This window comes from Momordica charantia (assembly GCF_013281855.1).
Source record: "Momordica charantia cultivar OHB3-1 chromosome 1 unlocalized genomic scaffold, Mcharantia_2.0 BLBB01000001.1, whole genome shotgun sequence".
Taxonomy (NCBI): domain Eukaryota; kingdom Viridiplantae; phylum Streptophyta; class Magnoliopsida; order Cucurbitales; family Cucurbitaceae; genus Momordica; species Momordica charantia.
In genome coordinates, this window is record NW_028275157.1 from 3,615,212 (window position 1) to 3,737,323 (window position 122,112).

The 122,112-nt window shown below is 40.8% G+C and overlaps 3 protein-coding genes and 4 long non-coding RNA genes across 9 annotated transcripts; 4 read left to right on the forward strand and 3 right to left on the reverse strand.

The window, feature by feature from the left end:
- The first annotated feature begins 29,215 nt into the window (after positions 1 to 29,215).
- On the forward strand, positions 29,216 to 34,812 carry LOC148213106 (uncharacterized). Its single transcript, XM_088123220.1, has 7 exons — positions 29,216 to 30,102; positions 30,319 to 30,820; positions 31,217 to 31,392; positions 31,528 to 31,593; positions 31,705 to 31,857; positions 31,927 to 32,857; positions 34,681 to 34,812. Exons 1-7 carry the CDS (start codon positions 29,216 to 29,218, stop codon positions 34,810 to 34,812), a joined length of 2,847 nt encoding a protein of 948 aa, XP_087979346.1.
- Positions 34,813 to 50,121: 15,309 nt separating this feature from the next.
- On the reverse strand, positions 50,122 to 50,783 carry LOC148213107 (uncharacterized). The gene is made up of 2 exons (XM_088123223.1): positions 50,456 to 50,783; positions 50,122 to 50,309 (listed from the first exon to the last, which is right to left on the reverse strand). Exons 1-2 carry the CDS (start codon positions 50,781 to 50,783, stop codon positions 50,122 to 50,124), a joined length of 516 nt encoding a protein of 171 aa, XP_087979349.1.
- A 26,701-nt stretch (positions 50,784 to 77,484) lies between these two features.
- LOC148213108 (uncharacterized) lies at positions 77,485 to 78,048 on the forward strand. The gene has a single exon (XM_088123226.1). The coding sequence runs from the start codon at positions 77,485 to 77,487 to the stop codon at positions 78,046 to 78,048; it is 564 nt and encodes a 187-aa protein (XP_087979352.1).
- Positions 78,049 to 84,238: 6,190 nt separating this feature from the next.
- LOC111025374 (uncharacterized) lies at positions 84,239 to 87,444 on the forward strand. Its single transcript, XR_002603524.2, has 3 exons — positions 84,239 to 85,122; positions 85,210 to 85,249; positions 87,050 to 87,444. It is a non-coding gene; the product is annotated as an uncharacterized LOC111025374 (long non-coding RNA).
- A 10,634-nt stretch (positions 87,445 to 98,078) lies between these two features.
- LOC111025373 (uncharacterized) lies at positions 98,079 to 100,250 on the reverse strand. Its single transcript, XR_015788822.1, has 3 exons — positions 99,948 to 100,250; positions 99,660 to 99,860; positions 98,079 to 98,429 (listed from the first exon to the last, which is right to left on the reverse strand). It is a non-coding gene; the product is annotated as an uncharacterized LOC111025373 (long non-coding RNA).
- A 2,961-nt stretch (positions 100,251 to 103,211) lies between these two features.
- Positions 103,212 to 107,050, forward strand: LOC148213109 (uncharacterized). Of its 2 annotated transcripts, none has more exons than XR_015791742.1 (5): positions 103,212 to 103,531; positions 103,635 to 103,819; positions 103,910 to 103,944; positions 105,061 to 106,165; positions 106,776 to 107,050. It is a non-coding gene; the product is annotated as an uncharacterized LOC148213109 (long non-coding RNA). The 2 variants fall into 2 exon arrangements; XR_015791741.1 differs by having other exon boundaries at positions 105,061 to 106,156.
- Positions 107,051 to 113,349: 6,299 nt separating this feature from the next.
- Positions 113,350 to 115,597, reverse strand: LOC148213110 (uncharacterized). 2 transcript variants are annotated; one of them, XR_015791794.1, is made up of 4 exons: positions 115,310 to 115,597; positions 115,020 to 115,205; positions 114,888 to 114,922; positions 113,350 to 113,689 (listed from the first exon to the last, which is right to left on the reverse strand). It is a non-coding gene; the product is annotated as an uncharacterized LOC148213110 (long non-coding RNA). The 2 variants fall into 2 exon arrangements; XR_015791793.1 differs by having other exon boundaries at positions 113,350 to 114,922.
- Positions 115,598 to 122,112: the final 6,515 nt, after the last annotated feature.

The following is a 122,112-nucleotide window of genomic DNA, read 5'->3' on the forward strand; positions in this document are numbered from 1 at the left end:
GACGACGAGCTAACGACACTTTCAAAGTCCACGTTAACTTTTTTTGTAAATAACGCTAGAGACGACCAAGTTCGTTTTTAAACAGCGTGGACCGCCACACTGTTTTTTTTTAATTACATTGCTTGGTAAGAGACGACCAAGTTTCATTTTATTTTTATTTTTTACTAACTGGTCGTCAGCGACCAGCATTATTGTTTTATTATTATTTTTTTTTTGCTTCTTAAGTTATTTACTATATTTATTTTATAGTTTCATTTAAATTTATTTAATATTTCAAGGTTTAATTTTGTTAATACCATACTTTAATTAGAAAATAATATTCTTAATTTATCAATACTAGAGAATTATAGTGAATTTATCAATAGGAGATTATAAAATAATATTAAGAGAGGAATAAACTATTAATTAATATCTAAAAGGTAGAGCTGAATAACAAAAATTAAGCATTATAGTCTATCAATCTATCTAATGTGTCCCACATAGGGGAGATCGTCGATAACGATGTGGCTGTCGACGACGAGCTCTCGGTGCCTCTGGTGTTTGTTGATCCTCGTTAGTGTTGATGTATTGTTCATACTCTCCACGCCCACTTCCATGACCCTTATAATCATACTGTACTGGTGTGTGAACTTGGCTCGAACCAGGAGTCGGTATCATAACCATAGGTATGGATGGGCCGACATCATCCTGTGTCTGTGTGAAAGGTGGAGCGTCATCAACATTATGATACATAACTTCAGGTTCAGGAATGTCAAGCTCGTTTGGAGCATCCCGCTCTATTTGACGACGTCCTCTACGCTTAGGACCGTGAGTAGGTGTAGGTACTCTATACAACTGATGAAGCCTTTGAAGATATCTCCCACCAGTGGTACACAAGCTATTAATATCTTCTGACAATGAGAGGATACTAATTTGTTCAAAACATGTCGCATGCGTAGAAACGAAATTAAAATAAATATATATATTTAAATTCAAATAGTTTGTAAAGTCAAATTGAATAACATTGAAAAACATACAATAGCACCAAACACTGTTCCTTCTTGAATGATATAACATCTAGTAATTGAAAAATACCAACTCATGTATCCGAGATCGCAATCACCATCATCGTCCACGGGATGGCAATATAATCTCTACGCATGCGCCACCTAGCCACAAAAGGTGTTGTATGGTCCTGCCATCTCTGGTGTCGAAGGTCTATATCATGTATCTTCGGGTCCAAATTAGGAACATATGGAATTGATCGTTTCATCCCGAACTGCCTATCAACTATATATGGATGATGTCACTCAACAACATGAAAACAAATGAGTGGAATCACTCTGCACCATATCTCATGTCCGTTGCTGCAGTAATCTGGTAAGGATGCAAATTCCTTATTATATGATTCTCGAATCATCTGAAATATTTAGGAAAAAATATCATGTCAAAAGTCAATCAAGTTATATTTATAATTTTAAATATTTAAACAAGTACCGATCCTGATGTTAGGAGATCCAACATGTATCTGTACTGAACCAATACATGTATCGATAATTTTGTGACACAAAATTGATCTCTCCACCTACAATAATACTCTAAGTTTGTAAAGTTGTGTATATATTAAAAGAAATAATGTTATGACACAATGAAATAGTTAGATAGGCATACCGTGCAGCTAATGGTCGTCCCACGAGCTCATGTTCCACGATGTGGCGACGAGCTGGAGCCATGTTTGGGATCCCAAGCCCATACTTGAAGGAGTATGATCGGACCAGCAATGCTCGTGAATCAGATCGACATGCCTTGCATAAATGTCGATATACAACCATGCCAAGCATGCTCCTCCGCAACTGAATCATCCAACAATCTCAAAATCAGCCAACAATGGAAGGAACATCAAGTGGACCAAGTTATTAGACTTATCGGCAAATAGGCTACCACCGATAAGTTGAAAAATGTAAGCACGAGCATATATAGTAATGGTGTCCTCTTTAGAATTGTCATCTAAGTTGCGTAACTCTGAAACCAACCATGGTAAACTAAGTTTAGATCCTCTAATATGGGAGTCGTCTAGAATCACACCAAGAAATAATTGATAGGTGGCTTTCCAATCCTAATGTAGTGGCCTGTTACTGGCTCACCATCTATCGGTAACCCGAGTTGCACTGCTACATTATCGAGAATTATCGTGCATTCACCCTCAGGCATGTGAAAAGTGTGAGTCTCCAGCCTCCACCGCTCCACAAGCGCAGTGATCAAGTGCCACTCTAATTGAATAAATCCAACTTTGGCAAATCCATAAAACCCGGAAGCACGAAGTGCTGGTTTAATCAAATGATGTAATGGAATGGTGGGATCAAATACTGTATCTCTACGCTTGAAGTGCAACTCCTCGTTACACTGACCTTCCCAAACTAGTTCTGATCGATGGCGCGCTTGACAATACAACACTTATTGATCTATCGGATTTGGATTTAGCTCCATAATCTATTACCATAAATTATGTGATGATGTAGAATAAGAATCATGATATAAAATCACTGAAAATTTAAATCATAATGTAATGATTAAATATTTAAATAAATAATGTCAGCATTGAAAATTTGAACAAAAATAAATCATAATGTCATCATTCAAAATTAAACAAAAAGGTAAAAGATTATAATGACAAAAAGAAATCATAAGTACATGCTACTATGACAGTGCTTCCCTCTTTCTCGAAGGACAACTATTCTTCGATTGTGACCAAGTTGGTTATATAACTTGTATCTTTGTTGGATACTAGATTCTCTCTAATCCATCTCATTATGAATACGTCAACTTGTTCGTCTACCAAGCTGTCTAAATAATTATGGATCAGGATTCAGGATAGCCATATTTCGATGGGCAATCCAGTAATATTCATGTGGAACTAGTTCTAATTGATGAGCGTAGCATGCAACATACTTTGTAAATTTGTAACAATCATTTACATAATCTTCGTAGTTTATGTTTATATGGGAGCAAACTGACATGAAATAAGAGCATGAGATGTTAAATGATTGTCATTTGTTGCATGTACATGAACGTTCATTCGCATTGAATCTCACTATTTGTGTTTTTCCTCCTTTTGAATTATAGTAGTTAATTCATGTATTCACATAAAACACACCAACAACTCTATCATAATTCACTATCGTGTGTTTTACTAGATCTCATCGTCCATTTAAGAAGTTTATCATAAAGATACATGTTTGAATAGATATCATCATAAGCATAGTCATTTAAGAAGAATGTTGAAAGTATTAACAATGAACTACATATTACCTTGTATACTTTTCATTTATCGCTAAATCATTTCTTGCTTTTTCCCTTCTCTTCTCAAAGTACTTAACACATTTGTAAAATATAAGGTCCGCAAATGCAGTGATAGGTAATATACGAGCTCTCTCGCTCAGTGAGCAGACTAGGCCACTAAGCAGGCATGCAGACTAGGCCACTAGCAGTTGATGAGTTTAGAGCGATGAAAGAGCATTTTCGGAAGAAGGCTAATGGGCTGAAACATACGATTCGAAGACAAAGTCAAAGAGTACTGGACATCTCGCAGGGTCTTACCACCACGCTGCAGAACGGGAAGCAGGCGGGCGATAGGCTTAGATCAGATGCAAGCAAGCTCTGTGAAGGAAGTGGAAAGCTCTTTTCTGACTTTGATTTGCAGGGGAGCGGGTCTGAGGCAGGCCTTCCTGTATCGTTGGTAGGCACAAGGGTAGGTTGAAAGATTGGTAGTCATCCACTCATATCTATACCCACGATCATGTGATTGGGTAAACTTTTCAATTCCAATGTTACGAAAGAAATCCATGTAAGTGTTATTCATTTGATTAACCTCTTCAACACACTTGTTGTACTGTCGAACTTCGGATTGAAACCCAGCACGATATACCACATTTTTCAATTTATTACTCGTCTTTTTTATTTAAGTTGCTCATAACATGTCATAAGCAAAATCTGTGATATGATTTAGGTCCTATCGAACCATTATATGGATTATTAACGTCTAATATAATACCCCGTGACGGTCAGATATCAAACATGTTTCTTCATGCGTAACAATCTTTCGTAGGTTTTTTAAAAACCAGCCCCAAGTATCTCGACTCTCCTTGTAAAGAATGGCAAAAGTAAATGGCAGCAAATGTCCATTAGAATCAACTGATATTGCAATCAAAAGTTTCCCTCTACACTTTCCATAAAGGTGACTTCATCAATTTGAAGTACGGGGTGAAACGTTTTAAAAGCTGCAATACAAGGACCGAGTGCCCAAAAGACGGAATGAAGAATGACGTGACCTAGTGTCCCGTAATTCTTGAGTTTCCACTCAATAGTCATTCTTGGATTAGTGTGTTTCACCATGTACATCCACTTCGATAAACGCTAGTATGACTCATCCGAATCACCAAATACTCGAGCCAGTGCCTTTGTTTTTTCATCTCAAACTCTTATGTAAGGAACATGATATCAAAACTTTTATTTTAAACCTTGAAGTGTCACTATTTTTATAGAAGAGTTATCTCTCACCACATCATAAATTTCAATACTAATCATATTTGAATCCAATTGAGCATGACTTTGATTGAGTTCAGAGTAAACACAAGAATGTTGATTTTCGTACTTCGTGATTTTCCAAAGGTTCAACATTTGTTTACGATCGCATGGAGTTGCCACTTGCATCCATCTTCCCACTTCTAGCATCTAATTACCCACTTCGATGGTGCTGACTCCACAACATCATATGGGTGGTGACTTTTAATTGAAAATTGTATCACAATATGTTGTATTATTTGTTTATCTTTGCATCTGAACCCCTTGTACAACAGATCATTTTCCACAGCGATGGGTTCAACGATCAGATCATGTTCTCTAGTACTATTAATGATGTCCATTACCAAGCCGTTGAACATGTCTAAACGGATATTATGTTCAGGACCCTCGAAATCCAACTTATCAAACTCATCATATGTTGCAATTCTCAATTCTACAAGACTATTTTCAGCATGTAAGTTTATATCCTCGTTTACATCATCACTTTGAAGAACATTTGGTTCAGGCTCAGGGTCAAGGCATTGGCTCTCGTTGAGACATTGGCTAGATGTATCCTTAACTATGTTTCTAACACACACAAATAATTCCACCATCTATGGGGAGAACACTACAATTGAGAACATCAACTCCAATGCATAGTGATTTGAAACAGGAATAGGAATGTACTTATTTGATCCTGAAGGTGTAAGTGTGGGGTGTCTATAAAGTGTTTCAAATTCATTGCCGCTCACATATAAGTTCAATGATAATCCAACAATTTCAACAAAATGTTCAAAATCAATATCACTATTAACAATGAAACCTCCACATGGCGGTCGATTATATTCAACTCCATTCACACCTTCCACCATACAACCATTCATATACAAAACAATTTCCAAATATTTAGTTGCCAAATTCTATTCTAGAACATAACAAACAAAAGTTAAATTTGGTAACTAAATCTAATTACGCAAATTAATAAAAGATAAATTAAAAAGTTTTAGTTAGCTAACTAATTAATAATAATTAACCAATTAATCACATTACTTAAAATTATCTAAATCTAACTTTGTTAAATTATGTATACACTATCTAATTCATGTATCAATATAATATAATAAAAAGATAAAAAGAACAAAATAAACAATAAAAAACATAAAACTCGTCTAAAAACACTGAAAATCATACAATAAACATAAAACGACAAAATCATTCTAATATACATATACTAAAAAACAAAACTAATCATGATATGAATAAAAAAAATGAATAATAAATAAATACATAAGAGAAAAAACTAACGTTTTCTATGACAAGTGGTTCCAAATTGGAATTGATGTATGTGGTCCCTATAATCATGTTGTAAAACTAAATTATTGCAAAAAAAAAAGAAGACAAACAAAAACAGAATAACAAAATAAAAGAAGAATATTTAATTACCAAAGAGGCAGCGGCGGCTACAGGGAGGTTATCGGCAGCGGCGGCTGGACGGAACGGTGATCGCCGGCGGTTTGCGGGAGATAAAACTTGGAGCGAATGGTGGTGGGGCTACTGGATTAAGGGTTTTAAAAAAAAAACCCTAACCATATCGTCTCTCGAAGAGATGACCAAGGCGCCAGCTGATGCCCATGCGGAATTGGTCGTCTCTTCAAGAGACAACCAAGCAGGATTTCAAAAAACCTTGCCTAACAAGAGACGACATGCTGTGTAATTAAAAAAACAAAAGAAAACAGCGTGGCGGTCCACGCTTTTAAAAAACGGGCTTTGTCGTCTATTCAAGAGACAACCAAGCATTATTTAAAAATAAAAATAAAATTAACGTGGTGCTTAGTATTTGCCACTTCACAGGTCCACCTGTTATTTCTATTTTTTGAAATAGTTTGGGAATTGGCATATTTTCGTATTACTACATTATTAAAATAAATAAAAAATTCCTAGGTTTGCCTACAATTCTTTATTATAGATTTCAATTTCTATGTACCAAAATTCGTTAACTCTTATAAAATTATGAAATTAAACCTATAATCATGCATTTACGACGTAAATTAATATAACAATTATATTTACTTAATGTATCGTCATGCTCAATGCAATTTTATTTTCATCTAATTAATACAACACTTATATTAATCAGTTATGAAAGAAAACATGCTATCATACCTTATAACTATTATACCCATGTGATGTATAATCATCCTTAACTTATGGTGGGATTTTAAACTATATGTACTTTATGCAACATATAATTCAAAATAAAAATACATTCATAATGCATTAATATAAATAGCTAATTAGATCGGTTTTTGGCATCCATGTTACATTAAAATTAATATACACTAATTTATATTAATAAAAAAAACAAAAAAATGCTTGCTGAGCCTCGAACACACAAACGGCCACATCGGGGCCGGGGACAGCGTCGTGGCACCATAAGGCAGCATCGCGACACTGCTACATCATAAAACCAGTAGCTGTAGCGCCAAGGTGCTTGCTGCTTTTCTTCTACAGCGCCATGGTGCTACTGTCGCGGGTCTGCTCTCTTCCATCTGTTCCAGCAGCGAAAACGCTCCAAATTGATCGAAATCCAACCCTCATTCGCAGTAACTCTTTTCCACGAACGACCCGGACTGTACAGACTCGATTTACAGCAAACTTTCGAAAACAACGGGCCTTTACATTGAATTGTAAATCAACATGAATTGTAAATCAAAATGTCAAAAACCGAAATCGTCTACCAGCAAACAAACATACATCAAATGCATAATACAAACCCACAAAAAACCGGTACTGTTTTGTACTAAACGAAATTGAATCACGATTTTTCTCTGATACCAATTAATCAGATAGAATCCCAAGTGGAAGTCGTTGATCTCTTGTGAATTAAAGAGTAGAACAATTCTATTAAAAAAGAAGGTTAGGCCTCTTGGGAGGAAGAAAACGACTTACATTTGAAGAACATTGACAACCCTTCTTCCTCGAGCACAAAATTTGTTGGGGCACAAACATGAACGCACGAACTAGCAAATTTAGTTTAGGCACAAACACGACAACTAAATTTCCTTGCTATGACTCTAGGATGAAGAACGGAATGTGGGATTCTTCTTAGAAAGAAGACGAAAAGAGAATTGAACTTGAGATTGTGACAGATATATGTTCTACACATAAATTCAACAACTAACCCAAGAAGGAGAAATCCCTTGCATTTTAAAGCAAACTACTGGGAAAGAGTGAAATTTATGGTAAAAATCATACTTAACCAAAATATATCTATTTAATTTATAATTAAATTAAAACCATTTTAATTTGATTAATAATTAAGTAAATATTATGTGATTAATAATTATTTAATTAATTATTATTTGATTAATTAAACCAATAAATATTATTTAATTAAACAAATAAATATTTGAATCATATTCAAATATAAATTTCCATGACCTATAGTATTTCATATGAATCTAATTCACATTAAATTTTAACCTATAGTATTTAATATGAATCTAATTCACATTAAACTTTAACCTATAGTATTTAATATGAATTTAATTCACATTAAACTCTTATAATATATAGTTTTATAATGTATCATCATACATTATGTTAAAGTGTGTCATACACAATCTCAAATGAATAACCCGATTATTGTCTGACCAATAACAGAAAGTCCCTCTCGGGCCAATGAGAGGGTGAGACCACTTGTTCAAGTCCCGGAGTCATCACTAAACGGAACACTCATCTACTCCCCTAAAGTCAAGGAGCAGTGAATTCCATCTTGTGTAGTTATGTTCTTAGCACCCTACTCGGTCTCGTGCCCAAAATTGTAGGAATGTGTAGTCGACGACTCGGGTCACTCTCACTCATACAGATCAAAGAACGAGTCGCCACGGGCAGGAGTCCATGACTCACTCAGGATTGAGAATGAGTTGCTTAGTCATCTTATGAAATAGCAATATGTTAGTCAACGACGTTACATCTTAAGATTGACTATTTCGTGGTCCAGTCTTATACAAACTAATGGTTTAGGATATCCCCACTTGCATGTCTCCACACGAACGACCTAGATCGGGTCGTCTGTAACATTTAAAAAGTGAGCCGTATCCATAGTGTTACTAGGATAAGGTACCTATCCTTATCCATGTACTATAGACCTTTTAGGTCATTCCCGGGACATTATCCACTTGTATATTTAGGGTATATCAAATATATATCCAGTATATATACCGTCTCGGTTACATGATAATAACACTGGATGTTTACTTTATTTGGTTTGGACAATGCAATGCTATGAATTAAATAATAAATTGTTTGAATATAACTTTATTGAATATAAATTTATTTTTACATAAATAAAAAGTACGAGTTTAGGGAACACACCCAATAAAAACAACTTAAGCTATACTACTGCCACAATTCAGACGACTTCTCCTGTTCCGAGCTTACGAGTCATCTCTCCGACTTCAAGCTACGTCCAATAACTAATTCCCTGAAATGAAGAACAAACATGGTTAGTGGATCCTAAATCAAGTATCAAGGCAGAGTAACCATTTTCTACTAAACAAGTTTCCAAAACAAGTAAATCATATTTACCTTTGTTGGCTTTCTTCTTCTCGGCATGGTATTTCGGGCAATTGCGCTTCCAATGCTCGTCCACGTTGCAATGTAAATATTTTCCTTTGTCTGTAACCTTGACATTGCCTTTCTTGCCAGCGGTAGAAGCAGTGTCAGGTTTAGGCCCCTTACCAACAACCTTATTATTTTTTAACGTCGTACTTCCAGAAGAAGAGAACACATACTTGGTTCTAGAGGTCGAACCTCGGTGGAACATTTTTTAGTTGGCAACGTTTGCGTCCCCTCCCGTCCCTTATTTTTCATAAGTGACTCGTAGGTCTGCAGCTCGTTTAACAACGTAGTAAAAGTATACTCCAACTTATTCATAACTGTATTGCTACGGAATTGCAGGAAACTCTTTGGAAGAGATTCCATAATGAAGCTGACTTGAGTCTGCTCGTCTATGACAGCTTTGTTCGATTCTGCGACATTGAAGTGGACCATCAGGTTGAGAACGTGTTCTCAAACTTATGAGCCCTCCATTATGTAGGGGTTTGTAGATGAAATTATGGGCTTCATGTTGAGCCTGTGAGGACAGTTGTCCAAACATGCTCTGCATCTAGTCCATGATTTCCTTGGCGATGACCGTGTTCTCGTGCTTCTTAGCAAGCATATCAGACATGCTCGCCAAGATGTAGACCTGGCCTTTTCGTGGGTCTTGATCCACGTGACATAGGCGTTGTGCACCGCCACAGGGGCGTTAGGCGTAGGAGCTGGAGAACACTCCTCTTGCAAGATGAACCTAAGATAATCTATCATGAGTATAGTGTTTAGGCTCGATTTTCGTTGTATATAGTTCTCGTCCTTAAGTTTTTTCAGCGGCTAAGAGTGCAATTATAGAAGTCGACATGCTTAATAAGAAACAAACCTATATTAGTTTCATGCATTATCCTCTAACTTCAATCAAATTTTAGCTAAAGTAATCAAGCACCCTAAAAAAAAAGTTTTACAACGACGCTTTAGTTATTTAGAGCAACAACCACCATAGGGCAAACAACTACTCTTCATTTAATTAAGACGTTCTCAACTAAATTTTACACCATAATAACTGTTATTCCTATAAACTTTAGTCATCGTTTATTTTGTCAGGGAATTGCTAACTAGCTTAACAATTCCCCGTAAGTGTGACCCACCATTTTCAGACCTCAAAGGTCCGCTCAAATAATCTTGCCGTAGGGAAGGAAAATATTGGAGCAAAACCTAAGAAACCCTTATCCATTTATGGAGTTAGTCGTGGTATTGATTCCATACAATGGACCCTCCGTAAGGATGACCACTCCAGGACGACACGCAGGTCATGTATGACATCTCACGGTGCAAACTAATGACAGAGATCGTAATATGTGTTGTCAGACGTCCTTCTCCCATTTACTATGAATAATATCTTCATTCACCTCGATATTAAACCATGCAAACATCTTCCATAGGGAGGTCGCACCCAGGGCGACACGAGGCCGAGCATGGAATTCATACTGTGAACATTAGGGAGAAACGTGAGCAAAAAATTTTGTTATATATACCTTGTATATAAAAAATATACGTTGTATATTACATATTCTCTTTTGATCTCACTTAGTATTCTAAAACTATGGTACATTACTTAGGTAAATCTCGACTAAGTGAATTCTTAGTCGACCCAATATAACTATTTATATTGGTGGTTGTACATTAATGTTATAGTTTATTAAACCTTTTAATAAATTAAGGACATTATTGCATGCATATAAAATATTGACTAATTTAATGCTAGGTCGGTTCCCAGATAGAAGTGTTCCATTTCGGTCAGCTTAAGTACCTCAACTTAGACAGAACTTGATTAGCAAAGTTCCCTTATAGACAATAGTTTACATTTAGTCTATTATTATTTGATTTTAAACCTATTTAAAACAAAATGAAAGACTACCCCTGATCATATTAAGAAGGTAGTCTTGATATAACGCCTCGGCGTTTAGAGTAGTGGAACCAGTCAACTTTGCAGGACGAAAGTTTTGTTTTAGGTAGGTAGTTTGTAACGCCCCGAGTTTTTGAGTTATTTTTATTTCAAGGTTTAAATTGTGCATTAAGATTTTCCCTCAGCTATTAAATAAATTCTTTGATTTCTAATCTGGGTTCTAATTTTGAGTAGATTATAGTTAAGTTTATTTTCGTTGGACTAACATAAATTAAGTCTTTTAACTTTGGACAATGTTTTTAATTAAATCTTAAATCAAATGGTTTGGAAACTTTAATTTTTAATTGTTGAATTTTATTCTTGGGTTCTAGACTTTAAGTTAACCCTTTTATGTTTGGTTGTTGGAGATTCTTGGGTTTTGGGCTTTCCATTAAAATGGAGAATTTTGGCTTTTTAGTTTAAACCAAAATTAAGAAGGTTGAAATAAAGGTAATAAAATAAATAAAAGTCATCTCAAACATTCTAGTAACTCCCTAAACTTTACACGAGTCAATGCTCCAAAGAGAAGACATAAACTAATTCAACAAGAACTCCTAACAACTATTTTAGACAAGTTATAACTAAATGGTCGAAAGTTAGTTATGGTTCTCCTAACCCCAGGCAACCAAGGATCATGCCAAACAAAAATCATTCGACCATGTCCTATAACAACCTGAACAAGAGGCCCAAATGCATTCTATACACCAAAAATATCCCACTAACACTTGGTAAACGAGGCCAAGAACGCACATACCATATACTGCCCCCCCCCCCCCCAAGATATAAGCCTCCACCGAAGCCACCCACAATGAACCAGCACGAGTAAACAAAAGCCGAAGAGGCTTCATAACGACCGGACAATTCCAGGGGGTAAAGTGACGAGGCCACAGAAAACCCCTAAAAAGGCAGCCAAATCTTGAACCTCCTCACTTGATAGACCTGCCCTAAAGAATGAAATCTTCCGAGTATTAGCAACAAGACCCGCCATCTTCTCAAAAGAGGCCAAGGAACCTTCAATAAAAGATAAAGACGCAACATCTCCGCTCGAGAAAATCATCAAATCATCGACAAAGCATAAGTGAGTTAGGACAATATTTGGGATTTTGGAACGAAAATAAATGATAGAGCGCAAGCGTACACCCGTCACAGGTTATAAAACGAAATGAGTATTCCGAGTATCGATCCTTAGGGACAAATGATGTCTTTTTCATGAAAATGATGTTTATCTGTGACTTTGCAATTTATTTCGGGGTAACAAATTTCACGGATAATGTTGGTTTTGGTATTTTAAGACTCAGTGTCATAAACCAAGCCCAGTTACTTCAAATTAGCTAAAAAGACAACAACTTTTTCCAACTAAGCGCCAGGCGTCTCACATAAATTTTCTTCGATTTTACTTCGCCATATTCTTATGTATAAGTGATTTTGAAGGTATAAGACCATTCCTAATATGTCTATTAGCAAATTGAACTTAATTTAATAAAAACCAACTGTAACATTAGGTCGAGGTCCTACGTCTAGGCTTCCCGAGCGACATCTTTATGTTTAAAGTATTTTTCTCTAAAGTTAAATCAGTAAAGTTGTGAAAATGTATCAAACCTTTCAGTATTGATGCTTGGTTAAAACATTAATTGGTCAAATAAAGTTTTAACTTATGCAAAAAACAACCTTAAGTGATAAAAGAAGTGAAAAACACATTTTGCCTTGTTGGATTTTAATAAATTTTAGCTAACTATCCATATCCGGACTTGGGAAAAATAAATTTAGCTCGTGACAATAAATGAAAAACATAATTTAATGTTGATGGAAGTAGACGACATGATTAAAATATTAATAGAATTAAAGCAAGCTGAACATGGTGGAGTTGTAACCCGAATGACCCTAACCTATTCTCTTTCAAGATTGGGGAGCAATGTCAGTCAATTCCACAAGATTGTGTGATTTCAAGTTCGTAATGAGAGTGATAGGGAGACGGATGATGATGAATGAACTCGTTGGAATTTTAATTGAACAAGATCAAAGCTTACAATTGAAGCCTAACAAGATGGAAAATAAAAGACGAACTTGAAATAAGCAAAGTTTAAAATAATAACAACTAAAAACTAAAGGGAAACAACGAAGTAGGCTGAGAATAAAGTGTTTGAAGCTGAAATGATTACTTGAGGATGAAGAATAAAGTGACGGGAGCTGCTGTATTTATAGGAACTTCAAGGCGGTTAGGAGGTGTAGAGTTCCGTGGAGAGCCATCCATTTACGACACATTTTAGTTTATTGTTGTTGAATTGGCAATCTTCAATGAATGGAGGACACGTGGAAGGGCTTGGGGTAGCTTAAAGAACACACAAAAACTTGCATTTTACATTAAGGGCAATCTAGGAATTGGGGAAGCCGTCAGGCGCCTAGCTCTGGTTTTTTCTGCACAAATTTGTAATTTCCGTTAGAAATCAACTCTAAAGTATGTAAAAATGTCCTATATGCATGTATAACCTAAGATAACTCAAAATGAAAGGTGTTGGACACTAAACCAAGCTTAAATCACGATTTTCTGAGTGTAAAACGGTAGAAAACAGCACATAACTAGTTTTTTTTTTAACCCTTGTAAACAAGGGAAACTACACCCCAAAACTTGGCTTTTTGCTTGTCTCGAACCAAACTTAACAATTTTATATCTTAAATCACATGTAACAAACACAAGGAACGTCGAACATAAGGATAGACTATACTTGCTTTTCATATGGTGTTTAAGGAAAGATCATCAAAACCTTATCGTCTTCCTATCTTAACAAGCCAAATTACTATAAGCCAACGAAGTTCAAAAGTTTCTTCAAATATTTTCCTTTTTCAAAACATGAAAACTTGTTGACAATGCTATACAAATTTGCACGCTTCCTTTTTTCACTTAATTTTTCATCACTGAAGGAATGGCTACTAGCCCCTATGGGGATTTCCTCCACAGCTTTGTAGAAGCCTTTTAGGTAACAACATGTCATAACACATCTATGGTGGGTTGCATGATGCTACACTAGACCGAATTGCTACCCTCTCGAAGCTGCTTACGCCACTCGACCTAAGCTACAACAAGTGTCTACAATCATAAAAATAAAGACATTTTGTTGCCACTCTTCTTTCTTCCCTCTCTTCTTTTTCTCCCATAATTTAAATCTTTTCCCCACAATTTTTTTTTTCTCACAAACGAAGACTCTTTTATTTGCAAACTCTTTTTTTTCATTTTCTTCTTATTTTTTTTTGCAAATACTCTATCTATATGCATTTTCTTTCTAGTGACTCTTTTTCACAAAAATAATAGCATGTTCTTTCGAGAATTGAAATTAGCATTTTCTTTCTACAAGGAAAAAACTGTCCCCCAAACATAAGAGAGGCAGCGTCCTCACTGTGAAAGATTTTTGCAGAGGCAATGCAAAAATCAAAATGAAAGAGGGCAAGAACTTCATAAAACATTGAAGAATACCAAAAAAGATTCACAATATCCTCATGGCAAAACCTAACATGCAACTAAATTCCAAAACTAATAATATAACCAACATAAAAATAATGAAACTTCCCTCAAAGCGGTGGTTGCACAGGAGGTTGCATATAGCAAAGCCAACATCCCGACATCTTCAAACACTACTTCTCATTCCTTAAATGTATACCTCCGAAAATTATCCTCCCTACTTCTCTTTGCTGTTGTACTAGATAAATCTAACGAACCGGCCTGTTTTCTCGAATTTTCGACCACTACCACGGAGGGAGGCGCCAGGCTCCTTGCCTCTTCTACATCCAAACTCTTATAAATTTCCATGATTCGCACCCCTGAACTTCACCTTGTTTTCTTCGGTTGGATCTTCTTTCCTTTATTTTCAGCATCCACGTGATCTTTCTTTTGAACTAAAGGTTCTAAAGGAAGATGTGGGTTACTTGGAGCACTATAAGGGGGAGCCATAGGGATGAACTTTTGGATGGGTAAAGGTAGTCAGGTGTTAGATGTAGTAGCATGCATCAAATGAGGCTCAAGAGGTCTTAATGACATTCCAAAAACTCAGATCTTGTGAAAACATATGACTCGGTTGATACTCAGTCATCGACATCCCTCCTAAAAACATAAATTGAGATGAATGGGAAGGGGTACTAACTATAGCGGGGGGAACTTGAGCGTAATTAAACAAAGTTTTGCCCAATCCAAATGAAAGTTGCGGCTTGATAGCATGGTTTTGGAGGACGAAAAGTTAATTTTTATGATAAATAGGTTGAAGACCTATAGGGAGAGTTGGGTAATTGGAAGAATGGGGACTGTATGCATGCAAAATGGGAGGAAACAAAGGATACATACTAGAAAAATTATTCCGGAATTGCTCCTCAAAAGTAGCCGGAAGAGGGTCAAAATGCTACTGAAATGCTCCCAAAGTTGATGGGTTTAGAGCCCGAACCAATGATCCGTCATATTGGTTGTATTTCGAGGCTTGTGGAAACGTCGGGTTAGCGATAAATAGCCTAAAACTCCCAATCACTGCTGTTGGGAGAAAAATCTATGTATCGGGAGTTTGAAAATTCAAATTTTGGGAGCTTGGAGATGAGAATTTATGGGTATTACGGTAGACGACGAGGGGAAGGTAATGCTTTGAGAAGATGAAGCAATGGATGGTGAGAAAAATTCAAATGAGAATGATGGAGAATTTTTTCACTTTCACAGCCGTAAAAACGCAAAGCGGAAGAACCAACAGGGCTGTTTTTGCGTGAAATATAATATGAAGGGGATGATGTGTCCTTTTTTAAAAAAAAAAATTAAGGTTTAAGATTTTAAATTAATTAAACAAAAACCCACTTGGAAAAAAAACAACAACATTAAAACAATTAAAAGCCCACATCTCTTAACTTTTAACAAAGCCCATAACACATACTCTCTATTATTTTTTAAACCTCCTAAATTTGATTAGAAACGAAAAATTATCATACTCTCATTTATTTCAAGTCAAAACTAACTCCGAAAAATAAAATCATGATTTTTCGAATTTTTTTATCGGGCCGAGGCACCAGGTGCCTCTAAAAAAAGTTGGAATTTTTCAAAATTTCGCCCGAACAACTTGTCAAAACCTTAATCTCAGCAAAAATAACAGATCTACAATTGAAAATAAATATTTTTTAAATGTAAGATAAAAGAAAACCAACCCAACTAACATAAACTGACTTTCCATAAGAAGGAAACTAAAACCTCACAAACTACCTAACAAACCAATTACGAAGTACATTTAAACAAGAGAAAAATATAAATAGGGATAAGAACGCACTCCCTTATGGTGCAGGTTCATTATTAACATGTAGGCTGAAAGTCTGGCTGCAATGATGATATTTGGTCTTCGTATTCTCCTGACAGTCTCATGTACTCTTAAGACCGCTTACTCAAATGATTTCTTCCGATTCAACCATAACAAAATGCTTGGTTCTATGTGGTCTTAAACTCTATGGGTGGATCCCATTGATTTATCCCTTAGTTGAACATTCAGCCCGAGAATCTAAGATGTCAGACGATTGTCCTCACACTTGTGCCTTTCTTTATGGTTTTCTTGAAAAATTCATTGTGCATTATAAAAATAAACTTATTAAATTGTTCAAAAAAAATAAAAGACTATAATTTAAATAAGGAGTAAACTAAAACTTCCCTCCTATAGATTTAACTTTGAGGAACTTTTGGCGACTTCAGACTTTCAACTCATTTCATCTAACTCATTCAATCTTCCTTCAACTACAACCATGTCATAGTTTCTCCTCCTTAAATCCCAATATGCTTCATGGTTCAGCTCAAAGGGTAGGTTTGATACTTTTCTACAATTGCTTTTGGTAATTGAGACTTCAGTTTCAACATAAAATCCTTATTTTGCATATGTCTCGTCCTCTTTTGTTTCTTAATTTTCTTCATCCATGAGATGTATGGTGAATTCCCCATTTTGTATGTCTTGAGAAAAATTTTAAGGGAAAGGAGAGAGTGGTCCATATCTATAAGTGAGTTGTCGTGAAAAGAATTGTGGGGCAAATGATAGAGTGATCCCATAGTTCTAAGTGATTGGTTTGAGCCTACTACAACCTCATCATTTGAACTTATACCATTGTCTCCCTTTTATAATCAATTTTCTTCATTCTCGAGATGAATGTTCAACACCCCCTTATGTGTGACTTGTTTATCCTTAAAAACTTGTTGAGGGAATGGAGAGAGTGATTCCAAAAAAGGAAGGAAAGCTGCGAAAGGAAAGAAGCAGCCGCCAGTTCAAGCAGAATAGACAGAGCAACTGGTCCAAGACAGTGAGGCCACTGCAGCCGGTCAGAATTCTGAGCACGAAGAAGTACCGCCTGGAAAGACAGAGGCAGAAGGAGAACCAGAGCTTTCAATTGAAGCCAGACGTCGGGTGGCTGATTTTATGAAAGAGCTCTCCCAAGTAGATAGTCGCCATGAGCAAGCTGGCAGTGGTGAGGATAATTTGTGGGATGGCGGGGCAACCAAGGAAACATATGGAGAAGGAGAAGCTCTGGTTAAAGAAGAGCAAGGCGCAAAAGAAAGGGAAAAAGAGGAAGAAGCAACTCCAGTGCCCACAAGAAAATCGTAGAGAAAGAGAAAGCCCTCCCTAGTTGTTGAGCCTCAAAAAGGGAAGAGGCCAAAGTAAAAGGTCGACATGCAGGCCAAGAAAAAGGGAAAAGAAAAGGTTGATGCAGGGCCCTCATAATTTATTCGATTTGTTGATACTACAGCATCATAACGGTTTGAAAGCCCTAAGGAACGCAATCTGATAGGAGAAAGGGATTTCTGTCTGATTCATACATGCCTAGTTTGTCTCCACCACCATCAAGAAGCATGAGTGGCAAACCTTTTGCACCCAACCCAAACCTGCGGTCCCCCAAATGGTCCAAGAATTTTACAGAAATCTCAACTCGAGTGACCCTTCCAATGTGATGGTAAGGTGTAAGAAAGTCTGCTGGAACGTAGAAGCAATAAACGAGGTATAAAATCACCCCAACTACTCTCATGCTACCTTTAATGAGATGCTGGTTGCTCCATCTGAGGATCAACTAAATAGGGCCATCAAATGCATTGGCGTAGAAGGCTCAAGATGGCAATTATCAGCCATAGGAGCGCACACTTTTCTTCCAGCCTACCTTAAGCCCGAAGCCAATGTCTGGTATCATCTGGTGAAGAGCAAACTCATGCCCACAACGCATGACACCTTCATCACAAAGGAAAGTGTGCTCTTCCTGCTCTGCATTATGGAAAGGCTTAGTATCAATGTGGGGTAGCTCATTGATAGAGAGATTGCAGGAGTTGAGAAAAGGAAACAAGGCAACCTATATTTCCCCAATCTAATCATAGAGCTTTGTATCCTTTTGGGAGTAAAGATGGAAGACACAAGCCAAACGCTGAAGGACAAGGGCTTGATTAATGTGGTGGCAATTGAAAGGTTGAAGGCCGTTGATCACAGGAAAGCTTGTTGCAGCAGCTCAGCTCCATCGCAGGAGTAGTAGCAGCTATTGAGCGATGGCAGCAGGCCTACTTGAGCTATGACAAAGAGAGAGACGTTGTGATTCGCAAAGCCCTCATGCAAAATTTCTCTTGCCCATTTCCACCTTTCCCAATTTTTCTAGTGGACAAGTTTGTTGTTGAGGAGGAAGAGGATGCTGGAGCATCTCAGCCCGCGGGCAACTCCAGGGAGGATGAAGAAGACTACTAGGGTAAGGGAGTTCCCTTGCCTGACAAAAATTTTATGTTGCTGTTTATTTTTAATTTTCTGTCTTTTAATTTCAGTCGTGCCTTTCTGTTTTATGCATCTTTCGTTAGTATAGCTTCAGAAGTTAGTTGTAGGATGTTTTTACCGTTATGCAATTTTAATTTTCTATAGTTGGTTTTCAGCCTGTTGAAGCTTAAAAATGAATGAAAATGGTAGGAAGCTGAAGTTGTTTAGTTCTTGTGTTTCTGATTGTTTTAATTTCGTGTCCAAATGACTGGTCTGTGGAAATTAATAGGATGATTGCTCTTGCTCTTGCTTATAAAAGTTCATTCTAGCGTTGCCTTGTCTCTAAGGTAGCTTTTCGTAGTATTTGGTGGCCTTGCATTGCTCAGTATCCCGTGCCCACTCTAGAATCTTAACCGCAACTGATTTTCAAGGATGATTTTTTTTCCTGTCCAACACAATGCTAGCTAACCATTGTCCTGAGTAATTAAGCACCCAGTTCCCCTTATCGAACCACTTATGCTAGGAAATTCTTCAATTCGCCAATTTCATCTTTCCTAGGGTCAAGCTAAGTTTGGGGGAAGCTTGTACTGAAGAAGCATTGAGGATAATGCTTCTTTTTAAGTTTGGGGGTGAAGGTTTCTGATTTGTAAGAATAGTATATGTAGTGTAGTCCATGTATTATGAACTATCTTGTAAAGCTATCAAAAAATTTTGGCCATGTAATTAAGCTCTTTGGAAAAAAAAATTCAAAATAGCTGTAGGGTTCGGAATGGCTAGTAGCCCATAACTGTGTGAGAGGAATTTAGTTAGTCAGTAGTGTAGGGAGGAGGTCAGTGTCTTTGATAGGGGGTTGAGGGGAATTTTTGAAAGTTGTCAAAGGGAGAAGGTGAGCCATTGGTTGTTCCTTTGTGAGCTAATGCATGATCAATTAATTGAGAAACATTTACCACAGTAATTCATTTGAGGCAAAGGTGAGAATAGTTTGGACGTGGGGCTAGCAACTCCTAGCTTTTAGGAGAGAATAATTGGTATTGCTTCGGGACAAGCAATATGTTAAGTTTGGGGGTGTGATAACTCTCCTAACGACAGTTATTTGTGCATATAAGTTGCATTAAATAGCTAAAGTTAGTCTTATATAGTCCCAAATATCCAGTGAGTGTGCTTAAATTAGAAGATTAATGAATGATCTCACATGGCTAAGAGTTTTATGTTAGCGCTCAATTAAATTGTCTGACTTTGAGCATTTTGCTGCAGCTTTGATGAGGCTACAACATCGGTTCCAGAAAAAGACAAAAAGCAGCAAGGTCGCAGTGAAAGGGATTCTCAACGGCATTCACCACAGTAATTGGAGGTTTTACCTGATAGTGAAAACTGGATCCCACAGGGCTTGTTTTGTTGCCCTAAAATCGGAAGGGGATATAAATGCAAACAATAGGAGCAGCCTCCACAAACTCCAAGAGAATTCTTTTGTTCATTCTTGAAGGAATCCACCCTCATTCCAAGAAAACCTCTCTAAAACCGCTAGAGAAAGTCAATAGGAGAACAAAACTAACACCAGTAGCTGAGAAGAGGCCGAGAACTCCTATTTCGGAGCTAGTCTTCAGCTCATTCTCTTCATTTTTAGTATATTTGTATTGTTTTTATTCCTACATTTGTGAATCTCCTTATGGCATTGTCTAGCTAATCAGCTTGTGTAAGGGGGAGATGTTAACGAAAGTATGCTTTGAGTTGAAGTTGTTTTATCACTCTATTTTTTGTGTGCCTGATCACCATGTTAAGATACCTCTTTGATAAATTTTGGAAAAATGTATTAAGGAGCGAAAACCTTCATCTCGAGCTAGAGTCTACTTGAGTTAGCATGTCCACTTAAGGATAAGCATTACCTAGCTTGGTCATGAATTTGTGTATATATGTTGTTATTGTTTGTCTATGAATGTTAATGGTAGGAAATCTGGGGTGTTTGAAATAACATCTTGTCTGTTTGTCCACTACATTTACTCCATCAATGTTGCAGCATAGTTAAGGTGACCTAGAAAGAGTCGACATCCTCTCCCTCTTGTGACCTTATTTTCATAAGAATTTACTTAGTGATTGTGGATGTTTGTTAACTCTATCAGAAAATTTACTTGTGATTGGTTTAAGAAAAATATTTAAAATAACTTTTGTTCCGATACATTTTAGTTATTATTCGGAAGGAAACTCCTTCGCATTTTGCATTGATTTCTTAAGTGATTATTGGGTGTTTGGGCATTTAGTCTCTGTGGATTGGAACTTTTTATTACTTGCTGTGACAATTGTATACACTTGCACGTATAAGAATTGGTAGCATAATCTGTAGACAACAATCATAAAATGGCACTTCTCCCAATTAAGAACAAGACTAGTCTTTTCACAACTTTTAAGACATTCTCTATATTCTCTAAACATACATCAAACGACTCACCAAACATAGAAAAACCATCCATGAATATCTCTACCCTGCTTTCTATCATGTCAGAAAAAATAGCGGCCATGCATCTCTAGAAAATGGTGGGAGTATTAGAAAGACCGAACAGCATCCTCCGGAAGCAAATGTCCATAGGGACACGTGAAAGTGGTCTTTTCTTGGTCTTCCGGGTTATTGTAATCTGGTTATAATCACAATACCCGTTTAGCCAGTAATAGCACTCCTTCCCTATAAGACGATCAAGCATTTGGTAATAAAGGGAAGTGGAACTATTTTCGAATTACCTTGTTTAGGCGACAGTAGTCAATACACACTCTCAAACCAGTCACCGTCCTTGTCGGGATCAACTCGTTGTCATCATTAGTAATCACGTCATACCACCCTCCTCGGAAACGCATTAAATCGAGCTAACCCATTGGCTATCTGAAATGGGGTATATCACCGGCGTCTAACTATTTTATGATTTCCTTCTTGACCATCTCTTTTGTTTTGGGTTTAAGTCTTCTTTGGCTGTCAATATAATTAGTTGCTACTTCTTCTAAGATGATTTTGTGCATGCAAAAAGTACGGCTAATTCCTCTTAAGTCCACTGTGGTCCATCTTATAGCCCTCTTATACTTAGATAAAACCTGCAAAATCAAAGATTCGTGTTGATTAGTCAAATACGAAGAAATTATAACCGACAAAGTATCGTTTAATCCCAAGTAAGCCTATTTTAAATGAGAAGGTAGGGGTTTCTTCTCCAGTTCGGAAGGTTCAATGATGGAAGGTTGCAAGGCCTTCAATTCAGCTATTGTCAGCTGCAACAACTCAACATGCTCAAATTGGGCAAAATTTTGCAAGGCGTAATTTTGGCTTCTTTTTCTGCGGCCTCCAAATCTGCTTCTAAGTCTTCCAAAATCATCTCCTGGAGTTCCTCCATGATTGCCCATATTGCAGGGCAATTATTGACTTCATCCGAGAGACGCATCGCATCAAGGACGTTGAAGGTGACATGTTCATCATTCACCTTCATAGTGATCTCTCCTTTCCAAACGTTGAATATTGTGTCTCTAGTTGCTAAAACAACTTCCCAATAATGATTGGCACCTCAAGATCTACTTCACAATAATAAATTATAAAATCGGCAGGAAAAAATAAACTTATCTAATTTAACAAGCACATCTTTTATTTTCTCTTTCGGTTTCTTTATGGACCTATCAGCTAGTTGCAAAGTGACGGTAGTGGCACAAGCTTCTCTTCTATTTAACTTTTTAAAGATCGAAAGAGGCATAAGATTAATTCTTGCTCATAAATCACACAATGTTGTCTCTAAATTCTTACCACCTATCGAGCAAAGGATAGTAAAACTACCTGGGTCGTTACATTTAACAGGCAATGGACTCCTTAGAGCATCACTTCTACACTATGTTAGGGCTACTGTCTCATGTTCTCCTAACTTCTTAGCCTATGAATAATATATTTCAAAAACTTGGTGTAGTTAGGCATTTGTTCTAAGGTATCTATGAGAAGTATATTTATATGCAACTATTTTAGAATCTCAAAGAAGTACTTAAAATGACTATCCTAATTCTTCTTAACTAATCTTTGCGGGAAAGGTGGAGGAATCTTAACATTACCTACCTGTGGAGTAGTACAAGGCACTACTTGCTTACTTTTGTCCGCCTTCTTACCTTTCTCTTATTAACTTACAGGTTCTGCTTTCTTTTCTAGTTGTGTAGTAGACGTGGATGCAGGGACAGGTGTAGCTGCATCAGTTCCTTCATCTAGAAGTGAGGGTCCATCATAACTCAATCCGTTTCTTGTGATGGCTACCTTACAATGCTCCTTACCTTCATTATCTCGCTTTGGATTCTCTGTGTGTCCTCGCAGTGTACCTTGTGGTCTAGATTTTTTGTCATTCACTATCTGCCCCATTTGCATGTCCAAGTTTCTTATTGCAACATTAGTTTTTGTCATGACTTCTTTCATCATGGCATCCAAACTTCCATTGTTACCACTTTGCTTATTGTCATTTTGAGCTCTTTGTCGATTATACTGTTGTGGTGGCAACGAAGGTTGTGTAGGAAAACCAGGAGGAGTGTAGTTTTGCTTGTACTATTGAGCAGGTTCTTGTGCACTACTATTAGCTACTCCTTCGTTACTCCAAGACAAGTTTGGATGGTACCTCCAAGCAGGGTTGTACGTGTTTAAATATGGATTGAAATTCCGATTGACACCTTGACCTACATAGAAAACAGACGCTGGATTAGCTGGACAGTTCTCATACAAGTGGTTATCACCACAATAAACACACGATATGTCTAAAATTTGTAATACAGGATAGGGTTCTAGAATCGCCGAAGTGACAGTTTTGGTCTCTTTCTGCATTGTCATTTGCTTTAACATCTTATTCATAGCCGCCATTTGGGCTTACATTGAGGATACTGTGTCTAACTCAAAGATTTCGACTAATACTTGCTTCTTTGCCAATTACCTTTCTACTTCTCCTTGGTCATTAATGTATGTCATCTTGTTCAAAATGTGAATGACCTCATTTACCGACTTTTCTAACAATGAGCCATTGGCTACGGTGTTCAACATCATCCTCGATGATTGGTCCAATCCTCTACATAACTGTTCAATCTGGACAAATGCAGGCAATCCATGGCTCAAGCGTCATTTGAGTAACTCTTTAAAACGCTCCCAATTTTCTTGAACTGCTTCATTCTGCTTTTGTCAGAAAGACACAATGTCTTCTCGAAGTTCTGCGTTCCTGGTCAAAGTGTGGTACTTTGCAAAAACTTTCTTCGTCAGTTCTGCTCACATGTTGATATAATTTGGTTCTAGCGTATTTAGCCAAGTCCTTGCATCGTCCCTGAGAAAGAAATGAAACATTTTTAATCTTAGTGCATCCTTAGAGACACTAGGAAGTTGAAATGTATTAGCTATTTCAATAAAGAATTTGAGATGGGAGTAAGGATCTTCGTTAGTCGATCTTCCGAACGTGCCCATGGTCTGCAACATCTGGAACATGACTGGTTTAAGCTCTAGTTGTGCAGCTTGCACTAAAGGATTATTTATCCCTTAAATTTAAGTTGTGGAACGCATGAGTAACATAATTCCGCATGACTACATCTCGGTTATCTACTGAAAGGATCGGATTCGAAACTTCACCCATTTTACATGGAAATGGGTTGAAATTCACCTAACAAACCCTTTTGGACTTGGACTCAAGATTTTTAGTTGGTTTGACCATGTGGAAAATGTCGTCCTTGCCCTTTATTAATCAAAACGTGCGTTTTGTAAAATGGCTCTTCAAAATTGCGCCAGACGCAATTCTACAAAAATAGAGAACTCTTATTTTCTTCCAACTTTCACTGCATTTTTCTCAGATTTGTCCTAAAGTACCATAGTTTAAATTTTTATGCATAAATGTTCTATGCATGTTCTATTTTTAGAATATGTAATATTTTTTAGCAAATAATGATGGGAATGGCGTCAAAATCGTGGTGAAACATGCCTACTGGCACATATTTCTAAAGTAAAAAGTCAACCCTAACATGTATCGACCCCCGATGTTGTACCCTGAGCCTCGACACCCAGTAGTATCGTATCAACCCCCGACCATTGTACTCGGGGCCCTGACAGTCACTCAATCTCCTTTCATAACATCCGACCCCACATTTCATTTTTTTAGCGTCCAAATAGGATTCTAATACAAGCCCCTTAACCACTCTAGTCACAACGTATTAGCACAACCAAATATCCAACATGATTTTAATGCACACATATGAGATAACCACGTAATCTGACGGCCACCAGCATGTTCACAACAGAAAGTACACACGCATAATGATTCTTGCAAAATAAAAAATAGAAAACAAACAGCACACTTTGCCCAATCAAACTTCAACAATAATTCCAGCATGTTTTACGTCAAGACACAAAAAATGAAGTAACTAGAACACACATTTATTGTTAAAACTAACACTAAAGAAATTTCTCCAACATGTTTCAGCAGCAGCACACTATCACAACTAACAACATCAGAACGTGCATTCAATCACCCATAACTAATCACATCCAAGAATCACAATTACATGAGAAATACATGTTAAATAAACTAAATAGCAAATGATATTTTCAACAGCCCACGAAACGCACACACCCTCCCCTAGCTTTACTTACACCCTCTTACGCTACTAGTCTTTGCGTTGGTTGAACACCTATACGATAAAATAAAGAAAGCAGCATGTTAATACCAACTTTCAGCTATCAAACACAATTCTAGGGAGATGTAAAAGTTCTGTTATGACGAAAATGACTCCATTTAGGTGAGGGTAACTTAGATCTAGTTTGAATAGGTGTGGGTAGCGTGATTCGGGCCTCAAATGCAAGTGGGTAATCACCAAACACCAAGAAACTATGTTGTTTGCGTTTTTACAGCAGCAAAATGAACCAAAAAGTCTCTAGAGTCGCAGAAGTTGCCACAAGGGTGTGTGATATGAACCAAAGTGTCTTAGTTCTCAAGATTTAAAGGAAGTTGTTGGAGAATCCTATGTCCAAGATGACAACAAAGTGGAGTTGCATTAAATGCAATCTAGTGTCATTTATGGAAACCTCAACTAGCATTGAATGAAGTCAAGAACAAGTCCAACTTCATTTACTACAAACTCAAGTTGAATTAATGGAAGTCTAAGTTAAACTCAAGATGCATTAAATGAACAAGATTTCAAAGTAGTTCAAAATCAAGTTCATTCACTCTTGGAGGGTTACAACTTCTTGGTTTTATGGTGGAGGAGTTTCATTCTCGGATTTAAAGCATGTTTAATTGTATTTTCAGTTTTAAACATTTAATTTATGTGTTTTAAGTTACATTTGAGTTAGTGGTGGTTATGGTATTGATGTAGTAGGGAGTTAGAACCTTTACAATTCTTTTAGGTTACTTGAAGGCTTGTTTTGGAGGCTATAAATAGCCTAGCTTGTTCCCTTGGAAAAACAGATTTGAGATTTGAGTTTTGAGATAATTAAATTTAAGCTTACTGAGCCACGAGCTTTTCCTTTGCATTTCTTGTGTGTTAGATTTGCATGCTAGAATCATTAAAGTAGCCTTGATCAAGCTATCTTGTGGAGTTGTTAAGAAACCCTTGAGAGTTGGATCTAAGAACCTTGCTAACGAACAAGACCCATAGAACTCAATCCCAAAAACCCCGAAAACAAGTATGGAATCAACCCAAGGAAAAGTTTTAGAACGGATTACCTTGATGATCAATATCAAGAGTAGAGAAAACTTGTTTCTAAACTCGTGATTCGAATCACTCCACAAGAGGTATGATCAACACCGCTTGAATGATCCTAAGATGCAAATTCTAAAGACACAAGAAATTGCACAAGAAATGGGAGATAAATCTCTCAACCAAGCTAATGAGAAAACTCACTTTTCATTCAACTTCAAATTGTGTTACAACAAGACATCTCAAGGCTATATATAGCCATCCTAACAAGTCATATGAAAAGTCTTAAGCAAATGAAAAGACTTGTAACTTACAAGAAATGAAAAGACTTGTAAATGAAAAGACATAACTTACGAGAAATGAAAAGACAAGCAAATGAAAAGGTTAAGAACATGGAAAGCCAACCAAAATAATTGCAATCCCGTCCATAATGAGGGATGTGAGTGTTTGACTTGGTTTTTGAATTGAATGAGTTGACTTTGACTTGTCTTGATGGAGTTGACTTTGACCTTGACCAAGTGGACTTTAACTTGCCATAAAAACACTTAAAAATGCATAACTTGCACCAAATTGAAGTGCATAGTTCTAACTTCTTGCACATCTTCCTTTATTTCTCTTGTCGAGTTCAAGAACGCTTGGACACGAAGTAGCAAAGCTTGTTGAAGTTTCCTAGCTCTCGATCTTGTAATCGGTCCATGAGGCATAACAACGGTAGCTCTTTGGTTCATATCAACGGCGTATCAAAGACCTCAGTGCAACGACATTATGCTTTTTTCTCGGCGGTTTGAGTAGAGGCGAGGCAGTGTGTTGTGTTCGGTAACAGTAATGAACCCATAGCAACGAAGTTTGGAAGACCCACTTAAATGCACTGTTTCATTTATGGCCAACTCAAGTTCCATGATGATAAGAAAACAATAGCCAATTGGATCTAAGAACCCTTATGGTTATGCAAACCCCTAGATCACAAATGCTAAAACCCCCAAATCGAGATGATGTCAACCCAAGGAAGAAGTTAGAACAGATTTACCTTGATGATCAATATCAAGAGCAGAGAAAACTTGTTTCTAAACTCAAGATTCGAACCACTCCTGATATGAACCACGGAGCTACCGTTGTTATGCCTCATGGACCGATTACAAGATCGAGAGCTAGGAAACTTCAACAAGCTTTGCTACTTCGTGTCCAAGCGTTCTTGAACTCGACAAGAGAAATAAAGGAAGATGTGCAAGAAGTTAGAACTATGCACTTCAATTTGGTGCAAGTTATGCATTTTTAAGTGTTTTTATGGCAAGTTAAAGTCCACTTGGTCAAGGTCAAAGTCAACTCCATCAAGACAAGTCAAAGTCAACTCATTCAATTCAAAAACCAAGTCAAACACTCACATCCCTCATTATGGACGGGATTGCAATTATTTTGGTTGGCTTTCCATGTTCTTAACCTTTTCATTTGCTTGTCTTTTCATTTCTCGTAAGTTATGTCTTTTCATTTACAAGTCTTTTCATTTCTTGTAAGTTACAAGTCTTTTCATTTGCTTAAGACTTTTCATATGACTTGTTAGGATGGCTATATATAGCCTTGAGATGTCTTGTTGTAACACAATTTGAAGTTGAATGAAAAGTGAGTTTTCTCATTAGCTTGGTTGAGAGATTTATCTCCCATTTCTTGTGCAATTTCTTGTGTCTTTAGAATTTGCATCTTAGGATCATTCAAGCGGTGTTGATCATACCTCTTGTGGAGTGATTCGAATCACGAGTTTAGAAACAAGTTTTCTCTACTCTTGATATTGATCATCAAGGTAATCCGTTCTAAAACTTTTCCTTGGGTTGATTCCATACTTGTTTTCGGGGTTTTTGGGATTGAGTTCTATGGGTCTTGTTCGTTAGCAAGGTTCTTAGATCCAACTCTCAAGGGTTTCTTAACATTTTGGTATCAGAGCATTAGGCTCTTTGATCGGATATATGTTTCCTTGCATTTATCTCTTTGAATTCTGTGTTCCTTGCTTATGTTTTATTATATCTAAGCATATGCATTCTGTCAAAAAAATTACAAAAAAAAAAAGTATCAATTCCATTCATCTTTTCCAATTTTCGTCTTCTGCATTATTATAGATCTGGATCTTATCTACAAATCTGTCTTCTTTGAAGTCTTATGATTCGACTTTCTTAGTGGTGAAATTCGTGCACTTTGCTGATTGATTTATAAAAAAAAAAAAAAAAACTGAACGTGAAAGCATTTATTGTTAGCATTATTGTGCTTTTGCTGATCCATAACTGAAAAAAAAGAAAAACGAAAGAAAGAAGAAAAAAAAACATAGAAGACCCCATTTGTCATTACTTCTTTGTGTAGCCTTGCATTGAAATCTCATGCTACTTCCTTGTTGCTTAATTCCCAACCATCTTTATCTTTAACTCTACTTTCGTTTCTTTCTAGCTTCCATTATAACTCTGTCCATTATTTTTTTTTCTTAACTTGTTTCTTTGTTGTTATTCGGGTTACTCCCAAAATCACACTCTTGTTTGAGTTCTTATGTGCTGTCTAAACCACTTGAAATGCACATAGCTTTTAACTTTGCTAGACTCACTTACCGATTTGTTTGAAGTGCATAAGAGTGTACTAAGTTGTGAGGGAGAGATTGTAAGGGAGCGATACATTATTTTGAGTGTTGAGGGTTAAACACGAGTGAACTTCACTAACGAGTGAATTAGTGAGGGAGTGCTTGTGAGGTCCATTTCTTGTCACTCTATTTTGTTTTTACAGCATGGCTAATCTTGGAGATGAAGGCAATATTTCTGATGCCCGGAGGAGAGAGGCGCTAGAAGGAACTGTTGAACGAATGATTCGTAGCATGGAGGCATTGACAGAACGGATAGGAAGGTTGGAGACTCAAAACCAAGCTCAGGAGAGAGTTCCACCACCTCCACCACCACGTGTTATGGATGAGGATGAGTATGAAGGTGATGGATCCGATCATTGGGAGGACGATCAGGCTACAGTTTTAGCGGGTCCAAGAGGGGGTGATAGACACGTTGGTCGTGGCTTAGATCGAGGGAGAGGCCGGGGAAGAGGCTATCATAATTTCCAAAGAGCCCCACGAGCGAATGCTCAAGTTGATCGAAACTTGGGAAACATCAAATTAAAACTTCCGAAGTTCTATGGTAAGACTGATCCGGAAGCGTACATTCAATGGGAGAAAGAAGTGGAGTTCGTGTTTGATTGCCATAATTTCAGTGAAGAAAAGAAGGTACGACTATGTCTTGCTCAATTCAAAGATTATGCAGTAACATGGTGGGACAAATTAATGTCAATTAGGAGACGAAACCTTGAGGCGCCAATCGATTCATGGTATGAGTTCAAGGAGTTGTTGAGGAGGCGATTTGTTCCTAGACATTTCCACAGGGACACAGCGCAAAAGCTCCAAGTGTTGAGACAAGGTAGTAAGTCTGTGGAGGACTATTACAAGGAGATGGATACGTTGATGAATCGGCTGGATCTTGAAGAGGACATGGAGAATCTCATGGCACGGTTTCTTAATGGCTTAAACAAGGAGATTGCGGATAAGGTTGATCTACAACCTTACTTTAACATCGAAGAGATGTTGCACCTTGCCATCAAAATTGAGAAGCAGCTCCAAAGGCAATCTCAAAGGTATTCTACTAAGCCCTTTTCCCATTCATCTTCTACATGGAAAACGGATAGTAAGAGTGCTGATTCTAAACTTAGAAATCGAGAGGCATATGAGAAACCAAAAGAAAAGTTTGAGAAAGGAGAGAGTTCCAAGAAGGGGAAAGAGAAAGTTGATGAACCTAATGTGAGGAATCGGGATATTAAATGCTGGAAATGTCAAGGAGTAGGACATTACAGTCGAGACTGCCCTAATAGAAGAACTATGATAATTAGAGAAGGAGAGTTTGTAACAGAAGATGAGAAGGAAGATGAGGTAGAAGAGGACGACAATGGTGAATGTGAGAGTGAGGAGTATAGTGAAGAGGACCCTACACATATGTCCTTAGTCACTAGGAGAGCTCTCAGTACTCAAATTAAGGAGGATGGCCTAGACCAACGAGAGAACTTATTTCACACTAGGTGTCTTGTCCAAACTGTGCCTTGTAGTGTGATTATTGATAGTGGTAGTTGTACCAACGTTGTAAGTTCTATTCTGGTCAAGAGGCTTAACTTAGAGTCAAAACCACATCCTAGACCATATAAACTTCAATGGTTGAGTGATTGTGGGGAGGTAAAGGTGAGTAGACAAGCTCTTGTTTCTTTTGCTATTGGAAAATATGTTGATGATGTTTTGTGTGATGTTGTACCTATGCATGCCGGGGATATATTGTTGGGTAGACCTTGGCAATTTGACCGTCGGGTAATGTATGATGGGTATGCCAATCGCTATTCTTTTACTCATCATGGAAGAAAAACTACTCTTGTACCTTTGTCACCAAAAGATGTGCATGTTGATCAATGCAAACTTGAAAAGAAGAGGCAAGAGGCTGATGCAAAAGCAAAAAGTGAAAAAGAAACAAAAGAAAATGAGTTGAGAGAAAAAAAAAGTTTGAGTGAAAAGCAAGGGAGTAGCAATCAGCCTAGTGGGAAAAATGAGAGAAAAGCCAAAACGGTGAGCTTGTATGCTAGTTCAAGTGAGGTTAGGAATGTTTTAATGGCGAAACGGACTGTTCTTGTACTTTTGTACAAAGGGTCTTGTTTTCTTACTAACGAGCTTAACACCTCCTTGCCTAGTATTTTTTTTTCTCTTTTACAGGAATTTGAGGACTTGTTTCCCGAGGAGATGCCCAAGGAATTGCCACCACTTCGTGGCATCGAGCATAAGATTGACTTCATTCCAGGTGCTACCATACCTAACCGACCAGCTTATAGGACTAATCCTACTGAAGCCAAAGAAATTCAAAGGCAAGTGGATGAATTGTTAGCTCATGGGTATGTACGCGAAAGCCTTAGTCCTTGTAGTGTGCCTGTTATTTTAGTGCCTAAAAAAGATGGAACTTGGAGAATGTGTGTAGACTGTAGGGCCATTAATAAGATCACTGTTAAATATCGTCATCCTATTCCTAGGTTAGATGATATGTTAGATGAATTGCATGGCTGTAGTCTCTTTACTAAGATTGATTTGAAATCTGGGTATCATCAAATTCGTATGAATGTTGGAGATGAATGGAAAACTGCATTTAAGACCAAATATGGATTGTATGAGTGGCTTGTTATGCCTTTTGGTTTAACTAATGCTCCTAGTACTTTCATGAGGTTGATGAACCATGTATTGCGTGAATATTTGGGAAAATTTGTGGATGTTTATTTTGATGATATACTTGTGTATTCGAAGTCTTTGGAAGATCATGTAATGCATGTGCGTGCTGTTCTGACTACACTTAGAAACGAGAAATTGTATGCTAACCTAAAGAAATGTAATTTTTGCATGGAAAGGGTTAATTTTCTTGGTTTCATTGTGTCTAGTCGAGGAGTTGAGGTGGATAGTGAGAAAGTTAAGGCTATTAGCGAATGGCCAACTCCCACGAATGTTGGGGAGGTTCGAAGTTTTCATGGGCTAGCTCGCTTTTATCGACGTTTTATTAAGGACTTTAGCACCCTAGCTTCACCTCTAAATGAATTGGTAAAGAAAAATGTTCCTTTTGTTTGGGGTACATCCCAAGAGCATGCTTTTAATGTTTTAAAGGATAAGTTGTGCAATGCTCCTCTACTTGCTTTACCGAACTTTGATTTGACTTTTGAAATTGAATGTGATGCAAGTGGGATTGGAATTGGGGCTGTACTAATGCAAAACCATAAGCCACTAATGTTCTTTAGTGAAAAGTTGAGTGGTGCTTCTTTGCGGTACCCAACTTATGACAAAGAACTTTATGCTTTGGTACGAGCTTTGCACACTTGGCAGCATTATCTTTGGCCAAAGGAGTTCGTCATTCATACGGATCATGAGAGCCTAAAGCACTTGAGAGGGCAAAGCAAACTGAATCGCAGACATGCCAAGTGGTTGGAGTTTATAGAGACATTTCCATACGTGATTAAGTATAAACAAGGTAAGGAGAACATTGTTGCAGATGCTTTATCACGAAGGTATGCTCTCTTTAATACTTTGAATGCTAAGATTTTAGGATTTGAACATCTCAAGTCCTTGTATCTAGATGATGTGTTCTTTGCTCCTTTTGTTGAATCGTGTGAAAAAGGACTTGTTGTTGATGATTACATGTTGTTTGAAGGATTTTTGTTTCGAAAAGGAAAACTTTGCATTCCATCTTGTTCAATTCGTGAATTGCTTGTAAAGGAAGCTCATGGGGGTGGTTTAATGGCTCATTTTGGTGTTTCTAAAACTTATGATATGCTTGCTGAACATTTTTATTGGCCTAAGATGAAGCATGATGTGCATAAAGTGTGTAAGCATTGTATTGCATGCAAACAAGCTAAGTCTAGGTTACAACCACATGGTTTATATTCACCTTTGCCTGTTCCTACTACTCCTTGGGTTGATATTTCTATGGATTTTGTCCTTGGTTTACCAAAATGTTAAGAAACCCTTGAGAGTTGGATCTAAGAACCTTGCTAACGAACAAGACCCATAGAACTCAATCCCAAAAACCCCGAAAACAAGTATGGAATCAACCCAAGGAAAAGTTTTAGAACGGATTACCTTGATGATCAATATCAAGAGTAGAGAAAACTTGTTTCTAAACTCGTGATTCGAATCACTCCACAAGAGGTATGATCAACACCGCTTGAATGATCCTAAGATGCAAATTCTAAAGACACAAGAAATTGCACAAGAAATGGGAGATAAATCTCTCAACCAAGCTAATGAGAAAACTCACTTTTCATTCAACTTCAAATTGTGTTACAACAAGACATCTCAAGGCTATATATAGCCATCCTAACAAGTCATATGAAAAGTCTTAAGCAAATGAAAAGACTTGTAACTTACAAGAAATGAAAAGACTTGTAAATGAAAAGACATAACTTACGAGAAATGAAAAGACAAGCAAATGAAAAGGTTAAGAACATGGAAAGCCAACCAAAATAATTGCAATCCCGTCCATAATGAGGGATGTGAGTGTTTGACTTGGTTTTTGAATTGAATGAGTTGACTTTGACTTGTCTTGATGGAGTTGACTTTGACCTTGACCAAGTGGACTTTAACTTGCCATAAAAACACTTAAAAATGCATAACTTGCACCAAATTGAAGTGCATAGTTCTAACTTCTTGCACATCTTCCTTTATTTCTCTTGTCGAGTTCAAGAACGCTTGGACACGAAGTAGCAAAGCTTGTTGAAGTTTCCTAGCTCTCGATCTTGTAATCGGTCCATGAGGCATAACAACGGTAGCTCCTTGGTTCATATCAGCCGTCGTCCGCCATAGTGGGTGATATGAACCAAGTATATTAGTGCTCAAAGATTTAAAGGAAGATGTTGGAGAATCCTATGTCCAAGTTGACAACAAATCGGAGTTGCATTAAATGCACTCTAGTTTCATTTATGGCCAACTCAAGTTGCATTCATGGAAGTCAAAGTTGAACTCAAGTTGCATTCAATGAATTTAAGTACATCTCAAGCTTCATTTATTGCAAGTCATACAATTGGGAGGTTACAAAGACTTTGAAGGGTGACCAAGACTTCAATTCTCGGATTTAAACCTATTTATTATATTTTCAGTTTTAAACATTTCATTTATGTGTTTTAAGTTACATTTTAGCTAGTGGATGTTATGGCCATTATGTAATTGGGAGTTACAACCTTTCAAATGCCTTTAGGTTACTTTTAGGGTTGTTTTGGAGGCCATAAATAGCCTAGCTTGTTTCCTTTGAGATTATAGATTTTGGATGTTGAATGAAAGTTGCTATTTTGCTTCAAAAGCCTAGAGCTTGTTTTTCTTTGCAATTCTTGAGTGTTAGATTTGCATGCTGGAGTCATTCAAGTAGCCTTGATCAAGCTATCTTGTGGAGTGGTTCGAATCTTGAGTTTAGAAACAAGTTTTCTCTACTCTTGATATTGATCATCAAGGTAAATCCGTTCTAACTTTTTCCTTGGGTTGACGTCATCTCGATTTGGGGGTTTTAGCATTTGTGATCTAGGGGTTTGCATAACCATAAGGGTTCTTAGATCCAATTGGCTATTGTTTTCTTATCATTATGGAACTTGAGTTGGCCATAAATGAAACAGTGCATTTAATGCAACTCCGATTTGTTGTCAACTTGGACATAGGATTCTCCAACATCTTCCTTTAAATCCTTGAGCACTAAGATACTTGGTTCATATCAGTGGGTCATCAAGAGGTGGTCGTCGTTCGTTGGGGAAGCTGGCGGCTGGGCGAAGAAGGAGGAAGAAGAAGGTTGAGATGGGGGAGGGTTTTTAGGTGGAGGATGGAGAAAGGGCAAAAACAAAATGTGGGATTTTAGTTGTTTTTTTCTTTTTTTTCTTTTTCCAATTGTTTTCTCCGGTCTTTATTGGTTCCCTTACCGTTTGATTTTAAACCCAAAAGCACAAAACCAAACTTAAAAACTGTCTATGTGTAAAACTAAAACTCCAATCCTTATTTGTTTCTTTCTTTCTTTTTTATATCAATCAGTCTACCAAAGAAAAGCTCAAGCGAAACACGAAAGCAAAAGAATTAAAATTCACAATCAACCCATGTCACCCACGATATGTTTAAAATATAACAAATTAAATAACATAAAATAAATCCATACAAATCTAATAAGAATCGTAGACAAAAACTGGAACGAATCCTAAAACTTAGGCTTAACCTAACCTGAGTAACGCGGGGCGTTACACGCACGGCCATTCGTCGTCCCACGTGCACGTCCGCTCCATTCCTTTTAAGGGAATTAATTCTTTAATATTTTCATTGGTTTTTATTTTTTATTTATCAAATCTCATTTAAGGATTAATTTCCCTTGCTCAGGTAGCAAGTTGGTCGAGTTTAGGAAAGATCTTTACTTTATTTTCCTTTGATTTGTTTTATTTTATCAAAATTAGTTTTAAGAAAGGATTGTCTTACTTGATTAGCAAGTTGACAATTTAAGGGAAATATGTTTCAATACTTTGATTTAATTTATGTTTAGGTTTATTTTTATTTCACATTCCTTGTGAAATACGATTGCACGCGACAATCCAAGCATACGCCACAAGCCACTTGAATCCAATCGTATAGATGGTCGAACCCGAAAAGATAAGAGTTAGAGGGATTACCTTTGCAGTCGGTCACCTTGACCATATAGAATACTCACTATGCTCAAAGGCAAAATCACTCCATGAGTCTGGTGACCTACCAACCAGGCATGCTCCGAGGTAAAATACGAAAACGTAAGTTTTACCACATAAAGGAATACAGTTTTTTTTTTTTTGGGGGGGGGGGGGGTGGTTGCACAAGGCAAAGGTGATAAACAATCTCAACTTTTTACAATTGTTTATTCAATTTCCTATTCCCATGGTCTTTTAAGGAAAATAACAATATTAAAAATAAAACTAAAAATAATAAATTCCTAAAAAAATGAAATTTGCCTAAAAGCTCCAACTTGCTAACCAAGGAACCAAATTATTCTTAACAAAATAAAATCTAAGGAAAGTAATAACAAAGATCTTTCTAATTTTGAAAAGAGAAGTTAGCTAAATAAAAATACAAAGGAAATAAAATAATCCCATAAGTGTTAAAAACAAAATAGGGAAATAATATTTCCTACTTTGTCATGGAGTGGCCGACAAGCAACACGATTCGGCGCCAAAAAGGGGTGGGGCGCGTGCGGGCATGATGAAGCGCTGAAGGGGCATCGATCGAGGAGTATAAAAAATGTCATTCAAAATCTAAGGAAAGGCAAATAGCCATCGGTACCTTGGGGATAAATGTCAAGGACTGGTGCATAGTTCAAGGCCTTGGGAATAAATGGCAAGGTCGAACGTCAAGTTTCTGTAGAGGAGTATTGGGGCCTTGGGGATAAATGTCAAGGGCCAATGCGACTCGAAGAGTTAGGCTTGAAGGACTAACGTAGGGTGGTGCTTGTGAGTAGTAGTTCAGGGCCTTGGGGATAAATGGCAAGGTCGAACATCAAGCATTGTAAAGGAAGGTCGGTATCTTAGGGATAAATGTCAAGAGCCGTTATGCCTCGAAGAGTTAGACTTGGAGTCCCAACATGGGATGTAGAGCGGGGGTTAGCTCAAGTGGGTCAAGGTTGGTGAATCGTGTGGTTGAGGTCCCGGAAGTCCCGGAAATTGGTTGTTTGCATTGAGATGTTAATCTATGGTTATTATCCTTCGTTGCCTATTTATTGTCTTGCTGTTGTTTTTATTTTTGTCTGGTTGAGATTGCGATCATGTTGTTGTGTGTAGTTAGGAAGGGCTACTTACGGAGTATTTTATGTACTCACCCCCTCTTTCTTAATTATTTCAGGTGTGAACAGGGCCGACCGTGGTGATGACGCGGAGGGGTTTGACCGATGAGGGATCACTAGATGAGTCGGTTAGGATTATGGGAAATGTCGTCCATCACGAGTAGCGTTAGAATTTGTTGCTATGGAGATACTAGGCGTTGTGTCGACCCAAGGGACGTTTTATATTTTATTGTTTTACGGATATTATTGCTATACGCGTCACTGTTGTTCGTTGAAGTTTTAGTTAAACGATTGTTTCTTTTTAATTAAGATTCCTAGCCACTGAGGCGGACATGAGATGTATCTTTTGGAATTGTCCACGAAGGGCAATTATTTGATAATCTATAGGTTTGATATCGTTGGTAAAATGATGGTAGTTGAAGCTTTATTTTATTTAAATGTTTCACAGGGAGCTAGTCATCTCGTTTTTAGAAGTAAGATTAGACAGGTGGTTTAGTTAACGTTACCTAGAAAAGTGTAAAACGTTATGGGCCGTTACAAAGAAAATTTGAAGAGGGGCAACAGTTTCTCTTGTACAATTCACGCCTAAAGTTAATCTCAGGGAAATTGAAGTCTAAATGGTGAGAACCATTTCAAATTTTTAATGTTTTTCCCAATGGAGCAATAACGGTAAGGAGATAAATTCAGATAGAGAATTCATGGTGAATGGGCAGTGGTTAAAAGATTACTGGGGGGAAATATGGATAGGGATGTTGGCACGTGCCAGCTAGCCCTTGAGTAATGCAACTGAAAAACGAGCAAAAATCAAAGAGCTGGCAGATAATTTGGAATATATTATGAGCTCAATCATTGTTTTATTTCTCATTTTGCTGAAATTAATATCTGTTTTATTTTTATGGATATTTAGAGAGTTAATAAAATGTTTTGATCTTGATTGTAGGTCGGTTTCACATTCGGTAATTCAATGGTTGGCGTGACTGTGAGAGGAAAAATGAGCAGTGGCATAAGTGCAGAGGGGAATCATTGGGAATTCATTGAGCAGCTGGCGCAGCCGTAGAACTTAAGGTGGGCATTAAGTGAAAAGGGAGGTAAACCGAATTAAATCGTAGGGATGTACAAATTTAAATTTCAAATTGGCTTTTCCATAATTTCTTGAGCGCAATTAGCTTAGGAGATCATGAAGGGATAATTTGGTTTTAATGTCTATTTAACTGCTCACGACCCAACCTTCCCCACGATCTCCCCTTGATCATCGTCCTCTCTAAAACCCTACAGATTTTCTGCTAACCCTCCCCCACTGTAAAAGCTTGCCCCAAATGTTTCTCATATTTTTGTTCAGCTATGCCTCGTGTAAGATTCAAAGTCGTCAAGAACCCCCGCCCAGATTGAGCCCTTTCGGAATCGTCATTCGAAACTTTCGTTGACGCGAATGACCAGTCAACGGTAGCAGAAGCAGTGCATTCACCGCTGGTGTCTTTCTTACCAGCTTCCATTGTGCCTCAGACCTCTAGGTCTGAGAAAGAACTAGAGTGCGAAGAAAAAGAGGTTGCTCCCCTGCCCACCATGTCCCTACCGCCACCTGCTGCAACTATCTCTGACCCACCTCCACCGAAAATCCCAAAAGACACCCCAAAGCCCCCCAAACCAAGTTCGCCTCCAGAACGGACCTCGCGCACTCGAAACACCAAGCGGCCGTCTGTCTCTATTTATGCCCAGCCATCGACCAAGAAGGCCAAGGTTTCTCACTCGTCAACCTCCAAGGCCCCACTGCATGCAGTCTCTGTTTCCGTCTCACCACTACCCACCTCCACCAAAATTGCCCCGGTTGCGTCCTCTGCCAAAGGGAAATGACCTCTTTCTTGTTCTGCCGTAACGGATCCTGCCCAGCCATTACCTTCCGACCACCAAAAAAGTCGAGTTGTTGCCCAATAGGACGCTACATTTCAACGATTCCATTCGAAGGACGCCCTCAACGCTTATGAACGGCCCTAAAAGAAATAGTTTTTATTCAGAAAAGGCTTCTAGTTGGATCTCATGCCTTCTTTCATCAGAGACGTCAACCTGAAATGGCTGGGACTATTTCTGCGCCTCGCGATGCCCCCTCCTGCCCTGGTTAGTAAAGGAATTATATGCCAACATCCGCTCAGACAGTCTCGGCCGTACAATTGTAAGAGAAGTGTAGGTCAATTAGAGCCTGAACGGATAAATAAGGCCCTGCACCTACCCTCAATCCCTAGTGTTGTGGGGAACCGGATGTTGGACCAGCCCTCAAATGCGTAGTTGGAACATGCCCTGTCTATAGTTGCTCACCCTGGAGCATCATTGAGCATTGTCCCGCAACGAGCCAACTCTCTACCTTCCAATTTCATCACACCTGAAGCCAATGTTTGGTTGTATTCCCTCAAGAGCAGAATCATGCATGCAACACATTATTCCTTAGTGATGAAGGAGAAGGTCCTTCTCTTAGCCTGCTTGATGGAAGGAACGCAATTGGACCTCGAGCCAATCATTTTTCAGGAGATAGCACAATGTGCTACTAAAAAGCTTGGCTGGCAGTTCTTCCCGAACTTAATTTCTAAGCTGTGTATGCAGGTTAGTGCTCTGGTCGTGCAGGACGAAAAAGTACTCATGGAGAAACAGGTATTGGACAAGCCGCTGGTGGATCGACTTGTGGCCAACGAAACCAAAAGCATGAGTGTTGTTGTCCCGATTGGAGCCATCAATGGCTCATCAAACACGCATCTTAGTAAAAATCGAGGAGCTGAAGGAAATGGTTGTTGCTTTAATGCAACAACTAGCAGTCAGAGATGCAGTGCCCAAGGGCATGACTGAAACGCTTGCCCGTTCGGGTGCCCCAAGCTCCTCAATGCAGCACCGATCCCTAGACTCTCTACTGGAGCACAGCTCCAACAACATTATTGATGATGGCGACCAAGCGGCAGATCTGAAGGGAATGGGAACAAAAGTTGCTCATTCTAAACAGTTGCGGGCCATCCTCTTCTTCTTTATGGGGACTCCGACCAATCAATCAATCGATCAAACGTTTAATTTTCTGCATTTTCTATTATGTCTTTTAAATTCTTTCTTTCCTGTTATGTTGTTACTTTTTGCATTTAGTTTCAGTTTTATTTTGCTGGTAGGTCAGATAATTGCTCTGTTCCTCTACCCCATGTTTTTGCGAGTGTAATTGAATAGAGCTATGTCTGTGTTTTCTTCTGCTGTTCAATGCATCTTACTCGTGCTCTGCTTTCTAAAGTAGCAATGGTTAAGTAGAAACTCTTCTTTGGAGGTTGCAAGGCTAGGAAGGGCTAGTGGCTCATAGTTGAAAGCTAGAATGCTCATAAAAGGGTAGTGGTATAGACAAGAGAAAGGAAGTTTAAGAAGTGTATCTCTAGCTGAGTTGATGTTTTTTAGGAGGAAAGTAGGATGATGTTAGTGTCCTATCAAATAACCTTTGCTAAGGCTGGAGCATAAGTTTAGTAACTTTCTCGAGGACGCTTTTAACTAGAATAGATTCATAAGCTTTAGTATGTAATTGCAATAGGTGTTAAAGCAGAAAACAGCGATTGAGTAAGATGTCGGTCCATCAGAAGAAGGCTTTCTTATAGCTCTGTGATGCTAGAGTAGTCTTGCTTCAGCACAAGCAATGATTCAAGTTTGATGGTGTGATAACTCTCAAATGGAGAGTAGTTTATGGGCCGAATTAAGGACAATTGTGTATGGAAATGTGAGATTAAAGTTAATTAAGATGTGAGAATGTGAGAATTTATGGAGAGAACCTTGAATGCATAGATAATTGTAGATTCATCCAAATTATTGAGTTAATGATAAATTTATGGATGTTTGATGCAGGATAAAGCGTGGTGCATTCAGAGCAATTTAGGCGCTAGCGGGTTAACGTGGTGTTGCTGGAATCTACGAAAGGAAATGCTGAAATTGAGAGCGTGCAAGCACTTTGGATGCTAAAGAGTGAAGGCTAGAGTATTAACTCGATTAAGTAACCTTTCTGTTACCGCATCCGTATAGCATCTGTACCGCATCCACGCAAGGTTCCGCAGGTGCCCTAAATTAAAGGCCTTGTATTTATGGAAAAAAGACACTTAGGCATAAAGAATGACAGACAGATTGTTATCTTTGGGAAGCATCTACTTCAGGGAATGTTCCCTAACTGATGTGGGTTTCCATCTTCGTGGAAAAAAGAGGGACAGGTTCTTGCTTGGGATTTACACTATTCACTTGAGGAAGCTTTTAGTTTTCTTTACGTTACCTTCAGTGATGGATTCTTCTTTTATCTTTACATTTTATTTTATTTTCTCTACTATGAACTAACCCCTTTTCTTTAGGGGGGGGGGGGGGTTAGAACTCTCAATAATACGTTGTTGCTACTTTTGAATGGCTTAGAGCTTTGATTTAACAGAACTGTGCATTTCATTTGCTATATCTCTATAAACTTGTGTGGCCTATAGGTTTAGCGTGCAAAATCACTAGAGGCTCGGGAGAGCCACTGTGCGTGGAACCACTTCTATTAGCTATAGTTTTATGCGTTCTTTATGAAACAGAGTAGTGAACACCTAGGGATGAGGTTTACTATATAGCGCCTTTCGATTGCTTTAAAGCTTGTTTTAACCACAATGGGAGTTGGGTTAAAGCATTTACTGGGTAACTCAGAAGAGACCCGTGAGAATCTGGGCATTGAGAGTTTTAAGAGTGTTTTTAAGTAGCGGACGACGGAAAATAGTTTGCAGAAATCCTCTCCCCGAATCCTTTAATCATTCCAAACCCCCACCCCTTTTTTTCTTGGTATTGGTGGTGGAAGCTGTCACGAGTAATTTTATCCGATTCTACTCTACTGATGTTCTTATAATTTTTTGTTTTCTTTTACTTGAACGAACACTCAGTATCGCATGTTATTTTACTATATTATTTTCGGTATTTCAAAATTATTAACCACTTGTTATAAGCTGAATTGACCTGATTTAGTGCTACAATAACCTATCTAGTGTACACTTGCGCTATATTTTCTCCATTACTGAGAGAACGAAGATCCCCTATCGCATTGTTTTTGGTAAAGCATGTCATCTTCCGTTAGAATTAGAACATAGAGCATTTTCACTACGCGGAAACTAAATCTTGATTATGTTGCTTCAGGTGAAGTAAAATTACTACAGTTACATGAGTTGGATGAGTTTCGTCAGTTTTCTTAAGAGAATGCTAAGATGTATAAAGAACAAAATAAACTGAAGCGTTTTATCGCTTGTGATTCAATTTGGTTTTAGAAAAGGAACGATACTGGTTCTTATAAAAAACAGAACAATTATATTTAAAATTGAGGTTAAGCCTCACGGGAATAAGAAAATCATTTACTTTTGAAGACCGTTGGCGGATTCTCTTCCTCGAGCACGAGCGTCTTGATAGCACGAACAAAAACTCCCGAATGCGTGATTGAACACCACCACCAAGTTACCTCGCTATGTCTCAAGGACTTAAGAACGAGATTGTGGTATCTCGTATGTTGGAGAAATAAGAACGGAAAGAAAGGAATTGAGAATCAGTTTTTGTGGGAGAGAGCGTGTTCTTCCTTTTTGATCAACAACCACAATTCCCTGTGTTTTATAAAGAAATGAGGGAAGAGGGAGAGGAGAAGAAACTTCTCACTCTCCACCTCACCACTTCCCAGCACGAAAGTGGTCAGTTTGTTAATTATGAATGATATCCATAATTAACAAACATATATATATATATATATATATCTTTTTATTTGTTTATTTATTTTATTTTATTTAATAAATAAATTTTATTAAATCTTATTTAATTAATTAATTAAATCATATTTAATTAAATAATTAAATCATATTTAATTAAATAATTAAATCATATTTAATTAAATAAATAAATATTTGAATCATATTCAAATATACATTTCCCTCATAACCTATAGTATTTAATATGAATCTAATTCACATTAAACATTAACGTATAGTATTAATATGAATCCTATTCATATTTTCTCTCATAATATATAGTTTTATAATGTATCATCATACATTATCTTAAATGGTGTCATATACAATTAACTCAAATTCCCTTTAATTAAATTAATTTTGAACAATTCAAATTACTTTCCAAGATTTTATGTTCTTAATTACCCTTTACGAGCTAGCAATGAGACCTAATGGACCTATAGATCAGAAGGTCTAACATTACAAGATTAATTGGTTAAACTCATTAACCACGTTAGTCAACATACGTTAACTACGGGTAACTCCACTAAAATCTCGTAGTTGAACTCTTCTCACTATAGATTATTCATGTGTCCATGATATCTACCATTAATGGCAAGTCAATCCTTCACAAGTACCCGTAACTCAAGCTGGGTCAAATTACTGTTTTACCCCTAAGTTACATCTGACTTCTTAAATACCACGCTCTTCTAATGAACAACCCGATTATGGTCCAACCAATAACCAGAAGTCCCTCTCGAGCCAGTGAGAGGGTGGGGTTCCTCATTCAAGTCTTGGAGTCAGTAATTAAGAGAACACTCATCTACTCACCTAAAGTCGGGGAGGAGTGCATTCCTTCTTGTGAAGTTGTTATGTTCCCAGTTTCCCACTCGGTCTCGTCCTCAAAATGGTAGGAATGTTGAGTCAGCGACCCGAGCCACTCTCACCCATACAGATCAAAGGACGAGTCCTCACAGGTAGGAGTCCATAACTCACTCAAGATTGAGAATGAGTTGCTTGGTCATCCTATGAAATAGCAATTTGTTAGTTAACGACATTACATCTAAAGATTGGCTATTTCGAGTTCCGATCTTATACAAACTTATTGTACAGGATATCCCCACTCACATGTCTCCACACGAACGACTTGGATCGAGTCGTCTATAACATTTACAAAGTGTGCAGTATCTATAGTGTTGCCACGATAAGGTACCCAACCTTATCTATATACTATAGACCCTTTAGGTTATTCACGAGATATTATCCACTTGTATATTAGGTGTATATCAAATATATACCTCGTATATCAGCGGTATATCAAATATATACCTAGTATATCAGGGGTATATCAATTATATACCCAGTATATCAAATATATTCCCAATATATACATTGTCCCGGTTACATGATAATAACCTTGGATGTTTAGTTTATTGGATTTTGGACAAAGCAATGCCATGAATTCAACAACAAATTTATTGAATAAAACTTTATTGAATACACATTTGTTTTTACATAAATACAAACTACAAATTTAGGACAACACACCCAACAGTTAGTATGGTCTATCTTCGAAAAAAATCAATCCTTGGAGGAAAGAGGTGATGCTTTAGATGACAAAATTGCTAGACTAAATGAGAGAGCGGAGATAATGAATCAAAAGAAAGAAATTTGGGATTTACAAAGCGACCTTCAAATAGGAGAAATAACATGGACACAATAAAAGCTGGAGCATAGAGATTTAGAAGATATGAACGTAGAAGAAAAATATAATGAATGAATAACATAAATGAAAGAAATAAAAATTGAAGTCATTATCTTGGACAACCTTCATAGGATTCGATGATATAGCTTCCCAATATTTCTCTCATAACTTGCAATAGGTTGTTCCGACGCATTGGTGCGCGTACCATTTTCTCTTAAGCTTCAAATATAATATTTCTAACTCCTAGTTTTCTCTTGTCATACGACGACTTTCAAAACGAGGAAGCCCTTGCTCTTATAAAAACCACTTATCATTGTAATGACTTCCCAAGTAAATGAGCGTACCGATGACTATGCAACTATCAACAATCACTTGGCTTTAATCCCGATTGGGAAAGTTTATTTTCATATGCAATGTCAATATAGTTTATACCCTTTTTGCAACCAATAAATCACCCTTTATTTGACTAGGCACCTAACTCTGACGACCTTTAAATTATAACTAAAATATTTTTCTCCATTTGATCATTGGACATAATTCAGGCTGAATCCCTTAAATGATCTTGCCATCTCATTAATATCTCTATTCATCTTTCATTCTCAATACAATTCACCCAATTCTTAGAAATTTGCTTCATCATCTCTTTGAAATGCTTCTATTAATGAACTCTTTGCAATTAGTATCAGATCAAAATCGATTTGACTGAAGACCTTTCTACCATGGAAATGCTGTTCCATCGCTATGAACTCCTCAAGTGATAGTGGACTAGTCCGCTGCTTAGCTTATCTCTTCTCTTTATCATTTGTAAGGCCCTCTCATTTTTAATGGTTTATGAACTAAAACCAAATTCAAATGTCGTTAATAATGCAAGTAATAATGTGCTAACAAAAACCCTATCACTCAGTCAAAATTCTTGTGTTGTCTTGAGCTGGTTGTATTGCCTAAACCAGGCTTAAATGATCTTGTCCTCTTTTTTATTTCTCCTTGCAGATTTACCAAATCTTGAGAGGTTTGCATCCTAATTTTTTTCGAAATGCTTCTTTAAATGAACTCTTTGGCATTATTATTCAGCAAGATAGATGCAACACAAAACCTTGTCAAATAATCTTTATGGTTTAAATATGTCGTAGAATGCAATCAATATGCTAACAAACTCATTCACTCAGTTAAAGCTCTTTCGTTGTCTTCATCAAATCGAATTCGATTTACTATTTGGATATAACCAATAATTTACCCTCTAATTGACAAAACAACTTATTCTTTTAACATTTTCATAGTGGACACATGCCTTGAAGCCGAACCACGCTTAAATGATGTTGTTGTCTCTTTCATCTCTTCATAAAATTCGCCAAGTATGAGAAATATGCTCCTTTCTCATTTGTAAGGCTTCTTTAATTGAATTTTTGATATTTTAGTGTAAAATCAACTAGCCAACATGTGTGTTTATGCAAATGATTGCACAACGCTGTTCTATAAACCTAGCCCGAACCCGATCCTTGGCTGGACCTGAACCCAAGAGTGAGCCTGCACAAGAGGGTAAACTCTCCGACGCTCAAGTCATTATAGATCAGACTCAATATTTAGTTTGAGGTCAGATTCAAAACCTGAGTGTGAAATGAGGCTCTCTATTTATAGGTGGAGGATCCGACAGCACTCACGACCGGCGGTTACATGTTCTTTCCCATATCGAACCTGTCGGGTTCCGAGTAGGTCGGTCATCCCTCAGATCGGACTTCGGCATGTACACAGCCTTCCCCCATGGGCGAACCGGACCTATTCGGCAACTTCGAGGTGGAGCTGAGAAATTTTAATTCTTAAACACGAATAAGCGTCATCCACGTGTCTCAGGTAGTTTTACATTGGCCCCCTCTCTGACAGGTTCGATCTCGACCTGACAGAGAAGTTCATCCGACTTGATTTCGGACACGTAGCGACTTCCAATTCGTAGAGAGAATATGACCGTTGCGGAAGATGTTTCGATCTGCCAGGCTGTCGGAGTACTCAAGTATTCCGTTGTTACGGATCTCGAGATGATCCTAGCCGCTCGTTCATTACACGTGTACGGTGCAGAGGTTTTTCCGATGAGCTATAAATAGTTTCGAGACTTCCGGTCAAACCTTACGTTCCCTGAATTTTTGGAGTTCGATCTGAAACCAGCTAGAACCCTTTCGTAGGTCAGTCACTTTTCCTTGTTTTTACTCTTGCTTTCAAATATGGTGGTTTTCTTATCTTCCCCTTCCAGTAGCGACAGCCTAGGTAGCGCAGGTCGGACTATAAGTAGTTCGCCCCCCAAACCAAGTGATTCTTGGGAGGACTTAGCTCTTAGGTTAGTGTCCGAGTTGGAGGAGATAGAGAACTTTCGGTTTTCGAACGTTGGGGAGGACAACGATACTTCCACCTCGGGCCAGGGTTTGGAATACCCTTCAAAAATGCCTGAACACTATCTCGGACCCCTGCGTAGGGGGTTTAAAATCCCAAATGACATTCTCCTTATGATTCTGGAGGAAGGGGAAAGAGCTGACAATCCTCCAGAGGGGTAGGTCACTCTTTACTTAAAAATGTTTGAGTACGGCCTCAGACTTGCCCTTCACCCTTTTGCGCAAGAGTTCCTCAACCGAACTGAACTGACTCCTGCTCAAGTGGCCCTCAATGAATGGGGTGTCGTTTTTGCGCTGGCCATTCGTTTCTGGTTGCGAGCTCGAGATGTAGACGAGGCCGAGCTGCTGAACGTTGAGCAACTTCTAGGATTCTTCGAAGCCAATATGATAGCTAAGAAGCCATGTCGGTACTATATGTGCACAAGGAAAGGCGCAGGCGGTATAGTCAAGCGGCCGACCTCCATCAAATGATGGGTAGGGAAGTGATTCTTTGCGACTGGGGAATGGCTGGCAAAGGACGAGTCAGGTCGTACCTTCTTTGACGTTCCCACTATGTTTGGGAACTTAGGCATGGAGTCGTTCTTGTTTCTTTTCCTTTTATTATGTATCTTTAATAATTTTGACCTTTGCTTCTCACATCTAACTCGAACCTTCATTTGCTTTGTGCAGTATCAATCAAACCAATTCCCGAGCTCACTCAAGCCACCTTCGACACCCTCAAGTACTATAAGGATCACTTCCCTAGGGCTCGGAAGATCGGAACCTTGGTGACTGACAAGCTGCTCCTAGAGTCTGGGTTGTTAGATTACAACCCCTTAGTGCGTCCTGTTGAAGCTTCAAGGCCAAATTCCGAACTTGGTAAGTCGAGCTCGACCCTACTTCTATTTTTATTTTAACTTTCATTTCTAACTTTTGCCTTACTTGCCTTGCAGCCATGGTGTGTGGATTCACCAGCAGCGTGAAGCGCAAGTCTAAGGGACGTGTTCACGCCCTTAAGACTGTTCAAAGCTCTGATCCAGCAACTCCCGCTGTGGACCAACCTGCAGCTCAGGACCAGGCAGGGCCATCTTCTGAAGTTCCAACTCTGGTGATCGAGTTGGATTCTACTGGGGAGCGCTCTAGGGAGAAGCGCTCGATGAGCGAATCTAGGGCGCTAGATGTGTCGCCTCTTTGCGAGGTGAGGTTGGACTCTCCCCTGAAGAGGAGAAGGAAAAAGAAGAAAGCCACCTCCTCCTTGGAGGTTGGACCTCGTGGCCCCCTGCCCACGAGCCACGCCGACCTGGTGGACGACCTTGAAGCTCAGATAAGGGGACGTCGGACGTGAAGATGCGGTTCAGAATGGAACCGGGGTGAAGGACCAGGTGTCTCGTATCTCGGCTGCATGCTTCGATCGCTGTCTCAAGGGAGCATCCAAGTTTGTGAGCGATCCAGGGTCTGTGCTGCAACGGACAATTGACCAAGCTGTCGAGGTAAGATCCACTCCGAAACTCTATTTTAATTTCCCAACTTATGGCTTGGTCTGACCTGTGAAGTGCTTTGCAGGCGTTCACCGCCTCCATCCATTCAGCAATCATGATCAAGGCCGAGCTGGATGGAAGGGAGGCCTTGGCAGCGAAGGAGAGTGAGAACTCCTCCGCTGCCTTAGAGGCTGCCACTATGCTCAAGGGTGAGCTGCTGAAAGCTCGGAGCGAGGTGGACATTTTAAGGGTCGAGGTATAAGCCAAGGCTGAGCTGCTGAAGAGGGAGGATGAGAGGCACAAGGCCCACCTCCGAGCTGCCACGCCATCACTAAACGGCTGGAGAAGGAGAAGTTTCAACTTCTTAAGGAGAAGAACGACATGCTCTAGGCCCTCGAGGTGAAGGACGCTACAATTGGGCGTCTTACTGCTTAGCTCAAGGCGGAAAAGGAATGCCTTGCCAACGGAGCTCTTCTAGAGGCAGCCTTCAGGCAACACCCAGATTTTGATGGGTTTGCCAAGGACTTCAGCGATGCAGGCTTCAAGTTTCTGATGAAAGGCATTGCTGCCGACATGCCCCACCTCCAGGTCGGCCTCGACGATCTGAAGAAGAGGTATGCTTATAAATGGGCTGCTGGGCCCAATGGCACCCCAGGTTCTGCATCCATAGTGGAAAAGTACGTCAGAGATCTGGACTCTGACTACTCCGACCTGGAATAAGATAATGCCCCTGAGTCGGCTCTACCCAAGAAGAAGTTCCTTCGCAGCAGGGTGGATCTCAGGAGGTCAACCTCCTGGGTTCCCAAGGCGAGCTATCATCTCACCTCGGGAGTGGCTGAAACTCCTTGTAGATTTTGTTGTATGTATTTTTTATTACTTTTTGTAAGTCACAGGCCAGAGCTGCAAGGTATATAAACCTTGGCTCTGTCCTTCTCATCAATGAAGTCTTTATTCCTTTACTTCTATACATCTAGCTCTGTCTCTTCCGTTCATTACTTTTTCCTTAAGCTTTGAACTTGCTTTTGCAACTCTGAACTACTATGTGAATAATTTTACCTCGCACCTCTAACTCGTGTGTTTTAAGGATTGAGTGTTGGATGAATTCTTTTCACATCGCACCTTTCATTTGAGGTTTGAATTTAAGAGTTTCTCTCTCTGATCTTTAATATATCTCCTCGAACTCGGCAGTTCAAAAGATTATTAAACAATTTTGAATTCTTCACATCGCACCTTTAACTTAAAAAGGATTGAATTTTGATTCGCAATTGATTTTGACATCGCACCTCAGGCTCGTGGGTTTTGAGGATTGAATTTAATCAATTTTTACACTCATAAACCGTAAGTCTAATGGGAGTCCGTGGCCCCCATTTAATTTCTGATCGAACTCAGAGTCACGAAATTAAATAACTGTTTATTAACAATTCAGTTCCTCCCCTTTAAAATTTTTACAAGTCCGTTCTAGGATCATTTTGACATTTCAAGGGTAATAGCGGTTTAGATGCTCTGCATTCCATGATTGTGCAAGAACATTTCCGTCTAGATCGACCAGCATGTACGCTCCAAGTCGGACTATGCCTTTGACCTCGAACGGTCCTTCCCAACTTGGGTCAAGAGTGCCCACATGACTCGAAATCTTCCTTAAGACCAAATGTCCAACTTGAAAGCTTCGAGGTCGAACTCGGGTGTTATAATGTCTGGTCATTCTGTTCTGATACTCTGCTAGGCGCAACTGAGCCATTTCCCTTTTTTTCTTCCAGTAGATCGAGGTTGAGGAGCAGTTTGGCCTCGTTTCCAAGTGGTTCGTACTGCTCTATTCTGTCGGTTGGGATGTCGATCTCAACTGGAACCACAGCTTCCGAGCCAAAGCTAGTGAGAATGGAGTTTCGCCCGTTGACTCTCTTGGGGTAGTCCGACATGACCATAACACTTCGGGTAGCTCTTTGGCCCATCTTCCCTTTTTGGAGTCCAATCTCAGCTTAAGTCCTCGTTTTATAATTTTGTTTATTGCTTCAACCTGCCCGTTGGCCTTCGGATGAGCAGGGGACGAGTTGAAATGGCTTATGCCCAACTTTTTGCAGAAGTCTTTGAACTTTGATTGTCGAATTGCTTTCCGTTGTCCGTCACGATAGCGTTCGGTATACCAAAATGGCATACAACATTCGTCCACATGAACGATGTGACTCTGGTCTCCGTGATGTGAGAGAGCGCCTCAGCCTCGGCCCACTTGGTGAAGTAGTCCACCGCAACTACAGCAAATTTGGTTTGCCCTTTGCCAAGAGGAAAATGACCTATGATATCTACTCCCCATTGCGCGAATGGCCATGGGGCCGAGATGGGGGTGACAACTCGGGAGGCTGATGGATGATATTTGCGAAGCGCTGGCAGTTATCACAGGTTTCAACAAACTGCTTTGCGTCCTGCTCAACAGTGGGCCAATAGTACCCTTGTCGAACCACCTTTGCCGACAATGACCTGGCGCGGGAGTGGTTTCCACACACTCCTTGATGGACTTCCCTAAGGATGTAAAGGCCTTCTTCAGAAGTTACACACTTAAGTAGGGGCAGGGAGAAGCCACGTCGGTACAACGCTCCATCTCGGAGTATGAACCGAGCTGCTTTCCGTGCCATCTTCTTTTGCTCCTTCAGATCTTGAGGCAGATTTCCTTTGATGAACTCCACGATTGGATCCATCCATGAGGGTGATGGAGTGTCAATCTCCATCACGTCTGGGTCCAAGATTGAAGGATTATCCAATATCTCGAATGGGACCGACCTGGCAAGGTCGGTCTCGTATGCTTATGCCAATTTGGCTAAGGCATCAACATTGGAATTTTCTGACCTTGGGACTTGATTCACCTCGCAAGTCTCGAACTGGGCGAGGTGTGATTTGACTTTGCTTAGATATTTTTCCATTCGGGGGTCTTTCATTTGATACTTCTCCTTAATCTGATTTACAACCAACTGGGAGTCACTAAAGACCTTAACGTGGATGGCCCCCAGCCCTTTGGCAATGCGCAGGCCTGCCAGGAGTGCCTCGTACTCGGCTTCATTGTTTGAGATCCGAAAGTTGAATCGCAGGGCATATTCGAACCGCTCGCCACCTGGTGCGAGCAAGAGGATTCCTGCTCCGCACCCTTTCTCATTGGAAGATTCGTCAACGTAGACTGTCCACGGGAGATCGGCCTCGGCCGATTGAGGCAGCAGGGTGAGTTCCGCGATAAAATCGGCCACTGCTTGCCCTTTCAGTGAAGTTCGGGGTTCAACTGGATGTCGTACTCACTCAACTCCACTGCCTATTTCATCAGGCGCCCTAATGTTTCTGGCTTACGGAAGATGTTCTTTAGGGGCAAGTTGGTAAGTAACACGACGGTGTGAGAGCTGCAACCCTTCCATTGAGACATTGAAGCTGTTTCAACATTTTAGGCGCTTCCATCTCGAGCACGGCCTTTATCTTCTCTGGGTTGGCTTCGATCCCTCGGTTGTTTACCATAAACCAAAGAACTTGCCCGAGGAGACTTCAAAGGCGCACTTGGCTGGGTTGAGCTTCATTTGATACTTCCGCAGAACTCAAAGGCTTCGGCCAGATTGGAAAGATGCGACTTTGACTGCTTGCTCTTGACAAGCATGTCGTCCATATACACTTCCATATTCCGGCCGATCTGCTTGGCGAACATTTTGTTCACCATTCTTTGGTAGGTCGCCCCTGCGTTCTTTAGGCCGAAGGGCATAACCTTGTAGCAGTACAGACCTTGATCTGTTATAAACGCGGTATGATCTTGATCCGGGACATGCATTTTGATTTGGTTGTATCCGGAGTAGGCATCCATAAAGGTGAGCAGCTCGTGCCCGGCCGTTGCATCCACGAGCTGGTCGATCTTCGGTAGTGGGAAGCAATCTTTTGGGCATGCCTTGTTTAAATTTGTAAAGTCTACACACATTCTCCACTTCCCGTTAGATTTTTTAACTAATACAACATTAGAGAGCCACTCAAGATATATAATTTCTCTTATATATTCAGCTTTTAATAGTTTGTTTACTTCCTCAACAATTACATCTCTCCTCTCCTTATTTACAGGTCTTCTTTTCTATTTCACGGGTCGGAAAGATGGGTCTATGTTGAGGCGATGCACCATAATCTTCGGGTCGATGTCTGGCATGTCCTCATGGGACTACGCGAATATGTCCGAGTTGGACCTGAGGAAGTTGATCAGCTCCTCCCTATCAATGACCCCCAGCTTGGTTCCTATACTTACTTGTCTTTCAGGACTAAGCAAAGGAACAAGCTCAAGCTCCTCAGTCGGTGCGGAGAACTCCCTTTTACCTACTTTTGGTAGGTCGGCCTCAGACTTCAGCAACCCGTCCCAGTTGGCTTGTCCTTTTAGAGCTCATACTGATGACCCTTTGAGTGTGGAGGCATAGCACTCCCTTGAAGTTTTCTGCTCTCATCGGACCGTGCCCACTCCATTAGGAGTTGAGTACTTCAGGACTTGATGAAGTGTTGAGGGAACAGCCCGGAACGAATGGATGATGGGTCTCCCGAAGATGGCATTGTAGGCCAACCTTCCATCGATCACAACGAACTCGGCCATCTGGGTTACTTGTGTATCATCTTGTCCAATCATAACCGGCAAGTCGATACACCATTCTGGAGAGACCGATTCTCCAGAGAATCCAACCAAGGGAGTTGGACTCTTCTTGAGCTGAGATATGGTCCATCCCAAGGCCAGATATGTCGGAAGTGACAAGATGTTGGCAGACGCGCCTCCATCTACCAACACTCTTCTGACCAGAACATGATCAATGAGGGGGGCGATCACGAGTGCATCATTATGGGGCAAGTGTACCCCCTACAGATCGGCAATGCCGAAGGTAATGGAGCAAGTTGGTTTCTGCTCCCTGATGATGCATACCTCGCGCCTAGCCTCGCGAGCTAGGTTTTTCCTTTTATTTCCAGACTGGCCCCCGCTGGGGCCCCCGAAAATAGTGTTGATGATCGCAGGTCGGTCATCTCGACGAGGTGGCGTCCTTGAACGCTTCCTGTCTTCTTTCTTCTCTACCGAGTTGGACCTCGGTTTTCCGACAAATTTTTTGAAGTAGCCATCTTGAATGAGGTCTTCAATTTGGCGCTTTAACTCCCAGCAATTTGATGTATTATGGCCGTGATCGAGATGAAAAGGGCAATATTTATCCTTATTGCTCTTTTCCGGGTCTCCTGGGAGCTTCTCAGGTCGCTTGAGAAACTTCTCCATCCCACTTTCCTCGACGTTTGTAAGTATCTCAGAGATGGGGATGGTGGTCGGAGTATAACGCTCGTAAGGTCGGCTTCGACTGGGGCCGATCTCCGACCTACGATACTCAGTCCTGCTACTGGAAGAGGACGATCCCTTGTCCCTAGATTTGAAATCAGACTTCCTCTTCTCTTGGTTTGGCTTCTTCTGGTCAATCTGCTTCTCTGGTCGGCCGGTCTTGGTTCGGAGGAGCTCTTGTCCATCAATGACTTTCTTCGCCTTTTGCAAAACTTCGGCAAAGGTTGTTGGAGCCTCCTCTCCAAGCTTCACGGTGAGGAAGTAGCACATGGCCGAATCATCGGAGTAGTGCGCGACCTTCAGCTGCTCTTCCTGGAACTTTGTGACATATTCTCTCAGCGTCTCACCTTTCTTATGTCTGATGGTGGCGAGATGAGTCGCTGTCTTCCTATCGTAATGCCGAGAAGAGAATTAGCTAATAAATTCTTTGCTCAACTAGGAGTAGGTCGATATCGACTTGGCCGGCAGTCTTCAGTACCACAGGCGCGCGCTGCCGGTGAGCGCGATCTGGAAGGCGCGGCACTTGATTGCATCTGTTGCCGCCTGAAAATCCGTGAGGCCTTCGAATACCTCAACATAATCTTTTGGGTCCTTAGACCATCATAAGGCTTCATGGTGGGAGTTTTGAACTTCGGAGGGATCAATGCCTCCAGAATGTCCGAGGTAAATGGCGATTCTCCCAAGTCGCCATCATCAAACGCACTTTGCTTTTTCTCGCACCTTGCCTTCAAGGCTTCAACCTGAGCATCGAACTTGCTCTTTAGCTGGTCGAACTCCTCTCTTGTAATCACTCCCTCGGGAGTTATCGGATTGTAGGAAGACTCGGCCTGCTGGTTGGAGCTCTTGTGCCAGCAGGACGGAGATCGTCCATTTCGGAGGGACGAGCTTCTCTTTCTGTTGAGATGCTCGCGGAGATCGCCTCTCTGATGAGTATACTTTTCGTCCTCATCCCCTCCAGGTTGCTCTTCCTCGACTGGTCCGAGGTGCAAACCCCTTTGCTCACGCACCTCATCGTGTGCCATCGGGTTTTCAGACCGGGACGTGGCACCCGCAGCTTGCACCATCTCGTTGTACATTTCTTCCATGGTGCACATCTGAGTGCGCATTGCCTCCATTTCTTTCTGGAGGGCGTCAAAATTCTCCCTAGTAGGAGTTGGGGCTGGTCCTCGAGTGGTTCTCTTCGAAGCCCCACCTCAGTCGCGATTGGCCTTGGATGGCTTTGGATGTGCTGGTGGCAGAACGGGTGTGGTGATGCGTGCCGACCTGCGGAGAGGCTCTATCCCAGGCCTTCATGAACCTGTCCCTCTACCACCTCTGCCCCGACCTCCCTCGGTGGCCATCATTGGCCGCTAGAGCTCTTCGATCGGCTGTGTTGGTTGAGTTTACTGGTTGAACCATTTTTATTCGCCTTCTTAAATCGGGATGACTTAGATCGTCCTTCCCCACAGACGACGCGAAATATTTATGCAAAAGATTCACAACGCTGTTCTATAAACCTAGCTCGAACCCGGTCCTTGGCTCGACCTGAACCCAAGAGTGAGTCTGCACAAGAGGGTAAACTCTCCGACGCTCAAGTCAGTATAGATCGGACTCAATATTTAGTTCGATGTCAGATTTGATACTTGAGCGTGAAATGAGGCCCCTATTTATAGGTGGGGGATCCGACAGCACTCACGACCGACGGTTACATGTTCTTTCCCATATCGGACCTGTCGGGTTCCGAGTAGGTCGGTCCTCCCTCAGATCGGACTTCGGCATGTACACAACCTTTCCCCCATGGGCGAACCTAACCTCTTCGGCAGGTTCAAGGTGGAGCTGGGAAATTTTAATTCTTAAACACCAATAAGCGTCCTCCACGTGTCTCAGGTAGTTTTACCCCCAAACAATGTGTAATACAATATTGCCCCAGCGGAGGCCTTCGAGACATAAAAATGACTATTGCTTCAGTATGCCTCATAATGCTGAGAAGGTACTTTCCTGTCCCAACTAAGCACGAATTAGTAAATAGTCACATAAAGATTATCTTTCGCATGTTGGTCTGGAAGGATTTCCAATAGTTTTTTCTTATATTTTTATTAGACTGTATACTTTCCGTGACTACTGGAAAAAAAGAGTCTCTAGTGTTGCCACCAAATGAAAATGTACAACCATGGTAATTTTTATCTCGTTGTCTTGACATTTTTTCATGTTTCTTGGAGTATTAATTATGGTGGTTTGCTCGTTGTTAATTACTCCAACATAAAAATGTCATTGAATAAAAGTCAAACAACCCCATAAGCTCATTAACAGGCAGGAATCAAAAATTGCCCCAACTATATGTCCTCTTGGTTATCTCTTTGCTTGAACAGTATGTGGGTGTAGTCACCAAATTTTAGAACATCATACTTGATTATGCTCACTATTAGCTAATCGACTTCGAAGTAGCAGACATTGGAAAATGTGGTCCTCCTTATAAATTTTTTTTTTTCCGTTTTGTTTTCGTTTTTTGTTTTGTTGTTTGTTTTGTTGTTTTTTGTTTGTTTTTTTTTTTCAATGACCATATTTCTCTACACTTGTCTGCATCAACTTCATGATAGAACCTTATTAAACGTGGATGTTTCAGTTGTTACACCAATGCTTAAAAAAGGATATGATGGTTTTATACAACTCAATAAAGCATGTTAACATTTTCTTTCTCAGCCCTAAACGACATATTTGCTCATTCATATTTAAGATGAGGATGGAATCTCATATAATAGTATTTGATATTAGGAAGACATTCAAAATCCATGTAGTTTGTTTGGGGAAGGGAATACTCTGGACACGTGGAAGACCCCTATTGGTGCTCCAAAATGACTCATGAATCATGCCCAGCTCGAAAGGCCGAGATGGCCGCCACCAACGCCGACAAATGCCAAGTGTGAGGGCCGAGGTGAGCCTGGCCCAGGTCTGACCCACCGGGGAGCTCGGTATCGGCCGAGATGCGCAACTGTCTGCGGCATGATTATCGGGCGTAACCGTCGGTCCCGAGATCACCGGATGTAACCGACGATCCCGAGATTACCGAATGTAACAGTCGCTGATTAGCGAGACCACCACCCATAAGTAGGGGACCTCACTCCCCGATCAGGTACGATGATTTCTGGCTTCGAACTAAACTTGGAATCCGACCTATACTGACTTGATCGTCGGAGTGCTCACCTTTTTGTGCAGGTCCGCCCAAGTGTTCAGGTCGGTCCGGAGGCCGAGTTCGAGCTACAACCAGGAACACACTGTTGTGCACATCTTTGCATAAACATTTGGCGCCGTCTGTGGGAAACGACTGACAATCTAAGTCATCCCAATTCCTTTAAATCAACACGCGAGCGAACATGGTTCAACCAGCGAATTCGACCAATACGACGGATCGAAGGACTCTAGCTGCCAGCGATGCCCACCAGAGGGAGGTCGGAGCAGCGGCGGTAGAGGGGCAAGGTCACGACGGCCTAGCAGCGGAACCCCTCCGCAGGTCGGCACGAATCACCGCGCCTACCCTACCGCCTGCACACCCGAGGACGTCCAAGGCCACCCGTGGTCGAGGTGGGACCTCTAAGAAGGGCGCCCGGGGTCCAGCCCCGGCTCCAACAAGCGAGAACTTTGATGCGCTCCAGAGAGAGATGGAGGCAATGCGCACACAAATGCGCTCCATGGAGGCAATCTATAACGAAATGGTGCTAGCTGCAGGCGTAGGGTCCCGATCTGAAAATCGAGCGACGCGCATGGACGTACGCGAGCAAAGGGGTTCCCACCTCGGCCCAGCCGAGGAAGAATGTCCCGAAGACAACGAGAGTGAGGAGTACACTCGCCAAAGGGGAGACCTCCGCGAGCATCTCAACAGAAAGAGAGGCTCGTCTCTCCAAAAAGGGCAGTCACCATCCCGCTCCCACAGGAGCTCCAACCAGCAGGCTGAATCCTCTCAAAATCCCGCAGGGATAATCACAAGGGAGGAGTTCGACCAGCTAAGGGGGGTTGCTCGATGCTCAGGTGGAGGCCTTAGAGGCCAAATGTGAGCAGAAAGACGATTCACTGAACGATGACGACTTGAGAGAATTGCCTTTCACCTCGGACGTTTTGGAAGCACCAATCCCTCCGAAGTTCAAAGCTCCTACCGTGAAGCCTTATGATGGGATGAAGGACCCCAAGGACTATGTTGAAGTCTTTGAAGGCCTCATGGACTTCCAAGCGGCATCTGACGCCATCAAATGCCGCGCCTTTCAGATCGCGCTTACTGGCAGCGCGCGATTGTGGTACCGGAGACTGCCAGCCAGGTCGATCTCGACCTACTCTCAGCTGAGAAGGGAGTTCCTCGCCCAGTTCTCTTCTCGACACTATGACAAGAAGACAGCGACCCATCTCGCCACCATCAGGCAGAAGGAGGGTGAGACGCTGCGAGAGTATGTCACCAGATTCCAGGAGGAGCAGTTGAAGGTTGCACACTGCTCCGATGACTCGGCCATGTGTTATTTCCTCACCGGTCTAGCCGACGAAGCCCTCACGGTGAAACTTTGAGAGGAGGCCCCAGCCACCTTCGACGAGGTGCTCCAGAAGGCAAAGAAAGTCATCGATGGACAGGAGCTCCTCCGAACCAAAACCGGCCGACCTGAACGAAAGATCGGCCGGGGCAGAAGTGGAAAAGATGAAAGGGCAGATCCCAAGTCCAAGGACAAGGGATCCTTTTCCAGCGGCCGAGCTGAGTATCGAAGGGCGGAGAACGGACCTACCAGGAGCCGACCTTACGAGCGCTTCACCCCAACCACAATTCCAATTTCCGAGATCCTAACGAACATCGAGGATTCTGGAATGGAAAAACTACTCAAGCGTCCGGAGAAACTTCAGGGAACCCCGGAGAGGCGCAGCAAGGACAAGTATTGCCGCTTCCATCGGGAGCACGGCCACAACACGTCGGACTGCTGGGAATTGAAGCGCCAAATTGAGGATCTAATTCAAGACGGCTACTTCAAGAAGTTTGTGGGAAAGCCCGGGACCAGCTCAGTAGAGAAAAAGGAAGAGCGAAAGCGTTCAAGGACGCCGCCCCGGCACACCGACCGACCTGCGGTCATCAATACCATTTTTGGAGGGCCAAGCGGGGGTCAATCCGGACATAAAAGAAAGGAGTTAGCCCGTGCAGCCAGGCGCGAGGTGTGCATCGTCGGGGAGCAGGGGCCGACCTGCCCAATCACCTTCGACGGAGCAGACTTGGAGGAGGTCCACCTGCCCCACAATGATGCCCTTGTGATTGCTCCCTTGATTGATCATGTGGTGGTCAGGAGAGTGCTGGTAGACGGGGGCGCATCCGCTAACATCCTGTCCTTACCGACCTACCTCGCCTTGGGCTGGACGAGGTCGCAATTGAAGAGAAGCCCAACGCCGCTGGTTGGGTTCTCTGGAGAATCGGTCATCCCAGAGGGTTGCATCGACTTACCGGTCGCGCTGGGGCAGGACCAAACTCGGGTCACTCAAATGGCTGAGTTCGTGGTAGTTGACGGTAGATCGGCCTATAATGCCATCTTTGGGAGACCCATCATCCACTCATTTCGGGCCATTCCCTCAACACTTCATCAAATTTTGAAGTATCCCACCCCCAATGGCGTGGGCACAGTCCGAGGAGAACAGACCGCTTCGAGGGAGTGCTATGCCGCCGCACTCAAAGGCCCATCGGTCTGCGCCCTCGAAACTCTCAGGGATGGGACGCTCGAGTTCGAGGCCGACCTGCCGAGGAAGGAGTTTGCCGCACCCACTGAGGAGCTCGAGCTTGTTCCTCTGCTTAGTCCCGAGAAGCAGGTAAGCATAGGAACCAAGCTGGGGGCCACCGACAGAGAGGAGCTAATCCACTTCCTCAGATCCAACTCGGACGTCTTTGCGTGGTCCCATGAGGACATGCCTTGCATTGACCCGCGAATTATGACGCATCGCCTCAGCCTAGATCCATCATTCCGACCTGTGCAACAAAAGAGAAGACCTATAAACAAGGAGAGGAGTGATGTAATTGTTGAGGAAGTTAACAAACTTTTGAAAGCTGAATACATAAGAGAAATTTCGTATCCCGAGTGGCTCTCCAATGTTGTATTAGTTAAAAAATCTAACGGCAAGTGGAGAATGTGTGTAGATTTTACGAACTTAAATAAGGCATACCCGAAAGATTGCTTCCCACTGCCGAGGATTGATCAGCTCGTGGACGCCACAGCCGGGCACGAACTGCTCACCTTCATGGACGCCTACTCTAGGTACAACCAAATCAAGATGCATGTCCCAGATGAAGGTCATACCGCTTTCATAACAGACCAAGGTCTGTACTGCTACAAGGTCATGCCCTTCGGGTTAAAGAACGCAGGAGCGACCTACCAGAGAATGGTGAACAAATTGTTCGCCAAGCAGATCGGCCGGAATATGGAAGTGTATGTGGACGACATGCTTGTCAAGAGCAAGCAGTCTAAGTCGCATCTCTCCGACCTGGCCGAAGCCTTCGAGGTTCTGAGGGCATATCAAATGAAGCTCAACCCTGCTAAGTGTGCCTTTGGAGTCTTCTCGGGAAAATTCCTTGGCTTCATGGTAAACAACCGGGGAATCGAGGCCAACCCCGAAAAGATTAAAGCCGTGATCGAGATGGAGGCACCTAAAACGCTGAAACAGCTTCAGTGCCTCAATGGCAGGATTGCGGCCCTGAACCGGTTTGTTTCAAGGTCGACGGACAAGTGCCTCCCTTTCTTCAAGGTCTTACGAAAGAAAGGGCCGTTTGAATGGACGGCGGAGTGCGAGCAAGCGTTTCAGCAATTGAAGAACTACCTCTGTTCGGCACCCTTGCTTGCCAAGCCTATGCCGGGGGACAAGCTCCAATTGTACCTAACAGTGTCTAACAGTGCCGTCAGCTCGGCCCTAATCAGGCAAGAGGAAGCGCGACAAAACCCGGTCTACTACACAAGCAAGGCTATGACCGAAGCCGAGACTAGATACCCTCAGATGGAGAAGTTGGCTCTCGCTTTGGTCACCTCGGCCCGACGACTTAGACCATACTTCCAAGCCCATACGGTGGTGGTGCTCACTAACTTGCCTCTTAAAAGTATCTTCCACAAGCCGGAAGCTTCCGGACGCCTAATGAAGTGGGCAATAGAGCTAAGTGAGTACGACATCCAGTTCGAACCCAGAACTGCGTTGAAAGGACAAGCAGCGGCAGATTTCATAGCCGAGCTCACACCACCTTCCGAGCTGAGCGGGTCCGACCTGCCTTGGACAGTCTATGTCGACGGATCCTCCAATGAGAAGGGGTGCGGAGCCGGGGTCCTCTTGCTCGGACCAGGGGTTGAACGATTTGAGTATGCCTTGCGGTTCAGCTTCCGGACTTCTAACAACGAGGCTGAGTATGAAGCATTTATTGCCGGCCTGCAAGTCGCTCAAGCATTGGGGGCCTCTTGTGTTAAGGTCTTCAGTGACTCCCAGCTGGTTGTGAGCCAGATCAAGGACGAATACCAAGCCAAAGACACCCGAATGGAGAAGTATTTGGGCAAGGTCAGATCATACCTCGCCCAGTTTCGAACTTACGAAGTATGCCGGATTCCGCGGGCAGAAAATTCTAATGCTGACGCCTTAGCCAAGTTAGCATCGGCGTACGAGACCGACATGGCCAGGTCGGTCCCCGTCGAGATCCTAGATAATCCCTCGATCTTAGAGCCAGATCTGATGGAGATCGGCGCTCCAGAACCCTCATGGATGGACCCGATCGCGGACTTCATTAGGGGCAACTCACCACAAGACCCCAAGGAGCGCAGAAAGGTGGCAAGGCGGGCAGCTCGGTTCGTGGTCCGAGATGGGGCATTGTACCGACGTGGCTTTTCCCTGCCTCTGTTGAGATGCCTAACCCCTGAAGAGGGCCTGTACGTCCTCAGAGAGATCCACGAAGGAGTGTGCGGCAATCACTCAGGCGCCCGGTTGCTGTCAGCCAAAGTGATCCGACAAGGATACTATTGGCCGACCGTCAGCCAGGACGCCAAGAAGTTCGTTAGAACTTGCGACAATTGCCAACGCTACGGAACCATAATCCACCAACCTCCCGAGCTGCTCACCCCCATCTCGGCCCCGTGGCCATTCGCGCAGTGGGGGGTAGATATCATTGGTCCTTTCCCTTTGGGCAAGGGCCAGACCAAGTTCGCTGTGGTTGTTGTGGATTACTTCACCAAGTGGGCCAAGGCCGAAGCGCTCTCCCACATAACGGAATCCAGGGTCACGTCCTTCGTATGGACGAATATTATATGTCGCTTTGGTATACCGCAGGCCATAGTGACAGACAATGGGAAGCAGTTTGACAATGCCAAGTTCAAAGACTTTTGCAGCAAACTTGGCATAAGTCATCTCAGCTCGTCCCCCGCGCATCCGCAAGCAAATGGACAGGTGGAGGCGGTCAACCAGATCATCAAGCGAGGCATCAAACTTAGACTGGACTCCAAGAAAGGCAGGTGGGCCGAGGAGCTACCAGAGGTTCTATGGTCGTACCGGACCACCCAACGAGGGTCGACGGGTGAGACCCCGTTCTCCCTGGCCTTCGGCTCCGAAGCTGTAGTCCCGGTTGAGATCGACATGCCATCTGACAGAGTAGAGCATTACGAGCCTTCGACAAATGAGGAAGAGCTGCTCCTCAACCTCGACTTGTTGGAAGAAAGAAGAGCAATGGCCCAAGCGCGGAATATCAGGGCAGGATGGCCAGACATTACAACGCCCGCGTTCGACCTCGGGCCTTTCAGGTCGGACATCTGGTCTTAAGGAGGGTCCAAACGCATGTGGGTGCCCTTGATCCGGCCTGGGAAGGCCCATTTGAGATCAAGGGCATAGTCCGACCTGGGACGTACGTATTGGCCGATCTGAAAGGAGATGTCCTCGCGCACCCGTGGAACGCGGAACACCTGAAGCGTTATTATCCTTGAAATGCCAAAAGGGTTTTCAATGAATTTGTAACGACTGTTCCAAAAGCATTATGATCGGAATAAATGTGATGATTTAATTTCATGCTTCCGAGTTCGACCAGAAATTAAATGGGGGCCACGGACTCCCACGCGATCGCATTCCAGCAGTTGGTTCAAATTCAATCCTTCGAAGCCTAAGGATACGAGGAACGATATGAAGAATAGCTACGGATTTTAGCCTTTTTACCTTTTAAGTTAAGGGTGAAATGTTAAAAATCCAGAGTTGGTGCAATGTGTTGAACATTAAGAGATTCAAACTCAAACTTTCAAATTATTTTAATTAAAGGCGCGACCTCAAAAGTAAAGAGGTGCGAGGTGAAATTAGCTGCAGTTCAAAGGAAAAGCAAAGAAAATAGGTCGCTAACAACAAAGTAGAAGCAAATGGGAGTCTCTTTATTGAATGAAGAGCAGAGTCAAGGCTTATAGACCTTGCAGCTCTGCCCTGACACTTACAAACAAAAAGAAAAGGGAGGGAGAACAGCGAAAAGCCTCGTGAAGGGTGGTCGCCTAAGAGCCTGCTGGGGGAGCGCCCTCCTGAGTGGAGTCGACCTGGTCCTCTTCGGGATCGGAGTAGTCAGAGTCCAGATCCCTGACATACTGATCCACCAACGCTTGGGGGCCAGGGGTGCCGCCAGGCCCAGACGCCCACTTCTCGGCATACCTCTTTTTCAGACCGCTGAAATCGATCTGAAGGTCGGGCATGTCGGAAGCAATGCCCTTCATGAGGAACTTGAAGCCCGCGTCAGAAAAGTCTTTGGCAAATCCATCGAAGTCAGGATGTTGCCTAAACGATTCCTCCAGCAGGACTCCATTGCTGAGGCGCTCCTTCGCCGTCTCCAGCTCGGCAGTCGCATGCTCCAACTCCTTATCCTTCGCTTCGAGCACCTGGAGCATGTCGTCATTCTCCTTCAGGAGCTGGAACTTCTCCCTCTCCAAGCCCCTGGTGATAGCGTGGGCAGCTCGGAGTTGAGCCTTGCGCCTGTCCTCCTCCTTCTTCAGCAGCTCGGCCTGAGACTCCACCTCGGCCTTCAAAGTCTCCACCTCGGAGTGAGCCTTCAGCAGCTCATCCTTCATGGTGGAGGAAGCAGCCTCCAAGGCAGCGGAGAACTCATCTTTCTCCCTCGCTGCCAAAGCTTCCCTCCCATCCAGCTCGGCCTTTACAACCAGAGCCGATTGAATGGAAGCAACGAACACCTGAGAAATGGTACAAGGAAAAAGTTAGATCGAACTACCTGTTGGGCGAAATCAAGCAAAAATGGGGCACTAGTCTTACCTCGGCGGCGTAGTCGATGGTCTTCTGCAGAACGGACCCAGGGGCGCTCACAAATTTGGACGCCCTCCTTAGGCAGCGGTCCAAACTCGCAGCTGAGATGCGGGTCACCTGGTCCCTCACCCCGAAACTTGACGGCTCAATTCTGAATCGCGCCGTCACGTCGGACGTCCCGCCCATCCTGGCCGCAGGATCGTCCACCCGATCAGCGAAACCTGCAGGCAAGACCCTGCAAGCTCCGACCTCCGAGGGGGAGATCGCCTTCTTTTTCTTCCTTCTTCGCTTTAGAGGGGCTTCCTCCCTCGCCTCCTCGCCCAAAGGCGGGGCGTCCGCCGCCTCGGTCTGGGCGTCCACCGCCTCGGTCTGATCCCTGGGGCGCTTCTCCCTCGAGGGACCCCCAGAAGATCCAGCCCCGAGGCAGGCCCTACCACGGCAGGGGAGGGAGGTTTCGAACTCTGGGCAGCCTCAAGAGCATGGGCTCGGCCCTTAGACTTGCGCTTCACGCCGCTTGCAAATCCGCAAACCATGGCTACAAGATAAAAACAAGGGTCAACACAAGGTTAGAGGAAAAAGGGGGAAGGCAAGTTCGGCATACCAAGTTCAGAGTTCGGCCTTGAGGATTCGATGGGACGAACTGCAGGGTTGTAATCTAGCAGCCCGGACTCAAGCAGCAGTTCGTCAGTCACCAGGGTTCCGACCTTCCTACCCCTCGGAAAGCGCTCCTTGTAGTATTTCAGAGTATCGAACGAGGCCTGCGTAAGCTCGGGGACTGGTCGGATTGAAGCTGCATGAAGACAAAATCCGAGTTAGACCTGAATGACAGAAGAAAATTACGAAAAGTAAGAACTACTCCGTACCTAGGTTCCCAAACCTAGTGGGGACGTCAAAGAAGGAACGACCTGACTCGTCCTTTGCGAGCCATTCCCCCGAAGCGTAGAACCACTTCCTCACCCATCCCTTGATGGAGGTCGGCCCCTTAACTATACCGCCTGCGCCTTTCCTTGCGCACATATAGAACCGACCAGGCTTCTTAGCTATCCTTTTCGCCTCGAAGCACGCGAGGAGCTGGTCTACGTCCAATAGCTCGGCCTCCTCACTATCCTGAGCTCGAAGCCAAAAGAGAATGGCCAAAGCGAAAATGACACCCCACCCATTGGGGGCCACTTGAGCCGGAGCCAACCCAGTCCGGAAGAGAAATTCTTGGACAAAAGGGTGAAGGGGAAGTCTGAGGCCGTACTCAAACATTTTGAAGTAGAGAGTGACCCATCCCTCTGGAGGATGGTCAGCTCTGTCCCCCTCCTCCGGAAGCCTGAGGAGGATGTTCTCAGGGATAGCGAACCCCCTACGAAGGGATCCGAGGTAGTGCTCAGGTATCCTAGAAGGGTATTCCAAACCCTGACCTGAAGTGGAGGCGTCGCTATCCTCCCCGTCATCGGAGATTCTAAAGTTTTCTATCTCCTCGAGCTCGGACTCTAACCTACGAGCTAAATCGGATCCTAGGTTGCTGCTAATAGAGGACGACATGGCAATTATGTTCGAAAGAGAGAGGGAAGAGACCGACCTACCAAGGGTTCGAGCTGCCTTCAGATCGAACTCCAAGAATTCAAGGAACGTAAGGTATGATCTGAAGGATTGGGGGCATTTATAGCCCGTCGGAAGAATTTCCCCACCGTACACGTGTAATCAACGAGCGGCTGGGATCCTCTCCGAGATCCGAAGCGTCGGAATATTTGAATATTCCGACGATAAATCTTCCGCGACGGTTGTATTTTCCCACGAATAGGAAGTCGCCACGTGTCCAAAGCAAGTCGAATGAACTTCTCTGCCAGGTCGAGATCGGACCAGACAGAGAGGGGGCCAATGTTTGGGGAAGGGAATACTCTAGACACGTGGAAGACCCCTATTGGTGCTCCAAGATGACTCATGAATCATGCCCAGCTCGGAAGGCCGAGATGGCCGCCACCAACGCCGACAAATGCCAAGTGTGAGGGTCGAGGTGAGCCTGGCCCAGATCTGACCCACCGGGGAGCTCGGTATGGGCCGAGATGCGCAACTGTCTGCGGCGTGATTATCGGGCGTAACCGTCGGTCCCGAGATTACCGGATGTAACCGACGATCCCGAGATTACCGAATGTAACAGTCGCTAAATTAGCGGGACCACCACCCATAAGTAGGGGACCTCACTCCCCGATCAGGTACGATGATTTCTGGCTTCGAACTAAACTTGGAATCCGACCTATACTGACTTGATCGTCGGAGTGCTCACCTTTTTGTGCAGGTCCGCCCAAGTGTTCAGGTCGGTCCGGAGGCCGGGTTCGAGCTACAACCAGGAACACACTGTTGTGCACATCTTTGCATAAACATAGTTCAACAACTTTCGCGTGATATGAAGGTCTAATTTGTCAAATTACACGGGAAATTTAAAAGTTTTGATCACATCCTATCTTATCATGTGCTTCACTCATTTTGATATTTCAATAACTTGTCTGTAGTAGATGTATCAACTCTTCAGCACTTCACTTGATCACATTGAACAAAGAAATACTTGCTCGAAGGACCTTTTTCTCACCTGGATAACAAACTTGAAAAAGCAAAATCTCTTCTATGGTTAAAAAAAAAAGCCTCTTGGGACTGTTGTTTTTGCTGACACTAGCAAATTCTTATAGTGTCATTGCTTTCTCAATATCAATAATTAAATATCTATCCTCCTTCTGGTAATTGCATGCAAGAGAATGAGGTCCTACGACCTAATAGAGCCCAGAAAAACAGTGTCAAAAACGACCTACTTCCATTTAACCACAAGTCAGCGGAATTCTATTTGCATCTTATTATAGGTTGGTCGTCTATTTAATCTGGAATTTGATCTCCTGTTAGGTTTATAGTTGATACTTTGGTCATTAAGTTCACTCATTGCTGCTAGTCTGTGGCTGCTACTTCTTCGAAGATGATATGTTATCGTCGAAACAAAAGCTTGAGAGTCAGGAAGAAAGGTGCTCCACCATTTCGACTAATATGAATGTGGACGTAATTCCCTCGTTGTGAAAAACGTAATGTGAAAGGGATGCGTCTAATCTCTTTAAGTTGTAAAAATATTTTATGCCAGACATAGCCTCGATCAAACTAGTTTGTATCTCATTATTTGTCTGCATTTCGATCTAAAACTTATCTCTCTAATTATATTAACTATTGTTGCTAGCACATCTTATCTATATAATGATTATCCTTGAAAAATGACTTGTATTTAAGGAAAGATTCAGAATGATCGAGTACGGAGGAATCTTTGTCTTCGAGCAAGAAGTTTTAGATAAAATCAAAGATTTTGAAAGCCCAATGAGTATAAGAACTATGCTTGTCATTCGAAAACTTGAGATATATGAAAAGTAGCAGACCAAATTACCAGATAAAAATACCATTTATTACTTTTAAAGTCACCTTATAGCATATGAGTCGGGGTTTCTCGAAGGTGTGAAAAGTACGTGAGCATGGCAAATATGTGAGTGAGAATAAGAAAAATAACCAATTGCCCCACTATAGTAGTGCTATAACACAAGTCAATAAATATAGCAAATTTGGCCCACTGTAGAGTTATGGTAAAAGTTAATGGTCAAATGTCCCAATATATATTGGTATGGCGAAGGCTAATGGCCAAAATGGCCCGGTATATGTACTGATATTGTGAAGGTTAATAAGGACATTCCAAAACTCAAAGCTCAAATATGACGAAAAATGAGGTATTAGGCTTTGGAAGGATAATTGGTTCAAAGACATTAGGTACGTATTTAACCAGTAAGATGTGGAGAGTGAAATTTTGGACGAAAGATGGTCAAAGCGGAGATCTTAACATCGAAAGAGAGCTAAATAAAACAAAGCACTTAAAGTTTTTCGAGACATCATGAGGGCATTCACATTTTCTAGATTTTTCACTTTTTTCACTTTTTTATTCTCTTTTTTTTTTCCTTTTTTTTTTTTTTGTTTTTAGACAGGACTCTATTGTGTTTAAATATTATTTAAGTCAACATATTTATTTATTATGGAGACAAGAGTCTAGGATAATTTGTACATGTCTTAAAAAAAATATTCATTTGAAAAATGTGAATATTGATTTTTACAACCTTAAAGATACATTTTGTTTTATAAAAGAAGTGAGACACGAGAATCACAAACATTAAAATACTCAATTTATTTGTTTTTTACACAACTAACTAGGAAAATTTGTGGTTTCTTTTTCAAATGAAAAATGAAAACAAAGAAAGAAAGAAAGAAGGTTATTTTTTATTTTTTATTTTTTTTACTATTTTCATGTACAACAAATGAAGAGCTTTATGTGTGAGGTGGGAAGAAAATAAAGGTTTGCGAAAAACAAACAAACAATAATAGTATTTACGTAAGATAAAGGCAATCACATATATAGGCAATAACAAAATAATAAATACATGGATAGATATGTAATATACATAAATGAATATTCAGTGTGGTTAGTCTCTATGTTTTAAAGGATACAGGTCCCCAAATTGTCCTTGATTCCTTCCTTATCCAGGAAATAATAGAGGCACTCTTATCAGCCTTCTACTTAAGGTCAACCTGAGAAAGGGTTTTCATGTGCCTACATGGGAGTTCAATATTCAACAAAGATCACCACTACTCATCATCGATTCTAAACTTAATGGTAAAGCCCATGTAGGAGGCTTATGTACGTGCGTGTCAAAATAAAAATAAAATTAGAAAATAATACAAAAAAATAAATTTGACCCGCTTAAAAGTTGGAGTCCCCATTGGAGTCACCAAACTGTCACTATGGGTTTGCGACGTGGAGCGGTCGGCTATCTTCACAAGAGGAGAAAAATGGAGTCGCCACATGTCTTTATTTCTAGGGTGTGACTGGCCACCCAAATGCATGAATAAGTTAGTCTGCATGAAAAAGATATGCATTCGGGGGTCTTTTGTGTATGAGGAAGGTATTAGGACCGCACAATACTCGTTCATTGAACGTAATTTATCTTTCATATTATTTTTAAGAAAACTGGCCTTAAAAGAAAGAAAAATAAATTTATTTTTATTTTAAAAGGTCCCATGTTTTATTGATCATTATTCATAAGGTAAATGATCGACAATAATTATGTGAGGCTTCAAATAATATTTAAAAAAAAATATTTGATTTTTTCACTTGTAGAAATATCATGAGTGCTTTTTAAAATATCAACTTTTCAAAAAGAAATGCCTTTATACAAATATTTTATCAATTAAATTTTTTTTTGTTCACGACAAAATTTTACTTATGAGGGATCTAAAATAAAGAAAAAATATATGTTTTATTTATTTTTAAAGAAAAGATATTTGTTTGCTTGATATGATAAACTTTTTTTTAATGTGAAAACAATTCTTTCTTTGCAAAACACGAGGACAAACCATATTGATTAAAATTACACATTTTTCTTTAGGAAAAATATTTTTAAAAACATCAATTATTGGCCTCCCGAGATATGCACATTTACTCTTAAGAATCCAAGAACATCGGCCTCCCAAACATTTCAAGGTTCCATCGTTGGGAAGTTCCCTTTTGCAAATTTTAGTTGAAGATATTTAATAAAACTAAGAAAATAACATTCATTAAACAATATTATATACATTTGTCAAATATCATACATGTAATCAAAATAAACATGTTAAAAGATAATCCATAAAATCACATGTTTCAAATAGTTCCAGCAACCATGATATGAAATTAGCAATATAGATAAAAGAAGAATAAGTGAAATAAAACAAGGGAAGAAACATATCTTGAAAATAATGTCCAAAGAATTATATTTGGGCTTGGAACATGGGTAGGAAAAACAGTATATGAGAAAATATATCAATCTACTTTATTCAATAACAACATGGAAAACTTACCGTCTAGACAGCAAAACCACGGTTTTTGCCTTCTTATTCAAATGTGTCGCGAGTGAAATGATGAAGAAGAAAGTTGTGCTGAAAATATGATAGAGCAAACTTTGAGATAAAATGAATAAGGAGACAAAAAAGGAAGAAAATGGAACGAAAGTAGTAACCAAAGGGAATGGAAGAAGATAAAAGAAGTTATGATGAGTTGAAGAGAAAGAAAAAAGAAGAAGCAAAAGAAAGCGTAAAGATTGAGTGAGATACCGTGTGATAGATTATGAGGAATGAGTAGGAAGTGATGAGAGAGAATTCGTGGGAGAACAATGAAATAACGAACCAAGAGAACAAAAAAAGAAAAAAAAACAAAAAGAAGCAAACCTTATGACAGAGCAAAAAATCGATAGTAGTAGACCTCTCTTTGTGATGCGTTCCTCCCCCTCCAAAACATAGCCACTTTTTAATCAAATGGAAAAAATATTTCCATTCATTACATAATAAATTAAAATTTTATGATTTTATTACAAATTTTGATTTTTACTTCAACTATGCTGAATCAAATTTAAAAAATATTGTATATGAGTAAGATTTTATTTGATTTTTTATTGAAAATATTTTATTTTGAGAAAACATGGAAATTTACATTTAATAAAAAAAAGTATAAAGTATGAGATTGTTACTTTTATTATTATTATTCAAAATTAGTTGATTCTAAAAAAATACAAGGAAATCAATATTTAAATCAAATAATTTTTATTTTTAATTTTTATTTTTTGATAAAACAAATAAAAAATAAAATAGTTCCCACAAAATAAACAAAAACTTTATTGGAAAGTTACTATAAATTAAAAAAAAAAGTTGATGAAACAGAATAGGAGACAAATTTAGGGGTCTATATATGCGTCAACGACATGTCAATCGTTTATCGCTCGTGACTGCCTTTTTTTAATCAAGTAAAAATGGTGAACTCTGTAGTCTTCGCTATGGGATTGAAATGAAATGAGACACTACCCTTTGCATGTGACTATGATTTAACTTGAATTACAATTTAATTTTTGTTTTAGTATTATTTTTTCGAATTTATTTCTTTACTTTGTAGTTTCTAAATCAATTATCCATTCAACTTTTTCAAACCAATTTATACCATTTTCAAACATATTTCTAGTTGATTAAAATTATTTATCTTTTAATTTTTTATTTATTTTTTATTTATTTACACAAGTTTACCTACTCTTGTTTTCAATTTTAAATTTACATCATTTTCAAACATATTTCTAAATCAATCATTTATTCATCTTTCCAATAAACTTTACACAATTTTCAAACATATTTGTAACTCACTCAAATAATTTCCCTACCTTTTTATTTTTCACATACTTTCATTTTCAAACTTATATTTATACATTTTTATAACCTATTTGTAAATCAATAATCCATTCAACTTTCAAATTTTACACAATTTCAAAAAATATATTTCTAACTCACTAAAATTATATTTTTTCCACCTTTTTACTTCTTACCTACTTTTCTTTTTAAATTGAAGTGTACAAAAATTTTAAATTTATTTCTAAATTAATTGTCATTTCAATGAAATTTACATAATTTTCAATTTATAATTCACAAAAATAATTTTTTTAACTTTTATCTATTTCTTTTTAAAAATTAAATGTACACAATTTCGAAACATATTTCTAAATCAATCGTCCATTCAACTCTCCAATCAAATCTACACAAATTTAAAACATATCGTTTATTCACTAAAATTATTCCTACTTAATTAATTAATGAATTTATTTAATATTTGAATTTCAAAAATATTTTTACCAACTATAAATACCTAATACTTTAAATTCTTCTTCACGATTTTATATCCAAAACTCACTTTGTTGATGCAGGATTGTGCTGAGCTATAGAAGGTCGTTCATATCAGAACGAGGATGAGCTGGCGAGGTGCGACCTTAAAAAAAGGGACCTGCAAAAGGAACAAACATTCTAAGGCCCAAGTTAGAAGAGACACAACCTACACTAAGTCGTTATTGGAGTAGAATTGCGTACTTGAGTGGAAAGGTAGAGTGTCTTTTTTATAGGCTAGGGGGAGACAAGGTCGTTGAAACCACTCCGGTCGATGCTTAAAGTTGTTGGGCCCCCATGTTGGTTGTCAGGCTTGAGGTCGGAGTCCTCAGGTCAGCCTGGTTCATTCGGGTGAACTTTGGTCTGCAGCCAAGTCATTTGTACCTTGCTGAGATGTTTCGTCACATGTTGAGTTTGTGTTTTTCCCTCAAACATTTGCCCTATTTCTGGTAGGTCAGAGCTTCGACCTTGCATAGGATATTGATAGAGTGGCTCAAAGTCGGAAACATTCCACGAGTTTGGTGACCAACCAACCAAGCATGCTTTGAGGGTAAAATACAAAAACTTAAGTTCAACCACACAAAGGGATTTGGTATTTGGGGGGGGGGGGGGGGGGCGTTTGCACTCAGCAAGAGGTGAGAAAAACTCTCTAGTGTTTATTCAATTCAACATTCAAAAGATGGTTTAGAATAAAGGGGGTTTGCACTCGGCCTTTTAAGAAAAATAACAAGATTAAAAAGATAATTAAAAATGATAAATTTCTAAAAAGTAATCAACTTGCCAAAAAGTTAAATTAAAATTGATAAATGTAAAATAAATAAACCATAATAAAATCCCTCAAAATATCTCAAACAAATAAGGAAAACCTTTCCTAATTTGCTTGGAGTGGGCGACAAGGCAAGCTAGGGGAACCCATAGGATGGCTGGGGCGGAGGGTGAGGCGAGCAGGCGTGGGCAGTAGAGGCTTGCGCATGGGCTGGCACGCGTGCGGACGCTGATGGGCGTGCAGCAATAGAAGACGTGCGAGGGGCGCTGGCGAGGTGAGGCATGCGAGGACAGGTCAGGGGGTGTACGGCATGGGCGGATGGGCGTGCTTGCATGGGCAGCAGGTGGGGCGAGCATGGGCGCTGGGCCATGCGTGGACACGCGTGGGCGCTAGGGCAAGCGTGGGCATGAATGGGCGTAGGGGCAGGCGTGGGCGCACACGGGCGTTGGGCCAGGCGTGGGCGTGCGGTACTGTGTAGTAGGCGGAGGCGTGCGTTGTAAGGTTAGTAGGGCAAGGATGCACGTGGTAGGGGGCATGCTGGGAGGTTTGTGCTGCAGGGGTGTGCGCGTAGTGCCGTGTGTTGTGGGCATGCTTGTCCAGGGTGTGTTACCCATGGCCGCATGTCCAAACCATCCTCACCACTCGCTTTCCTTTCATGTCTTTAAAGCTTTCTAGTGTAATTTTCTTGTATCGGGTTTTTGGGGTTGTAGGTGGAATTTGGCCGAGCGGCTTTGGAACTAGGTGTGTATTAGTAAGATATGTAAGCACGCCAAATTTCAAGCCAATCGGAGTTCACACGGGCCCTGTAGGCCAACGAGTGACTCCTCGCCACTTAGGACGTCTACACCTGCCACACCAAAAATGCCTTATAATGTACCTTAGGGGGGACCAAGTAGTCATCAAACCTCCCCCCGACCAAGTGTTGTATACTTTCTTGCAATCAAAGCTTTCTTGCATCCAATGTCTACAATGCTTGTTTTAAAGATGTTTTCAACTGTTTTTCTCTCTCACGTTTTCTAAAACCAATTTTCTCCTAAAACGTGAGCGGAGGCTAGACCCACGACCGAGATTGTCCGCAACTTACAGTTTTTTCCGGCTGACTTGCTCGTTTGAGCTAGAGCAAGTGCCGCACAATCGCTCGAGCTGCTTTGAAAAGGTGCGATTGTGACAAGTGGTATCAGAGCCAGGTTAGCTCCTCGACCCGAAAAAGTCCGGAACCATGTCGGCGACAAAACAACTGAGCAAGTCGCACGTCGACCGACTGGTAGAGATAGAAGAACAACTTCTCTACCTAAGAGAAGTCCCAGATTCCCTCCGTCTGCTGGAGGCGCGAGTTGATGAATTCTCCGAGAAGTTTGGAGAAATAGACGCAGTGAATTCCCGTGTAGACGGGTTGCCGATACAAGATATAGCCATGAGGGTTGAGACCCTAGAAAGCAAAGCTACGCGTCCTGGTAGCTTCGAACGTGGAGATAGTTCCACGAACCCAAACACACAGATAGAAGTACGTATGGGAGAGTTAAACAACTCGCATTCGGCAATGATGCAATTGTTTAACGAAATGACAGAAGACTTCAAAGTAACCATCGACACCCTTCGAGCTGAGATGACTGAAATAAGCACTAGAGTGAACCTAACCATGCGAGCCGTGGGAAATCAGGCTCCCAACCAAGCTAACATGGGGTTCAACAAGTTGAAGGTCCCAGAGCCCAAACCATTCAATGGCAATAGAGACGCAAAAGATCTCGAGAACTTCCTGTTCGACGTAGAACAGTACTTCAAGGCTACGGGGACAACGTCAGAAGAGATGAAAGTGACTTTGGCCACCATGCATCTTACTGATAATGCAAAGCTGTGGTGGAGATCTAAAGTCAACGACATTCAGAATGGTCGATGCACGATCAATAGCTGGGATGATCTCAAGAAAGAATTGAGGGGTCAGTTCTTCCCCGACAATGTCGAGTTCATGGCTAGAAGGAAGCTACGTGAACTCCGACACACTGGAACAATCCGGGACTACGTGAAACAATTCTCTGCCGTGATGCTAGATATTCGCGACATGTCAGAGAAAGACAAGGTGTTCGTCTTTATCGAAGGATTGAAACCGTGGGCCCGAACCAAGCTGTATGAACAAAGGGTACAAGACCTTGCCACCGCCATGGCCTCTGCCGAAAGATTGCTAGACTATAGCAGTGAACCATCCCACCCAAAAAAGAATGCTACAAACCCCACTGGGGGAAACAAGACGTTCAAACCCTTTACCCCAAAGAGTGGGGGAGCTGACAAGAGACCTCAAGGCCCGAATCCCGGTCCTTCCCGAGGACCCTATCCACAAAGTCAAAACGCTCAAAGGCCGATATCATGCTTCTTGTGCAAAGGTCCCCACCGGGTAGCTGAATGCCCACACCGAGCTGCCCCTTACTGCCCTTCAAGCATCCGTTCAGTCGTGCAATGAACCTGAAGTTGGAACGGATTGTGAGAAGGAAGAAGACGAAGAAACACCTAGAATGGGGGCGTTAAAATTCCTATCTGCCATTCAAAAGAGGGTCAATGGACCCAAAGGAACGTCCGAAAAGGGGCTTATGTTCGTAGATGCTACGATCAATTGTAACCCTGCAAAGAGCACCATGGTGGATTCGGGTGCAACCCACAACTTCATATCAGAACAGGAAGCCCGCCGACTGAAATTGACTATTGAGAAGGATACGGGTAAGATGAAGGCCGTCAACTCCGAAGCTCTACCCATTGTGGGAGTTTCTAAAAGAGTGACGTTGAAATTAGGGACGTGGACAGGCAGTGTCGATTTCGTAGTAGTTCGCATGGACGACTTCGTCGTTGTACTGGGGATGGAGTTCCACATCGAACATAAAGTCATACCGATGCCTCTGGCCAAGTGTATGATTGTCACTAGTAATAGTCCCACTGTGGTCACAGCTAGCATCAAACAACCTGGTGGCATAAGGATGATATCCGCGTTACAGTTGAAGAAGGGCCTCAACCGGGAGGAACCTACCTTTATGGCCATTCCGATGGTCGAACAGCCGGTGGAGACAAGAGATGTCCCACCTGAAATTCAAGTTGTCATGAGAGAGTATGTTGACATAATGCCAGATAGTTTACCAAAGACCTTACCTCCTCGACGAGGGATTGACCACGAAATCGAGCTCATTCCAGGAGCTAAACCTCCAGCAAGGAATGCTTACCGGATGGCTCCACCGGAGTTAGCCGAACTCCGAAAGCAGCTAGATGAGTTGTTAAACGCTGGGTTCATCCGCCCAGCTAAAGCTCCCTTCGGAGCCCCTGTGCTGTTTCAGAAAAAGAAGGATGGGACGTTGCGTCTGTGCATTGACTATAGAGCCCTCAACAAAGTCACGGTTCGCAACAAGTATCCCCTCCCAATCATAATCGACCTGTTTGATCAATTTCATGGAGCTAAATACTTCACGAAATTGGTTCTCAGGTCGGGCTACTACCAAGTGCGTATTGCAGAAGGTGACGAGCTTAAAACTACTTGTGTGACGAGGTATGGGGCTTTTGAATTCCTCGTGATGCCTTTTGGATTAACGAATGCCCCTGCCACGTTATGTATTATGATGAATCAGGTCTTTCACGAATATCTCGATCAGTTTGTGGTAGTCTATCTAGACGATATAGTGGTATACAGTCCGACGCTGAAAGAACACCAGATCTATCTCAGGTTGGTCTTCGACAAACTAAGGCAGAATCAGCTATACGTAAAGAAGGAAAAGTGTGCGTTCGCACAAAAGCGGATCACGTTCCTTGGCCACGTGATCGAACAAGGGCAAATCAGTATGGACACAGATAAGGTAAAGGCGATCCAAGAATGGAGAGTCCCTACCTCTGTGACCGAGTTGCGCTCCTTCTTAGAGTTGGCCAACTACTACCGACGATTTATCGAAGGATTCTCAAGGAGAGCCACCCCAATGACAGAGTTACTGAAGAAAGGAATGACCTGGATGTGGTCAAAGGAAAGTCAGGACGCCTTCGAAGATCTAAAGGCGGCCATGATGAAAGGCCCAGTACTTGGGCTAGCCGACGTGACGAAGCCGTTTGAAGTAGAAACGAACACTTCAGACTACGCTTTAGGTGGTGTCCTTCTTCAAGACGGTCACCCGATCACTTACGAAAGTCGCAAGCTGAATAATGCGGAACGACGTTATACCGTATCAGAGAAAGAAATGCTAGCAGTCGTTCACTGCCTCAGGTCTTGGAGGCAGTACTTTTTGGGCTCATATTTTGTGGTAAAGACGGACAACAGTGCAATCTGCCACTTCTTCAATCAGCCTAAGCTAACATCCAAACAGGCCAGGTGGCAGGAATTGTTAGCCGAGTTTGATTTTAAGTTCGAACACAAGGCAGGAAAGTCTAACCAAGCTGCCGACGCTCTTAGCCATAAAGGAAAACATGCGGCCCTGTGCATGTTAGCCCACATTCACGCCAGCAAAGTGGACGGGTCGATCCGTGACCTCATTAGAGAATATCTTCAAAGAGACCCCTCCGCCCGATCTGTGGTCGAGCTGGCTAAGACCGGGAAGACCCGCCAGTTCTGGGTTGAAGGGGACCTATTATTTACAAGAGGAAACAGACTGTACGTGCCAAGAATGGGAGACCTGAGAAAGAAGCTCCTACATGAGTGTCACGATACTCTATGGGCTGGTCACCCGGGGTGGCAACGGACTTGCGCCTTGCTGAAAAAGGGGTACTTTTGGCCAAATATGCGGGAAGATGTGATGTAATACACGAAGACCTGTCTTATCTGTCAGCAAGATAAGGTAGAAAGGACTAAAATATCAGGGTTGCTTGAACCCCTACCAACTCCTACGAGACCATGGGAGAGTGTGTCGCTCGACTTCATCTCTCACTTGCCCAAGGTAGGAGAACATGAAGCCATTCTTGTCGTTATCGATCGATTTTCCAAATATACAACTTTCATTCCGACTCCCAAGACGTGTTCCGCCTAGCTGACGGTGCAGCTATTCTTTAAACATATAGTAAAGCTATGGGGAGTTCCGACGAGCATCGTTAGCGACAGGGATGGCCGATTTACAGGAACCTTCTGGACGGAACTTTTTTCTATTCTGGGTTCAAGCTTGAACATTTCCTCGAGTTATCACCCACAGACTGATGGTCAGACAGAGAGATTCAACAGCATGCTTGAGGAATACCTGCGTCACTTCATCGATGCCAGACAAAAGAACTGGGTCCAGCTGTTAGATGTGGCTCAATTCTGTTTTAACGGCCAGACAAGTTCTTCAACAGGAAAGAGCCCCTTTGAGATTGTGTGCGGAAGACAGCCGTCTATGCCACATATTCTTGACCACCCGTATGCGAGGAAAAGTCCTCAAGCCCATAACTTCACAAAGAAATGGAAGCAGACGACAGAAATTGCTCGAGCATATTTGGAGAAAGCTTCCAAGCATATGAAGAAATGGGCGACCGCAAGAGACGCCCTCTCGAATTTCGAGTAGGCAACAAAGTTCTTATCAAGCTGAGGCCAGAACAGATTCGTTTCCGAGGACGCAAAGACCAGAGACTCGTGAGAAAGTACGAGGGACCCGTGGAAGTCGTTAAGAAGGTGGGGAGTGTCTCGTATAAGGTGGTGTTACCAGCTTGGATGAAGATTCACCCGGTGATCCATGTGAGCAATTTAAAACCTTACCACCCCGACCTTGAGGATGACGAACGCAATGCTGTTGTGCGGCCTGCCATCGACTTCAAACGGAAGGAAGACAAAGAAGCAGAAGAGATCCTTGCAGAGAGAACCAGAAAGGTGGGGAGACCCGTTCGAAAAGTTCGAGAATTCCTCATCAAATGGAAGGACCTACCTGATGCAGAGACCAGTTGGGAACGAGAAGAAGACCTTGAAGCCTGGAAGACGAAGATCGAGGACTTCAAGCTGCAGCAGTTGACAGGGACGTCAACCGTTTAAGTGGGGGAGAATGTTGTGGGCATGCTTGTCCAGGGTGTGTTACCCATGGCCGCATGTCCAAACCATCCTCACCACTCGCTTTCCTTTCATGTCTTTAAAGCTTTCTAGTGTAATTTTCTTGTATCAGGTTTTTGGGGTTGTAGGTGGAATTTGGCCGAGCGGCTTTGGAACTAGGTGTGTATTAGTAAGATATGTAAGCACGCCAAATTTCAAGCCAATCGGAGTTCACACGGGCCCTGTAGGCCACCGAGTGACTCCTCGCCACTTAGGACGTCTACACCTGCCACACCAAAAATGCCTTATAATGTACCTTAGGGGGGACCAAGTAGTCATCAAACCTCCCCCCGACCAAGTGTTGTATACTTTCTTGCAATCAAAGCTTTCTTGCATCCAATGTCTACAATGCTTGTTTTAAAGATGTTTTCAACTGTTTTTCTTTCTCACGTTTTCTAAAACCAATTTTCTCCTAAAACGTGAGCGGAGGCTAGACCCACGACCGAGATTGTCCGCAACTTACAGTTTTTCCCGGCTGACTTGCTCGTTTGAGCTAGAGCAAGTGCCGCACAATCGCTCGAGCTGCTTTGAAAAGCGATTGTGACACCGTGCGCCTGTCTATGTGTGCGTGTGGGTGGCCTCTCGTTTGGCTTGTCCTAGATGGAGGGCCACTCGCTTGGCTTCTCTTCCCTTTCATGCTTCCTCTTGACCCTAGTAGGTTCTTCATTGGCCTTCAATATGGTCAAAATTTGTTGATGGGTTCAATGAAGTTTCCTTCATTTGGTGGATCTTTTTCAAGCCTTTTACCATTGTTGGTGTAGGTGGCATGTAACGCCCCGCGTTCTCGGGCATGTTAATTTTAAGATATCATTAGTGCCTTTGGATTTTTCCCAAAGCTGATAATTTTAATTCTTGGATTTTATAATTTTGGAGTTCAAATTTTGGGGTAAATTAAGAATTTAGTTTGTAGGATTGAGAGAAATTAAGCTTCCAAATTTGGGGAGAGATTTTTATTTCGATCTTAATTCCTGACCCCAAAATAGACTTCGAATGGCCTTAAGCTTGTCGTTCCAATGTCAGAAAGCGATGGGTAATGTTGAAAGTCACCGAAACAAAGAAGAACGTCACAGGAACTTGCTGGGCTTCACAGATCTATGTTGTACGGGGTCATCGAAAACACCCACGACCGAGAGTCGCCGTCGGAATTTCACAGGTTGCTACAGGGAAGTCACGCGCTGCCTCTGCTTGTCAGATCTAAGTCGAACTGTCGGGTTTGCTTGAATGTTGACACCCATGCCAGAAAACGCCGAGAAAACACCAAGAAGATCGTGGCTGTTGCAAAACTCGTCGCCCGGCCGCCGTGCTACTCGAGGAGAGATCGCAACGCCGTAGAAGATCTGTGTTGCTGCTGATCGAGGAACGTCGGCCTGGTTTTGCTGTTGCTGCGGGTTCACCGAATGGAGAAGCGCCACCGGTCACCGCTGTTGCCGTCACCGGAGAGAGGAGATGGGCTGGACGGAGAAAAATAGAGGGGGAGGGGGTTGACGGCTGGGGTATGTTTTGAGAAGAAGAAGAAAGGGGGTTTAGGGTTTTGATTTTCTTTTTGTTTTCCTTTTTTTTTGTTTTATTATTTTTTTACCAAAAATAAAATAATTTTATTAAACCAAAAATATGACTAATGACCTTAAATAAGACGAGATTTTCCTAATCCTTTTTTTAACAAGGAGACCCACTTTAAAAAGGATTTGGATATTAACTTAAAATTAAAACCCAATAATAGAAACAAAAAGAGAGAATTAAATCCAAAACTTAGGATTAAGATTTAATTAAAAATCATTCTCCAAAATTTGAAAACTTAATTTATCTTGACTATCTAAATTAAACTTAGATTCTCATTTATCCAAAATTAGAACTCCAAAATTATAAAATCCAAGAATTAAAATTATCAGCTTTGGGAAAAAATCCAAAGGCACCAATGATATCTTAAAATAAACATGCCAGAGAACGCGGGGCGTTAGATCTCCAATATATCCTTACTAGTAACATCAGTACAACTCCCACTATCAATGATAAAACTACATGGGGTGGAGTTTACTATGCACCTAGTATGAAAATAGGTTCTCTCTTTGTGCCTCTAAAAGTTCTTCCCTATATTCCACACATTGAGGTTCCTCATAGCCACTAACGCTATATCTTTTGAATCCTCTTCAACTTCCTATTTTTTACTACTTTCTTCTTTTATGTCCTCAACCTCTAATTTCTCCACCTCATCATCCGTGACTAGCTATCCTTCCTTAAGTATCGTGACTCTTTGATCAGGGCAATTTCGGCTTATGTGGCCTATTACATGACACATGAAACATTTAATCTCACTTGCTCTAGTCTTAGGAATTTCGGATTGGGTTTTAAACTTGGATGACTCTCCTTTTTCATAATTATCCTTCGGTTTGGACTATAGGGATTTGCTCTCCACTTTGCTATTAAAGGTCTCAAGGGCATATTTGACATACCTTTTAGTCCTTCTTTGGTTCTGTTGATTTATTTTGACGGCAAGGTGTAGAAGTTTCTCCATGTCTTCACAGTATTGTAAGGCAATTTTGTCGGCTATGTCCGAGTTAAAACCATTTAAAAATCGGGCCATGGTGGTCTCCTCATCTTCTTCTAGTTGCAAAAGGCTCATCAACATGACCTTGAATTTGATCATCTTTGATGCCTTGACAGGGCTTATTAAGTCTCCTTCAATTTTCTCTATGGTAGTGTGGTGGCACAAATCTCCTCTTCATAAGTTCCTTGAATTCGATCGAAGAATTTACGGGTCCTTCTGTAACGCCCCGCGTCCTCGGGTATGTTAATTTTATGATATTGTTAGTGTCTTCGGATTTTTCCCAAAGCTGATAATTTTGTAACACCCCGCGTTACTCAGGTTAGCTTGCCTCGAGTTCCGGGAAATTTTTATAACAAAATAGATTTTTATTTCATTTTTTTTATTTTATTTGATTCATCAGTTATCTTATTTAATTTAAGTGTGGCATCTCGATTATTGTGAATTGCTACAGAAATGGGGGTGAGTTGGTCGTGTGTAGTTATTTATTAAATTATGGTTTAGTACGGATTCCGTTATGTGACACTTGTTTTGGGCCATTGGGCCAATTACGAAACTCTATTGTTGGCTTGTTTTAACAAGGAGGGATTGGGTAAGTGGGCCTTAAACAAAAGGAAAAGAACCCAAGCCCAAAGGAGTTAAAAGTTTAAAACAAAACAAAAAAAAAACCCTAGCCCCTTTGTTCTCCTTCCTCTTCTTCTTCCTCCCTTTCCTCTCTTGTTGAAGCCGTCGGCCACCCCCCCCCCCCCACTCAGATTCTTCTTCTCCGGCGAGCAACTCCGTTCAGGCGACACGACGAAGAACGGCGGCATCGGAGCAGCAAGCGCGACTGTGACAGCAGAACGGCAACAGCAGCGTCGGGACAGCAGCACGTCAGCAGCAGCACTGCACTCGGGCAGCAGTAGTCGCGGCGTTGGGCGGCAGCAGGCGGCGGCGGCGCGTGGTTGCTGTTCGTGGTGATATTTTCTTCGATCCGACAAACTCCAACGGCTCGAGTAGCTTAGATTCGTGAAGCCCGGTAAATTTCTTTGACCCACCTTTGCTCGAAGATAATTTTGGATTACCCACACCCAAACGAAACCGATTTAGGATGCCCACATCTAAACGAAGTTGTTTTGTAGTAACGGGCATCGAGCCGAAGTCGTTGGGAGTCGATTCGGTGAATTTCTCTGCTGTAAAAACGTGGACAGCAGCGTTTTGGTGGTGTTCGGCGATTTCCTTCATCTGTTCGAAGCCCGATTTACGCTACCCACACCTTTGCGAGCTAGATCTAAGTTACCCACACCTACACGAGGTCGGCTTTGTGGTAATGAGCCTTTTGAATCCTCTTAGAGTTGTTCTCGAAGGCTGAACAGTGCATTTATATTGCTGAATTTTTTTTCTGTTTTTATGCTTAGGTGTGAGATCGACGCAAACTTAAGAACGTGGTTGGTAAGTAGCACCAGGGGGCGAGTGCGTGTGTTTTTTTTTTTTTTTTTTGCATTAACGGGATAGTCTTGGTGTTGTTTTTGTTGCATTGAGTAATTCATTTATGCATATATGAGTTGTTAGTTCTTGGTTTGTGAACTTTTAGTGATGTTGTTAAGTTATGTGCCACTGTTTTCATTGTTGGATATTGTGAGAATGCATGTTTCCTTATCGTTGGATGTGACTGGACTATGTTGATTATTGTGGCTGGTGGTAATTGTCTCATGGCATGTTGTAGCAAATTTGGGAACGAAATGCTCATATTGATAGTCTGATAATTGTCTCTGTTGTGTTGTTGGGAACTGTGGATTTGAAGTTGTTTATTACAATGCAAAGCATGCTGGTGGATTGTGTTGTGAATTGAAATGTGAGAAATTTACCTATAGGTGATCTTGGGAGAATTAGTGAAAGTTGCCAAGAGTGATGGGGCGGGCTAGTGGCTCGTTAACCTGTGGGAAGCCTAGCTTGCAAATGTGTACGAATCGCTGGGTTATTCAAGCCTTGAGTGGATGCCTTGGGAATAAATGGCAAGGCCGAAAATTTAAGTCTCTGTGGAGGGGTATTGGTACCTTGGGAATAAATGTCAAGGGCCAATACGCCGGGTAGCCATCGGTATCTTGGGAATAAATGTCAAGGACTGGTGCATAGTTCAGGCCTTGGGGATAAATGGCAAGGTCGAACGTCAAGTTTCTGTAGAGGAGTATTGAGGTCTTGGGAATAAATGTCAGAGACCAATGCGACTCGAGGAGTTAGGCTTGAAGGACTAAAGTAGAGTGGTGCTTGCGAAGTAGTAGTTCTAGGCCTTGGGAATAAATGGCAAGGTCGAACATCAAGCACTGAAAAAGGGGGGGGGGCGGTATCCTGGGAATAAATGTCAAGAACCGTCATGCCTCGAGAAGTTAAACGGAGAGTACCACAGGGGGTGTAGAGGGTGGATTAGTACTGTGGGACAAGGGCTAGTGAATCATATGGATGTAGTCTCGGTAGTTCCGACGCATGGTTGTTTGTATGTAAATGTCGCGTTATTGTTCTTATCTTTCGCTGTCTATTTAATTGTCTTGCCATTGTTTTCATGGTTGTTTGTATGTAAATGTCGCGTTATTGTTCTTATCGTTCGCTGTATATTTAATTGTCTTGCAATTGTTTTATTTTATATGTCGTGACTGCGAACATGATTGTTGTGTTAGTTAGGAAGGGCTACTTACGGAGTACCTATGTACTCACCCCCCCTTTATCCTTATTTGTTTCAGGTGTGAACAGGGCCGACCGTGGTGATGACGTGGAGGGGGCTTGACCGAGGAGGGATCACTAGTCGAGATAGTGAGGATAGAGGGAAGGGTCGTTTGTTACGAGTAGTGTTAGGATTTATTGCCAAGTGTTGACCCAAGGAGCGATTTTGTTTTCTTTAGAACTATTGTTTTTTTTTTTTTATGGATGTTATTGCTAAACGCGTCACTGTTGTCGTTGGAGTTTAGTTGTACAATTGTTTTATTTGTTTAAGAATCCTAGCCACTGAGGCGAACATGAGATGTCTTATTTTGAAATTGCCCGCGGAGGGCGAAGTTTTGACAGTTTATTAAATTGATATTTTTTTGGTGGAATTATGGGAGTCGAAGCTTTATTGTATTTAAATTATTTCATAGGGAGTTGGTTATCTCGTATTTAGAATTAAGGTTGGACACGTGGATTATTTAGCGTTACCTAGAATAGTATATAATGTCGTGGGGCATTACAAATTTTAATTCTTGGATTTTATAATTTCGGAGTTCTGATGTTGGGTAAATTAAAATTTAGTTTAATTCTGTTGGATTAGGATAATTTAAGTTCTCGACCAGTGCAGGAGACTTTTATTTAAATCTTAAATCCATGGTTTTGGGACTCTTAATTTCTATTTATTGGATTATTATTCTTGGCTTTTAGAGTTCAAGTTAACTGTTTTATTTCGGATTGTTGTGGGTTTAGTTGATTTCTAAAGTGAAATTTTGGACTTGTTGTTTTGGGATTTTGTGTTACTTATTTGGGCCTCATTTAAGAATTGGGGATTGGGCTATAGGTTTTAAAACAAACTAAACAAAAAAGAATGAAATCAAATTAAAAGAAAAAAAAAATATTAAAACCCTAAATCTATTTTGTTATTTTTTTCTTTTCTTTTTCCTTTCTCCTTCTTCTTCTTCTTTTTCCCCTTTCTTCCCTTGCCCTAGCCGCCAACCCCCTTCTCTTCTTCTCTTCCTCCGGCAGTCGGCGATACCAGCGCAACTGCACGCAGCGGCGGCCTCGACGACGGGTTCTTCTCGATCCGACGGCTTTTCGAACACCCAGTGGCGCCCTTGCGTTTTCGGTAGCATCTGACCCAGATCCGGCGGCTTCTTGAACACCCAGTGGCGACAAAGTTGAGTAGCAGACTCCGACATCGACGGCGAGCAGATCACGGCGATTCCTGGCGGCGTTTCTTCTTGGCGGCTGCAATCGACGCAACCCAGCGACGGCAGCATCCAACAGCGATTCACGAGCAACAGCGGCTGGTGGCAAGCAGTAGCAGGTCGAGCGTTTTCCTCTGGCGGCGTGTTCTGTAGCGTTCTCGGCGGCGGTCGACGTGATTCCGACGGGATTTGCAATCTTGGCGAAGTTCCAGCAGCTCCCCATGGTGATTCAGGCGTGTTTGCAGTGACAGTGGCGCTTTTGCAACGTTTCCGGGGGCTGCCAACGAAATCTGGTGAGATTTGCAGCAAGACTCGTGCTTGTGCACTTCCTCTCCGGCGACGACCAGCGACGCAACGCTCCGACGAATCTGAAAAGTCCAAATCTGCGTCGGGGAGTGAGTTTCATGATGTCCCATTCGTCCCGATGACGTTCGGTGTCGACCCACCCCTAGCAGGACCCAAACTAGTGTTACCCACCCCAACCTGGCGTTGGACTAGCAAGCCTGAACCGATTTGGCGTCGTTTCTGTGGTGTGGAACCTGTTTGGAAGTGACCTACTCCTAAACCAAGTGATTCGGTGTGGGTTTGTAGGTAACGAATCACTCAAACTTAGTTTGGTCGCAAATTAAGTGTTTCTAAAAGTAACACTAACCCAAGTTTGGTTGTTTTTGGATTTAGGAACCCTTTTGGCGAGCTTAGTGGCGCATTAGAACTTTGAGTAAGTAGCACCAAGGGGCGGGTGTGTGTGTTAATAGGTGTTATTGAGATGGTTACGTGCTTAACTTTGCTATACTTGAATATCTCGTGTATTTAGAATTTGTTGGGCATCATTTGAGGACTTCTAGTTGTTATCGTTGGGTTGCATTCTTGTTGTTTCTTTTTGTTCTTTTCCTTTTATATATTAGGAAAATATTTTATATCATGATAATTGGATGTGCCTTGAAAGTTGCTGCTCGGTATGGTTGGAAGTGATTAAGCTTTGATGTTTGGAAGCATGTCTTGGGATTGAAAATGCACGTGATAGTTTTATGTTATTTAGTTTATGTTTGCTTAGTTGGAAGCTACTGGATTATTTTCTTTGTTTTGTACGATGAAGAGCATGTTTGATAATTGTGTGTTGATTAGATGTGTGGCTGGCTTGTCGATGCATTTGAAAGATTGGTTGGGGTGGCTGAATAGATGGAACGGACTGGTAGTAATGGTTTGTTATCGTATGTTTTGTCTATAGTGATAACGTAACTAGTCATTTGGATGTTCGTACTCGATATTGTGGGTGACTTGGGAATGATGTGATTGAATCTTAACAGAGGGCCATGATTGGAATTGGTGGCCTATCGAGTAATGAAAAGTAAGTAGTACAGAGGCGAGTGTGTGCGTTGATGTGTGCTAATAGAAATTGTTCCTGCTGATTTTCATTATAAGTGTATTTCTCTTACTATTTTAATTGTTGGACATGGTTGTGAGGTCGATACTGTTATTGTAGCTTGCTGTGTTTATTTATTGGATATGTATATGACTTGTATCCATGATTGTTGTCTGCATAGGAATTTGTTGATATTGTATGGTTGGAAGTGATTAAGATTTGTTATGTTGTGAAAAGTATGTTATGTGAAGCATGCCATAAGGTTATTTGTTGAAGCTTTTGTGTTCTCTATGTTGTGAGCAGGTTGGTTGTTGTCAAATTATGCGTTATCGAGATTCGTGATGCATTGAAATCATACTAGATGATGTGTTGTGGATGGACGTTGTGGTGATTAGTTTTATCAGGGAGCTGGTACTAGAATCTTGGTTGGAGGCTAGAAATGATATGTGAAGTTTTGGAAGTTATGGAAGAAGAATGGGTGAGTGTCAGGGCCTCGGGTATAAATGGTCGGGGGCTGATACGTCACTAATTGGGTATCGAGGTCTCGGGTATAAATGGTCGAGGGTCGATACGCCAATATTGGATAAAGATGAGCGTCGAGGCCTCGGGTATAAATGGTCGAGGGTCGATGCGAGGAGTCTTTCGAAAGGAAACTATTGGGGCCTTGGGTAAAAATGGTCAAGGGCCAATAGATTGTAAAGACATCGAGGCCTCGGATATAAATGGTCGAGGGTCGATGCGAGGAGTCTTTTGCAAGGAAACTATTGGGGCCTTGGGTAAAAATGGTCAAGGGCCAACAGATTGTAAAGACAGCGAGGCTTGAGGATAAGTGGCCGAGGTTGATGTAGTTGTGTCGGGGCTCTGGGTAAAAATGGTCAGGGGCCGACACTACCAACAAAGTAGCCTTGGAAAGCTAAGCATAGAGGTGTTGAGATGTTAGAGATGCCACGTGGACGGTAGTTGATTGTATATGGTTGTGGTTAGCATCGAGTCTTATAGAGCATGTCTATGGTTGTTTGTATAATGTAATGAAGAGCATGACCATGAATGTTTTCTTTTATGATTTTTGAGTATGATGTTTGTGTGTGGTTGGTGAGGGCTACTTACGGAGTATATTTTTATATACTCACCCCCCTCTGCAATTATTGTTTTCAGGCGGAGATTTTGGTGACGACCATGGCGATGACGTGGAGGAGGCATGACAAGAGAGGACCATAGGCTGCGTAGTTATTTTCGCTTAACATAGGTTTAGATGGTTTATACATTATTGTTTTGACAATAAACCACTTGTTCTGTTTGATTGTTGGGAGTTTCCCACCTATTGTTTGCCATGACTCGGGATGGGTTCTTCATTTATTTTATATAAATATTTCACAGGGAGTTGTTTATCTCGGGTTTAGAGATAATATTTGACAGGGGGTTTAATTAACGTTACCTAGAATAGTGTAAAATGTTCTGGGGCGTTACACCTTCGTTGTTTCTCGTTCTATGAGATATCACATTATTCAACCAAGTTAGTGTGTAATCTTTAAAATGATTGATTTCGAGAATTACCTTCTTGCCATCATCAGAATTATGACATTCAAACACTAACTCAATTTCCATCTCCCATGAATCCAACTCTTCGGGTGTAGATTTTACATGGAAGGTTGGGATTTTCACCTTTATGCTCCTAAGTTAGTTCTCACTTCTTTGCCTCTCTCGGTTAGGTAATCTTCCTCTCCCTTGGCCAATGTGTGCTATTATTGGAGGACCTACATCAAAATGATCTTCGTTAGCAAAATATTCATTTAAAGTACCTACCTGTTATTCTTGGGAACCGTCGGATGTCTCTATTGGACTCACTGGTCTTCTTCGGTGTGGCACTCTTTGTGGCCTTTCCAATCCTTGAATACGTGTGTTCATTATTTGTAAGGATTCAGTAAGATTTTCAAGTCGTTGTGTGAACCTTGCAAAAGGCTTGGATTTGAGCTTCCTTAAGCCTTTCATCACTGACGTTGGCCTTGCCTCTCTCTTCTTGAGAATCATGAGACTTTCCTTTGTCGCCATCACTACACAAGTAAAGGTTAGTATGATAAATAAAATTATCTCTCGCTCCCTTACTTGACCTATCAGTTTCTCACTTTTTTGTAGGGTGGATGTTGGTGTGGATACCCTCTTGTAGATACTCACTTTATTGCTCATGGCGACTCGACCTTTGAACAAGCAAGCACAAGCCTACAAGCAACTTATGCAAAAGTTCTTTCTGTTTTTTTGTTTTTTTTTTAGTTTTTTTTACTAAGGGTCACTGGTATAGATGATACCAGATGTACAAAATCGTACTCGTAGTGCAAACACACACAAAAAGACTTCTTACCAACAAAACAGTAACCTTTGCGACAAGAGGGGTGACTTTAGGTGAGGGGTGCATGTTGTGTACGGCTTAGATTGTGCTCAAACTAATGGAAAAGTGAAATACAACGAGTTTACTGAACGTATGTGGATTGCCAAAATGTTTGGAAATTGTTTGAATGGGCTGTTCTCTCACATAAGTCTCGGGCTGCCCATAAAAGGCTCTCTCGGGTGGCCCAGTGGACTAGGCGGCTGTCCTCCTTCTTTTGGGCTGTCCAAAGTGGTCAAAATAAAAAAAAATTAAATTAAAGACTAAACAATATTAGGATTACTTGTAAAAAATAAATCGATTTGGACAAGATTGGATAAGGATCCTTACTTTCAAACTATTATGTTTTATCCTAGAACTTGTATTGTTTTGAGATTTTTGCAAGAACTTTCAATTCTTAATCTCAATCATGGTCGAACAAAAGAAGAGTTGAAAGCTATGGAGAGTCATTACAAGATGGAGCAAGAAAGACGCACCCCACTGGCTTCGCATGATTTTGAGAACACTTTCCAAGATACGTATTAGATAAATTTAAATTTCAATGATACTAACTTGATTCGTTTTTTTTTAGGCGATCATGATCGAATAAAGATATGGCCAAGAATCATGAAAATGTACTTGTTCAAAAGGTCCTATAAACCATGCTATGACCGATAACTGAAGTTGTTGAGTTGTAGTGTTCGAGTAACAAACACCATATGGAGGAGAAGGAAACCGAAGCACAAAGTCAACAAACCAAGTGAATGGGTTTGGACGCACTTTTGGAAGGAGCGAATAACTTTCCTAATACCAATCCATAAAAGCCTTCAAAGAGTTTCTTCATCTCAGGATTTCAAGAGTGCTCTACATGGTAAGTATAATCTAAATCTTGATTTTGAAGATACTAACTTGGTTTCTTTATGTGCAGGTCACCAATTTGATTCGAGGACGAATCCTCTTCAAAAAGAAGTATATGATAAGATCATATTTTGCAACAACTTCTTGGAACCAAGTAATGACACAAGGACAACACCATCGCATCCTCGAAGTTCCATGTGCGCACGCATACAGCCTCACCATCGCGCTGATCGCACAATAGCTCGCCCTCCATACGCACCCCTCCACTCTACCAAGCTCCCACGAGGCCCACGCAATCGCCTGGCACGCATAGCCCTGCTGCGGATGCCTCCAGCCGTAGGACGTACACCACGCGCACCATCGCCCATTATCGCACGCACAGCCAGGCGCACGCCACCACGCACACTCCCTTGCTGCACGCACCACCTTGTCGTGCAAACCTCCAATGCATGGCCCAACTACTGCACATGCCGTGCGCCCACGCCTGCCCCAACGCCCATGCTCACCCCGCTTGTCGAGCACTCAAGTGCGCCTAGCCGCTCACGCCGTGCGCCCCCTAACTTATTTGCACACTCATCACCCCGACAGCGCTTGGGCACCCCTACACACTCGTCAGCACTCTCGTGCACCCTACCTCCTCGCACGTCTATCAGCGACCACGCGCCTCATGCGCATTTCCCTGTCCCCCACGCCTGCATGCCACACCGTGCCATCGCCTATGCCAGCGTGCCCCACCAGCTACTGCACGTCAGTGTGCGTCCCCTTACCAAATGTAAAACAGGAGAGAGTTCAAGAATCACTGTTGAAGTAGGTTTTGGTTTCCTTCTCTATTGTCGTTGTTTTAACATATGGTCCATAGCCGCCATTTGGGCTTGCATTGAGACTACTGTGTACAAATCAAAGATTCTGACTGATACTTGCTTCTTTGGTAATGACCTTCCTACTTCTCCTTGGTCATTGATGTCTATCATCTTATTCAAAATGTTGACGATCTCATTAACCGACTTTTCTAACAATGAGCCATTGGCTACGGTGTTCAACATCATTCTCGATGAACAATCCAATACCCTATAGAACAGTTCAAATCTGCATGCATGCAGGCAATCCATGTCTCGGGCATTGTTGGGACTTTCTCTACCTTTAAAAAGATTAGAGACTCGTGCAAGTGCACATGGTCACAAGTAATACTCGGAAGTAATCCAAGATCGAATCCTCAGGGACTTGTTGCATTTCAAAATCAAGTAACGCAGTGAAATGGTTCAAATATGCAATTGTGATTTAGGAAGAAAAATGTGATGAAATGTTGTCGTTTGGGGTTTTAACTAACAAGAAATTTAATGAAACTCAACCTCCTTGTCTCCTACCTTAGGTTTGATGCAAAACATGGAAAACACATTATGTTCGGAAAAAGCACCAAGCGCAATTCCTGGCTTTTCTTGGGATTTGAGTTATACTCTTTCACTACCGCTTTTGGTTGCTGTAGAGGCTAGGGTAACCTACAATCATATTCCTATGTGTGCTTACAATCCTAGAGAATATCTACCAACTCATTTGCATTATGGGTCAGAGGGCCTATGCCTAGGACCATATTTTATGCGCTTATTCCTAAGTCACATCCAATATTGATTTCTTATTATTTTACCTAACTCACCAATCCCAAGGTTGGACTTTAGTATATAAATCAAGTTCCCACTGGCCATATGGAAAAAAAGACGTAAAGAGAAGTTTTTAGAAATCAACCCAAAAAAGTGTCAAGCGCAATCTGGCCAAAATCCTGAACGTGTTGCAAATCAAATGATTTGACTAAGGCATTCCACAAGGAGGTTGATAACTAATTTAGAACATAATTAAATGAAAGTAAATGCACGAAAAAATAAAGAAAGTATTTTTCATTGAATTTAAATGAATTAATAAGTCGTACAATGAGTTCTAGCTAGACCCTCTTCTATCTCAAGCGTGAAGGGAGTTGAAACTCGCTAAAGAACTTTAAAATAATAGAATGAACAAAGAACGGAAGTAAGAACTTGAATTAAAAGCAATACAAAAGGTAAAAGCGTGAACAACAAAGAAACGAACAACTAGAACATGAACCTAAACCCTAAAAACATGTTCTACAACTAGAGAACATCTAAAAGAAGATGAAATGAAGCTTGGAAGGGATGATTTGCTGATGGATGGATGGCTTCCTTTTATAGCAGCATAGGTTGGTACCTAACCACTCAATTTTAGGTGGAAAAGGTTTGAGATTCACCTAACCACCTCACTTGAACTTAGACTCACGGTTTTGAACATGTGGGAAATGTCCTCCTTGCCATTCATTAATCAACACGTGCGTTTTGACATTTTGTCATCCAAAAATGCGCCAGACGCAATTCTGTAAAAATAGAACTTTGTTATTTTCTTCCAACTCTGACCGCATTTATCTCATATTTTTTCTAAAGTACCATAGTTTGACTTTCATGCAAAAATAATCTGTGCGTGTTCTACTTTAAGAATATGTGGTTCTTTTTGGCAAATAATAATGGGAAAGAGGTAAAAAACGTGGTCAAACAGGATTACCGACACATGTTTTTACTTTAAAAGGTCAACCCTAGCACACCCTCAAACATAGCCATTTGCTTGTCCTCAAGCAAAAACAACAACAACAAATCTAAAACGATCAACATGCTAGAAAGATGAATGATCAACAATCCAAATGTTCTAAGTAAATGAATCATATAAGTCTCAGGAAAGGCTCCACAAGCTAAACGTTCTAACTTTACTTTCAAGCCAATATACCATAATCCATCCTTTGTTTTGAAAATAAAAATGATTCTAAATCTCCTTTTTTTCTAAAACACAAAACTCTTTACAAAACTAATGAATATGCACACTTCCATTTTCATTCAAAAAGTTTTACATCAAGAAGACAAGTGGACCAGCTATTAGCCCCTGAGGCTTTCAACACACTAACATCAGTTTCAAACCACAGCCACTCATAGAAACTTGTTAGGTAGCAACCCGACATAAAATGATGTCAACAATGGTTTTCACGAAGTCATGTTAATATGTAGGCTAATACCCTCCAAGATGCTAACACCACCCATTTAAAGAAAATAAATGTCTATAGTGGGACTCGTGAAAAAGTAAGTACGTTTTCTTTCGTCTCATGTTTCTTACCGCTCTTTTCTTGCTCTCACTTTTATTTTTTCCCCCACTATTATTTTCACTCAAGACACTTTTTTTACTTGCCTTTTCTTCTTTGGAACTTTTTTTTTTTCGAACTCTTTTTCGGAAAAAAATTCATGCATATGACTCTTTTTTTGCATAAGACTCTTTTTTATTGCTTGCATTTTCTTGTTGACTCTTTTTCGAAATGTAAAAAACATCTTCTATCTTAAAATAAAAAGACACACATTGTCCCCCCCAAACTTAAGGGAAACAATGTCCTCACAGAGGAAAGAAATTTTGAGAGATGCAAAATTTTGGCACAAAATGGACAAGGACTTCCAAAGTAATGAAAAAGTTAAGATTTCAAAACAAAAAGAAGCAGAACACAGTTTTATAACCAAAACAAAAAAACATGGAAAATGACTTATGGCTTGATCATAAAACTAGAAAATCTAACCTATTCATGCCCTTAAGAATACTCATCGACATGATACAAAAACAAAGAACAAAGGAAAGAATTTCATTAAAAAGATGAACATGTTGAGAGGTTAGAAAAGATGCATTGAGGAAGCTAAAGACAAGCTAGTAACTAGAACAAGAAAGCATGCAAGCTTGAACTTTAAACATATGCAAAAATACAACGTATATACCTTTCTAACAGCACAACATCCCAACAACTAACCTAAAACAAAAACTAAACTAAAAAACCTATCATGCAAACTAAAAGAACAAAAACAACCTACAAAATCTAACATGCCAGCTAATCTAAACAACCTATACTAAACAACCTAACATACAAAATAAAAGAACAACCTTAACAAACTAACCTAATGTACAAGATCAAAATCAACATATATAGTATCAAAGTAAGGAGAGAGAGAGATACTCCCCTAATCATCATCTAAAGATTCATCATCGGTGTAATCGGTAGGAAGACGGGAAGAGGATGGTAAATTGGCTGCAAGCTCATCGGGGAAAGAAGGTTCTTTATCACCGTATATCTTCTTGATGAACTCAAATGTGGCACATTGAGTAACCAAAAGAAGCTTGTACTTGTGCCTAAGCTCATCATATTGTTCCCTAGTCACCACCCCTCGGGTCTCGGGATCCGAGGCGGTAATCGGAGAATCATACTCTTGAACAATGGAATACCCTCGAACTCTTCTTAGGGATGTGACCGGCTTCTTAGGAGTCACTACATTCGCATCATCAGCCTCAACTACCGCATGTAAGCATAACTCAGTTATTAGTCTAGAAAAAACAAGAGGACCTACTATTTTCTCGAAAGAACTTCGAATTTTGTTTCTTATGAGCTTCCGAAAGTTGAACTCAATGCCTTTCATTATGATGTACACCATCATTGCCCTATTACGCTTAATGGGGGAATCGTGAGAAGAGTGTATCAACTGGTTCTTCACCACATACGTCCAAACTGTCGCTTGCTCATTCATGTCAAAGGGCTTCAAGGAAAGCTTTCCCATGGTTGAGACCGTCCATGTCTTGTGTGGTCTAAAAATAAGTCTACGCGCCTCCTCCACTTGCTCGTCTGATGGATGTACCAAAATTTCATTACCTATGGCATTAAAAACATCCAAAAAACTATAGTGAGTATTAATAATGTAAGGCGAGAATTCTAGTACCTTACCCCGTACTTTCACTACATCCCCTAGGTTCGGATTGATGGTACTGTAAAACTCTTTCACCAAGGCCTCCGATACACGTGTAGTTGAGGCAAACAACGATTCCCAATCATTCTTTACAAGCCTTCTACTAACATATTCCGGCACCGGCTCTTGGGCCTCATCAAAACCCCTTTCAAGTAGAATTTCACATGTTGTGAAGTTGGGCCTCCTCACTTCCAATCTCACCCTTTTTACTCTTGATGGTGTTTGTTCGATAGAAGGCTCCTCTTCGTTGGCCTCCTCAAGTGGCTCTTCTACCCCTCTTTGCACCTTAACCCTCTTGGTTTTTTTAGATGGACCAACCTCGGCTTCTTTTTGGGCAGCCAAACATGCTACAGCAGCTCGGGTCCTAGGCTTAGAAATTGTGCCAGGCGCAAATTTTGCCACTTTCTTCTTCTTTTGTGTTTTCTTCACCACTTCGGTCAAGCTCACCTCCTCATCTGAAGTCTCTTGTGAAGAAGAGGAAGATGGTTCCTCTATGGCCTCACTAGGGACATCCACAGGACCGGATGTTCTTTCTTGCTCTTGTACAAGGAGCTCCTCATTATTTTGCTGAGATTCGTGCACCTAAGTTCGTACTCTCACTTCATATTAAGAGACATCGTCATTGTCTTCTTCCTCTTCAAAACTCATCTCCATGCACTTCTTGGGGCAATTCTCCAAGATCTTCATCCTCTCCATCAACATTCAATTGTCCTTGTGCAGCCCCACATCATCCTCTAATGGATCTTCTCCACTTGCTTCATTCAACGCCACCAAAATTTTGGCAATTTTCGACGTTGTCCTTTACTATCCTGAATCATAAAAAACTAGGGGCTTTTTAGTCAAGATAGGATCTGGAAAAGATGGAAATAAAATACCTTGTAGAATGGCCGGTGGAGTCTCATCCATAATTTTGCCAGGTGCAATTTGGCATTGAATTTCGACCGTGGCTGAATTTGAATGCTCCATGGGCTCCATGTCGTATTCTGAGTCCCCACTAACCTGTTTTTCACCTTCAACATGCACAACAACAGTAGTGGAGAGTAGGGGAGGGATGGACAGTTCTAAATACTCGGAAACGAGGTTATCTTGAGAAAGATTCATCCTATGACGTATACTCATGCTATATAACTCAAGTTGAATCTCCCCACTCACTTTCTTTGAGTTTTCATGAATTCTTGTTATTTTATGTTCAATTCCTCAATTTTCGCATAAACCATATCATTCCCTTTATCCCTAATTTCTTTATTTTTACTGAACATCTTCGCTCTGTCATGAACTTTATCGATTTGCTCATCTAAGGCAGCACCTTTTTCCTCTAAAGTTTGATTTTTTCGAAGATACACTTTATTAACTCCTCCTAATTTCGTCTCACTATGACCCTCTTTATTAACCCTGACATCATTAGATTCCATATTGATTTTTTTAGAATTTGTACCACCTATGGATAGATTTCTCCTAGGGTTAATTCTTATAGCTTCCTCATATTTTCTTTTTTGTTTCCTAGGATAAAAAACTAGCTTTTCATGAGAAATTCTAGGAGGTTCAAGAGGAATCATATTCGGTTCAGTTGGTGGAGGCAACAACACTTTCTTCTTCTCATTCTCTTTATCGTGTGCCTTGGAGGAAGAAGAACCTACCATGATTCTCGAGTTTGCTTTACGATCAACAACGAAAATCCCTCCAATAAACCCTAAGTATGCCGAAAAAAGAGAGATATGAGAGAGACTCTAAGATTCTTTGAGATTTCTTGATAGAAGATTTGAAAACAGTGAGAAAATCGTGGTGAAAATTGTGAATGGGGGGAATTTGAAATCTTAGGGCTTTTTGTTTTATGTTTTAAAACATATTAAAAACATAATTGGGTTTAAAATTGGGCCTCTTTTTTATTTAAAAACAATCCAAAGCCCATTTAAACATAACCCACATAAAGCACACGAGAGCCCTAATCCATTACTAAAAAATCTATTTTTTTTCTCTTAAATTGCACCTGGCACAATTTTGACGAGGGTCGGATCTTGATCCTGTAAAATTCAAATGCAAAAACAAAAATTAGATTTGGAATCTACACAAAAAATTCCTAAAGAAAATGTAAAAATTTCGCAAAAAGAAGACAAAAAATATTTTACATAAAAACACCTCCCAAGCTGCTCGAGAGACTATTTTCACAGTTTTTTTTATGATTCAGCATGTTTAACAAACATACAGTAGTTTTAGCAGCAACAAACAAGGCATGAAGTATGTATGATAAGGAGCCTAGTCCATAGAATGTCAATGCTTATATGACCCTAACTTGTAAGACTAAACATGATATATGTTATCCACCAAACATCCCAGCATGCTGTCCAGTTGATGCAAATACTTCTACCTAGAAAATATCATGACTAAGCACACATGAACAAAACAACATTCCGTCAACAACGAAACAAGGTTTATAAAACTCTCTCGATTAATCCGATGAGTAAAACAAAAGAAAAAGGCCACCAAGTGGCGCTTTTTCTAGGCATTCCATATTTAAGTATTGTTTTGTTCCTTTTTATGGAATAATGCTCACTGCTCTTTGCCTTACGTCTTGTTTATTTTCTTGGGAACTCTAATCCTGTACTAAGAAAATTAAATTATTAAAACGTTCAGGACATAATAAAAAACCGAAAAGTAAACAAACATGACACTAATGTACAAAACTTCCCTCCTATTTGATTTTACTTTCAAGAACGTTGGAGGCTTTCAACTTTCACTCATTTCCTCAAGCTCGTTCGATCTCTCTTTTGCTGCTACCATGTCACAGTTTCACTCCTGTAGAGCACAATATGCTTTAAGATCTAGCTCAAGGGGTAGGTGACTTACTTGTATGTATTGGTTTTTTAAAATTGGAATGTAGGGTGAAACTTTAACGTAAAACCTTTCATCTGAACCTATCTCATCTTCTCCTATATCTTCCTTCACTTGATCCTTGACAGGTTTGGTTAACTCTTCCTTCTTTATGTCTTGGGTTATCTCTCAATAGCATCGACGGGAAGGGAAAAGTGGTCCAATATTTAGAGGTGATGGGTTTAAGTCCATTGTAACCTCACGCTCCATTACCTCTATCGATCTCTCGGGTTCAACTTCTTTATTCTTCCATACCTCGTTTGCCACTTTAGGGGTTGGTGGATCATCATTGTCTATTGGGAGCTCAAGTTCGTCATCTTCAAGCTTGCTCCATACATTGATTGCCTCACCTTGCTCTTCCATATTGGTAGGCAATGCTTCTGGTGGACTATTCCATAACTCATCACCTCTAACTTTAACCATAGTCCGCATTTCAATGCTTCTGGCAGTTCCTGCCATAAAATTTATCATTGTCTCTTTAAGGTACACATGCATAATGTTCATAGCTTATGTTATCTCAATAATTCTAATAGATATTTTAATCCATATATTTTTAATTGTCATGACTATCCTGCAGTTATGGTAGTCATAGTTGTTCATATAGCTTGACTAGATATTGATTCATGTCATTTTAAATAGGAGTGTTTCATGTAGTTGAATTGTTGTGACTATCGTGCAGTTATGATAGTCATAGCTATTCATAGAGTTTCACTAGATATTGATGCATGTAATTTTAAATATGAGTTTTTGATGTAGTTGAATTGTTGTGATTATCCTGTAGTTATTGTAGTTATAGTTTTTCATAAAGCTTCACTGATATTTGATGCATGTCATTTTAAATATCGATGTTCGATGTACTTGCATTGTTATTAATCTCCTACTGTTATGGTAGTCATAACTTGTATTTGTTAATTACATTCACAAGGGATCATTTGTGTTGCTTATATTGTATTTGCTGTAGTTGAGGGTTGTGACTGTTTGTATTACGACCTTCCAAAACTTTTTCTTTTGTTTATGAGCTTTGTTGGAGGTTAGATGCAAGGCTCCAAATAGTAAGTAGTTATGTAAGGAGGGGCAAAGAGGGAACTCACCTCGTCCAAGTTAGTTAGTTTTAGACTGTATACTTTTTGAATCTTGTGTATTGTCCTATTCTAACGGCCCAGAACGTTTTACACTTTTCTAGGTAACGTTAACTAAACCACCTGTCTAATCTTACTTCTAAACACAAGATGACTAGCTCCCTGTGAAACATTTAAATAAAATAAAGCTTCAACTACCATCATTTTACCAATGATATCAAACCTATAGATTATCAAATAATCGCCCTTCGTGGACAATTCCAAAAGATACATCTCATGTCGGCCTCAGTGGCTAGGAATCTTAATTAAAAAGAAACAATCGTTTAACTAAAACTTCAACGAACAACAGTGACACGTATAGCAATAATATCCGTAAAACAATAAAATAAAAAAAATGACCCTCGGGTTGACAAAACGCCTAGTATCTCCATAGCAACAAATTCTAACGCTACTCGTGATGGACGACATTTTCCATAATCCTAACCGACTCATCTAGTGATCCCTCCTCGGTCAAACCCCCTTCGCGTCATCACCACGGTCGGCCCTGTTCACACCTAAAATAATTAAGGAAGAGGGGGTGAGTACATAAAATACTCCGTAAGTAGCCCTTCCTAACTACACACAACAACATGCTCGCAATCTCAACCACACAAAAATAAAAACAACAGCAAGACAATAAATAGGCAACAAAGGATAATAACCATAGATTAACATCTTCATGCAAACAACCAATTGCTGGGACTTCCGGGACCTCAACCACACGATTCACCGACCTTTACCCAATTGAGCTAACCCCTGCTCTACATCCCATGTTAGGACTCCAAGTCTAACTCTTCGAGGCATAACGGCTCTTGACATTTATCCCCAAGATACCGACCTTCCTTTACAATGCTTGATGTTTGACCTTGCCATTTATCGCCAAGGCCCTGAACTACTACTCACAAGCACCACCCTACATTAGTCCTTCAAGCCTAACTCTTCGAGTCGCATGGGCCCTTGACATTTATCCCTAAGGCCCCAATACTCCTCTACAGAAACTTGACGTTCGACCTTGCCATTTATTCCCAAGGCCTTGAACTATGCACCAGTCCTTGACATTTATCCCCAAGGTACCGATGGCTACCCCGCCGCGTATTGGTCCTTGACATTTATCCCCAAGACCCCAATACTCCTCTACAGAAATTTGACAGTTCGGCCTTGCCATTTATTCCCAAGGCCTTCCACTCAAGGCTTGAATAACCAAGCCGTTAGTAAGCATTTTCAATCTAAGCAACCCACATTTCAATTCACAGCTCACCAGCATGCTTTTCATTATAACCAACAAAGCACTAGACCAACAGTTCCCAACCGAACAGTATAAACAATTTATCAAACTATCAACGCGAGCATCTCATTTCCAATATGTTCACATAACGCCACAAGTCGATTACTCCGAACACAGCAATCAAAATTGTCCAGTCACATACAACAATAAGAAACACATGTATTCTCATAATGTCCAACAATGAAAACAATACCACGTAACTCAACAAAATCACTAAAAGTTCACAAACCAAAAACTAACAACCCATACACAAATGAATTATTCAATCTAAAATCAACATCAAAACCACTCCGTTAACGCTAAATAATGCACACACTCGCCCCCTAGTGCTATTTACCAACCACGTCCCTAAGTCTTGCGTCGATCTCACACCTAAGCATAAAAACAGAAAAAAACAGCAAGTTATATGTACGGTTTAGCTTCTGAAATCAACTCTAAGAGGGTTCAAAGGGCTCCTTACCGCAAAGTTGACCTCGTGTAGGTGTGGGTAACTTACATCTAGCTTGCAAAGGTGTGGGTAGCGTAAATCGGGCTTCGAACGGATGAAGGAAATCGCTGAACACCACCAAAACGCTGCTGTCCACATTTTTGCAGCAGAGAAATACACCAAAACGACCTCCAACCGGTTCGTCTTGATGCTCGTTACTACAAAACAACTTCGCTGAGGTGTGGGTATTCTAAATCAGTTTAGTTTGGGTGTGGGTAATCCAAAATTAACTTCGAACAAAGGTGGGTCAACGAAAATTACCGGGCTTCACGGATCTAAGCTATTCGAGTCGTTGGAGTTTGTCGGATCGAAGAAAAAACACCACGAACAGCAACCATGCGCCGCCGCCGCCTGCTGCTGCCCAACGCCGCGCCTGCTGCTGCCTGACGCCCGCGCCAGCTGCGGCCCGAGCCCGTGCCTGCTGCTGCCGATGCCCGCGCCTGCTGCTGTCCGGTGCTGCTGCTGCCTGTCGCGTCGCCTGAACGGTCCTGCTCGCCGGAGAAGAGGAATCCGAATGGGGGGGGGGGGCTTCAACAAGAGAGGGAAGGAAGAAAGAAGAAGATGGAGGAAAATAAGGTGGGTTAGGTTATTTTGTTTTAGGAGAATAAGGTGGGTTAGGTTATTTTGTTTCAAAAACTTACAACTTGGGCTTGGGCTCTTCCTACACCCTTCTTTTGTTTAAGGCCCTCCTACCCAAACACTCCTTGCTCATAATCAACAATATAAATTCGTAGTTGGTCCAATGGCCAAGAACTATGCCAACGAAACGGAATCCTTACTAACAATAATTTAATGAGTAGCTACCCGTAATTAATTCACCACAATTTCTGCAGCAGTTAAAAATAACCGAAAATCAATACTTAAGTAAACAAGGAAAAAAAATAATAAATAAAATAAATAAATAATATATATATATATATATATATATATATACTTTAAGAAAAAAAAGTCCCGGAACCCGAGGGTAAGCTAACCTTAGTAATGCGGGGCGTTACACCTATGCTTTGTTTGTTTTAGAAAGTCTTTGATTTTTGTTGTTGGGTGGGCTAGACGTTTTGTGTGTTTCTTATACTTCTTTATTAATATTTTTCTAACTTCTTATATATTATTTTCTCCGAGGGGTGGATAGACATTTTAGTGTGATTTTAAAGATAGTTTGTGGTCTTAGAGGGCACATAGGCTCTTTTAAGACACTTGTTTATGGTTTTAGTTTATAGTTTATGTTCTTGTTTACACGTTGAAGATAGTTTTAGTTTATGGTTTCATGATTTTGGCTTCCATATCTCACTTAACCACTTTAGTTTGCAACTTTTTTTTTTAGTACAACAATTTTGCCACTTTTTCATTTCATACTTTTATTCATTTATGTAATAACATTTCCATATATTATTTGATTCATTTCAAGTGTGTAAATCTTGTCTAATCTTGAATGAGACAAATGGAAAATTAAAGTTTAACGGAGGAGTGTCGTCCAGCCCTTGCCCCTAATGCAAACCGAACAGTTCGGGATGCCTATGATAGATGGGTTAAAGCTAATGAAAAAGCTCATGTCTACATTTTAGCCAGTATATTAGATGTATTGTCTAAAAACCACGAGAGATTAGCTACTGCAAGAGAGATCATGGACACTCTACAAGCCTTGTTTGGACAACCATCAACAACTATCATGCATGATGCGATTAAATATGTTTACAACTGCAGAATTAAGGAAGGATCTTCCGTAAGGGAGCATGTTTTGAACATGATGGTTCACTTCAATGTTGCAGAAGTGAACGACGCAGTCATGAACGAAATAAGTCAGGTTGGATTCATCATGCAATCTCTTCCGAAAAGTGATGTTCAATTCAAAACGAATGCTATGATGAATAAAATTGAATACAACCTGACAACCCTTCTGAATGAACTCCAACTTTACGAATATTTGTTGAAAAACAAAGGTTTTGAGTCTGAGGCAAATATTGTTACTACCTCAAAGAGAAAATTCCACAGGGGATCTTCCTCTGGGAGTAAATCTGGACCTTTTTATCAGAAGAAAGGAATTCAGAAGAAGAAGAAGGACAAAGGGAAGGGGAAGGCTCCGACGACGTTATGATAGGAACAAGCCTAATTCGACTTTTAATGATGGGCAATGCCCGTAGTTAAAAGGAAATTATGATGGATAGGTGACCATCATCTATGTGAGTGTCCTTGTTTCTTTGTCATCGACACTCTTTTTTAATGACGAGCACTACCCGTCATGAAAATTTGTGTTTTCAGGATAGGCATGCCTGTCATGAAAGGGTAACCATGACGGACAAACACCGACATCTTTACGAGTGTCCTTTCTTCTTTATATGTTTGATGGCAGTTGTGCTCGTCATCGTATGTACGTCATTGTTTGTGTGTCGTTGTATGTTTGTCATCATTTGTATGACATTGTTTATGCAACATTGTATGTACTTCATCTTTCGTATGTCATTGTTTGTGCATCATCGTTTATATGTCCTGTATATGTATAATGGAATAACAATAATTCATGACAGACATTGACCATCATTATTTGTTGAATAATTTAATTAAAAAACAGTTTGTTACCAATCACGTGGCTAACTAACTATATTTCCTTGGAACCAATTCACAAAACCATATTTCAACATTGCAATCAAAATTAGCTAACTAAAATGCAACTAAAACTTTTAACACATTCATCCATTGTAAAATTAATAAACTAACGTACAATTATTATATATTCAAAACTCATTTAATTAAAAGTGGATCAAACAAAATAAAATGACAAAAATACAAAATTCATTTTAATTAAAAAGTCTTGGAATTTTAATTTTCCCTTTTGAATTTTATTTTCGGATCCAAAATTAAGTAATCTTTCCCAAATCATTATAAAGAGTTAATCTTTCCCAAATTTTAACAAAGGATTAAGATTTATCCCTCCTTATTTATATGGTAATTACTCTTATTTTGGATTATTCTTTTTGGTAAAAAAGAAAAGAGAATGAAACAAAAAAATAAAATAAAACAAAAATAAAATAAAATAAAACAAAGAAGGAAACGAACCCTAGCCTCTATGTTCTTCATTATTCTTCTTCTCCATTTCCCTAGCCGCCACCCACCCCCAGTTGCCCCTCCTTCAGCCAAGCTGAACAGCGGTAGTGATGAAGTGTAACGCCCCGCGTTACTCAGGTTAGCTTACCCTCGGGTTTCGGGACTTTTTTTCTTAAACTATATATATATATATATATTATTTATTTATTTTATTTATTATTTATTTTTTTTCCTTCTTTACTTAAGTATGAATTTTCGGTTATTTTGAACTGCTGCAGAAATTGTGGTGAATTAATTACGGGTAGCAACTTATTAAATTATTGTTAGTAAGGATTTCGTTTCGTTGGCATAATTCTGGGCCATTGGACCAACTACGAATTTATATTGTTGATTATGAGCAAGGAGTGTTTGGGTAAGAGGGCCTTAAACAAAAGAAGGGTGTAGGAAGAGCCCAAGCCCAAGTTCTAAGTTTTTAAAACAAAATAACCTAACCCACCTTATTCTCCTGAAACAAAATAACCTAACCCACCTTATTCTCCTCCCTCTTCTTCTTCCTCCTTTCCCTCTCTTGTTGAAGCCGCCGGCCCCCCTCCCATTCGGATTCCTCCTCTCCGGCGAGCAGCACCGTTCAGGCGACGCGACAGGCAGCAGCGGCATCAGACAGTAGCAGGCGCGGGCGTCGGGCAGCTGCTGGCGCGGCGTTGGGCACCAGCAGGCGGCGGCGGTGCGTGGTTGCTGTTCGTGGTGTTTTTTTCTTCGATCCGACAAACTCCAATGACTTGAATAGCTTAGATTCGTGAAGCCCGGTAATTTTCGTTGACCCACCTTTGTTCGAAGTTAATTTCGGATTACCCACACCCAAACGAAACCGATTTAGGATATCCACACCTAAGCGAAGTTGTTTTGTAGTAACGGGCATCAAGACGAAGCCGTTGGAGGTCGTTTTGGTGTATTTCTCTGCTGCAAAAATGTGGACAGCAGCGTTTTGGTTTTGTTCGGCGATTTCCTTCATCCGTTCGAAGCCCAATTTACACTACCCACACCTTTGCAAGCAAGATCTACGTTACCCACACCTACACGAGGTCAACTTTGCAGTAAGGAGCCCTTTAAACCCTCTTAGAGTTGATTTCGGAAGCTAAACCATACATATAACTTGCTGTTTTTTTTTCTGTTTTTATGCTTAGGTGTGAGATCGATGCAAGACTTAGGGACATGGTTGGTAAGTAGCACTAGGGGGCGAGTGTGTGCATTATTTAGCGTTAACGGAGTGGTTTTGATGCTGATTTTAGATTGAATAATTCATTTGTGCATGTATGGGTTGTTAGTTTTTGGTTTGTAAACTTTTAGTGATTTTTTTGAGTTACGTGCTATTGTTTTCATTGTTGGACATTATGAGAATACATGTTTTCTTATCGTTGTATGTGACTGGACAATTTTGATTGTTGTGTTGGGAGTAATCGACTTGTGGCGTTATGTGAACATATTGGAAATGAGATGCTCGCGTTGATAGTTTGATAAATTGTTTATACTGTTCGGTTGGGAACTGTTGGTCTAGTGCTTTGTTGGTTATCATGAAAAGCATGCTGGTGAGTTGTGCTGTGAATTGAAATGTAGGTTCCTTAGATTGGAAATGCTTACTAACGGCTTGGTTATTCAAGCCTTGAGTGGAAGGCCTTGGAAATAAATGGCAAGGCCGAACTGTCAAGTTTCTGTAGAGGAGTATTGGGGTCTTGGGGATAAATGTCAAGGACCAATACGCGGGGTAGTCATCGGTACCTTGGGGATAAATGTCAAGGACTGGTGCATAGTTCAAGGCCTTGGGAATAAATGGCAAGGTCGAACGTCACGTTTCTGTAGAGGAGTATTGGGGCCTTAGGGATAAATAAATGTCAAGGGCCAATGCGACTCGAAGAGTTAGGCTTGAAGGACTAACGTAGGGTGGTGCTTGTGAGTAGTAGTTCAGGGCCTTGGGGATAAATGACAAGGTCGAACATCAAGCATTGTAAAGGAAGGTCGGTATCTTGGGGATAAATGTCAAGAGTCGTTATGCCTCGAAGAGTTAGACTTGGAGTCCCAACATGGGATGTAGAGCGGGGGTTAGCTCAAGTGGGTAAAGGTTGGTGAATCGTGTGGTTGAGGTCCCGGAAGTCCCGGCAATTGGTTGTTTGCATGGAGATGTTAATCTATGGTTATTATCCTTCGTTGCCTATTTATTGTCTTGCTGTTGTTTTTATTTTTGTCTGGTTGACATTGCGAGCATGTTGTTGTGTGTAGTTAGGAAGGGCTACTTACGGAGTATTTTATGTACTCACCCCCTCTTCCTTAATTATTTCAGGTGTGAACAGGGCCGACCGTGGTGATGACGCGGAGGGGGTTTGACCGAGGAGGGATCACTAGATGAGTCGGTTAGGATTATGGGAAATGTCGTCCATCACGAGTAGAGTTAGAATTTGTTGCTATGGAGATACTAGGCGTTGTGTCGACCCAAGGGACGTTTTTATTTTATTTTATTATTTTACGGATATTATTGCATCACTGTTGTTCGTTGAAGTTTTAGTTAAACGATTGTTTCTTTTTAATTAAGATTCCTAGCCACTGAGGGCGACATGAGATGTATCTTTTGGAATTGTCCACGGAGGATGATTATTTGATGATCTATAGGTTTGATATCGTTGGTAAAATGATGGTAGTTGAAGCTTTATTTTATTTAAATGTTTCACAGAGAGCTAGTCATCTCGTGTTTAGAAGTAAGATTAGACAGGTGGTTTAGTTAATGTTACCTATAAAAGTGTAAAACGTTATGGACCGTTACATGAAGGCATTTCACGACAGCGCAAAACCATGAGTGGAGGCGGCAGCAGACCCACATTTTGTTTTCTTACGCCCATTTTGCGGTGATATCTCACAATTCGTTCCGGTTTCTCGTCAACTCATAGCGTGGCACATTCCTTCGATGAGCTTCCATGGTGTTCTGTCAAATCCCAGTGGTCGATGACTCCTCAGTAGTAAAGACGGCAGGGTAGCTGGAACCTTCATTCGACGATGATTTGCGATGGTGACTCGCGACCAACGATGTTACTCGACGAACTGAAGCTACCCAAGGCAAACACAACATATTCGAACTCCTCTTGTAGCGTTCTGCAACATTTCAGTGGCCCTTCACAGTAGGGCACGAAGAACAGCCCAAATCTTCGACGTATTATTCATTCCAACAACTTTCAACATTAACTCATACATGTTTGAAGCTACACTTGTGATACCCACCCCTTTCCGAATTGATCTAGCACTGACCCACCCCAAGTTGAACCTACATCAGTGTTACCCATCGCTTTTCAACGTAGGTCCAGCAAGCCCGAACCTCTTCAAGCTCAATTATGCACTGTCATACGCCTTCGACACTGACCGAATCGTACTCAAGTGGTATCAGTAAGGTACTGTAGGTAATAGAGTGTTCGATCCCCATTTTCGTTTCCATTAAAGTTTTTCGAATTGGATTCTAACTTGAGCGTTTATTTTTCTGAGTTAGGTATAGGGTTTTCGTAGTTTAGACACGCGTCAGGACTTTGTTTGTAAGTAATGCTTACTTGTGTGGATGCTTGTTGTTTGAAGTATGAATTGCTTGTTGTTTATGTGCCTGATGATTTGATACTTTATAACAGGTACTATTGAAATATTAACGACGAACTATTGAAAATATATCGTTGATATTGTTTCAGTATGTGAACATTAGATATAGTATTCCTTTTCTAAAATTGTTGCATGTGTTTCTTAATAGAGATGACTATTTTGCAGTTTGATTGTGTTCTTAAAAGTAGATTGAATTGTTATTTGAGAGGTCTGTTATGTTGAAACATGCTGGATAAATGTTTGATATATCGTTGACTTCATTTCCTTTTGTGGTATATACAATGTTGTATAGTGGAATCATGCTAGACCGTCTCAAGTTGAATGATACTTGCATATGTTTCATGCATAACGCATGTTCGATTATTGTGAGTTGAATGCTGAAAGTTGGTATTAACATGCTGCTTTCTTTATTTTATCGTATAGGTGTTGAACCAACGCAAAGACTAGGAGCGTAAGAGGGTGTAAGTAAAGCTAGAGGAGGGTGTGTGCGTTTCGTGGGCTGTTGGAAATATCATTTGCTATTTAGTTTATTTAACATGTATTTCTCATGTAATTGTGATTGTTGGATGTGATTAGTTATGGGTGATTGAATGCACGTTTCAATGTTGTTAGTTGTGATGGTGTGTTGCTGCTGAAACATGTTGGAGAAATTTCTTTAGTATTTGTTTTAACAATAAATGCATGTTCTAGTTACTTCATTTTTTGTGTCTTGACATAAAGCATGCTGGAATTATTGTTGAAGTTTGATTGGGCAAAGTGTGCTGTTTGTTTTCTATTTTTTATCTTGCAAGAATCATTATGCGTGTGTACTTTGTGTTGTGAACATGCCAGTGGCCATCAAATTACGTGGTTATCTGATATGTGTGCATTAAAATCATGTTGGATATTTGGTTGTGCTAATACGTTGTGACTAGAGTGGTTAGGGGGCTTGTATTACAATCCTATTTGGATGCTGAAAAAATGAAATGTGGGGTCGGATGTTATGAAAGGAGATTGAGTGACTGTCAGGGCCCCGAGTACAATGGTCGGAGGTTGATACGGTACTACTGGGTGTCGAGGCTCAGGGTACAACGTCGGGGGTCGATACATGTTAGGGTTGACTTTTTACTGTAGAAATATGTGTCAGTAGGCATGTTTCACCACGATTTTGACCCCTTTCCCATCATTATTTGCCAAAAAATATTACATATTCTAAAAATAGAACATGCATAGAACATTTATGCATAAAAATTTAAACTATGGTACTTTAGGACAAATCTGAGAAAAATGCGGTGAAAGTTGGAAGAAAATAACAGTTCTCTATTTTTACAGAATTGCGTTTGGCGCAATTTTGAAGAGCAATTTTACAAAACGCATGTTTTGATTAATGAAGGGCAAGGATGACATTTCCCACATGGTCAAACCAATTAAAAATTGTGAGTCCAACTCCAAGAGGGTTTGTTAGGTGAATTTCAACCAATTTCCATGTAAAATGGGTGAAGTTCCTAATCCGATCCTTTTAGTAGATAAGCGAGATGTAGTCATGCGGAATTATGTTACTCATGCGTTCCACAACTTAAATTTAAGGGATAAATAATCCTTTACTCCAAGCCGCACAGCTCGAGCTTAAACCAGTCATGTTTCAGATGTTGCAGATGATGGAACTACTTCCCCTATTCACCTTGTTATTGACCCATGCAAATACTTTCCGAAGGGAGGTTGCCCAAATAGCAACTCGAAGCCGAGCATGAATCTCACGGTGTGAACTCTGAGGAACGTGAAAGATATAAATAATGTATCTCATACACTATTAATCTCCCACTAAAGTGTTCTTTTATAAAAATTGGGTAATTATTAAGCTATATACCGGCTAATTATATACAACCTAAGTCTAGGTGATTTTCCTAGTATAACTCTTAACTGGGATTAACCTACGATGTCTGGGTGATAAACCAATTTTATTACCTCACATCTCTCACGCATGCTCATAAAACTAGGGTTATTGACTCAGACGCCAGTTTGATCTCCAGGTAGGAGGTGTTCCGTAAACCGTCAACTTAAGTGCCCCCAACCTTAGACAAGATCTCACCGGGTGAGTAAACAACTTTTGTTTTATAAGTTATCGCCCTATTTTAACTATTAAACGGAACGAATTGCTTTGCACCGATTAACCCTAGGTGAGCATGCAAGTTTATCTTTGTTATAGATTATAAAATTCTAAGTGATTTTATAACACTTATAAAATATAGACATAACAATTATATGATTGACATAAATCTAAAACAAGCATCCACTTAGTAAAGTCATAAACTAATAACATTTATATCTAGTTTATGATATTAATTTCATGCATTCACTAATTAAAGTCATAAACTAATATAACATTTATATCTAATTTATGAAATTAATTCCATGCATTCACATACATTATAACTCTTATAACATAAATGCAATCATGCTTATCCTATGGTGGGGTTTTAAATCTATATGACATACTTTATGCATAAAGGATTTAATCTTCAATTAAAACATACATCAAACATGCATAAATAATTGAACAACTACTAAAAATGGTTGATTTTGGCATCCCAAGCACACACGAACTAAGCTATTACATTAATAAGCTTGCATTAGCCTTGAACCGCACCCAAACCGCCTTCCAAGGTCCTCAAATCGGCCTCCAAAAGGTGAAATTAAGTGCTGGAAATTCCAAAAACAGCAGCAGTAACGGAAAAAACAGCATGCTTTTGAGCTTGAACCGGCTTCGTTTACAACCTCTAATTAACTCTAAATGACTCAAGTAAATTACAGACTCGATCAAGCACAACAAGGCCCAAAACGAGGGCTTAATTACAATAATTAAATAACCAAAAGCAAGCTAAAAGAAGGGATGCCAAAACAGAAACCGTTTTAGTACATGCAACAATTCATCTTATGAATTAAACCCCACCAAGCTAAATAAGTGTAACAAGCATGCTCTGATACCACTTGATGGAACTATTATACATGCACAGCGGAAGCTAAGGATCATAATACACTTAATGAAGCAATTTAACCAAAATAAGCATGCTTGGAAAAAAAATGGAAAAGGTAAAGAGAAAAAAAGATTAACTTTATACCTTTGAAGACCTCCATTATAACTTCTTCTCCTAACTCAATGGGACCACCAACGACAAATCCGTGCTATCCTCGGGTTGATGAACACGGTTGTGGGACCGAATTTTAAGTGAAAACAAAGGGAAAACACTAATGGTTAGAGAAGACAATAGAAATTTAAGTGGAAAAAATCTGCACTTATGCAAGTAAGCATTAGCCTTGAACAAGTGATCTTCATCACCTATATAAAGACCAAATGCATGCAAAGACAAGCCTTGCATGCCTTCCACTTCAAACTCCACTAGCATGTAAAGATAGGTGTCATTGCCTTGAAGAAACACTCCAAAAACCACTAGTTAGTGGGAAAATCCAACTTACTTGATTTTTTAAATAAAACTTTGATAAAACTAATTTTTATAAAAACAAAAAATTGAAATATCAATTTTCTATTAAAACAAAAACCAAGCCAAATCAATATCTCATATTAATTGGTCTTTGACACCTAAGCTTGATTAATCACATTAATCAAATTACAACTCTTTTTCATGTTTTGAACTTATTTAAAACTAATTTAATTAAGTCATACTCTCCATAATAATTAAATGTCAATTAGATTATATATTATATCTCATATAAAATACAATATTCCCTTAAAAACCGAATTTGAACACTTCAAATTCTTGTTTCACTTAGTTCATCAATTTTATCCTTTATGAGCTAGCATGGAGACCCGTTGGACCAACAGATCATGGGCTCCAACGATTTGAGACTAACAGGTCAAACTCTTTAACTTAGTTAATCAACATTCGTTAACTAACAGGACTGTCCACTATAGCCTGTAGATGCACTCCCCTCACTGTAGATATATTTGTGTCCATTCGATATAATCGTCATCGGTAATTTGATCCTTCACAGGCCGTTCGTAACCTCAGCTAGGTCAAAAAAACTGTTTTACCCCTGAGTTACATCTTTTCTCCTTAAGTACCACTATCCCTCTAATGAACAATTGATTTAGGATCAAATCACTAAATCCAATTCCTCTCGGGCCAGTGAGAGGATGGGGCCCCTTGTTCAAGACCCGGCATCGGCCCTTAAGGGAACAACCTCTCTACTATCCCTAAATCGGGTAGGAGTGAATTCCGTCTTGCTAATTCTATGTCCCCAGCTATCTACCCAGTCTTATCCCTGAAATGGGAGGCATATTGAGCAGCGCTGATGAGCTTACTCTCACCTATGCAGATCAAGGGAGAATCCTGAATAAATAGGAGTTCATAGATGGCTCAGGATTTAAATCATGTTATTTAGGTCATCGATAAACGAAATTAATCAGTGTTATCTGTAAACGGTGTTAATACGTAACAGTGATTATTTCAGGGTCAGTCTTACACAATCTCACTGTGTAGAACACCCCCGCTCCATGTTTCTACACGAACGAATCAGGATCACTTTGTTTATGATACATTACAACATTTGTAACAATCATAAAGCGGGCCGTATTCAATAGTGTCTCCAGGAAAAAGTACCCAACTTGATCCATGTACTATAGACTGTTTAGGCTATTTACTTGAACTTGATCCAATTTATGTCTCCACATAAAGTCCAAGTACTCATTATAATAGCCAAGGGTTCGTAGTTTATTGGATTTATTAAAAAACAAATTCACTCTCATTTAACAACATTTGTCTGAATAACCTCACATTAATGTTCACTGTTTACAAACTACGAGTTTTAGGACATAGTACCCAACAGCAAACGATGGGCCCGTTCGGAAGATCGACTAACGAAGATCCTTACTCCCATCTCAAATTCTTTATTGAAATAGCTAATGCATTTCAACTTCCTGGTGTCTCTGAGGATGCACTAAGATTAAAAATGTTTCATTTCTTTCTCAGGGACGGTGCAAGGACTTGGCTAAATGCGCTAGAACCGAATTATATCAACTTGTGAGCGGAACTGACGGAGAAAGTTTTGGCAAAGTACCACACTTTGACCAGGAACGCAGAACTTCGAGAAGACATTGTGTCTTTCTGACAAAAGGAGAACGAAGTAGTTCAAGAAGATTGAGAGCGTTTTAAAGAGTTACTCACATGACACCTGAGCCATGGATTGCCTGCATATGTCCAGATTGAACAGTTATGTAGAGGATTGGACCAATCATCAAGGATGATGTTGAACACTGTAGGCAATGGCTCATTGTTAGAAAAGTCGGTAAATGAGATCATTCACATTTTGAACAAGATGACATACATTAATGACCAAGGAGAAGTAGAAAGGTAATTGCCAAAGAATCAAGTATCAGCCTAAATATTTGAGTTAGACGCAGTATCCTCAATCTAAGCTCAAATGGCGGCTATGAATAAGATGTTAAAGCAAATGACAATGCAGAAGGAGACCAAAACTGCCACTTTGGCGATTCTAGAACCCTATCCTGTATTACAAATTTTAGACATATCGTGTGTTTATTGTGGTGATAACCACTTGTATGAGAACTGTCCAGCTAATCCAGAGTCTGTTTTCTATGTAGGTCAAGGTGTCCATCGAAATTTCAATCCATATTTAAACACCTACAACCCTGCTTGGAAGTACCATCCAAACTTGTCTTGGACTAACCAAGGAGTAGCTAATAGCAGTGCGCAAGCAGCTGCTCAATAATACAAGCATACACTCCTCCTGGTTTTCCTACGCAACCTTTATTGCCACCACAATAGTATAATCGACAAAGAGCTCAAAATGACACTAAGCAAAGTGGTAACAATGGAAGTTTGGATGCCACGATGAAAGAATTCATGATAAAAACTAATGTTGCAATAAGAAACTTGGACATGAAAATGAGGCAGATAGTGAATGACAAAAAATCTAGACCACAAGGTACACTGCAAGGACACAGAGAATCCGAAGCGAGATCGTGAAGATAAGGAGCATTGTAAGGTAGCCATCACAAGAAACGGATTGAGTTATGATGGACCCTCACTTCTAGATGAAGGAACTGATGCAGCTACACCTTTCCCTGCATCCCGTCTACTACACAACTAGAAGAGAAAGCATAACCCGTAAGTTCATAAGAGAGAGGTAATGTAACGCCCTAGGCCCAGGATTCTAAATCCGGATCGGCACCTCTATGCCCCGAAATTCCCCTGCGACCTGATTGCACCACCGTCAAGTTCTAAGCCATTTAGAAGAGCATAAACTACCCCTACAGACCAACACCAGTCCTTGACTTTGGAGTTTCTACGATTGAGCCACCGAAAAGGAAGGTGGACATTGTTGGTATAGGTAGTGACTATCAATTTTTTAAGTCTTTCTTGACCATTCTTCAATGACCTCAAGATCCCTCTCATTCGGATATGGTATCGGTTCATTCATGTACCCCTCCTCTCGGGCGTCACATGCCCACCAGCTTCCACCTTGGTTCGTCCCCGAACCACATCTTACTGGGAGAGGTTTGGCTCTGATACCATTTGTAACGCCCCAGGCCCAGGATTCTGAATCCGGATTCGGCACCTCTATGCCCCGGCATTCCCCTACGACCTGACTGCACCACCGTCAAGTTCTAAGCCATTTAGAAGAGCATAGATTGCCCCTACAGACCAACACCAGTCCTTGACTTTGGAGTTCCTACGATTGAGCCACCGAAAAAGAAGGTGCACCTTGTTGGTATAGGTAGTGACTATCAATTTTTTAAGCCTTTCTTGACCATTCTTCAATGACCTCAAGATCCCTCTCATTCGGATGTGGTATCGGTTCATTCATGTACCCCTCCTCTCGGGCGTCACATGCCCACTAGCTTCACTGTAACGTCCCAGGACGTTATATACTATTCTAGGTAACACTAAATAAACCACCTGCCTAACCTTAACTCTAAACACGAGATAACAAACTCCCTATGAAATAATTAAATAAAATAAAGCTTCAACTTCCATCATTCCACCAAAAATATCAATTCTATAAACTGTCAAAACTCCGCCCTTCGTGGGCAATTTCAAAATAAGACATCTCGTGCCTGCCTCAATGGCTAGGGATCTTAAATAAATAAAACAATCGTGTACCTAAAATCCAACGACAACAGTGGCGCGTATAGCAATAACATCCACAAAACAATAGTTTTAAAGAAAACAAAAATGCCCCTTGGGTCAACGCATAGCAATAAATTCTAACGCTACTCGTAACGAACGACCATTCCCTCTATTCTCACTAACTCGACTAGTGATCCCTCCTCAGTCAAGCCCCCTCCACGTCATCACCACGGTCGGCTCTGTTCACACCTGAAACAATTAAGGATAAATGGGGGGTGAGTACATAAGGTACTCCGTAAGTAGCCCTTCCTAACTAAACACAACAATCATACTCGCACCCACGGCATATAAAATAAAACAATAGCAAGACAATTAAATAGACAGCGAAGGGTAATAACAATAACTTAACATTTACATACAAACAACCATGTGTCGGGACTACCGGGACTACAACCATATGACTCACTAGCCCTTGCCCCACCAGAACTAATACTCCCTCTACACCCCCTGTTGGTACTCCCCGTGAAACTTCTCGACGCATGACGATTCCTGACATTTATTCCCAAGATACCGCCCCCCCTTTTTCAGTGCTTGATGTTCGACCTTGCCATTTATTCCTAAGGCCTGGAACTACTACTTCGTAAGCATTACTCTACTTTAGTCCTTCAAGCCTAACTCCTCGAGTCGCATTGGCCCTTGACATTTATCCCAAGGCCTCAATACTCCTCTACAGAAACTTGATGTTCAACCTTGCCATTTATCCCCAAGGCCTGAACTATGCACCAGTCCTTGACATTTATTCCCGGGGTACCGATGGCTACCCGGCGTATTGGCCCTTGACATTTATTCCCAAGGTACCAATACCTCTCTACAGAAACTTGAATTTTCGGCCTTGCCATTTATCCCCAAGGCATCCACTCAAGGCTTGAATAACCCAGCGATCAGTACACGTTTTCAAGCTAGGCATCCCACAGATTAACGAGCCACTAACCCGCCCCACCACTCTTGGCAACTTCCACTAATTCTCCCAAGATCACGTAATAGGTAAATTTCTCACATTTCAATTCGCAACACAATTCACCAGCATGCTTTGCATTGTAACAAACAACTCCAAATCAACAGTTCCCAACCATACAACAGAGGCAAATTATCAGACTATCAATGTGAGCATTATTTCATTCCCAAATTTGCTACAACATGCCATGAGAAAATTACTACCAACCACAATAATCAACATGGTCCAGTCACCATCCAACGATAAGGAAACATGCATTCTCACAATATCCAACAATGAAAACAGTGGCACGTAACTTAACATCACTAAAAGTTCACAAACCAAGAGCTAACAATTCATATATGCATAAATGAATTACTCAATCTAAAAATCAGCACCAAGACTATTCCGTTAATGCTAGAAATGCACGCACTCGCCCCTGGTGCTACTTACTCAACCACGTCTTTAAGTTTGCATCGATCTCACACCTAAGCATAAAAACATGACCAAAAAAATACAGCAATTTAAATATACTGTTCAGCCTTAGAAAAAACAACTCTAAGAGGGTTCAAAGGGTCTCATTACCACAAAACGACTTCGTGTCGGTGGGGGTAATTTAGATCTAGCTTGCAAAGGTGTGGGTAGCGTAAATCGGGCTTCGAACGGATGAAGATAATCGCCGAACACCACCCAAAACACTGCCGTCCACGTTTTTGCAGCAGCGAAAAGCACCCAAAACGACCTCCAACGGCTTTGATTTGATGTCCGTTACTACAAAACAACTTGGCTTAGGTGTGGGTATTCCAAATCGATTTCGTTTGGGTGTGGGTAATCCAAATCTAACTTCGAACAAAGGTGGGTCAAAGAAAATTTACCGGGCTTCACGGATCTAAGCTATTCGAGTCGTTGGAGTTTGTCGGATCGAAGAAAAAAACACCACGAACAGCCACCACGCGCCGCGATTGCTACGGCCCGACGCCCGCGCCAGCTGCTGCCCAAAGCCGCACCTGCTGCTGCCTGAGCCTGTGCCTGCTGCTGCCGCCGCCGCTGCTGCGTGTCCGCCGAAGATGGGCTGCCGTCGGTGCTGCTGTGTCGGAGAGGGAGAATCCGAGTGGGGGGCCAGCGGCTTCAACAAGAGAAGGAAGGGAGGGAGAAGAAGAGGAAGGAGAACAAGGGGCTAGGGTTAAGTGGGTCTTCACTTCTCTTTTGTTTAAGGCCCACTTACCCAACTCCCTTTGTTAAAACAAGCCAATAATAGAATTTTGTAATTGGCCCAATGGCCCAAAACAAGTGCGACAAAACGGGATCCGTACTAAACAATAATTTAATAAATAACTACACGCGACTAACTCACCACCATTTCTGCAGCAGTTCACAATAAGCGAAATGCCACACTTAAATTAAATAAGATAACTGATGAACAAAATAAAATGAAATAAAAATCTATATTGTTATAAAAAAAAATCCTGAAACTCGAGGGCAAGCTAACCTGAGTAACGCAGGGCGTTACAGGTAAGAAGGTGGACAAAAGTAAGCAAGTAGTGCCTTGTACTACTCCACAGGTAGGTAATGTTAAGATTCTTCCACCTTTCCCTCAAAGATTAGTTAAGAAGAATAAGGATAGTCATTTTAAGTACTTCTTTGAGATTCTAAAACAGTTGCATATAAATATACTTCTCATAGATGCCTTAGAACAAATGCCTAACTACACCAAGTTTTTGAAATATATTATTCCTAGGCTAAGAAGTTAGGAGAACATGAGACAGTAGCCCTAACAAAGTGTAGTAGTGATGCTCTAAGGAATCCATTGCCTGTTAAATGTAACGACCCAGGTAGTTTTACTATCCATTGCTCGATAGGTGGTAAGAATTTAGGGACAACATTGTGTGATTTATGAGTAAGAATTAATCTTATGCCTCTTTCGGTCTTTAAAATGTTAAATAGAAGAGAAGCTTGTGCCACTACCGTCACTTTGCAATTGGTTGATAGGTCCATAAAGAAACTGAAAGGGAAAATAAAAGATGTGCTTGTTAAATTAGCTAAGTTTATTTTTTCCTGCCGATTTTATAATTTATTATTGTGAAGTAGATCTTGAGGTGCCAATATTTATTGGGAGGCTGTTTTAGCAACTAGAGACACAATATTCAACGTTTGGAAAGGAAAGATCACTATGAAGGTCAATGATGAACAAGTCACCTTCAACGTCCTTGATGCGATGCGTCTCTCGGATGAAGTCGATAACTGTTCTGCAATAGGGGCAATCATGGAGGAACTCCAGGAGATGATTTTGGAAGACTTAGAAGCAGATTTGGAGGCCGTAGAAAAAGAAGCCAAAATTGCGTCTGGCGAAATTTTGCCCCAATTTGAGCATGTTGAGTTGTTGCAGCTGACAATAGCTGAATTGAAGGCCTTGCAACCTTCCATCATTGAACCTTCAGAACTGGAGAAGAAACCCCTACCTTCTCATTTAAAATAAGCTTACTTCGGATTAACGATACTTTGTCGGTTATCATTTCTTCGTATTTGACTAATCAACCCGAATCTTTGATTTTGCAGGTTTTATCTAAGTATAAGAGGGCTATTGGATGGACCACAGTGGACTTAAGAGGAATTAGCCGTACTTTTTGCATGCACAAAATCTTCTTAGAAGAAGTAGCAAATAATTCTATTGACAGCAAAATAAGACTTCACACCAAAATGAAAGAGGTGGTCAAGAAGGAAATCATAAAATGGTTAGACGCCGGGTGATATACCCCATTTCAGATAGCCAATGGGTTAGCCCGGTGTTTACTAATGACAGTAAGTTTTACTACTGGGATGACCCTCATCTTTACAAGCTATGCAAAGACCAAATTATGCGCATATGTGTTGATGTAAGGGTTGACCTTTTAGTGCATAAACATGTGTCGGTAGGCCTATTTGACCACGTTTTTTACCCTTTTCCTGTCATTATTTGCCCAAAAGGACCACATATTATTAAAGTAGAACATGCGTGGAATATTTATGCATAAAAGTCAAACTATGGTACTTTAGGAAAAATATGAGAAAATGCGGTAAAAGTTGGAAGAAAATAACAGTTTTCTGTTTTTGCAGAACTGCGCATGGCCCAATTTTCAGGAGCAAATGGGAAAAACGCACGTTTTGATTAATGAAGGGCAAGAAAGAAATTTTCCACATGTTAAAACCAACTCAAAACCATGAGTTCAAGTCCAATACGGTTTGTTAGGTGAATCTCAACCCATTCCTACCTAAAATGGTGGGGAGTTCAACCAACCTAATGTGCTATACAATAAAGCCACTCCTCCAGCAAAAAATGATCCATTCCAAGCTCGTTTTCAGCTTCATTCACTATTTCCTTCGTTCTACGACTTGTTCTTAAGCTTTAGATTAAGGTTTTAGTTGTCATTTCCTTGTATTTTCATACTTTTACTTACCGTATTGCTTTTAATTCAAGTTATATGTTTTGTTTTGCATTTATTTTGTTCTTCTTAAGTTCTTTAGCGAGTTTACACTCCCCTCACGCTAGAAAGAGAAGAGGGTCAAGCTGTAACTCATTGTAGGACTCGTTTATTCGTTTTAATTCAATAAAAAATACTTCCTTTATGTTTTCGTGCATTTCTTTCTTTTAAAAATGTTCTAAATTAGTTATCAACCTCTTTGTGGAATGCTTTAGTAAAAATGATTTGATTTTAAAGACGCTCGGGAGTTGCCAAGATTTGCACCTGGCATTTTTTTCGGTTGGTTTCCAAAAACTTCTCTTTACGTTTTTTTCCATTTGGCCAGTGGGAACTTGATTTATACACTAACGCCCAACCATTAGAAAGGTGAGTTAGATAAAATATTCGGAAAACAATATGGGATGTGACTTAAACATAAGCGCATCAAATATGGTCATAGACATAGGCCCTCTAACCCATAATGCATGTGAGTTGATAATTATTCTCTAGGATTATAATCACACGTAGACATATGATCGTAGGTTACCATAGCCTCTAGAACAACCAAAAGCGGTAGTGAAAGAGTAGAACTCAGTTTCCCAAGAAAAGCCATAATTGCACCTGGTGCATTTTCACAACAAAATGTGTCTTTCATGTTTTGCATCAAAACTAACGTAGGAAACAAAGAAGTTTAGTTTTATTAAATTGCTTGATAGTTAAAACCCCAAACAACAACATTTAATCACTATTTTCTTCATAAAACACAATTGCGTATTTGAACTATTTCATGGCATTACTTGATTTTGAAAAGCAACAAGTCCCTGAGGATTCGACCTTAGATTAATTCCGAGTATTACTTGTGACCGTGTGCACTTGCACGAGTCTCTAATCTGTTTGAAGGTAGATAAAGTCCCAACAGTTGACAGTACCGAAGCATTAATAGTGCTGGAGCATTGTCACCCTACTCCTTATGGTGGACATTTTGGAGGACAGCGAACTGCAGCCAAATTTTTTCAAAGTGTCTATTAGTGGGCAACTGTATTCCAAGATTCACATTCATACTTAAAGAACTGTGACAAGTGCCAAAGAGTAGGGAACATCTCAACAAGTAAAAAATGCCTCTAAATTTTATCCTTGAGGTAGAACTCTTTGACGTATGAAGGATAGATTTCATGGGACCTTTATGTCCATCAAAGGGTAATCTCTACATCCCTCTGGCAATATATTATGTTTCTAACTGGGCGGAAGCAATAGCTTGTGTGACAAGTGATGTGAAAATAGTTCTGATCCTGTATAAGAACATATTTACGAGATTTGGAACCCCTAGGGCAGTTATAAGTGACGAAGGATCTCATTTTGTTAACAAGGCCATGAGCTCCCTGCTGGCGAAATACAATATCAAGCATAAGGTATCCACCACATATCACCCTCAAACAAACGGTCAAGCATGGATATCAAAATGTGAAATTAAGGAAATTTTGGAGACGGTGGTACATATCAGCAAAAAAGATTGGTATTACAAATTAGACGATGCATTATAGGCATACAGGACAACCGACAAGACTCTAATAGGAACATCACAATATAAACAAGTCTTTGGGAAAGCATGTCATCTTCCGCTTGAATTGGAACAGAAGGCATTTTGGGCTGTAAAAATGTTGAATATGGATCTATCAGCAGCGGGGGAAGTAAAGAAATCTGAACAGCTAGAATTGGATGAATTTAGAAGAGAGGCCTACGAAAAATGCCAAGGCTTATAAAGAGAAGGCCAAAGTTTGGCATGAGAGGAGGATAAAGCAAAAAGCATTTGAGGAAGGACAGAGGTGTTGTTATTCAACTCGAGGTTGAAGTTGTTTCGTGGAAAGTTAAAATCAAGGTGGTCAGGTCCGTTTACAGTGGTGAAGGTATACCCTTATGGAGATGTAACTGTCAAAGAATAAGACATAGAAAGGGAATTCACAGTCAATGGGCAAACATTGAAGCACCATTTGGGAGGAAAAGTGGCGAGGAAGATGGATTCCCACCAGCTGAGGTCAACCTAAAGGGTTCTCAAGACATAATAAAAGGGGAAGAATCCTTTATTATTTGTTTCTCCCCTCCCTTTTAGTTTAATTATTGTTAAGTAGGTTTAAGATTTCATAGTAGCAGTAGGAAGGTTTTTAACTTGACGCAATTTGTGTTTGATTTTTGTTTCAGGCGAAAGAGAGACCCTCTTATTTAGTCGCTAAAAATACAAAAGCAGAACAAATATAGTTGAGAAAAATGTGATCAACCTCGTTGATGCTGGAGCATAAATCAGGGGTTATGAAAAATAAAGTTGGAAATTAAATGAGGAAGAGGAGTTGGATGAAAGAGACAAGCAATCATTCTCCGTAGCAGCATATCTATCAGAAAAGAAATCGTGGGTCAGAGGTTTTAAAACTGAAATATTGTTAGGACATTATTTCCTCCCACGTTTAAGGAATAATGGGGCGCCCTGTTTCAGGAAAGACAAAAAGGGTGGGAGTTTTTAAATTCAAAATTTTAAAGAAAAGAAAAGGACAGGTGATTATTTGAGAAAATCGAATTTGGGAGAAGAGCATTATCACCAGCAAGATTGAAACCCTAAGTGTTCGATAGCACTCTTCCCTCCTTCCCTGTTCCTTCTTCTCACCCTGTCCTTTACCTTTATCTCAACCCTAGGTCCCCTGCGGCATCGAGAATTTGTCAGCAGCGTCAGCCCAACATGCATCAGGTTAAAGCGAAAGCAAGGAAAGGTAAGAAGACCATCCCCCCTCCAAGAACTGACACCGTCCCCTTCGCCGGACAAGTAACGAGAGCAAGTTCTAGAGAATCCCCCCAATAACCCAACCCATTACTCGAAAACATCGCCCTGTAAAAAGAAATCCCTTCCCTACATAAAAAGAAGTCGGCCGCCAAAAGAGGAAGGAAAGCTGCAAAAAGTAAGAAGTCCCCGATTCGAACAGGTGAGGCAGATTAGCTGGTCCAAGAAAGCGAAGCCGCTTAAGCCTACCAGAATGTTGATCACAAATAAGTACCGCCTGCAGTTATAGAAGTAGAAGGAGACCCAAAGCTTTTGTCTGAGACAAGACACAAAGTGGTCGATTTTATGAAAGAGCTCTACCAAGCCGACAGTTGCAATGAACAAGTGGGCAATGATGAGGATAATTTGGGGGAAGGCGGTGCAAACAAGGAAAAAGACCGTGAAGGGGAAGCTCTGGTTGAAGAAGAGCAAAGCGAGGGAGAAAGGGAAGAAAACAAAGAAGCAGCTTATGTGCCCCCAAGAAAATCGTAGAGAAAGAGGAAGCCCTCCCCAGTTGCTGAGCCTAATAAAGAGAAGAGGCCAAAACAAAAGATTGACATGCAACCCAAGAAATATGAAAAAGAAAAGGTTGCTGCAGGGCCATAAGAGTTTATATGATTTGTTGATGCTGCAGTGTCATAAAGGTTTGAAAGCTTATAGGTGCGTAATCTTCTAGGAGAAAGGGGATTATCGTCTGACTCATCCATGCCTCTATTTCTCTCTACCACCATCAATAAGTATGATTGACAAACCTTTTACGCGCAGCCAAAGCCTGCAGTTGTCCAAATTGTCCAAGAAGTATACGCCTACCTCAACCCGAGTGACCCTTCCAAGGTGATGGTAAGGGGTAAGAAAGTCTGCTGGAACGCAGAAGCAATCAACGAGGTATACAATCTCCCCAACTACTCTCATGCTACCTTTAATGAGATGATGGTTGCTCCATCTGAGGAGCAACTAAACAAGGCTATCAAATGCATTGGCGTAGAGGGCTCAAGACGGCACCTATCGGCTAGAGAAGTGCGCACTTTTCTTTCAACCTACCTTAAGCCCGAGGCCAATGTCTGGTATCACCTGGTGAATTGTAAGCTAGTGCCCACAACGCATGACACCTCCATCACGGAGGAAATGGTGTTCCTCCTGCTCTGCATTATGGAAAGGCTTAACATCGATGTAGGGCAGCTCATTGTGATAGAGATTACAGGGGTTGAAATAAGGAAGCATGGCAACTTATATTTCCTCAATCTGATCACAGAGCTTTGTATCCTTTCGGGGGTCAAGATGGAAGACACATATCAAACGCTAAAAGACAAGGGATTGATAGACGGGGTGGCAATTCAAAGGTTAAATGTAACGCCTCACGTTACTCAGTTTAGCTTGCCTCGAGTTCCGGAAAATTTTTTATAACAAAATAAATTTTATTTTATTTCATTTTATTTTA

Excerpts from the sequence above, each read along its gene's own strand:
- LOC148213106 (XM_088123220.1), top strand. The coding sequence starts at position 29,216 with ATGGCTAATCTTGGAGATGAAGGCAATATTTCTGATGCCCGGAGGAGA. Across the intron at positions 31,393-31,527 it reads GATGAATTGTTAGCTCATGG|GTTAGATGATATGTTAGATG; the intron begins GTATGTACGCGA and ends TCCTATTCCTAG. Across the intron at positions 32,858-34,680 it reads TGAAGCATGATGTGCATAAA|GATTCTCCAACATCTTCCTT; the intron begins GTGTGTAAGCAT and ends ACTTGGACATAG.
- LOC148213107 (XM_088123223.1), bottom strand. The coding sequence starts at position 50,783 with ATGGAGATTGACACTCCATCACCCTCATGGATGGATCCAATCGTGGAG. Across the intron at positions 50,310-50,455 it reads AAAGCAGTTTGTTGAAACCT|TTGCGGTGGACTACTTCACC; the intron begins GTGATAACTGCC and ends AATTTGCTGTAG.
- LOC148213108 (XM_088123226.1), top strand. The coding sequence starts at position 77,485 with ATGGAAGCAGACGACAGAAATTGCTCGAGCATATTTGGAGAAAGCTTC.